Source organism: Guyanagaster necrorhizus (assembly GCF_019112545.1).
Source record: "Guyanagaster necrorhizus MCA 3950 unplaced genomic scaffold BT62scaffold_2, whole genome shotgun sequence".
Taxonomy (NCBI): Eukaryota; Fungi; Basidiomycota; class Agaricomycetes; order Agaricales; family Physalacriaceae; genus Guyanagaster; species Guyanagaster necrorhizus.
The window spans coordinates 1-113,044 of NW_025064881.1; the positions used below are offsets into that span (position 1 = coordinate 1).

At 47.0% G+C, this 113,044-nt stretch overlaps 46 protein-coding genes and 2 non-coding genes across 48 annotated transcripts; 22 read left to right on the plus strand and 26 right to left on the minus strand.

The window, feature by feature from the left end:
- Window positions 1-20: 20 nt before the first annotated feature.
- On the plus strand, window positions 21-601 carry BT62DRAFT_999355 (uncharacterized protein; the record flags this gene model as incomplete). Its single annotated transcript, XM_043190797.1, has 4 exons — window positions 21-31; window positions 101-110; window positions 167-467; window positions 519-601. The coding sequence occupies 4 exons, from the start codon at window positions 21-23 to the stop codon at window positions 599-601; spliced, it is 405 nt and encodes a 134-aa protein (XP_043045184.1).
- A 418-nt stretch (window positions 602-1,019) lies between these two features.
- Window positions 1,020-2,141, plus strand: BT62DRAFT_1070928 (uncharacterized protein; the record flags this gene model as incomplete). The annotated part of the gene is made up of 5 exons (XM_043178707.1): window positions 1,020-1,165; window positions 1,217-1,342; window positions 1,391-1,444; window positions 1,488-1,569; window positions 1,611-2,141. 5 exons carry the CDS (start codon window positions 1,020-1,022, stop codon window positions 2,043-2,045), a joined length of 843 nt encoding a protein of 280 aa, XP_043045185.1. The 3' UTR covers window positions 2,046-2,141.
- A 2,203-nt stretch (window positions 2,142-4,344) lies between these two features.
- BT62DRAFT_999357 (uncharacterized protein) lies at window positions 4,345-5,131 on the plus strand (the record flags this gene model as incomplete). The annotated part of the gene is made up of 4 exons (XM_043190798.1): window positions 4,345-4,436; window positions 4,494-4,595; window positions 4,655-4,996; window positions 5,053-5,131. 4 exons carry the CDS (start codon window positions 4,345-4,347, stop codon window positions 5,129-5,131), a joined length of 615 nt encoding a protein of 204 aa, XP_043045186.1.
- A 291-nt stretch (window positions 5,132-5,422) lies between these two features.
- Window positions 5,423-5,749, minus strand: BT62DRAFT_999358 (uncharacterized protein; the record flags this gene model as incomplete). The annotated part of the gene is made up of 1 exon (XM_043190799.1): window positions 5,423-5,749. The coding sequence occupies one exon, from the start codon at window positions 5,747-5,749 to the stop codon at window positions 5,423-5,425; it is 327 nt and encodes a 108-aa protein (XP_043045187.1).
- Window positions 5,750-6,964: 1,215 nt separating this feature from the next.
- On the plus strand, window positions 6,965-7,449 carry BT62DRAFT_872613 (uncharacterized protein; the record flags this gene model as incomplete). The annotated part of the gene is made up of 2 exons (XM_043182529.1): window positions 6,965-7,147; window positions 7,201-7,449. Coding segments are annotated over 2 exons (432 nt in total), but the record flags the coding sequence as incomplete, so codon positions are not given.
- A 2,738-nt stretch (window positions 7,450-10,187) lies between these two features.
- BT62DRAFT_925865 (uncharacterized protein) lies at window positions 10,188-11,037 on the plus strand (the record flags this gene model as incomplete). The annotated part of the gene is made up of 1 exon (XM_043184898.1): window positions 10,188-11,037. Exon 1 carries the CDS (start codon window positions 10,228-10,230, stop codon window positions 11,035-11,037), a length of 810 nt encoding a protein of 269 aa, XP_043045189.1. The 5' UTR covers window positions 10,188-10,227.
- Window positions 11,038-12,227: 1,190 nt separating this feature from the next.
- BT62DRAFT_t19 lies at window positions 12,228-12,320 on the plus strand. The gene has a single exon. It is a non-coding gene; the product is annotated as a tRNA-Gly (tRNA).
- Window positions 12,321-16,445: 4,125 nt separating this feature from the next.
- BT62DRAFT_915553 (uncharacterized protein) lies at window positions 16,446-17,585 on the plus strand (the record flags this gene model as incomplete). The annotated part of the gene is made up of 1 exon (XM_043183945.1): window positions 16,446-17,585. One exon carries the CDS (start codon window positions 16,446-16,448, stop codon window positions 17,583-17,585), a length of 1,140 nt encoding a protein of 379 aa, XP_043045190.1.
- Window positions 17,586-17,851: 266 nt separating this feature from the next.
- Window positions 17,852-20,132, minus strand: BT62DRAFT_990176 (uncharacterized protein; the record flags this gene model as incomplete). The annotated part of the gene is given in 11 exon segments (XM_043190207.1): window positions 17,852-17,884; window positions 18,182-18,269; window positions 18,326-18,370; window positions 18,411-18,457; window positions 18,595-18,668; window positions 18,920-18,962; window positions 19,014-19,120; window positions 19,363-19,396; window positions 19,626-19,708; window positions 19,728-19,857; window positions 20,115-20,132. The coding sequence occupies 11 exon segments, from the start codon at window positions 20,130-20,132 to the stop codon at window positions 17,852-17,854; spliced, it is 702 nt and encodes a 233-aa protein (XP_043045191.1).
- Window positions 20,133-21,030: 898 nt separating this feature from the next.
- BT62DRAFT_999363 (uncharacterized protein) lies at window positions 21,031-21,464 on the plus strand (the record flags this gene model as incomplete). Its single annotated transcript, XM_043190800.1, has 2 exons — window positions 21,031-21,111; window positions 21,162-21,464. The coding sequence occupies 2 exons, from the start codon at window positions 21,031-21,033 to the stop codon at window positions 21,462-21,464; spliced, it is 384 nt and encodes a 127-aa protein (XP_043045192.1).
- A 31-nt stretch (window positions 21,465-21,495) lies between these two features.
- Window positions 21,496-22,808, minus strand: BT62DRAFT_990177 (uncharacterized protein). Its single transcript, XM_043190208.1, has 2 exons — window positions 22,722-22,808; window positions 21,496-22,648 (listed from the first exon to the last, which is right to left on the minus strand). The coding sequence occupies exons 1-2, from the start codon at window positions 22,788-22,790 to the stop codon at window positions 21,545-21,547; spliced, it is 1,173 nt and encodes a 390-aa protein (XP_043045193.1). The 5' UTR covers window positions 22,791-22,808; the 3' UTR covers window positions 21,496-21,544.
- Window positions 22,809-23,003: 195 nt separating this feature from the next.
- Window positions 23,004-23,323, plus strand: BT62DRAFT_999365 (uncharacterized protein; the record flags this gene model as incomplete). The annotated part of the gene is made up of 3 exons (XM_043190801.1): window positions 23,004-23,079; window positions 23,135-23,148; window positions 23,204-23,323. The coding sequence occupies 3 exons, from the start codon at window positions 23,004-23,006 to the stop codon at window positions 23,321-23,323; spliced, it is 210 nt and encodes a 69-aa protein (XP_043045194.1).
- An 8,436-nt stretch (window positions 23,324-31,759) lies between these two features.
- BT62DRAFT_940685 (NAD(P)-binding protein) lies at window positions 31,760-32,807 on the minus strand. Its single transcript, XM_043187765.1, has 4 exons — window positions 32,642-32,807; window positions 32,453-32,589; window positions 31,971-32,402; window positions 31,760-31,915 (listed from the first exon to the last, which is right to left on the minus strand). Exons 1-4 carry the CDS (start codon window positions 32,791-32,793, stop codon window positions 31,878-31,880), a joined length of 759 nt encoding a protein of 252 aa, XP_043045195.1. The 5' UTR covers window positions 32,794-32,807; the 3' UTR covers window positions 31,760-31,877.
- A 3,055-nt stretch (window positions 32,808-35,862) lies between these two features.
- Window positions 35,863-36,054, minus strand: BT62DRAFT_881729 (uncharacterized protein; the record flags this gene model as incomplete). The annotated part of the gene is made up of 1 exon (XM_043182680.1): window positions 35,863-36,054. A coding segment is annotated over one exon (192 nt), but the record flags the coding sequence as incomplete, so codon positions are not given.
- A 2,823-nt stretch (window positions 36,055-38,877) lies between these two features.
- Window positions 38,878-40,195, plus strand: BT62DRAFT_925881 (uncharacterized protein). Its single transcript, XM_043184899.1, has 2 exons — window positions 38,878-38,964; window positions 39,018-40,195. Exons 1-2 carry the CDS (start codon window positions 38,896-38,898, stop codon window positions 40,107-40,109), a joined length of 1,161 nt encoding a protein of 386 aa, XP_043045197.1. The 5' UTR covers window positions 38,878-38,895; the 3' UTR covers window positions 40,110-40,195.
- Window positions 40,196-40,458: 263 nt separating this feature from the next.
- BT62DRAFT_999371 (uncharacterized protein) lies at window positions 40,459-41,568 on the minus strand (the record flags this gene model as incomplete). The annotated part of the gene is made up of 5 exons (XM_043190802.1): window positions 40,459-40,521; window positions 40,693-40,851; window positions 40,905-41,047; window positions 41,097-41,197; window positions 41,399-41,568. 5 exons carry the CDS (start codon window positions 41,566-41,568, stop codon window positions 40,459-40,461), a joined length of 636 nt encoding a protein of 211 aa, XP_043045198.1.
- A 57-nt stretch (window positions 41,569-41,625) lies between these two features.
- Window positions 41,626-42,250, plus strand: BT62DRAFT_999372 (uncharacterized protein; the record flags this gene model as incomplete). Its single annotated transcript, XM_043190803.1, has 4 exons — window positions 41,626-41,671; window positions 41,695-41,715; window positions 41,768-41,910; window positions 42,011-42,250. 4 exons carry the CDS (start codon window positions 41,626-41,628, stop codon window positions 42,248-42,250), a joined length of 450 nt encoding a protein of 149 aa, XP_043045199.1.
- A 1,123-nt stretch (window positions 42,251-43,373) lies between these two features.
- Window positions 43,374-44,810, minus strand: BT62DRAFT_261992 (uncharacterized protein). Its single transcript, XM_043180279.1, has 4 exons — window positions 44,640-44,810; window positions 43,890-44,586; window positions 43,564-43,798; window positions 43,374-43,505 (listed from the first exon to the last, which is right to left on the minus strand). The coding sequence occupies exons 1-3, from the start codon at window positions 44,706-44,708 to the stop codon at window positions 43,566-43,568; spliced, it is 999 nt and encodes a 332-aa protein (XP_043045200.1). The 5' UTR covers window positions 44,709-44,810; the 3' UTR covers window positions 43,374-43,505; window positions 43,564-43,565.
- Window positions 44,811-47,489: 2,679 nt separating this feature from the next.
- Window positions 47,490-49,037, minus strand: BT62DRAFT_915560 (uncharacterized protein; the record flags this gene model as incomplete). Its single annotated transcript, XM_043183946.1, has 8 exons — window positions 47,490-47,567; window positions 47,589-47,680; window positions 47,847-47,968; window positions 48,017-48,207; window positions 48,233-48,324; window positions 48,466-48,584; window positions 48,649-48,827; window positions 48,849-49,037. The coding sequence occupies 8 exons, from the start codon at window positions 49,035-49,037 to the stop codon at window positions 47,490-47,492; spliced, it is 1,062 nt and encodes a 353-aa protein (XP_043045201.1).
- Window positions 49,038-51,504: 2,467 nt separating this feature from the next.
- On the minus strand, window positions 51,505-51,956 carry BT62DRAFT_262042 (uncharacterized protein). Its single transcript, XM_043180280.1, has 3 exons — window positions 51,817-51,956; window positions 51,748-51,761; window positions 51,505-51,692 (listed from the first exon to the last, which is right to left on the minus strand). The coding sequence occupies exons 1-3, from the start codon at window positions 51,890-51,892 to the stop codon at window positions 51,573-51,575; spliced, it is 210 nt and encodes a 69-aa protein (XP_043045202.1). The 5' UTR covers window positions 51,893-51,956; the 3' UTR covers window positions 51,505-51,572.
- A 131-nt stretch (window positions 51,957-52,087) lies between these two features.
- On the plus strand, window positions 52,088-53,415 carry BT62DRAFT_990182 (uncharacterized protein). The gene is made up of 2 exons (XM_043190209.1): window positions 52,088-52,174; window positions 52,248-53,415. Exons 1-2 carry the CDS (start codon window positions 52,106-52,108, stop codon window positions 53,337-53,339), a joined length of 1,161 nt encoding a protein of 386 aa, XP_043045203.1. The 5' UTR covers window positions 52,088-52,105; the 3' UTR covers window positions 53,340-53,415.
- Window positions 53,416-56,116: 2,701 nt separating this feature from the next.
- BT62DRAFT_915562 (uncharacterized protein) lies at window positions 56,117-57,256 on the minus strand (the record flags this gene model as incomplete). The annotated part of the gene is made up of 1 exon (XM_043183947.1): window positions 56,117-57,256. The coding sequence occupies one exon, from the start codon at window positions 57,254-57,256 to the stop codon at window positions 56,117-56,119; it is 1,140 nt and encodes a 379-aa protein (XP_043045204.1).
- A 1,664-nt stretch (window positions 57,257-58,920) lies between these two features.
- On the plus strand, window positions 58,921-60,809 carry BT62DRAFT_999381 (uncharacterized protein; the record flags this gene model as incomplete). Its single annotated transcript, XM_043190804.1, has 8 exons — window positions 58,921-59,101; window positions 59,581-59,753; window positions 59,809-59,832; window positions 59,884-59,925; window positions 59,987-60,130; window positions 60,178-60,187; window positions 60,498-60,637; window positions 60,708-60,809. The coding sequence occupies 8 exons, from the start codon at window positions 58,921-58,923 to the stop codon at window positions 60,807-60,809; spliced, it is 816 nt and encodes a 271-aa protein (XP_043045205.1).
- Window positions 60,660-60,753, minus strand: BT62DRAFT_t26. Its single transcript has one exon. It is a non-coding gene; the product is annotated as a tRNA-Lys (tRNA).
- Window positions 60,810-61,735: 926 nt separating the features above from the next.
- Window positions 61,736-63,298, minus strand: BT62DRAFT_999382 (uncharacterized protein; the record flags this gene model as incomplete). Its single annotated transcript, XM_043190805.1, has 4 exons — window positions 61,736-61,842; window positions 61,901-62,837; window positions 63,147-63,235; window positions 63,283-63,298. 4 exons carry the CDS (start codon window positions 63,296-63,298, stop codon window positions 61,736-61,738), a joined length of 1,149 nt encoding a protein of 382 aa, XP_043045206.1.
- A 2,177-nt stretch (window positions 63,299-65,475) lies between these two features.
- On the minus strand, window positions 65,476-66,082 carry BT62DRAFT_262138 (uncharacterized protein). The gene is made up of 2 exons (XM_043180281.1): window positions 65,931-66,082; window positions 65,476-65,876 (listed from the first exon to the last, which is right to left on the minus strand). The coding sequence occupies exon 2, from the start codon at window positions 65,854-65,856 to the stop codon at window positions 65,575-65,577; it is 282 nt and encodes a 93-aa protein (XP_043045207.1). The 5' UTR covers window positions 65,857-65,876; window positions 65,931-66,082; the 3' UTR covers window positions 65,476-65,574.
- A 1,628-nt stretch (window positions 66,083-67,710) lies between these two features.
- BT62DRAFT_1070945 (uncharacterized protein) lies at window positions 67,711-69,559 on the minus strand. The gene is made up of 4 exons (XM_043178708.1): window positions 69,323-69,559; window positions 69,204-69,263; window positions 68,839-69,150; window positions 67,711-68,786 (listed from the first exon to the last, which is right to left on the minus strand). The coding sequence occupies exons 1-4, from the start codon at window positions 69,503-69,505 to the stop codon at window positions 67,818-67,820; spliced, it is 1,524 nt and encodes a 507-aa protein (XP_043045208.1). The 5' UTR covers window positions 69,506-69,559; the 3' UTR covers window positions 67,711-67,817.
- Window positions 69,560-70,128: 569 nt separating this feature from the next.
- On the plus strand, window positions 70,129-71,929 carry BT62DRAFT_959619 (uncharacterized protein). Its single transcript, XM_043188510.1, has 3 exons — window positions 70,129-70,486; window positions 70,540-70,926; window positions 70,985-71,929. Exons 1-3 carry the CDS (start codon window positions 70,457-70,459, stop codon window positions 71,906-71,908), a joined length of 1,341 nt encoding a protein of 446 aa, XP_043045209.1. The 5' UTR covers window positions 70,129-70,456; the 3' UTR covers window positions 71,909-71,929.
- Window positions 71,930-73,261: 1,332 nt separating this feature from the next.
- Window positions 73,262-74,465, plus strand: BT62DRAFT_925892 (uncharacterized protein). Its single transcript, XM_043184900.1, has 2 exons — window positions 73,262-74,343; window positions 74,413-74,465. The coding sequence occupies exon 1, from the start codon at window positions 73,515-73,517 to the stop codon at window positions 74,271-74,273; it is 759 nt and encodes a 252-aa protein (XP_043045210.1). The 5' UTR covers window positions 73,262-73,514; the 3' UTR covers window positions 74,274-74,343; window positions 74,413-74,465.
- Window positions 74,466-77,363: 2,898 nt separating this feature from the next.
- BT62DRAFT_940691 (uncharacterized protein) lies at window positions 77,364-77,854 on the minus strand (the record flags this gene model as incomplete). The annotated part of the gene is made up of 1 exon (XM_043187766.1): window positions 77,364-77,854. A coding segment is annotated over exon 1 (414 nt), but the record flags the coding sequence as incomplete, so codon positions are not given.
- A 394-nt stretch (window positions 77,855-78,248) lies between these two features.
- BT62DRAFT_925894 (glycoside hydrolase family 16 protein) lies at window positions 78,249-79,946 on the minus strand. Its single transcript, XM_043184901.1, has 7 exons — window positions 79,735-79,946; window positions 79,442-79,682; window positions 79,352-79,382; window positions 78,988-79,287; window positions 78,801-78,926; window positions 78,611-78,747; window positions 78,249-78,558 (listed from the first exon to the last, which is right to left on the minus strand). Exons 1-7 carry the CDS (start codon window positions 79,908-79,910, stop codon window positions 78,526-78,528), a joined length of 1,044 nt encoding a protein of 347 aa, XP_043045212.1. The 5' UTR covers window positions 79,911-79,946; the 3' UTR covers window positions 78,249-78,525.
- Window positions 79,947-79,977: 31 nt separating this feature from the next.
- On the minus strand, window positions 79,978-80,719 carry BT62DRAFT_262474 (uncharacterized protein). The gene is made up of 3 exons (XM_043180283.1): window positions 80,691-80,719; window positions 80,132-80,638; window positions 79,978-80,069 (listed from the first exon to the last, which is right to left on the minus strand). The coding sequence occupies exons 2-3, from the start codon at window positions 80,474-80,476 to the stop codon at window positions 80,010-80,012; spliced, it is 405 nt and encodes a 134-aa protein (XP_043045213.1). The 5' UTR covers window positions 80,477-80,638; window positions 80,691-80,719; the 3' UTR covers window positions 79,978-80,009.
- Window positions 80,576-81,715, minus strand: BT62DRAFT_262467 (uncharacterized protein). The gene is made up of 2 exons (XM_043180282.1): window positions 80,691-81,715; window positions 80,576-80,638 (listed from the first exon to the last, which is right to left on the minus strand). Exon 1 carries the CDS (start codon window positions 81,565-81,567, stop codon window positions 80,728-80,730), a length of 840 nt encoding a protein of 279 aa, XP_043045214.1. The 5' UTR covers window positions 81,568-81,715; the 3' UTR covers window positions 80,576-80,638; window positions 80,691-80,727.
- Window positions 81,716-82,825: 1,110 nt separating this feature from the next.
- Window positions 82,826-83,011, plus strand: BT62DRAFT_881020 (uncharacterized protein; the record flags this gene model as incomplete). The annotated part of the gene is made up of 1 exon (XM_043182652.1): window positions 82,826-83,011. A coding segment is annotated over one exon (186 nt), but the record flags the coding sequence as incomplete, so codon positions are not given.
- Window positions 83,012-84,380: 1,369 nt separating this feature from the next.
- BT62DRAFT_925898 (uncharacterized protein) lies at window positions 84,381-86,415 on the minus strand. The gene is made up of 19 exons (XM_043184902.1): window positions 86,341-86,415; window positions 86,209-86,287; window positions 86,139-86,152; window positions 85,988-86,086; window positions 85,929-85,938; window positions 85,858-85,875; window positions 85,780-85,805; window positions 85,702-85,727; window positions 85,615-85,649; window positions 85,529-85,553; window positions 85,464-85,475; window positions 85,396-85,411; window positions 85,296-85,338; window positions 85,142-85,242; window positions 85,028-85,093; window positions 84,949-84,976; window positions 84,830-84,887; window positions 84,635-84,774; window positions 84,381-84,579 (listed from the first exon to the last, which is right to left on the minus strand). Exons 1-19 carry the CDS (start codon window positions 86,397-86,399, stop codon window positions 84,490-84,492), a joined length of 945 nt encoding a protein of 314 aa, XP_043045216.1. The 5' UTR covers window positions 86,400-86,415; the 3' UTR covers window positions 84,381-84,489.
- Window positions 86,416-87,137: 722 nt separating this feature from the next.
- Window positions 87,138-88,654, plus strand: BT62DRAFT_1030831 (uncharacterized protein). The gene is made up of 4 exons (XM_043178333.1): window positions 87,138-87,392; window positions 87,444-87,488; window positions 87,595-88,044; window positions 88,085-88,654. The coding sequence occupies exons 1-4, from the start codon at window positions 87,201-87,203 to the stop codon at window positions 88,406-88,408; spliced, it is 1,011 nt and encodes a 336-aa protein (XP_043045217.1). The 5' UTR covers window positions 87,138-87,200; the 3' UTR covers window positions 88,409-88,654.
- Window positions 88,655-88,699: 45 nt separating this feature from the next.
- Window positions 88,700-89,067, plus strand: BT62DRAFT_262707 (uncharacterized protein). Its single transcript, XM_043180284.1, has one exon. It carries the CDS (start codon window positions 88,787-88,789, stop codon window positions 89,033-89,035), a length of 249 nt encoding a protein of 82 aa, XP_043045218.1. The 5' UTR covers window positions 88,700-88,786; the 3' UTR covers window positions 89,036-89,067.
- Window positions 89,068-91,210: 2,143 nt separating this feature from the next.
- On the plus strand, window positions 91,211-92,187 carry BT62DRAFT_915574 (uncharacterized protein; the record flags this gene model as incomplete). The annotated part of the gene is made up of 2 exons (XM_043183948.1): window positions 91,211-91,760; window positions 91,820-92,187. 2 exons carry the CDS (start codon window positions 91,211-91,213, stop codon window positions 92,185-92,187), a joined length of 918 nt encoding a protein of 305 aa, XP_043045219.1.
- Window positions 92,188-92,597: 410 nt separating this feature from the next.
- BT62DRAFT_977620 (uncharacterized protein) lies at window positions 92,598-94,712 on the minus strand (the record flags this gene model as incomplete). The annotated part of the gene is made up of 5 exons (XM_043189290.1): window positions 92,598-93,527; window positions 93,590-93,758; window positions 93,824-94,223; window positions 94,294-94,604; window positions 94,663-94,712. The coding sequence occupies 5 exons, from the start codon at window positions 94,710-94,712 to the stop codon at window positions 92,598-92,600; spliced, it is 1,860 nt and encodes a 619-aa protein (XP_043045220.1).
- Window positions 94,713-94,968: 256 nt separating this feature from the next.
- BT62DRAFT_872646 (copper transporter) lies at window positions 94,969-95,603 on the minus strand (the record flags this gene model as incomplete). The annotated part of the gene is made up of 3 exons (XM_043182531.1): window positions 94,969-95,062; window positions 95,116-95,301; window positions 95,359-95,603. Coding segments are annotated over 3 exons (525 nt in total), but the record flags the coding sequence as incomplete, so codon positions are not given.
- A 1,031-nt stretch (window positions 95,604-96,634) lies between these two features.
- On the minus strand, window positions 96,635-97,817 carry BT62DRAFT_990195 (uncharacterized protein; the record flags this gene model as incomplete). Its single annotated transcript, XM_043190210.1, has 2 exons — window positions 97,328-97,817; window positions 96,635-97,266 (listed from the first exon to the last, which is right to left on the minus strand). Exons 1-2 carry the CDS (start codon window positions 97,569-97,571, stop codon window positions 96,635-96,637), a joined length of 876 nt encoding a protein of 291 aa, XP_043045222.1. The 5' UTR covers window positions 97,572-97,817.
- Window positions 97,818-100,068: 2,251 nt separating this feature from the next.
- Window positions 100,069-100,440, plus strand: BT62DRAFT_881989 (uncharacterized protein; the record flags this gene model as incomplete). Its single annotated transcript, XM_043182690.1, has 1 exon — window positions 100,069-100,440. A coding segment is annotated over one exon (372 nt), but the record flags the coding sequence as incomplete, so codon positions are not given.
- A 1,813-nt stretch (window positions 100,441-102,253) lies between these two features.
- Window positions 102,254-102,545, minus strand: BT62DRAFT_999401 (uncharacterized protein; the record flags this gene model as incomplete). The annotated part of the gene is made up of 2 exons (XM_043190806.1): window positions 102,254-102,290; window positions 102,343-102,545. 2 exons carry the CDS (start codon window positions 102,543-102,545, stop codon window positions 102,254-102,256), a joined length of 240 nt encoding a protein of 79 aa, XP_043045224.1.
- A 338-nt stretch (window positions 102,546-102,883) lies between these two features.
- Window positions 102,884-104,253, minus strand: BT62DRAFT_925906 (uncharacterized protein). The gene is made up of 2 exons (XM_043184903.1): window positions 103,075-104,253; window positions 102,884-103,009 (listed from the first exon to the last, which is right to left on the minus strand). The coding sequence occupies exon 1, from the start codon at window positions 103,901-103,903 to the stop codon at window positions 103,145-103,147; it is 759 nt and encodes a 252-aa protein (XP_043045225.1). The 5' UTR covers window positions 103,904-104,253; the 3' UTR covers window positions 102,884-103,009; window positions 103,075-103,144.
- Window positions 104,254-104,294: 41 nt separating this feature from the next.
- BT62DRAFT_915580 (uncharacterized protein) lies at window positions 104,295-104,896 on the plus strand (the record flags this gene model as incomplete). The annotated part of the gene is made up of 4 exons (XM_043183949.1): window positions 104,295-104,423; window positions 104,492-104,618; window positions 104,676-104,809; window positions 104,855-104,896. The coding sequence occupies 4 exons, from the start codon at window positions 104,295-104,297 to the stop codon at window positions 104,894-104,896; spliced, it is 432 nt and encodes a 143-aa protein (XP_043045226.1).
- A 45-nt stretch (window positions 104,897-104,941) lies between these two features.
- Window positions 104,942-105,507, minus strand: BT62DRAFT_263026 (uncharacterized protein). Its single transcript, XM_043180285.1, has 2 exons — window positions 105,490-105,507; window positions 104,942-105,436 (listed from the first exon to the last, which is right to left on the minus strand). Exon 2 carries the CDS (start codon window positions 105,286-105,288, stop codon window positions 104,992-104,994), a length of 297 nt encoding a protein of 98 aa, XP_043045227.1. The 5' UTR covers window positions 105,289-105,436; window positions 105,490-105,507; the 3' UTR covers window positions 104,942-104,991.
- On the minus strand, window positions 105,386-105,883 carry BT62DRAFT_876732 (uncharacterized protein; the record flags this gene model as incomplete). Its single annotated transcript, XM_043182548.1, has 1 exon — window positions 105,386-105,883. A coding segment is annotated over one exon (498 nt), but the record flags the coding sequence as incomplete, so codon positions are not given.
- Window positions 105,884-107,190: 1,307 nt separating this feature from the next.
- On the plus strand, window positions 107,191-107,977 carry BT62DRAFT_263108 (uncharacterized protein). The gene is made up of 3 exons (XM_043180286.1): window positions 107,191-107,223; window positions 107,273-107,811; window positions 107,867-107,977. Coding segments are annotated over exons 2-3 (450 nt in total). The 5' UTR covers window positions 107,191-107,223; window positions 107,273-107,362; the 3' UTR covers window positions 107,868-107,977.
- Window positions 107,978-113,044: the final 5,067 nt, after the last annotated feature.

A 113,044-nucleotide genomic window follows, 5' to 3' on the forward strand; every position in this document is an offset into this window, starting at 1 on the left:
CGCGTATAAGGGGGTCGTACATGGGGAGAAGGTACGTGACACTGCTCTTCATTATCTTCCGTTTCCTGATGTGTTCCATGCGTGGCTTGTGCTCTTCTAGGTCAATAATGGTTTGGCAATCGATCCGTGGTCATTACAGACACCAGAGTCAGCGTATCCGCAATAGAGCACTCGCAGTAAATACGATCAGATGCAGCAATGGGACGATAGGAACAATATGCTGGCCTATAGAATGGGGCTGAGAAGCGCCAGCCATCGGTCACATTCCGTGCTCGCTGCATGGATTGTAATCCTTGTATTTGACGTCGTGGCGACAAGATGCATTCTCTCGTGGCTGCCCAAAATGGTTGCGCTGATGTATTGTCCGTGTGACGCCATCTATCCTTCGAGTTCGTCGTGGAATTTCGGGCCTGCAGCTCTGACGTGGTCCCTTGATGGCGATTTGAAGGACAGCGTTTGTAGCAAAGGTATGACAGCCGCTTGATGGACTTTTTCGTCATTCTGAGATTCTTTGTCAGGCGCGTTGCTCGAATCGACGATAATACAAGGACTCACTCTACATACGAGGACACAAACACCGATTGGGATGCAGTTCGGATAACCCGATATTGGATCTAAGTTTCGACCCGTTCACGTTCTGTGTGCAATTTTCCGTTCGGTACACAGAAAACTGGAAGGAAGAAAACTGATATCGATTATAGATCATTTTGATGTCATTCCCAGCCCCACAGCCATGACACCATGAAACAAGATCCCGGCGGAGAGCACCTGGACGCTGATGGTGAACATCGTGGCACACTGATCGCGCAGAGGCCTCTGAAAATGATCCCTTCCCTTGGAATCTGAATCGGGACAATTTGCAATAAACACTATTTGGTCACGAGATAGAGATCGGCCCACAGCAGCATGAACTTTATCCTGCTCGTCGACGATGTGCTGATTTGCACCATCGCGTTTCTCTCTGTTCCAGATATTCTGCGACTTCATTAGGTAAGGCTTTCTTTGGCCTTAATTCCTGGATGCTGAATTTTCAGAAGTGTAAACGGTTCGACGCACTGACAAGGCTACTAATCATATGGACCAACGCCCACAAGCTCGACATTCTGTCCAATGACTATCCTTTCCCCCTCGATGTTATCGATCTTGAACAGCGCACGCGACACGCGTACCGACTCGCGTCATGATGGCTCCTTGACTGTTCTCTGTCACCCACAAGCAAGGTGATGTTGGTGGACTCACCTGTATCAGAGATCAAATTCATCTCAGGGCGGCAGCACAAATGGCTGCTGACCGCATCCAAGGGGACACGGTCAGTCCTGATGATCTGGGACATCGTGGAGGCGTACAAGTGCTCGAAATGATCCCCACACCGGAACGACGTTGGATTCAGGGATGTGACAGTTAACGATAACCCAGATTCTGAAGCCAGTGTCATGGTGTCATTGTGAGCACCTGTTAATATGCTAAACGACCACTAATTTCTATAGATCGCAGATAATTGTGCTCCTGCACTTGGACGATGATGGAACATTTCATGAAATCTACTTCATCAACATCAACCTCCGCCTTGTCACCCTCACTGGTGACATCTTAGCGCTAACTGATCCCAGCTCCACTACGCTCATCTACAACTGGAAGACCGGCGAGCGCACACACCTCGACACGCCGCGCACCCGTTGCCTCCAAATCATTTAACCCCGCCCACGGACCTCGTCCTGCATGCCCAGTCCATCGCTCTCTACGTCCTTCCATCACCCACGCTTGTCTCCAAATATTCCTTTGGCTGGGTCGACGGTGCCAGTGCAACCCCCACCTCCATCCCTATCCGCAATAACATAACCCTCTGGGATAACAGCATGAATCCTTCCAGCACTACTCCCTATCATCCTTCCCGCCAATGCTCACCAGTAAAACATCCTCCTTCCATCGATCTACTCGATGTTCGGACATCATCCTCGGCAAGCGGGCCACTCCCATCACCGCAATCGGGAGGAGCAGAACAGTTACGAGACCCTCGTGGCTGCTGTCTTCCCCAGTCCGCTTAACCACACCGAGAATGCCCGTGTTCGCACGATCTGCTAGAATAATTTTGATAATTGGATGGCGTTGGATTATGACGAGGACCTTGGAAGGATCGCGCTTGTAACGTGGTCTGGGAAGATTACCATTGTTGACATGTAGCCGAAATATATCTCCATGAGTACTATCATGTCTGCTACACGATTGTCTTTTTCTACTGTGCATCCCTTGTCAGTCTTTATTCAGAGTACTCTATATGTTGATTCTATTCGCTCTATGACAGCCCATTGTACAATGGCTAGATCGTATTCCTCTACATCTGGATTTAGAAGAACTGATGAGGCACTTGCGGATTAGCTTCGGAACCTATGTTTCTTCGTCATTCATCTTGTAAGGCAGGTATCGGTCAGTTCCTGTTTGCAAAGGTATTATTTTGGGATGGTAACTGTTGGAAATCCTCGGTGTTGCGCAGGGTAGACTCCAGGCTGGTAAGGCCAGAAGGTATGAATTTGTTATTCTACAGCTCCTACAGAGCTTGTATTTGTACTCTCCAGGCTTGTATCTAGAATTTACTACAACTTTCTCTTTCTCTCGAGCTTACTCATCAGCTCTCGGCATGATGCCGGATTGCCCTTTCTAGAACTTTCCAGCAAAATCCAACAGTAACTATATGAGGAGCGTTATGATTTGGGTATGAATATGGAAATCGGAGATGTACACATTCACCGGGACCGATTCAGCGAACCATGATTAAGATTCAGTGTGAGCCAAGTCGATCCCAGTCGATTGTTCATCGTTGAGAGTGGAGGCCGCGAGCAAGCACAGTGCAAAAGAATAAACCAAGAAATAGTCTGGGAAGGAATGCGACCGCATCGTCGAATTCATTTTTCAGGGCCTTTAATTTCAGTGGTTTGCCTTGCGCGACATAGAATATGCAACAATGGACTGTTTTATTCTCGCTATAAGAATACAACTAACCTCTTTCTTTTTGTGGTAGGACTTTGTTGGCATGTCTTAACATTCATCCATACCCTCAGCATCGTCGCTCAGACCGGCCTTAGATGCTGGCACTTCTCAAATGGTACAAATTTATTACCTTTAATCTCATGATTTCGTCCGGCGGATAATCACTCATCCATTGAATCTGGGCGGGTTTTGCCCTGGTTTCCCTACTGTCCTTCTTGTTAGGCTTTCGCTGATGTGTTTCCCAAGACTTGGGGTCAGAGCACTTTATTTCTTTTAATAAAAAAAAAGGTATGATCCCAAGCATCTTCTCCGACGTTGTTCCTCAACGCCAGCTGCCAAAGCAATGGTTTACATACCCATACTATATCGACTTACAGGCCCATGCCTTTTCTACATATAGGACTTCTTTTACCAAAGTCTTCAATCAATCCATCAGACACTAGTAATTCATTTCAGTGCGACGGAAGGCAGGTCTTTCTATCGACGAAGGAAATTTACCGGTCGCGTGACAAAAACATCATCAGGGACTGGAGAACCCCCCGGTGGTGTTGTAACCTTCTGTTGTGTCACCAATGTTCGTGAACGAGATCGGTTTGTACACAACGGCGGTACCTTCGAATCAATCAGGTAACAGGATACAATTTAGAGGTGAAATATCGACGTGCTTACCCTTTCCGTCGACAATCTCAGGACTACCACGCTTACATCCCCTGCTCATACAACTACAGCAACGTGGCTGCTCTCACTACAATTCAGTCCTTCGCTCAAGACACGCACACACCAAATATAGCCCGAGATATTGCAACCCGCTTTAATTATGACCAAAGAACACAGGTTTTGGATCGCCATGCGAAACCAAACCAACTCATCATTGACAGATGCATCTATAGGAAATTGAACCCTCAAACTGGCGTGGCCCCGACAGCCACTAGACGTCATCCGATTATGGTTAGAGCTCCACCCAGCTATTCCTTCACATGGTAATTTTTTGCCTGACATAAATGGATCTCTTAATATTTGAAGGATTTTTTACAAGATGGACCCAATTACAATCACATATAGGTATCGTGCGGGAGCAGGAAGATTGACTATAAAACATTTCATTTTTGGCCTATAAAACGATGTCTCCTGTAGGAAAGACCTCTCCCTCCTGATTTTTTTTTCCTTCTAGAGTGAATGAGGGATTCAAAGACCAAAACTCTCCTGAAATTCTTGTGTTTCTTCCTTGCTGACTTTTGGATCATTATCTTCAGCGGAAAGCGGACCGAATTCCTTTGCTGGGAAGTATTGTTACCGAATGAGTATCACACCTTATTATTTAACGCATGGATCTCCTACCTTTCCACTTCCGTAACGAAAATGACAGGTATATCACAGATCTACAATGAATTTCTGTGGGGAATCGAACCGCCGACCGGACCACCTCGACCATTCGGACGTTATCCTTCCACGTTTCAACCTTCTTTCACATGAAACATCTAGTTCATCTGAATGACGACGTTTCCTAGGAGCAGAAGCCTCTCCCCTGCCCTACGTTGCGTCTTGGAATTTCAGACCATCGAAAACCTTATTTTCGACATCTGCCCCAAAATGGAAACATCGTTTCCCCAGTCAGCCTCACAATACATTCCACCACACATACAGCCGCACTGACCCGTCCGGCTTCCAGCAGCACCTCTTCGTCGCCGAACTGTCCCACCGTTCACCACTCTCCCGAAAAGTCCACTATAACCATCGATGCTGAAAAACAAGTCAACCCATGGGATAGCTACGAAGAGGATGAAATGCCCGAAGAGACTCAGCCGCACCTCGTACGCAACCTACGGTTACAGGCCTTCTCTATTTACCGCCGCCTATTCTCAGTCGCGTTCTTAACGGACATGGGTATCTTCATTTCGTACGCAATCCGCAGCTATCAGACTGCACTGGTCGCGGTGGCGAATATCTTTTTCGCTATTCTCATGAGGCATGAACGCGTTATAAACTCAATTGCATGCTCTGTTCCTCAGTCGTGAGTTCTCTTTGCCTGGTGATCTTTGTAGTTCACTGATGCGTTTTCTTACCGAGGTGGCCGTTCTTCATTCGTCCGACTGCTGCGAGAGTGTGTCATAATGGAGGCAACCATTCGGGAGCTGCTGCTGTTTGAGGGACATTTTTGCTGATATTTTTGGCCACCCAAGCGACTAGGGAACTTGTTCACAGCAAGCGGGTACATTTCCCCTCAAAGTGTATGTCTGCGTGATTCTAAACCATCGATACACTTCCAGACTTCAGTGGCTTGTCAACTTTTTGACTCCGGGAAAGGCCTGTGGAGAACAATGTCCAACATTGTCTTCTTCTCCAGATGCTCCTGTGTGAGCACTGTGCTATATGTATACATGATATCCAACTCGGTTATTTGTTCCGGTAACTGCAGCCACGCGAGTTCAGCGTCGTTTTACCACCAGTTGTTGTTCACCGATGTCTGCGAGACGTTGGGGAATAAATTTTGAAGTACTGGCATAAGATCGTGGATATCTGACCATGCTGGGTGCGCTTTGGGATGGAGGTGGATATCGACTTCGAGGACGAAGGAGATGGACCGGCAGAACTTCGACGGCGAAAATGAAGCGTCGACGGACCGGAAGGCTATGGTGTCTCGTTGTAGGGTACGGCCGATGATGTGGTTAAGGTGGAAATGAGTGAAGATGTGTATGTCAGTGCAGTACACATGAGTAAATTCCCAAGCAAACGATTTGCTGACGAGAAGGGATGATGTTGCCATCCGGAGACGTTCGACGGGTGTAAGAGGAAAGGCCCATGCTTCCTCGATCGTCTGGGCAGGTATTTTTGCAGGCAGTACATTTGCCACTGTTCAACAGCAGTTGTAGAGATGATTTATGTGATTACAGGCATCGTTGTCCCTGCATTTTATATCTGATGATGCTCCACATTTTCATGATCCACCCTGGCCTTGGTGGTGAGAGTTCTGTCTCATCGATCATCCTGGGTAGAGTGTCCCCACTGGATGAAATTCTGCAAGCTTAGAATATCACACATCTTCTGTGACATCCTTAGAAATGGTTAGTTCAATAACAGTAGGATATATATTAATCTCCTTTTCACCAAGAAGTCACAGCTCCAAAATTTGCTGACTGACTGGAAATGCACTGTATGAAACTTGATGTCTAGGAAAATGGTTTCAGATGGCTCCCGGAACATTAGAAAGGGGGATGGAGGTAAAGGCCGAAGTTAGACTGTAATTGGTGGCTGTGTCTTACGAGGGATTTCATTGAATCTGCCTTCATTTAGTGTCTTTACACCCATTTAAATTATTTATGAGCTCTCAGCTTCCTTGGTGTCACCAAATGATTCACTAGGACTAATTTCCCTTTGCAGAGCATCCATTTAATTATAAGTGGCTAGGTCAAAATAGAATTTATTTATCTGCAAATTATCACTCTATGTACTTAAAATAAATAATATTTTGGAGGAAACGGCGGAAGATTCGGGGATCGCGAGATGGTTTCCATTTTGAGGAGTTTACACCACACAGTTTTAGCTTACATCATCATCACGGAGGGCGAATTTGAGACAAGTCTCAGACGGCAATGGATATATAATGGAGCTCTTTGGCCTCTCTTCAGTCCCTCACTGAACATCTCTCTACACTACACAGTGAAGTCACTCAGCTCATTTTTGATCTTTTGAATCATTTATCAGTCTGTCCCTTAGTTTCTTTATGATTGTCTCATACTAACCATCTTATTTTCCCTCTCTTCATTCAATGCTTTCTGCTGAAGTTGTTGAGGATTACATTCACTTTGCTAGGAGCTACATGGAGGAGGCTCAGAGCTCTGTTGACCAGGACCCTACTATCTCCCCAACCACTGCTACATCAACCTTCTCCTCTCTGGACCTTGGCAGTGATACCATGTGCAGCACTACTTCCTACACTTCTGATGTGCATGCTGTCTCCAAGGAAGAGGCTGAATTCTACTATGCAGGCCTTCATTCTGGGCCCACATTGCTTTACCGCACAGGCAAAAAGTGGTTCCCACCCAGAGGACCTGAAGCCTATCACTGTTTGAAAGAGCTGCGCCCAGTCTACAACCATCTGATTATAACAGTCTGGAACAATGACTTGGGCTGGAAGGTTGTTAAAGTTTTAGATGCTCATACAGTCAGTTAATAGATATTTATCATATTATAGAATTTGCTAATTAGGATTTTTAGATCCACTTTACAACAATAGATGTTGTTCGTTTCAAGATGGCCCAGTTCAATGAACTATCTGAGGATGAAAAAGATGCTGATGAAGAAACAGTACAGGCTAAGAAACCAGTTATTGGTCCTGTCACTATTTGGATTGGTGTCATCTCTGAGTCTACCTCTGCCACAGCTGCCCATGATGCAGCTCAGGACATTCTAGCCCTTCTCAAGGACTATCAGATCACTGATGTTGATGTTGACTTCTGTGAGTCCTTCTATACATGTGAGGCTAGTCCTCAGCTTCTTGAACCTGTCAGTGATCTGGACTCACTTGTCAATGGATGTTACAATTTTTTCAATTTATTTTATCTTTTATCTTATCTTATCAGAGCATCTATCTAATCACAGGCACTTACAGATAGGCATGGGATGATTATACAATCACAATAAGCCACACTATTATTCTGTAAACAGTGATAGTGTCTCAATGGTAGACAATACCTCATTGTTCCACCCCCAACAACCAGAGGTGACAAGGACTATAGCACAGAGATGCACAATTAATAGGACTATATTTATCAAAAGGCAAAATGTATATAAGTAGCTTAGCTCTTGCTGTAGATACCCAGCTTCAAGCTAAAGTTTATTCTATATCATCTTCTCTTGACCCTAACTTGTCTAAATGTCTTGGAATACATTGGCTATATAACACATATAGTGAACTGATGTGACTGTATGAAGACAATACAGCATCAGTTTATCACATGTTTAAGTCATGTGCACTTTGGGTCTAACAATGTCATTAGTCCTCTCACTTCCACTCTTGGCCTGTTAGACCTGCTCAACACATGACTAGAACACATGATAAACTAATGCTGCATTGAGTTTGTATAGTCACATTAGAGTCCACTATTATGTGTTCAACTTGGTGCAAACCAGGCATTCACAGAACAAGCTTGAGAGAGATAAGTGGTATGAATAAACTTTAGCTTGAAGCTGGAGTATTACAGCAAGAGCTATCATACTTATATACTTGTCTGTAATAATAAATACAGTTCCTGTACTATTATGGCTCTCTGCATTGTGACACTATGGTGTCTGATTGTCAGATATGAAACAAATGGATGTTGTCTGTTGTTAAGGCATCTTTGATATTATTGTCATGGTTTACCTATTGTGTCCATCTCCATCATATGGCAATTATCCCACAATCCTAAGTGCTTAATGATAAGCTAGGTGCCAGATAAGATAAATAAACATAAAAAATCATAACAATTGTCTAAGCATCTTGATATCAATAATGACATCAAAGACCATTTTTTTCTGTGACTTCTTTTCTTTCTTCTATGCTCCTTTATCTATTGCTTGTTTGTTAGTGCAGATGAATGCTTTGACTGCTGGTGGATTGCTGTTTAGGTTTATCTTTATTTTTCATCTTGTCTTTTCATACTTGATGTCTAAGGCTTGGACTAGTGGACTTGTCATTTCAGTTTGTCTCATTTCTTTACTCTCTCTCCTCATGCAATTGATGGCCTTCATGTTCAGATTCCATATGACTTGACATAGTTTACTGGACTATCAGACATGCTTGCCAATTTTGAGTGGTATTTAGTAGGCATTGACACATCTTTACTGTAGCTTCTTATTCTTCAGACCCTTACAACTTCACCACATACTATTTATTCTCCTCTCCACTCATCTATACCCATTGTTCATCTATCCTTCTCTGTCTATCCCCAGTTGTGTTGTGTACCCCCCCCCCCTATATACCCCATTCCCACTCATCTTATATCTCCTCTTACATGTTGAATGAACATTGTTGACTTTGTTGTTTAAATCACACATGATAAAACAAAGTTCAATATGTGGGTAAGGTTGACTTAGGCACTTATTAGTGCTCTAGTGCTGAGTGGGGCTTAGCTTTATTCTTGTTGATGACTTTGCCATTGTGACTTGCTTATTTTCTTTTTTATATACTAGATGAATTTTCCATTTTACATTTTCATGCATGCATTTGCTTGTGTTGATTTGTGTTTTATTGATGATCATTTGTGTTCTTACCAATGCATTCATGACATCAAAAGTACATGTTAGTATATATGATTGCAGAGGAAATATTCACATCAGAAAGTTTTCAATCTCTAAAAACTCTTACAACTGTTATGAACAGACTAAAGTGCTGATTTAACTGTTTGAGACCTAATAATGATAAATTTCCTGCCCAACAGGTCTCCCTAGCCACTCCAATAGCATAGTTCCACAATAATTGTGTTAGAATATTAATGGAACCCCCAATGCAAGGCCAGAAATGTGAATGCATGTTAATGATGCTAAAGTCTTTGCTGAAGTTGACTGAAAAGGTACCATCTATTCTGACAGACCCAGGCTAGAAACAGCTGGTGAGCTTGTTGGATATGTGAAGACAGTTGTCCTCCTCTGGTATAACATGTGCTTTCACAATTGCCTGTTCAGTAGCAGGCAAATAAGAATTGCCATCAGATGGAAAAGTCAGTATGCAAAAAAGCCTTTGCATGTCTCTTAGGAGTATGTGGTTCATATTTCCCATTTCTTTTGAATTTCACACGTTTCAGGCCCCTTGACGGCCATGTGAAGGATCGGATGCATAGCAAAGGTATGACAGCCTCTCGATGCTCTCATTCTGAGATTCTTTGTCAGGCGCGTTGCTCGAATCGACGATAATACAGGGACTCACTCTGCTTACGAGCACACAGAAACACCGATTGGATTGCAATTCGGATATTCCGACATTGGATCCAAGTTTCGGCCCTCTTGCAACGGGTTCACGCTGTGTGTTCGATATTCCGTTCACTTATAATGCTTGACTTCTAACGCGTATAATTCTGTGTAGTTATGTCTACAGGGTCTCTGTGTAACGAATGTCTCTTCTTTTATCTCCCTGAAGCCAACGCGTATGATCATGTTGATGCGACTCGGATTACCGAAGCGATCATGCGGCAACGGGGCCATCAACACATGCTCACCCTGCGTAAGCGCCAGGCAGTCTTCTCTTCTTCCTTCACTGCGTCCACGATGGTTTCTCAAGACTTCGCAGCCAGATGTCATCCGACCTTCAATACTCCAGGCGCCGACGCCGTTCTATCTTCGCTAGACGATACTTTATACCGACTGCCATCATTCGTCTTGCGAAGGTCGACCGCGTTCTTCGCTTCGAGCTCCTTCACTTTCGGACGAGACAGCGAGCCGATCCCCATCCATGAACACGATGTTGTCTTGGAGCGACTGCTACGTATTATCAGCGGGCTCGAGATCCCGCCTTGGCGCAAATTTGATGACCTCGAGGGTGTGCTCAGCCTAGCTGATGCCTGGGGAGCCAGAAGTGCGGTGGACATTATACGCGCATCTATCACTGCCCCCGTGTTCCTGAGAGAACCACTCCGGGTGTATGCGATAGCAACTAGATTTGGGTGGGAGGAGGAAGCGGAGCTCGCGTCGAAACATACTCTATCCTTGTCTCTCCACGAGGAGCAGTACCAGGAGGCGCTGCAGCGGATCCCGACGCGGTCGTTGGTCAAGTTGTTCAAGCTGCACCGGAAGCGGAGGGATGAGTTTCAGATGGGTATGGCATGGGACGCGAGTTGTAAGGGGTGTGGTGAGTCTGTCGACGGGTCGGCGTGGACGGCGCTTGTGTGGAAGATGTTCTGGGAAATGGATGCGAAGTCGTCGGGGGATAGGCTTTGTTCGTTGGAGGTTGAGGAGTGGCCGGAAATGCTGGCATGTTCGGAGGTGAAATGTGCTGGATGTGGAATGGCGGTATATGATAGATTGGAGGTGATGGAGAGAGTGAGGAAGTGTTTGGCTGATTTGCCGGATACGATATAAAGACGAGTTCGGTTAGAGAGATTCGTTAATCGTTTTGATTTTCCCTGAGGTATTCTTCCATAGCATACTTGCAACACGGTAACGAAGAAGCTCCCAATGTTACCATGGATGTACCAGATGCTCATTCTTTTTCCTTGGCGTCGCCAATGCTAATAAAAGCACAAAGTCCATTCTTCGGCATGTAATGGTATACATGTACCAAAGGTAGCGGGCATCGTTGCAACATGATCCTCTATACAAACTACCGATGGGCTTCGTCCAGTAGTTTTTATTACATACTGAACCTCAAATCCTACATTGTTTCCGTTCAGTATTCTACATTGCACATAATTCCGGGCTTGTCGCTAGAGTATCAGCAACATATCTGATTTGTAACTTCACAATTTTCAGGACATGCTAAGGGAACCGCAGGATCGCGCATGGGAACATGTCCAGGATCATGGTCCTAAAAGATCCATGATACATGCCATTTGGCTGGGCGGTATGCTTGACAGCTGAGCTTGCCGTTCCTGTCCCCGTACTTTCAAAGTGACAGCTTATTTTTTCTTATTCTTTCTTTCCCTTTCGAGTAACCATACCACAGGTGCTTTATATATTCATGCTTTTCCCAGAACATCGAGTCTTCATGTCCAAGCTTCTCCCTAGTTGGCTCGATATTGGGGAGTTGCTATGTTGTCCTTGGAAGCCAAATCGTCATGTTAAAAATCTTTCGAATTTCTCTGTCGGATATTCCGCTTCTGTGACATTTAAACAGGGCCTCCTCGCGTTCACTTGGGCTCTGTCCGGCATTTGAACAGCGATTTCGACCACTATTGGTCTCGGTAGACGCTTTGGAAAATGAGGTTTGTTCTGCGAAATGCGATCAGCGTTAGCTTGCGCTACTTGAATTTGCCATAGGAACCGGCATGGAGCTATTCACTAGTCCAAAGCGACAGATAGTGCATGCCAGGGGAGCACGAATCCCTGCGATAAGTGTGTTTCCCGTTTCTTGGACAGGACAGTTAAGGTCGGGCAATCTCTGGGTGTTGAGAATACCTTTCATAGTTTTATGCACGTTATGACTGCTTCAAATCTTGTCCGTGTGTCGTCCTCTTTCTGTTACCCTGACATTCTCAGTTTCACACTTTCCAATGTTAGCTATGAAAGGCTCTAAGAAGTCCTCATTAGAAGCTTTCCGACATCATCTGCGCGCATCAGTGGTATGATGGTTAACATGTGGTTTTCCCATGTACGAAAAATATGGTACTGTGGCCGCATTCGGGGTTCAATTCTCCGTTGATGCATTCTGTGATTAAACACCAGGCTTTTTCTCATGAATCTTTCTTGTTTCTTGTTAACTGATTACCTATTCTTATTCTTTATTAATAGCTAAAGAAACATGCGAGCCTTTTGCTCTAACCCTCTTGTGATTTCTAACAAAGACTGCAAGAAGGTAATTGTTAAAAGCCTCCCAAGATGGAACTCTGTGCATCAGTGATGTAATGGTTAACATGTGAAGATACATATGGCATTATCTTGTCATGTTTGGGGTTTGATTCCCTGCTAATGCACTTGATTGCTAATGGATCACTTTTGCTTCTGCTAGTTGCTCATGAATCTTATTGATAGCTAAGTGCTAAAATTCCATGTGAACCCTTCACTGTTCAGTTATGAAATATCTAACAGGCATGACATTCAATAACAGTGTGACACTACATGACTTCAGAGTGTGTCTCCAGGATTTTGCAGCAATTTATAATAGAAGTTTAATTCAATACATTGGTTGTCTTGATTTCTCTAGTATACTTGGACTTGGAAGTTTCAGAGTTCAATCAAATTTGATGAGTTATGATGATGATAACTGCATCTCATCAATCTATGTGTACCAAGTGAGAGATTTGAAAAAGAAACAGAATAGGTATGGAATGGTGCAGATTTTATACAGTATACTGATACTGCTGTTTGGAAGTAACCATACTAATCATGATAACATCATATCAAGGGAATCCAAGATAGCAACTAAAAGTTGGGATACATCAAAATTCATATTATTTGACTTCTTTTCTACCACCATTATCCTATTAGATTTGAAGATTCAGCTTGTACTTGGCCAACTGCTCCTCAGCCTCATTGAAGCATTGACATTCCAGTTGGGTTTAGAGTAGGCATAGATTATATTGAATCTATGCATCATATCAAGAGCATGTCAATGGGGTAAGAGCAAACAGCAAACCTTGTGTGCTCCTTTGCACAGAGACTAGAAATCCTTTTATAGTCCTTCTTACTGAGTTTCACCTGCTTGAAGTCAGAGACCAACCACTCCAGTGGACTTTGGATGTTGGGAGTGTGATTATTGCTTTCCAAGTTTCAATGATTGTTCTTTCCAGATCAAGCTCCATGAAGTTTGTGTTTTCTGGACTGGGAGGTTCCAATCTCCTAATCTTATCCCATGGTGCAAAAGTGATAGGCCAATGGCCCTCTGCATGACCATCAATTCCTGGTCTGAGATTGGGTGATCATAAGTTAGACATGATACAAATCCAAGTAATCCAGTCCTTGCTTCTTTCATAGTGATATACAGTTCCTTCTCCACCAATTCAGGCTTTGAGTGGTGTTCTATAGCTTTGCAGTGATGAAGAGATCCTCTTGCTTAACAACACTGGGAATCACTTTCTTCAGTGCAAGGAGACATAACTTCTTCTCACTTGAAACAGCTCATAAGGGCAGAAGAGTTGGTGGAATGACAGTAATCCTTATTGTTACACCCAGAGGCAGAGAGTGTCTGCACCACTGAGGTCCATGATGAGTCTTGGACTCACTGGTGACCAAGGTACCATCCCAGTACTGGCAACAGTGATAATGTATTTAGAAAGATGCCACAAGGAAAACTGGTATCATGAGAGCACCAGCTTGTGCTCTAAAATGAGGATCAAGAAACAGAGCGAATGAAGGCAGCATGAAATGCACTTCAGCAACTCCACCTTCATCAGCTCTTTCCTTTCATCATTTTGACTGGGAACACTGTGGTATATTGAGGTCAACATTGGCAAGACAACCTTCAGCTAAAGAACATACCAAAGTACTTGGCAAAGCCTAATATAGAAGCATGATCTTTAAAGGCAATGCCTCTTTCAATGGGGGTTATAGTTTCTGCTTATCCTTGAAATGTCAAGGATCAATTTCCATGAGATGATGGTGGCCTTTGTCTTGGGGTCAGGAGTAAGAGAGCCTCAATATCAGTCCAGTCTATGCATTGTCAGGATATGCAAGAAAATGCTGGACAGTTACATATTAGGTCTAGTTCAATGCATATACCAACCATAAATCTGAACAACAGAATGTTCTGCACCCTCCCATAAAAGACAGAATGGTCTAGTACATGTATGGATAGGGAAACAGTCCCAAAAGATGAAAAGTGCACATACCTAGACAAAGGTCATGACCACAATCTGAATATACCCAATGCAAGAGGTTGATAATATGATTGAGACTAGCTGGAGGTAGCTCAAAATGGTGAAGAAAACATAAGGAAAATGTGCATACCAACCAGTGCATAGGAAATCCATGGCAATAAGCATCAGGCTGAATGAATGTTCAATAGTCCAAGAACCGCCGCAGAAAAGCACAAAATACATTGCCATATATCCAGGAGGGAATTGTCTTTATCATCGTCAGTGGTGGTGATAGGGAGTGATGGCACATAACACATGAAATGAGATGGCCACTGTGTATCATGCTGATCCTAGAAATATCCAAGAAGGGAGTTTTTATCCATCATTAATGGTGGTGATGGTGGTGGTTCATCATCAAGAGGCACAAAACGTTCCCAGAATTAGATTATAGGGCCATGTTTACCATAAAGTGCAGAGTTTCGAGCACTCATTGAAACTTGAAGAAAATGGGTCCAGATGGGAGTTACTTCTATCTTTTATTCTGGAACTAATACAGTGATCTTAGTGACTTGCTTCCCAAAAAGTTGTGACCACAAACAAGGAAAAGACAGAAGACATTAGTAACTATCATCTTCAGGCACAAGGGAAAAAAAGTCCACTCTCTATGTGTATTTTGTACAGGAGCTCATGAATTTGCATTCACAGACTATGGAACCATATAGAATGTGAAGCAATGTCTTCTGCCTGGTTGCACATATAGCGCCAGGCTCGGCGAAACTGTTACACGACTGCATATGCAAGAACAGCCGTCGTATGATTGTATCTTTTTTCTAAGGCTACCGTGACGATTTGCCTGCTCCCTTCACAGCACAAAGATTCGTTATGATTTGGGTTGGCCCTGTCAGTGGACTGCTGTACATTGCTTGTGTCCTGAATTAATGCTCTTGCATCGGTGGTTTCCTTCGTGCAGTTGTCAACCACCTGGAAACCAAGGAAGACCCCTCTGATGTCGTCAGTTCGACCTAGACCTACAGACCTAGAGTCAGAATCCAACCCGAACTTAGGGTTAAGCGGTCACTAAGTCCACGTGGACAATTCCCGTCTTTCATGATTTCTCTTGTCAACATTCGGGGAGTATTACTTGTCCATCCAACAGTAATTTATTACATCCATCGCTTAATGTCACTGATAGCACAGCTATCCTAGTCTGCCAGTGTTTTGGATACAATTTCTATGACACAGCCCGGGATCCATCTTAATCTTCGAGGGACAAGGACAATATCCGCAGCATGATGGAAACAAGTAGGAAGTCCTATGGCGTGTAACTCGGCCTGATTTTCCCAGCCTCTGAAACGGCCGTTAGATCTGCGCTGCGAGCAGTGTGGAACAGACGGGCTCTCCCCTCATACAGCAAACACGGGCACAGGACGGAGCATACAACGGCGGTGAAAATGGACAGTGGTGGTCGGCTGTACGCAGGAATATAGCAGCCCCCAGCACGATGTCGTGCCTTCCCCTAAGCAATCTCAAAGACAGACAACGTAGTGAATATAATATTTCTTTTTTTACCGTGCATTCTAATTTACCCCTGATCAGATTGGCAGTGTTAGGCTGTCCGTTCCGGAGATATCATTTGCCCTGTTCATTGAGTCCGAGAATCCGTCCTGACCTACATCGATTCTTCCGCAGTGTCTCGCGTACATGGCGTGGAGAAGTCTGCATCCCAGAAGACATCTGAAAAAAAAAACACCAAAACTTGCCACAACAACGTGCCCCTTCGCTTAAGCCTAGTTTTAGGCCTCTCGATTGAAGATCGGATCCACACGTAAACAAGTATTCGGGCCGGACTTCCCAGCCGCACCGCGCCTTTGAGGCTGTGGCAGTGATCGTTGGAAATGCTTTAAGCTGCTATCACGGTACATTTATTCAAAATATGGCACCCATTCGTCCCCACAATAAGACAAGAAGCGGCTGCAAGACGTGCAAGGATCGAAAGGTCAAGGTAGGTACTTTGCCTGCCTCGTTCCGACGACGGTGATGTTGAAATATGGCCAGTGTGACGAAAATCATCCAACATGCGAGAACTGCACGAGGCGAGGGATAGCGTGTGTATGGAGCAATACTGTCCCCAAACGCGAATCACCAGTGCCGGCGGGGGGACGGTCTGCATTGCTAGTCGGACAGTCAAGCTCAAGTTCAAACGAACTCTCCCTGTCGACATGGACCGGCGCAAGTTCATCCGACTCGTTAATCCTTGAATTGATGCACCACTACTCTATATCCGCTTCCTACTCACTCTCCTCAGATCCCGACGCGTCTCGAGTGTGGAGCATCGTCGTTCCCAAAATGGCCTTTGATCCCTCGAACCAGTGTCTCCTTCACGCCATTCTCGCCATTTCCGCTCTTCACATTCACCACACGGATCCGACGGCCCCTCCCCGGTACGCTGCAGCCGCCCGCACATTTTATCACCAGGCGAAAATCGACTTGGACGATGATTCCGCAGACATCAACGCCGCCCTCGTTGCCCTGTCTCTCGTTGGACGCTATGAATTCGCCTCATCCGCCAAATTGTGCCCGCTGTCCTCCGGCGACTCGGATTGGTACATCACCACTTGCGCCGTGCGCCGTAACATCGCAAAGCGCCGGACCGAGCTCCAAGACACTGTCTTTCAGTCGCTCTTGGGCGCCATGGCGCCGGATAATCTACCCACGTCCTTGGAGGAACCGTTCCCGTCGTCGTTGTCGACGATCCTGAGCACAGCTCCGGATGTGGAGGAGCTGCGCGACGCGTCGGTGCACGTCGCCTATGTCGATTCGATACACGTCCTGGAGATCGCATGGCGGGCTTCGCTCAATCGATGCATGGGCACGTGGTGGTATTGGATGTCCCATACGTTCTTTCGTTTATTGGAAGAGGAGAGACCCCGTGCGCTTGTCATATTAGCGCACTACTGTGTTATGATGAAGCATGTCACTCGGGATGGCCCGTGGTGGATGAAGAAGCAGTGGGACAGAGAGGCTGCGCGGATCGTCACCATGCTTGATGAGCGGTGGGCTCCGTGGTTAGGATGGCTCGAGAGTCAGTTGGATGAAAAGCGAGATGGTCACGTTTTCGATTTTACAGGTGTGGATATTCTGACTTGGCTCAGCGCAGGGGACGGTGATCATGTCTAGTTTGCACCATGATAACGAAAGATAGAATATATATCGTAACTATATACCATTTAGAAGATGAAAAGGTCTTGTATCAAAGCATGTGTGGTAAATAAGATAGGGACATTAGTGTCTCTTGAAGAAATGACCATAACAACCCGATTCCTTGAAAACTGCCCGTAGCTACAGGTGGGAAATTTGGAGACTACAGCTGAAGCGAATGGTTACCTGTTAGGGATTAAGCCAGATTCCGGCATTCTATAGTCTTCAGTTCCCTTCTTTAATTGCTACTTACTCAGGGCCTCACGCGCACGGAGAAACTGTAATCAAAGAATTAAGTAGCGACATCCCCACCAAACATACGGGAGTTTACTTGGGTATCTGGTGGTAAAAGTCGACCCGCCTGAGAGTTAGTAGTTGATTAGGACTTTGAGAATCTGTGCGGACCATGGGAAATGACACAGGCAAGCGTGATTTTATGAATGCAAGGCAGAAAACATTGGTGACTGACTTTGTCAGTTGAAGAATAATCAGAAAAGTCCGGTGTTGCGTAGAACATGAGGAATTGAATGTACAAGTCTCATAAAGACCAATGGATGCACATCTTTCTCACCTACAAAGAGTTGAACGTTATCAACATAGATCTCCTTCCGGAGCCGTTCCACCAAAACAGGGATAACTGTGTTCCATGTTACGTGTCGCCACCTACAAAGCTGACGATATAAATATGCATTACTATCATTTACACTAAGGTTACTCACAAAGAACGCGTGCTCTCGAGCACAGACAGATGCCAATACCTCATGCTACCGACGAGAGATCGAAGTCAACGAAACAAAGACATACATGTGACAGTTCGCCAGATCCGCATCAAGTCCGACAGCGTCTCGCCCCTGATGCATATGGATGGATTAGCAACATGTGCTTGGACTGAGTCCACACGTCAGTCCACGAGAAGAGCTAATGATAAAAGATTAACCGTAAGCCACAGGCCAAGACATTCTTTCACCCCTCTCACAGATTAACTCACCGGCATCGGGTTAACAACAAATTTTGTCTCAACTGCTGGTACGATAGGCTCAATGTCATGGGGACCTCCACTTTCTGCGTAAGCTTACATTTAAGCCATGAAATTTGGGGTTCAACATAAGGAGATAAGCAATATCTCAGATACAATCGTCGTCCAGGTGGTCTCCATACAGAGCGAACGGCAGCCAATGTCGGCAGAGACTGAACTTGTCTCTTTCCAACTCAATTGCTGCTGTATCTGTTACATGAGACTTGGGTGTCAGACCATCAAATGAAAAGGATATACACCCCCTGGAAGGTAGAGATTGATCATTGATCATTAATACCTTCTGCCAAACAGCTGATACTGGCTTTTTCCTCAGCAATGTCCTAAATTATGGTACCAGCATAAACACTTGAAGAGCACTGTTTGATGATGACATTGGTGGGGTAGACAGTGAGTAATACAGGGTGTGAGGCAGCATAGATGAAGTGGTAAGGATACCAGAGGTTAAGGCAATGTGATTCAGATTTACAAAGGGGGTGAGCTGTATAAGAAATGAGAGGAAGCCAAACAAGCAGAATAGTCTCTTAGTCCAAGCTTAATTGTTGTACATATTGATGAAAAGTTCCACATCTGTCGATCTCAATGATATCATGAATACTTGTGCAACAGTGCTAAGTCTGCATCATAGACCATTCCCATTCTGAGAACTGGAAAGTTTCAGAATGAGGTATTCAGCACATGGTATGTCTTAAGAGTGAAATCTAGATGAAACAATCAACTCACCACTGCTGATCAAGTGGAACAGCCATTTGCCCACCTATATAAATTCAGGATGTTACAGTAAATGACACATATTGACTGTCCTGCTCATTGGAGCTGCTCCTATCGAATCTCAACATTCCAGACACATTATCATTCACATATTATCGATGCCACCATATCCCAGGATGATCTCTTCACTATTCCTGTGCTATGGCTGCAAAAACACGTTCCTTTCCTGTGAAGCCGTCACTGTATGTGAGTGTGGTGCATTCTGGTACACCCACATGCACCGCCATTACAGAAACCATACCAATACCTCGTCCTTGCGCCCGTCCTCCCCCTACCCATCGCGTCTCTTCCACAAAGTCTAGATACACAGAACAGACACGTCCCAGAGTTCGACGTCTCCTTCTGGTGACAAAGAGGAGAAGGAGGCGCCGAGTTACACGCTCCGGCCTGGGTGGAGGAATGTCGTTCCCTCCGTGCGGACGGGGAGAAGAAGCTTGATATTGTATGCTGGATGAGCGGTAAACAGAAATATGCCGATGTAAGGAATAATGAAGTGCCTCACAATCATTCGGTCCCGACCACATCCGCAAATCAGAGGACCAAGTTAAATTTGGAGTTAGGCGGTCGGATGATGTATACAAATGGACAACAGCATTATTTGGATGTTCTCGGAAGATTCTTCCGGAGTTTTACCAGTCCCTATTTCATTGTTTAGGTGGGACTATTATTCAGACTATTTACTATACAGGAGCTAGTCCCTATACCTTTTCATTAATGGACATGGTTTTTTTTAATGCATTCTGTGTGACATGAACCTGATTGATGTTGAAGAAAATTGGTAAATCTGTGCTCTTTGATCTTTCGCTTGTGCTTGATATTATGTTACTTCAAGAGGTCTCATCTCTCCAATGACAGGAGCTATATACTCTTTAGGAATACAAATACTTTAGATAGTTTACAAGCTAATGCTGTCTTGTCTTTTACCTAAGGCTTCCTGAAAGTAACGAGAGAATTGGTGTTTGAATTACCTAAGAGAACCTTGTATCAGGTCAATAGGCACTAGGCATATTTGGTTAAAATGAGGGCAGTGTACAATTTAGGGAGAATAGCATGTTGGGTATGGTGGTGAGAAACTCTTATCATTCTTGCTTTTCCCCTGCTTATCAGTCATCACAGACAAATAACTATGACGACGATAACTGCTTCTCATCGATCTATGTATACGAAGTGATAGATTTGAAAGAGAAAGAGAATAGGTATGGTATGGCGCAGATTTTATACAGTATACTGATACTGCTGTGTAGAAGTAACCCTACTAATCACGATAACATCACATCAAGGGAATCCAAGATGGCAACTAAAAGTTGGGATACATCATAATTCATATTATTTGACTTCTTTTCCGCCACCGCCATCCTATTAGATTCAAAAGTTCGGCTTGTATTTGGCCGACTGCTCCTCAGACCCGTTGAAGACATTGACGTTCCAGTTGGGTTTAGAGTAGGCATAGGTTATGTTGAACCTATGCCTCAGGTCAAGAGCATGTTAACGGGGTCAGCACGAAAAGCAAACCTTGTGTGCTCCTTCGCACCGAGACATGGATATGCATATACTAAGCATTCTTATTTCCTGTCTGTCTCTTGGTTTGTTCTTCGTCAGGCGTAGATTCCAAAACTGGCGATGGCCCTGAGCAGAGAGATGGGAGCGTTGAATTCCCACAGTTCGGCCCAAATCCCATCTCCAGACGCGATAAATCATTTGGTGCGTCCTCACTCACTTGTCAGTATCTACCTTCTTCGGTTATCTTACAGCACACTCAACAACGCAGGAATTCTCTACAGCACAACCAGCTGTTATGCCCGCTGCTGGAGTTTCCGGTTTGTTCGCCTCTGGCATGCTCGTTGCCGCCATATGTCGCTCGTCACACACTACCTTCCCGTCATAGTCAAATCATGGGTCGTTATTTGAGGAGGAAATGTACGAAGAAACTTCAAGACTTGTGGCGCTATTCGTTGCTTGAATATAAGACGGAAGCGGGAAGAGGGATGCCGGATGCCGGTGAGCGGTTGGCTGAGGCATTTATGGGTATATCTGTTCGACGAAGATGGCGTTAGGGTTCTTTATTCTCGACACTACCGCACCTTTCCAGTTACAAAATGGTATATACGTTCGGGTTGTGTATATACAAAGATTGCTATCTTTCGACACAGGATGTCGTACCGTCTCCGTCTCCCGCACTGAGCCAGGCCAGAAATTCCAAGCCTGTAGAATCAAAAACCTTACTATTACGCTCCTGATCCAACTGAGTCTCGAGCCATCCTAACCACGGAGCCCACCGCGCATCAAGCATAGCGACGATCCGCGCAGCCTCATTGCCCCATTGCTTCTTCACCCACCACGGCCCATCCTGCGTGACGCGTTTCATCATAGCACAGTAATGCGCCAATATGATGAGCGCACGGGGCCGCTGCTCCTCCAACAGATGAAAGAACGTATGCGACATCATACGCCACCATACCCCTATGCATTTATTAAACGAAGCCGTCCACGCCATTTCCAGGAAATGTATCGAATCCTGATAGGCGGCGCGTACCGACGCGTCATGCAGCTCCTCAACGTCCGGAGCGGTGCTCAGGAGCGTCGAAAACGATAATGGGAACTGTTCGTCCAAATTCGTCGGTGAAGATGGCGGCGCCATAGCACCCAGCAGCGAACGCAGAACATTACCCTGCAGCTCCGTCCGATGCATTTCGATGTTACGGTTAATGGCGCCGATGGTGATGTACCAGTCCAAGTCGCCCGTGTATGGGAGTACTCCGGCCGATGCAGCGAATTCATATCGCGCAACGAGCGACAATGCGATGAGGGCGGCGTTTATGTCCGCAGTCCCCTCTTTCCCCGAGTCTATGCCGATCTTCGCTTGTTGATAAAAAGTGTGGGCGGCTGCAGCATACCGAGGGGGGGACGTGGGATCGGCGTGGTGGATGTGTAGAGCGGAAAACGCGAGAATGGCATGGAGGAGACAGTGGTTCTGGGGGTCAAAGGCCATTTTGGGAACATTGATGCTCCAGACTCGAGACGCGTCGGGATCGGAAGAGAGTGAGAAGGAAGCAGATGTAGAGTAGTGGTGCATTAATTCAAGGATGAACGGGTTGGTTGAACCCCATGTTAAGAGGGAACCGTCGTTCGAACTTGACAGTTCGCCCCGCATAAGCGCTATTGATGGACCAGTATTACTCCAGGCACATTCTAACCCGCGCCTGGTGCAGTTCTGGCATATGGGAAGACCTTCGTCGCACTGCAAATGCAAATCACTTGAACATGCCCGTCGGCAGATAGGGGGTTGAAAAGGTATGGCTCAGAGTACATACCTTGACCCTGCGCTGCTTACACGTTTTGCAGCCGCTTCTTGTCTTACGGTGAGGACGAATGGGTGCCATGTTGTGTCGACGTTGGTGAAAGCAGCTTAAAGTATTTCTCACGATCAGTTGCCACAGCCTCAACGCTCGGAAGTCCGTCCCGAATACTTTTTTTTCTCATGGCGATCCGATCGTTAAACGAAAAAGGCAAATTTCGGCTTGACCAATGAGGCACATTGCCGTTGCAAATACAGTTTTTCCGAATGCCCTCAGCAATGTAGATTTCTCCACGCCATGTCCGACAGACACTGGGGAAGAATCAACAGGGATCCAGACAGATTCAAGTGTACCCTCTGGTCCAGTAAACAGCGTAAGTGGCTTCCAAAACGGACAGCCCAACAATAAGCTGATCAGGGTTGTATTAGAAGGCAAGTTAAATGTGTAGATTCCTACCGTTCAGTTCTCACGGCCGATTCTGACGACGGGGAAATTAGACCGCGTTACTACGGCGGAACGCTATAGAACATGATATTTGTGTCCATCATGCTGCGGACATTGCCCTCGTCACTCCTCGTACAGAAATGCAGATCAGAAGGTTCTCGGGCTGTGTCTAGCTGTATCGCAAGGGATTGGGGTAGCTATGCTACAACATGTACCAGCGAAAGAAATGATGAACAGTATGGATTGTTTCCTTTCGAAGAGGAGCAATAGTTCCTACACATTAGCGATACAAGTCATAATAGGTAGGACTTCGACTTTCTGCTCAAAAGAAACTTTAGGTCAGGTTTATACTGAAGCTAGGACAAATTTATGACGTAAAAGGCGTCTTCCTCCAGTTTCCGTGCTGATGACTGGCGGATCGGATTTCTCCTCCTCGTAATACAACCAAGTTGAACCAATCAACAAGCATATAAGGAGCTGTCTCCACAAACCTAGTGAGTCTTGAGCGCTTGAAAACTGCGCAGAGAGAAGAAAACCGCGTCAGTTTAGCGTTAGAAGAAAAGATATGAACATACAATGTCTGTGATGGGAATATTGTGGTCGTGGGTCTACACGGGTAGCCGTAATGCTATCCACGGCGCGAGCCATTATTTAACTGCTCCTTGCGTTCCAGACTCCAGGAGCCCGTAAATTCTGGGTCAGTGCGCTTCTACCATCCATCTCAGCACCAATAAAATGAAACAATTCTTCAGCTTCTATGTCTTGACTTGATGGTCACCGGCCTTCAGGCTGCCATAGAGTACCAACTCCAGCACCACTCACTGATTTTTTGCTTATTGTCCATTATGTACAGTATGGACTGGGAGATGAGGCAATTCAGGTGAGGTGAGCTAGCATGTCCATTGATTTCTGGCAACCTCATGATGGGCCCATAGTAGTTCAGCAAATGATCTGTATATGCAAGGTCTGAGCTCCTATAGAGAGTATCTATATCCTTTGAGAGTACAATAGCAGACCAATTGTCTGATAATAAGGTTGTAGCCTCAATAATTGGTGAGAAGACTTGAGATAGTAGGCTGTAAAGCTAGAGTGCCTCCTTTGATGCATGCATTGCAGCCACATATTCAGACTCTATGGTTGAAAGCAAGATGATCTCCTGCCTTTTAGATGACCACAAAACAGCTTCACCATTCAGTAGAAAAGCATATCCAGTAATAGCATGTCTGTCCTCAGTCATGCTTCTATCTGCATCCACAAATCCCTTTAGAACCATTCTATTTCCTCCAAATATCAACCAGTAATCTCTTGTGCTCTCCAGGTAGTGAAAGATGTGCTTTACAGCCCAGTGAGCCTCTGCAGCAGCTGTTGAATATTTCAAGACCACTGTCATGGTAAATGCACTATCAGAGCATGTCCAGAGCATAACTCAGATCAAAAGACCAATAGACTCCCTGTTAGATGGCTGGAATTTTCTGAGTAGAGGCTGGTGCAGAGAAAGAAGATATATGGACATTGGTGTCTATTGGTGTGGAGACTGGTTTGAGGTCCTCAAAGCCATGGCAACAAATGATAGCATTGATATATGAGCATTGTGAAAGTGAAATAGAGCATGACTCTCAGTCATGTGTGATCTTGATGCTGAGAATCCAATGCAACTCACCCAAATCTGTGAATTCCATGTATCTTATCATTTTCTTCTTCACCTCTTGCACCAGTTGTAATAATGATGCAGCAATTGTATGGTTGTTGACATGTACTGCCACCACAGTCAGTTTTTGACCTTCATGCTTGTAAAACACAGCTTGGTCAACATCATATCATTTGAATCCCAACATCTCAATCACAATCTCAATGAGGCATTGATACCAATGATGACCACTCTGTTTCAAAGTATACAGAGTCTTCAAAGGTGGCAGACTTGCCCAGAGTGAGAGCCAGGCTCAGGATAGCCAGGAGGTTGATGCATATAGATGAGCTTTCTGTTCAAATATGTACTCTTGATATCAACCTGGTGGTGTTGAGAGCAGGTTGCATAGCACAGCAGAGAAAGCCAGGTCTGGAGTCAAAGGTCAAAAGCTGGTAAGCATTGACTTTTGATCTTCAGTATTGGTAGCTACAATTATATAAGGTAAGAGTGACATGGAGGGCATGCTACTTCAACACTCCCCCTCAACTGAACATGTCTACAGAGGTATTGAGACAAGTCCAAGTAAGGTAATCATGTGTCTGAGCTTCTCTCTTCCCAATCCCTTTCTCAAGGCATCAGCTGGCATATTATCAGTTTATAAGTGGACCACATGGATGTGCCCCTTCTCAACTTCATTGGACAGCCAATAGAATTGAAGGTCAAGGTGTTTAACCCAGCCATGATGTTCAGGGTTTTGAGCAACTGACAGAGCAGACTCATTGTCAATATAGAGAACTGAAGCATTGGTGAATGTATAGCCAAACTCTGTGAACAAGTTGTGAAGCCAGAGGATTTCCTGACTGGCAGATACAGCTGAAACATATTCTGCCTCTGTTGTTGAAAGTGTCACAAATGCCTGAAGATGACTCATCCAGCTAATGGCTCCAGTACCCATTTTGACAATGAAGCTACTTGTGGAACACCCACTATCTTTGTCACCTCCATGATCTGCATCACAATAAGTCTTGAAGTCAAAGACTGGTGAATCTGACTCAGAGTCAGAAGAGTAGACAATGCAATAGTCAACTGTGCCCTTCAGATAATGTAAAAGCCATTTGAGAGCTTTCCAGTGGGCTGTGCCAGGGTTTTTGCTGAATCATGAGAGTATGCTCACAGGATAGGCAACATTGGGCCTGGTAGCAATAGTGAGGTAGGCCACAGAGCTAAGCACATTCAGATATGGGATTGTCCACATTGTCTCATATTTCTCTGGTGTTTTGGAAGACTGATCTGCTGTAAGTTTTATGTTTGGATCCAAAAGTGTCAGAACAGAGTTGCAGTCAGCCATTCCTGCACATTGCAGAATATCTAAGATGTATTGGCACTGGGAGAGAGTGTGTGTTCAGTTGGCTTGGTCATGCTTGATCTCAATACCAAGGAGGTAAGACATTGGACCCAAGTCTCAAAGCTTGAAGTGCTTTTTGAGATCATTGATGACCTTTGCAACACCATCTGGTGTCTTTGTGGCAATAGTCATATCATCAACAAAGACTGGAATGATGATATGTTCATTGTCCCTCTTGTAAACTCAGACACTATGCTTGCATTTTACCCATTCAAAACCTATGGCAGTGGTCAATGTTGCATGTAGCTTTTTGTGCCATTCTCTTCCAGCTTGCTTTAGTCCATATAGAGACTTGAAGAGGTGCCAGACCCATTCCTTTCCTTTCTCCTCAAAACCTTCTGGCTGCTCCATATACACCTCTTCTGTCAGCTTACCATTGAGAAATGCTGATGAGATATTGACACTCTATAGCTCTAAATCCTTGAGAGCATCAAGTGCCAGGACAGCTCATAGAGCAGCCCATTTTGGCATTGGAGAGAAGGTTTCAGTGTAATCAAAGCCAGGTCATTGTGAGTATCCCTTTCCAACAAGCCTTGCTTTATAGCACTCAATTGATCCATCAGCATTGTGTTTCACTCTGAATACCCAGCAACTCCCAACTGCCTTTCAATTTGGAGGGCATTTCACCAATTCAAAGATACCATTTTCAATGAGTACCTGTATCTGTTGCATAGCAGCTTCATACCAACTTGCAGCTTCCTCTGGAGAACATTTCATAGCTTCACAGAAGGATTTAGGTTCACCATCATGTGTAGATGCCTTGTAAGCTGCTTCTGTCATGCTTTCAAATGCAACTTCCAGTCCTTCCTCCATTGTCAAATGCTCTATTGTCTGGCTGGAGAAAGCTATGTCTTTGAGAATAGTTTTGTCTTCCATAAAGGCTGTGTGTGCTTGATCCTCTGCATTTCTTGCATGATCATCATTATTGACAATTCAGCACATTCCACAACTATAACCAGGGCTGAGATCATATAAGCCATCATCATACATTCTGTATTCATGTTTGCCTAGGTCTGTTGGAGGTAGTGGTGATAGTGATGGAGTTAGATCTGAGAGAGATCCATCAAATGGTGAGCCAGGAAGAGTCATAACATCATGGGAAAGAAGTGATACTGAAGGTGATGGGCTTAGAGGAGATGAGGGATTTAGTGCTGGAGGATTTTCTGAAGGTGAAAGATCATCATTGTTAAGGTCTCCCTCTTGATCAGACAGCATAGGGGAATCTGACAGATTTGAGAGTGAAGAAAATAGGCCACTGAAAGAGTTGATATAATGAACTTCTTAGTTACAGGGTTCCAGCACTTCCATGCCTTTGTACCTGATGGATATCCAATGAATATGCATTTGGTGGTATGTGGCTAAAGACCTTGTCACTTGTTCTTTTTGACATGGACATAAGCTAAGCAGCCAAAGACACACAAGTTAAAGACATCAGGTTTCTTCTTGTGCCAGCCAGTGTATGGTGTTGTTTTAGAAAGTGGTGCTGTAGGGCAATGGTTGCACACATATATGAATGCAAGCACTGCTAGTCTCCAGAAGGAGGGAGAAAGACAAGCTTCATAGAGCATAGTAATAGCCCCTTCAGCAATATTGTGATTTGCATGCTCTGCAATTCCATTTTGATGAGGCTCATCAGGCTCAGTATAGCATCTTGATATCCCTTCTTCTATGCATAACTGATCAAATTCATGATCTATATACTCTCCTCCACTGTTATCTTGCTCCTCTAAGATCTTCAGACCATGAAAATTTTCAGCATAGGCTTTGTAGTGTTTAAATTCAGCCAGAGCATTGCTCTTGTGCTTTAGCAAGACAACAGCCCAAAAACATAGAGCACCACATATAAAAGTGATCCAGTAGCAATAACCTTCTGGTGTAGCAACTGGCATAGGTTTCTTAAGATCAGAGAATACAATTGCAAGAGGGCATGTTGGAAGGAGTGAGGGCCCTTGAGGAATATTATGTTGCCTGTGCTTGCCCATAAGACAGGATTTGCAAATTGGGTTGGGATTGCATTGCATATTGTTCATCTTCATATTTAAGACAAGCTGATCCTCATACATGTTCTGGACAATGTTTATGCTTCTGTGACAGGTTCATTGATGCCATAGAGTCAGATCAAGTGGACAGGTGCTTGCAGTACTTGAGGTTATCAGCCTTGTAGTGTGAGTGGTGCCATTAAGATATCCAATGTTGTTATCATTGACAGTAGCTGAGAAACAAAGTGCTTTGTCTTGAAAGAACTGAACAGATGACCTGGCTATGTTGATCTCATATTCTTCATGACATGTAAGATGGAAGGGTGAAAGCAAGTTATTGTGAAGATCAGGTACATGCAGTATATCCAGGAACTCAACAGCCTCACAGACCTCTCAATTCTTCTCTTTAGGCTCAAACACAACTGTCCCCATGCCTACTGAATAGATGATTGAATTGTCTGCTAACCAAATCAGAACCACATGTGGTGTCCAGACATGAAACCAGTCTCGACAATAGCTCATGTGAGATGAAGTGCCTGTGTCCATATTCCAGTTAGATGATGCTGGGGACAAGAGATCAATACTCACTTGGCTGGCAGTCTCTTCTGCAATGTTTGACTTCTCTGTCTTTGCCTCTCCCACCTTCTTGTCTGATTTTGTATTCCAACATTCCTGAACACACTGTATAGCTTGCTCCTTGGCTTTCTTTTTGCTGAAACACTCCTTCTCAGTATGTCCAGAGTTGGTGCACCAGCTGCAGGTGGTATCAGATGATGCCACATGAGTGGCTTGGACTCTGACAGTGCTCACTTTGAATGATGTTGCTGAAGTGGTATTGTGAGAGCAGCACTGCATCTCTTTGGTGTGGAAGACAGCAACAAGTTTGTCGAGACTGAGACTGAGGGAATGGAGGAGAAGGACTGATGACACAAAATTGTCATAATCGGATGAGAGGGCACAGATGAGAGTCATGGATTGAAGCTCTTCATCAAGTTGATTGATGGTGAACTTTTTGGGGCAGAGTGCTTTGATGTCTTGTATAGCTTGTGAGACACATCCAATGAGAGTAGAGAGAGACTCTTCATCATCCTTCCAAATGCTGAATAAGGCATCATAGACATTGAAGCAGGTGCCTAGTTTTTGCTGTTGGTGAATGTCTTTCAGTTTTGACCACATAGCTGTGGGCTTACCTATGAGGAGACTGATGTGAGCATGCTGTGATTCATCAATGCAAAGCCAGAGGTATCCTGCTGCAGATGAATGAGCTTAAAGGCAAGCTTTTATCTCCTTCTTTTTGAGCTTTGTGGATTCACTGAGGTCAGCTTGCTCTGGTGGCTCCTCAGTGCTATCAAAGTGGCCAAATAGCCTCTTGATACACATGTAGGCCTCAAATGAAGGTGCAAAGTGGTTTCAGTTGCTAGCATGGAGGTTGGGAAAGCCACATTTGGTGGTGTTGACAACATTTGAGTTGTTCATCATAGTGTGAGAAAAAAAGAGACCATTGGGGTTAGAGAGTGTGTGGAGGCCTGTGATGGGTGGATGCAACTTCCAAATGGATAGTGATGTCCCTTAAGAAAGTGAGTGAGACTTTGACATTAGTGAATGGTTTATGAGAGGGAATGAAAAATTTGCTTGGCTTAATAAGGCACAGAGCCCATAACCTGTTGAGAGCAGGTTGCATAGTGCAGTGGGGAAAGCCAGATCTGGAGTCAAAGGTCAAAAGCTGGTAAGCATTGACTTTTGATCTCCAGTATTGGTAGCTACGATTATATAAGGTAAGAGCAACATGAAGGGCATGCTGCTTCAACAGGTGGAGCTTGAGATTGAGTGTTCCAGCCATAGTGAGAATAGACCAGATAGATGCAAGCCTGGCAACAGGAGTATAAGTGTCAAAATAGTCAGTGTAGGTGCTTAGACATGTTTCACAGTAGAATAGAGGATGATATTGTGAAGAGTGAGGGAGGTGGTCAATGTCTGCCATTCATGTACTGTAACTACTTATATACTAATGGTTCAATGGGTGGTATAAGTAAGTAAGACAAATAATAAGAGTAGTAATGATAAAGACAAACCAAAAGGCAAGTAATTGATGCAAACAATGTAATAGACACAGGCCAAGACCTCTGTGCAAGACAATGGGTGCACACAGTGGCACAAAATCCTCTACATCAGCACCAGGCATCTTTGAGAAGCCTTGCACTACTAGATGAGCTTTGAACTTGACTATGCCTCCTTCAGCATTCTTCTTGATTCAGAAGACCCACTTTGAACTAACAATGTTCACTCTAACTGGCTTGTTGACAATTTTCCAAGTCCCAGCAGCCTTCAGTGTTGTGAGCTCTTCCTGTATTTCACCTTCCCACAAAGGCCACTCAGGTTGATGCTTTGCTTCAGCTAAACTGCATGGTTTTAGGGCCTCAGCATCAGCCATTGAAATGGCCATTGCATAGTCTTCCAGAAAGCCCACATCCTTGGTGAGTTGCAGGTTGCTTGCATTTGCACTGTTTGGCACATCATACTCATCTTGCCCTTTCCAGCTGTGGAAAGTTTTTGAGTGTTTGCAGCTTGGAATGCCTTGGGTGGATTATACTGAAATGAGTTGAAATCTCCATGGTAAGGGAAAATATGGTATGTACAGCCAGAGTCATAGAGTTCAGTTTGAACTCAGTCATCAGGTGGGTTTGCAGCACTGATAACAGCTGTGACTGGCTTGTCAGAAGCAGATACCCTCTCCAAAGTCAGCATGCAAGATATGGTATCTGAATCCTTGCCAATGAAGGAGTTTACATCACTCCAGTCAACATCTGAGGACAATGCACTGCTCAGCTCATCCCATGACTCATCATCAACTTCTGAAAAACAGTCAGCACTATTATCTTCATCCTCCAAGTCCTCTGACAAGCTCTCAACTTCAGACTCATCTGACTCAGGGACTGTTGCCAGTGATAGCATGTTACTAGCATCACCAACTCAAAATGCACCACTGGCTTTCCAGTCTGAATCTGATGATTCCTCAGCCATGTTGGTTATTTCTCTCTTTGATTCAGAAGTCTTTCCATTGCTATCTGATGACTTCTTCTCAGGGCATTTATTCTTGAAGTGTCCCTCCTTTCCACACCCCCAGCACAGTTTCTAGCCCTTGTTGCCACTGCCAGAGCCTAAGGATACTGACATAGCTTTGTCTTCCTCCAAGTCCTTCCCCTTTCCAGACTGACAACTGCACTTGGCTTGCTTGTGTTCCAGCCTGTTATGTTCCTCAGAAATGGCTTGGATCAGATTCTCAGGATTGACTTCCCTTGTGAAACTGAAGAGTTTTGCTGCTGTGAGAAGAGTCAAGAAGAGTCAATGCATGCTTAGCAAAATAGGGGGGATAGAGGTGAGAATCATTGAGCAGTAATCCTTCTTCTCAATAAGTAAAGATGACCTGGATGGACCAAACAGACAAATGCATATCTCACATCTTGTATAACACCATGACACCATTTCCCTGAAAACACTAAGAAAACGGCTGCAATCATTGATAGGAAGTCCGATGATAACATTGAACAAACCCCAAGTCTGAGAAACAGAAAAGTATTGCGAGACTGGAACCTACTGAGGCCATCTTATCTACCGCAGATGTACGAAGGTCTTGTGATTTATGAAATATAATATATTTATCAGACCACTGACACCCGAACGACCTCTGTAGACCTTGTAAATATAGTAGACACAAGCTACCAAGGGAAATGTCCATCATCCCCCCAAAACAGACCTGTTCAGGGCACAAAATCAGCAACATATCCTGCCCATCATTAAGACAAACTCACAAGTCTTTCCCTTGTCTTCTGGGCCTAACGAAGCCCACGACAGAAGCGCCTTCGCTCCGTCCTCTGGCTTCTTGCCTCCAGGGCGATACCCATTCAACTTGGTCGTCACAAACCCGGGACATACCATGTTAACCTTGATGTCTTCCGCCTCCAAATCCTTCGCCAATATAATCGAGTATGAATTCATGGCAGCCTTGCTCGAGTTGTATGCAGCGAGGTGCAATGTTGGTCCGGGACCAGCTTGGCGCGTGTTTGATGCTAGCGCCATCGAGACGTTCAGAATGCAGGCGTAGCCTTTCGGTGCCGCTCGGAGGAGAGGGACGAATGCCTGGGTGGTCTGGACGAGCCCGAAAAAGTTGGGCTCGAAAGTCTTTCGAAGCGTGTCGACTGAGACGGTGCAGGATCCTTGGGGTTCTGACATATAGCTCATACCTGTCCAGAGTCAATAAGCGTAGATAGGGCGGAAGAGGTACAAAGCGTACCCGCGTTGTTTACGAGTGTATCTAATCTTCCTTCTGCTTTCTCAATGGTATCCTTCGCTGCTTGGATCGAGGCAACGTCTGTTACATCGAGCTGGACCAATTTGACCTCGAGGTTGTATTGGTCCTTCAAGTTGGCCCTATCAGAGGAAATTGATTGCGGATCTGTCAAAGCGAATGAAACCTGCTTACTGTGCTGCTCTTCCAGACGTTTCATTCCTCGACGCCAGATAAACGGTGTGGCCTTTCTCAGCTAGGAGTCTGACAAGCTCGTAGCCAATCCCATCGTTGGACCCGGTAACAAGGATAACACGCTTGTACTGGTCGTTGGTTGTCGCCATCATGAGAGAGATCTCTGTAATCGCGTCCTCATATACTACTGCCGCATGCCGTTTGTTCTGCCGAGTGTATGATTTATCATCGAGCGGCCGGATAAATTCCGCAGTTACTAGATCCTGATTTCGTGAAACTGGAATCGAGGAACAACAACTGAGTGTCTATTGCCTTCCTCCTTTCTGGCGTTTGTACTATTCGCAGCATTTTAACAAGAAGACTTTAATCGACAAATAATTACACTTGTCTGGTCATAAAGTTGAAAGAAAGCTTGATGAAGATACAGTTACTGTGACGATGATATCTTGACACAAGAATAACCCGCTGACGCGTTGTTGCGGCATCAGAACCAGAAAAGAGTCGTGACTAATTTCTTGAAGGGCGGTGTCTGTATACGTTATAGTCAGATGTAAACTTGGAAGCTTTCAAGTATGTCACAACAAACCCCTTGCTTACCACAATGGACGTTCAGAATTTTCCCATAATTTCTCCACCTCGCCCAATCGTCTACTAGCTTTTGACAAGAGTATATCAGCATCTGGCCGAGAAACAAGGACTATGCCCCACAAGAAAACAATCCTACCGAAAGCCGACATCTGTCCCATACTTGGAGAAGTATTTCAGATGGATACCAAGATCCTGCCCCTATTTCTGCTCATTATCGACTCGAGAATGAGGGCCGAAGCCAACGATATCACATTCTTCTAGTGACGATGGCAACAGCGACAAGGTTGTACTGCTCAGTGCTAACCGAGAACTCATGTCGTATTCATGAGGTAACCCTTGGTTTCTAATCAGGCTTCAGATCGAAGAAGACCTGATGCCAAAGTACCATGAGGAAAAAAACGAGTTTTCCTTGATGAATACGGAAATCCGCCCGATATCCCGTTCGACAGCACGTAGCGGAAGCTTACATCATGATGCTCAGTATGTGAAAGCCTTTCTACACGAACATAGCTTCCTACTCTGATCATTATTGTTTGCTAACAGTGTCCTAACTTATGTATACAAGAGACTCGGCCGTACTATGATGCGACAAGTCGTGTTCTTCCCCCTTCCCCATCGGTTAGATATCGCAGCAGGACCCTATATTTCTCCTTATTTAAGTTTCGTTCCTCCTAACTACCCAGGGCAGTCGAAGATTATATAGGTTTTTCCCACTCAATGGCGGAAATTTCAATTCGGGAATTTGCCGCTCTTCTCTTTTCTTCTTAGTCTACGTCTCGAGCATCTTAGTTCGCAACAACGCAACCCTAGGACACGTATATCTCAACCGGTGTTCAGCACATCATCAGAGCAACGCACCATAACTTTGTCCCAGCCATGACCAGATCACATTCATCCGGGATTTGCAGAAGAACTGTGGTTAGCTCTAGTTTACAACAGGAGGATTAAACAGCATTTGGGCACCGAAAGACCATGGGGTGATGACGGTCAGGTTCGAGTATGCTGGTGTCACCATAGAAATCAGTTACTGTCTGAGTTGCTCCTACACGAAGATTGCACACCATTATGCAGTTCGCCCTCTGGCCTATCAGAGTGACTGCAGCGCTTGGATGGTGGCGTTAAAGTGAAGCCGGGAAAGACCGGCCCGGAACCTCACGTCTGTGGCGTGGGAATTGGCGGCCTTGCAAAATGCTTCTCTGTTCCTACTGAACTGATCCTACGTTGTTAAACAGCGGAACTGATTACTTCACCGTGCGCCGGCGCCGGTCCTTTTATTCTACTTACTACCATCCTTGTCTCCCTACGGCCCTGACCAGGATTTACAGAGCTGTCAGACAGCCGACATAATCGTCCTACATGCTTCGCTACCAAAAGACGCGCTACTCTCGATAGTCCGCCGTCTTCGACACCATCTGTTCTTCCTCGCTTATCGTATGTCACTGTTCTCAGTATGCCTTCACATGGAAAAGGTATTCACTGCACCTCTACTGACCGCTGCGATGCTAAGCGCCCATCCTCTACAGCACATACCTTGCTAAACACCCACCACCATGCCCGCGCTCGTCACCTCTCTCCAAATTGCCGCCCTCATCGAAGCTTCCGGTATATACCATATACTGAGAAACTCGCCATGGTTTCTGTAGCTGTCATAGACCTGCTCCAGGTTCGTACTCTCACAACGCTCTGTGCAATCACTCGCACCTTAAAAGTTTCATTCAAGCAATGGTCGGATGTCCGAGAACGCAGAGGAAGAGATCTGACAGGTACACTAATCCTTTTTTCTATTGGACTTGTGGCTTAACCCAGTTGGTCGAAGACAGGAAGAAACACTCCTGAATCTGGAAGGCGAAAGGCTCACACGAAAACACGACGACTGGGCACAACCTTCTGTTCCACAAAGCATACAGGTCGCGCTTTCCTTGATGGTACGGTATAATCGAGGATCCTTAATATTCCTCCTGCCTAAATTATTTTCTCCTCTAGCAAGATAACCTGAGACGAGGCTCGATGTATCCTTTCCATCTCTGCTCTATCTTGATAATGGCAAGACTACGATGTATACTTATTTTCCGCTGCACGGATGTCTTTCGATAGGCGATAGGATCGCGTCCTTGTTTCCTCGCTACAAGATGGGATGTCGACATTTATACGTTGTACATCGCAGTGGTATAGTTAGAGATTAATAAAGTAACATCGATTATCTTACTACATTGCCTAGACTAAACGGAGCTTTGGTCCGTTATCAGATCGACCATTCGCCGTTGATGTGCTGTTTGATTCAGACAAGGTAAAGTTAGAGGCGACGCTAGTATGACTCAAACCGCGAGCTACCTTTTTCAATTGCACACATTGCGTCTTCTTAATCATGTTGTGGCTCATATCTGTATTACAGCCTAAGGGTAAACCGTACCCTGATGAATTTACTATTGCCTCGGACAGTGGAGTTTTCATGGGTACGTTCATGTGATGGTATTTTAGCAGTCGCCGCCCCTCTTGAAGTCAGTATCTTCGTGACCCGCAAGAAACTTGTACCTGCGGGCAGCATCGTTTTATTCAAAGGTCACTGGACGGTACAGGTACACGGTGACACCCAGGCAGATGGCAGAGAACGACCAGGCTTTGAGGAATGATAATCACACAGTTTCTTTCAAGGGAAGAGGGGTAAATAGGTATATAACTGGCTTATCGCCTTTGTGTTTGAGAACAAGATGTAGAGTATAATCATTTGTAATGTTATAATTGGACAGCCGGCGTGTGAATTTAAGCTGCTTTCCCCCAAAGATGAGCCATTGCTGATCAAATGGTATACCTTCACGATCTTGCACCAGCTCTGCTCAACTCAGAGAACAGTGCAGATGGAGACAGTAATGTCACTGTGATCATTGTTCCGGTTAGAGTTTTGACATAAATTTTTTATCTTTTGACTGGGAGGATTAAAGGTTAGAGTCTGTCCTGATCGAAGTTCAGTGGATTTGGCCAGAAAAGAAGCCGCGACCCATGGGAGTTAAAAATCGGTCACCGATATTCCGCGTCGCGGTAGAATGTACAGTCGTAAAGGTAAATGAAAGGAAAAAAAGGGGCCCAAACAATTCAACTTCGGTTGATCAGAATGGTTATGATAGTGTCGTGAAAGCGTAGCAGCGTTGCATCATTGAAAACTTCACTAAACGGGGAGAAGACTGCGGTACTTCCGCCGTGATTGAGGCTCCGATTTGGTTCTTCCTTTTTTTTTTACCATTACTACCACTCTCCCACTTTACTGATCGATCTTGCCTGATTTGACAACTCCAGCTGTGGACCGATTCGCTGAAGTTAATATCTAACAAGGACTTCAACGTGCACTGCCTCTCCCAGAGGTAGGAAATGATTGCCGAGTACTTCAAGATTCCGGGTGAGTCGCAGAAACGTATGTATCGCCCACCATTTGATTGATACATCATCTCCTGTCGCCTAGTGATTCTTCATCGCCATCAGTTGGTGCTGCATACGATTGAGGTCGTAACTGGCGCCTGATCGATAACCTCGATGCAAGGGACCTAGTCGATGCTGGTGAGACTTGTCATTCTCGGAGTCTTTTTTTTTGCTCAGCCTTCGACAATGCCGACGTCTTCTTCTTTCGAACGGATAAACAAAATCCACCCGACTAGAGTTCCTTACTAAGTATTACTAAGTATTCGACGACTGCATTTCCGCATACGCCCAGTTTTATGGACTCTTCAACAACCCGTTCTTCTCTAAGCATTTGCTTTCCTGTCTTTTTTTGGAGGCGCTATTTTTGCTTCGTATTAAATCGAAGTCTACCTCAACTTTGACACGACTCTTTATGCCGAAATTAACAGCCCTGCCTTAAGAAGATGGATGGCTCAGGAAAGGCACTGCTGGTGAGCGTTAAGAAATCCATGTCTCGTCAACGCTTATTGAGTTTTCCCTTGTTTTCTAGTAATCCTTTGCACAAGCTAGTTGTCGCCGCCCCGGCCTCGTACGAGTGAGGTCGCAATTTATCTAGGAGATGAAGGAGCAGGGATGGGACGGTTTCCCCAGGCAGATCTGAGGATGATGAGCCCTTGTGATTTCGGATACGTCCCTTCTATGTGCTTAGGCGCTGCAGAAGGCTTATTTCCCAGATAACGTGAAACAACTCGGCTAGACCACCATCTTTGTCCTCGACGATCTCGCATATATCTACTCTACGCGAAGGTGTATAGACTCGCTCGCACCCGCCTTGATGACCTGTTCTAACCAAAGGATTTGCGACGACAATATCTCGTTTTCGGGTCAGTTACTCCTTCATTTCGGATGATTATACGTCTCACTTCTTGGATGCAGAATGGCATACCTTGAGGAACTCATCGAGGGTGGCACCAGCTTCGTATGGTGTAATTCTCTGCATGTTGATACCCTTTCGCGTAATGAGCTTCTCCGAACTCACCATAGATCGTTTTAGATCGGATATCTGTATACTGGACCAATACAAACCACCATATCTTCAAATCTTCTACGTGCACTGACCGTGACCATGGACTCAGAGACAAGAGCTCAGTTCCTCTGCTCGGAGAACTCACTTTCCATCGCAGCGTGGTTTGCGCACCACTCCATAGGTTTAATTCAAGCGCCTAGGATCCCTTTTGTGTTCTATGGATGAGTTCTTTTCAATACCACGTAAGAGTCGGGTCGGTAGATAAGTGCCGGGCATGTTGGTTGGTTCAACTTGGTTGTGGGACGGGGAGGATAAATTCGTTCAGCCACTTATCAGCCTGGGAACTGGAGGAAGACGCTTTTCACTTCGTAAATTCGGCCTAGCTCCCGTATTAACCCAATGTTTCTAGGGTTAAGGTTCCGCTGTCTGTTGAGCAGAAAGTCGAGAAGCCCTACCTTTTATGACTTCTCTTGTTAATATCTGGGAACTATAGCTCCTGTTCCAAAGGTAATAATCCATGCTGTTCATCATTTCATTTTCTGAAACATGATGTAGCATAGTTATCGCAATTCCCTAGGGATACAGTTGGACACAGCCCTTCTGATCTGCCTTTGTTCGAAGATTGACGAGGGCAATGTCCGCAGCATGATGGACATAAGTATGATCTTCTATAGCATTCCGCCGTAGTAACGCGGTCTAATTTCGGCGTCTTCAGAATCGGCCGTGGGAACTGAGCGGGAGGAAGAGTCGAGTTCTTCCTCATAACAACGAACACATATGCTCATTCGACTGTAAGTAGAGCATCGGTTCAGTGGATGTATTTATAGCAGCGCAGAGCACGATCCACCTTCCGCTAAGCAACTTCAAAGACGGTTAATCTTAGTGAAGATACATTTAACTTGCCTTCTAATACGACCCCGATCAGCTTGGCATTGTTGGGCTGTCCATTCTGTACTACTTTCGCTGTTCACTGGACATATCCGACGCCGAGGGTGCACTTGAATCTTTCTGGATCCATGTTGATTCTTCCGCAGTGTCTCGCGGACATGGAATGGAGAAATCTGCATCCCAGGAGAAATAACGTAGCACAGCCCTTCAGTTAGGCCGAGTTTAGGCATCTTGATTGATGATCGGATCCGCATGAAACAAAAAAAGTATTCGGGCCGGACTTCGCAGCTGCGCGTTTGAGGCTGTGGTATTGATCGTTGGAAATGCTTTAAGCTGCTTTCGCGGTACATTTATTCAAAATATGGCACCCATTCGTCCTCACAATAAGACAAGAAGCGGCTGCAAAACGTGCAAGGATCGAAAGGTCAAGGTATGTACTTTGCCTGCCTCGTTCCGCCGACGGTGATGTTGAAATATGACTAGTGTGACGAATGTCTTCCCATATGCCAGAACTGCACCAGACGTGGGATAGAATGTGTATGGAGTAGTACTGGTCCATCGGCAGCGCTTGTGCTGCGTGAACCGTCAAGTTCGAATGGACGCTCGACATGGGCCGGCCCGAGTTCATCCGACCCCTTAATTCTTGAATTGATGCACCACTACTCTACATCTGCTTCCTACTCACTCTCTTCTGATCCCGAGGCGTCTCGAATATGGAGTAGCGTCATTCCCAAAATGGCCTTTGACCCACAGAACCAGTATCTCCTCCACGCCATTCTCGCGTTTTCCGCTCTTCACATGCACCATACCGATTCGACGTCCCTTCCTCGGTATGCTGCAGCCGCCCACACTTTTTATCAACAAGCGAAAATCGGCATACACTCTGAAGAAGAGGGGACTGCAGACATAAACGCCGCCCTCATGGCACTATGTCTCGTCGGGCGTTATGAATTCGCCTCATTGGCCAAATTATGCCCGCTGTCCTCCAGCGACTCGGATTGGTACATCACCCATTGTGCCATCCGCCGCAACATTGCAAAGAACCGGACGGAGTCCCAGGATGGTGATTTCCGTTTGCTGCTGCGTGCTATGGCACCGCCATATGTACCGACGAATTTCAACGAAGACTTCCCATTATCCTTGTCGACACTCCTGAGCACAGGTCCGGACGTTGAGGAGCTGCATGACGCGTCGGTACGCGCCGCCTATCAGGATTCCATACATTTCCTGGAAATAGCGTGGAGAGCTTCTTTTCATAAATGCATTGGTGTATGGTGGAGTATGATGTCGCATACGTTCTTTCGTCTGTTGGAAGAGCAGAGGCCCCGTGCGCTCATCATTTTGGCACATTACTGTGCCATGATGAAGCACGTCACTCGGGATGGGCCGTGGTGGGTGAAGAAGCAATGGGGCAAAGAAGCTGCGCGGATCGTCTCTATGCTTGATGCGCGGTGGGCTCCGTGGTTAGGATGGCTTGAGAGTCAGTTGGATGGGGAGCGTGAGATTCAGGTTTTTGAATTTACGGGCTCGGGATTTTTGACGTGGATCGACGCGGGAGACGGTGGTCATTCCTAGTTTGCGACATGCTGCGTCGAAAGATAGAATTGATGTAGATACACAACCCAAATGTATACCGTTTTGTAACTGGAAAGGTCCGGTAATGTCGAGAATAAATAATCCTAGCGCCAGATAAAATAAGTTTAACGTCACCTTCGTCGAACATTGGAGGAGACATACCCATACATAAAGTAATCCATCCTGCCTCAGTCTACCGCTCACCGGCACCCCTCTTCCTGCTTTCATCTACACTGAATCAAACGGACTACGCTTCAACTTTTGAAGTTTCTTCGTACCTACCTTCATAGATAACGACTCAAGATTAGTATGTGACAAGAGGATATGGCAGCGACGAGGGTGCAATAGATCAAGGTGCTGCCAGAGGTGCGAACAACGGCATTTTGGCCCCGTCGAGGGTTTCCAGCGTCATCTAAATTTATACTGGCACCGAGCTGTTGTATGTAGTCAAAGAAACCCTTTAGATCAGGTTAAAAATACAAGGCGTGCTTTTTTGGGGTCTGGAAAGTGTGGTGGCACACAACAACGTGACTCTGAGCCATCAACTTGACTGTATTGTCATTTTTATCGTCTGCGGCGGTACCTGATACGACCTCTCTGGATCTAATGGGCTTGTGTGTAGTGAGGTACGGGCCGTACGCGAGTAAACTGAAGATCCCCGGGTTGTCACTGACTGGCGGGGGTCCTCCAGACGTGCCTGTCCGGAAGCAACTCTTGCGACAATGAGTGTCGGGGCGATTCCCTTTAAACATATCAATCTCGGGAAGGAAATGAAAGAGAGCGAAATGAACATACGGTGATGGAGGAAAGTATCACTTGCGGATGGAGGCTCGTCAAGTCATCATGCACGAGATAAATGAGGAGGATGAGAAGAGAGAGTGCGTGGAGTGCCGACGACTCGATGAGTAGTGATGTGAGCCGCGAACTGCTACACAGATCTCCGGTAGATACCGTACGAAAAAAAGAGTTGGAGTTAGAAAAACATACCGAAAAGTCCATATACGGCTACGTCTACCTTTTGTTCACGTTGTCGATGGTACAGCACACCGGAAACTTCAGCGCATGTGGGCGACGTGTTCAGTGCAAGCCTGATGGTTGGTGAATTGTGCCGCAGAGCGCGGCACAGAAGCACGCGTCAGCACTGGCATATGGAAAAAGATTCCGCAAAATCTGATAAGATAACAGAAGAAGGTAAACTTGATGGCAGTGCAGCGATTGTTCATCAGCCCCAGCCAGAGCTTCGAGAAGATATCCAGGCTTGAGGAGCACGCTCCGTTACCACTCAGTACCACACACGTAGTGCGGGATTACATGGATCATCGTCGTGGAAAGGGCCGATGATGAGGTCCAGCGACAACCCGTTTGGAAAGCACTCCAAGATAGTGTGCAGTTCTGTCAGCGGGGATTGAAGTTTCTCTGAAAAAGCAATGAGAACATCTGGGGAGAAAGAGAAAGACATGGGATTACGTTTTTTATGGTCCTCTGGCCTCCTTTGTGCAATTACGGTGTCTCGTCCATGGCTCATGTACTCTTCGACATTGTCCAGCAGATAATTAATAATCGTTGTTGATTTGACGCTCGACAGCGACCTATGCCAAGGACCTCAGTAAGTGGTGGAAATGATATCCAATGCGAGACTTACTTTCTCTGCCCTCCAGATCCATTGCTCCCTCATTTCCTTCGGGAAATAAGCCTCGCTGAACACTTCTTTCCACCAGACAAACCTTTCGTTCACATGTCACTTGTGTTCTTGAGGGATGGCGAGCGTGCTTTGCGTTCGAGATACCGTTCTCGACGCGTTGTGAGTATACGATGACGAGCAGCACGAACCTTTATTTTTGTGAAACTTCTGTTCCTTCTTCGGCATTTGAATTGGCTTTGGCGTTGACCGTTCATGTCAGGAAGTCCGGGTTTCCCACCCTCTCCTTGTCAGATCGGATTCGGAACTCGGCTCCAAGTGCAGACCGGGAAGACCGTCCCGGAAAATCGCGTCAATGGCGTGGGAACTGGTCGACGTGAGCGTTCGATGGCATTCCTTGGGTTCTAGATTCTCTGTTATTCCTCGACCTCCTCCTCCATCGCTTATATCGTTCACCCCCAAGGATGAACCAGCCGCTGGCCTTGGCCTTGTTATCATCTGATCTTGTTATTTATATGGCTATTGACTTTATGCCCGAGATTGCGTTATCCGTAATTCTGCAGAACTGATGCTAGAAAGGTGAAACCGATTAGCTTACTAGCAAGCGAGCATCGTTATTCCGTCTGACCTATTTCAAGAAGAAAATGGACATTAGATCGATAACTCAACCTTACAAAAACTGGGGGGTCGTATTCCATGTTCTCCTAAAACTAACAATATAATATCTCCAAGACAATAAGTATCCCTATGTCTTAACGTTAGCTCTATTGCTACACCAAGTATTACTACGCTCCGACTGCTAGTGTGGTGGTGGTCCCTTCAGTCTACTTGCTAGCATCTTTACCTTGCTACTGCTCTCATTCAGGTATACAAATTATTTTCGCCAATATCATAGCCCCTTGTCGGCCGATATAATTGCCTTACACGCTTGGCTACGAAAAGACACGCTACTCTCGATAGTCTGCCATCTTAAACATGACTCTCCTTCCTCACCACTGCATTCGGTGCGCCTTCACATGGAAAAGGCCTAAAATTATCTCACATCGTTCACCGTACCTCTATCTGTCAGGCACCCACGCACTACAGCACACACGCCTCTCTCCAAATGACCAGTCTCGTCGAAGATTCCGGTATACCATACGTCGAGAAACTCGCCACGATCGCCGTAGCCCTGCTCCAGGTTCTTTACTGCCTTGGCTTAAGTGGCAAACTCGAAATTTATATACCGCGTTGTCGATGATGGCAGGAATAAAGGAATTGAAAAGGGTCAGCCACTTTGAAGGGTTTTTTTTTTTCGGTCTATGAGGAGATCCAAAACCAACATCGATCCAAGAATTTCAATCATGTTGTTACATATACTTTTACAACAGCGTTTCTTTTTACCATCACGAAAATCAAACCCGAACAAGCGCTCGCCGCTGAGTACAACAAATTCTAACTTCACATAATGTAGTGCTAAACCGTTGACCAGAGGGTCACGAGCGGTAGACATCTATTTCACAAAGCTCCGGTATCACCTTATGCTCCCCATATTGATGCTCTCCTGACTCATCACATGCCTCGGTCCCAACTTGACACCAGAGTCCATCCAATAATGCACTGGGAGCGTTGGCGCGGTCCGGTTCCTCCGAGATCACATTGCCGTAGATTCCCGCTTGTCCGTAGCTACAACCGAGACTATCACTACCCATTGCCGATTCCCTCTCTTGGACCTAGCGATACAGTTCCAGCACGTTACGCTCCACGCTAATCTGAAACTACCATCCAACCATCTATTAATAACTATGACTGGACGAAAAGATTAATACCGCTCACCTCTACCCATTTAGCCAACTCCTGGTCAGCCGTATGAAAACATGTGAGATGGCACCCGCCCCCTCCGAAGACTCGGAGAAAGCGCGCACCACACGAGGTCGACGGCTATCCGGGAGTTTCGTGAGTCCCATCCTCCCAGACGAAGACTTGCATCCTCGCCGTAGACCACGCCCAGTGTCCAACCTGCCAGTCGCAGCTGTCTTTACACGAACGACGACGACGACGACGAACAAATCTAGAGAACTTACGTTGTTAATAACGAGTTGACATATATTTTCAGTGAAAATGAGAATGTCAGCTAGCATGGTATAGTATATTGGACGTACGTTTACTGACGTCCGGACCTGTGCTCAGGAGTGTCGACAAGGATAATGGGAAGTCTTCGTTGAAATTCGTCGGTACATATGGCGGTGCCATAGCACGCAGCAGCAAACGGAAATCACCATCCTGGGACTCCGTCCGGTTCTTTGCAATGTTGCGGCGGATGGCACAATGGGTGATGTACCAATCCGAGTCGCTGGAGGACAGCGGGCATAATTTGGCCAATGAGGCGAATTCATAACGCCCGACGAGACATAGTGCCATGAGGGCGGCGTTTATGTCTGCAGTCCCCTCTTCTTCAGAGTGTATGCCGATTTTCGCTTGTTGATAAAAAGTGTGGGCGGCTGCAGCATACCGAGGAAGGGACGTCGAATCGGTATGGTGCATGTGAAGAGCGGAAAACGCGAGAATGGCGTGGAGGAGATACTGGTTCTGTGGGTCAAAGGCCATTTTGGGAATGACGCTACTCCATATTCGAGACGCCTCGGGATCAGAAGAGAGTGAGTAGGAAGCAGATGTAGAGTAGTGGTGCATCAATTCAAGAATTAAGGGGTCGGATGAACTCGGGCCGGCCCATGTCGAGCGTCCATTCGAACTTGACGGTTCACGCAGCACAAGCGCTGCCGATGGACCAGTACTACTCCATACACATTCTATCCCACGTCTGGTGCAGTTCTGGCATATGGGAAGACATTCGTCACACTAGTCATATTTCAACATCACCGTCGGCGGAACGAGGCAGGCAAAGTACATACCTTGACCTTTCGATCCTTGCACGTTTTGCAGCCGCTTCTTGTCTTATTGTGAGGACGAATGGGTGCCATATTTTGAATAAATGTACCGCGAAAGCAGCTTAAAGCATTTCCAACGATCAATACCACAGCCTCAAACGCGCAGCTGCGAAGTCCGGCCCGAATACTTTTTTTGTTTCATGCGGATCCGATCATCAATCAAGATGCCTAAACTCGGCCTAACTGAAGGGCTGTGCTACGTTATTTCTCCTGGGATGCAGATTTCTCCATTCCATGTCCGCGAGACACTGCGGAAGAATCAACATGGATCCAGAAAGATTCAAGTGCACCCTCGGCGTCGGATATGTCCAGTGAACAGCGAAAGTAGTACAGAATGGACAGCCCAACAATGCCAAGCTGATCGGGGTCGTATTAGAAGGCAAGTTAAATGTATCTTCACTAAGATTAACCGTCTTTGAAGTTGCTTAGCGGAAGGTGGATCGTGCTCTGCGCTGCTATAAATACATCCACTGAACCGATGCTCTACTTACAGTCGAATGAGCATATGTGTTCGTTGTTATGAGGAAGAACTCGACTCTTCCTCCCGCTCAGTTCCCACGGCCGATTCTGAAGACGCCGAAATTAGACCGCGTTACTACGGCGGAATGCTATAGAAGATCATACTTATGTCCATCATGCTGCGGACATTGCCCTCGTCAATCTTCGAACAAAGGCAGATCAGAAGGGCTGTGTCCAACTGTATCCCTAGGGAATTGCGATAACTATGCTACATCATGTTTCAGAAAATGAAATGATGAACAGCATGGATTATTACCTTTGGAACAGGAGCTATAGTTCCCAGATATTAACAAGAGAAGTCATAAAAGGTAGGGCTTCTCGACTTTCTGCTCAACAGACAGCGGAACCTTAACCCTAGAAACATTGGGTTAATACGGGAGCTAGGCCGAATTTACGAAGTGAAAAGCGTCTTCCTCCAGTTCCCAGGCTGATAAGTGGCTGAACGAATTTATCCTCCCCGTCCCACAACCAAGTTGAACCAACCAACATGCCCGGCACTTATCTACCGACCCGACTCTTACGTGGTATTGAAAAGAACTCATCCATAGAACACAAAAGGGATCCTAGGCGCTTGAATTAAACCTATGGAGTGGTGCGCAAACCACGCTGCGATGGAAAGTGAGTTCTCCGAGCAGAGGAACTGAGCTCTTGTCTCTGAGTCCATGGTCACGGTCAGTGCACGTAGAAGATTTGAAGATATGGTGGTTTGTATTGGTCCAGTATACAGATATCCGATCTAAAACGATCTATGGTGAGTTCGGAGAAGCTCATTACGCGAAAGGGTATCAACATGCAGAGAATTACACCATACGAAGCTGGTGCCACCCTCGATGAGTTCCTCAAGGTATGCCATTCTGCATCCAAGAAGTGAGACGTATAATCATCCGAAATGAAGGAGTAACTGACCCGAAAACGAGATATTGTCGTCGCAAATCCTTTGGTTAGAACAGGTCATCAAGGCGGGTGCGAGCGAGTCTATACACCTTCGCGTAGAGTAGATATATGCGAGATCGTCGAGGACAAAGATGGTGGTCTAGCCGAGTTGTTTCACGTTATCTGGGAAATAAGCCTTCTGCAGCGCCTAAGCACATAGAAGGGACGTATCCGAAATCACAAGGGCTCATCATCCTCAGATCTGCCTGGGGAAACCGTCCCATCCCTGCTCCTTCATCTCCTAGATAAATTGCGACCTCACTCGTACGAGGCCGGGGCGGCGACAACTAGCTTGTGCAAAGGATTACTAGAAAACAAGGGAAAACTCAATAAGCGTTGACGAGACATGGATTTCTTAACGCTCACCAGCAGTGCCTTTCCTGAGCCATCCATCTTCTTAAGGCAGGGCTGTTAATTTCGGCATAAAGAGTCGTGTCAAAGTTGAGGTAGACTTCGATTTAATACGAAGCAAAAATAGCGCCTCCAAAAAAAGACAGGAAAGCAAATGCTTAGAGAAGAACGGGTTGTTGAAGAGTCCATAAAACTGGGCGTATGCGGAAATGCAGTCGTCGAATACTTAGTAATACTTAGTAAGGAACTCTAGTCGGGTGGATTTTGTTTATCCGTTCGAAAGAAGAAGACGTCGGCATTGTCGAAGGCTGAGCAAAAAAAAAGACTCCGAGAATGACAAGTCTCACCAGCATCGACTAGGTCCCTTGCATCGAGGTTATCGATCAGGCGCCAGTTACGACCTCAATCGTATGCAGCACCAACTGATGGCGATGAAGAATCACTAGGCGACAGGAGATGATGTATCAATCAAATGGTGGGCGATACATACGTTTCTGCGACTCACCCGGAATCTTGAAGTACTCGGCAATCATTTCCTACCTCTGGGAGAGGCAGTGCACGTTGAAGTCCTTGTTAGATATTAACTTCAGCGAATCGGTCCACAGCTGGAGTTGTCAAATCAGGCAAGATCGATCAGTAAAGTGGGAGAGTGGTAGTAATGGTAAAAAAAAAAGGAAGAACCAAATCGGAGCCTCAATCACGGCGGAAGTACCGCAGTCTTCTCCCCGTTTAGTGAAGTTTTCAATGATGCAACGCTGCTACGCTTTCACGACACTATCATAACCATTCTGATCAACCGAAGTTGAATTGTTTGGGCCCCTTTTTTTCCTTTCATTTACCTTTACGACTGTACATTCTACCGCGACGCGGAATATCGGTGACCGATTTTTAACTGCAGATATGAAGTCGACTTGAGTTGGCAAGGAACAAGACGTCAAAGCAAACTCTGTGTTTGAGTGTCTACATGGTTAGCAAATAATTTATCTACATCGACTGAGGTGGAATTGTGCACTATGAGTCGAAAACCGCCCTGAACGCAAGGATACCTCGATTCCGGAGACCATATATAACCTTCTTCTCCGTCAGTTTCTGGTTGGAGATAACACACACATTCTGGCTTGTATTCATCCACCATATCGCTAATATATCATCGACCAGCAGGTCTCGAATGTTGTTCACGTATTCGGCGCCATCCAGAAGAGCTTATATTCAACCTTAACACTCAGAATATGAGGTGTAAACTGCGCGATGCCACTGCCAGTAGCAATGAACAGCACCCTCCGGAACAGAGGCACAATCCGAAGCGCACCACACATCTCACCAAAATCACCTTCGGTGGGTTCATGATCATCTCCGTCGTCCAGTTACCTGCTTCAGACATAATGATTAAATATCCCGTCACTCCGGGAGCAGCAATGGTGGCAAAACTATGCCATTCATTCAGCGGATCTGTGGAGAACCACTGGAACGAGCCTGGAACTGGATGTGGCCTAAGTTAAACAGAGTCAGAGATTTCCAACTATCTGTGTAAGAAAGACCGACCGTAGTAGTCGAAGAAGAGATGGACGGCACGATTGGAGAGGACACCACTACGGGCAGGAACCTTTTGCAGTTTCGTCCACGGAAGAATCATGGACCAGCTCAGGACCATAGTGAGCCACGGAGCAGAGTGCACCAGCGCGTGTCCGAGGGACTTGTCGCCCTTGTAATCATTCGTGAGGACGACGACCTGCAACCTCTTTGTCAGAACGAACGTAGATGGCTGAATGAGGCACAAATGCACCTGCGACCACACCAATGCAGTTGCCGTCCACTCCATGGACCGAATACATCATGGCATTTGATCCTGAAGGTAGGGCAAGCAAACACGACGATCCCCACTGAGAAAGCGAGGACCATGTATGTCAGTGATACGGTAGCTACTGAAGTCTGGAAATGTATCGATGGTTTAGAATTACGCAGACATACACTTTGAGGGGAAATGTACCCGTTTGCTGTGAACAAGTTCCCTGGTCACTTGGATGGCCAAAATATCGGCAAAAATGTCCCTCAAACAGCAGCAGCTCCCGAATGGTTGCCTCCATTATGATACACTCTCGCAGCAGTCTGACGAATGAAGAACGGCCACCTCGGTAAGAAAACGCATCAGTGAACTACAAAGAGAACTCACGATTGGGGAACAGAGCACGCAATTGAGTTTATAACGCGTCCCTGCCTCATGAGAATAGCGAAAAAGATATTCGCCACCACGACCAGTGCAATCTCATAGCTGCGGATTGCATACGAAATGAAGATACCCATGTTCGTTAAGACTGCGACTGAGAATAGGCGGCGGTAAATAGAGAAAGCCTATAACCGTAGGTTGCGTACGAGGTGCGGCTGAGTCTCTTCGGGCATTTCATCCTCTTCGTAGCTATCCCATGGGTTGACTTGTTTTTCAGCATCGACGGTTATAGTGGACTTTTCGGGAGAGTGGTGAACGGTGGGACAGTTTGGCAACGAAGAGGTGCTGCTGGAAGCCGGATGGGTCAGTTCGACTGCATGTGTGTTGGGATGCATCGTGAGGCTGACTGGGGAAACATTGGTGAGCATGGACACGCTTTTAAATGTTGAAGGAGACATGAGCACTGATAACCGACATTCTGATCGCACCTACTACCTATATTGTACATCGCTCCACTGTACGGAGTATTTCACACTGTTGCGTACAAATACCCGTAGTTATGGCTAAACCCTCGGTCGGCTTTTAGGTAAATATCCTTCTGCTATACCAACATACTATAGTTACATTTTTATTTAGTTCGTACTTCTTTCTCCTTACTTTAGGTATTCGAGACTCAGCACAGAACTTACAGTTCACTACATGTAACTGACAGGTCCTCAAGAACAAACTCGTGTCCTTACGCAGCCATTCTGCAGGTTAGGTTCACCGTCCCTGTATACATACAGTCGCTACGGGTACCGTGTACCTGTACCATCCAGTGACCTTTGAATAAAACGATGCTGCCCGCAGGTACAAGTTTCTTGCGGGTCACGAAGATACTGACTTCAAGAGGGGCGGCGACTGCTAAAATATCATCACATGAACGTACCCATGAAAACTCCACTGTCCGAGGCAATAGTAAATTCATCAGGGTACGGTAACTGCATTCAATTTGCGGTAATCAACGCAAGAACCGAGCTTTGCCATTCCTATAGACAATGATTATAGGTTCTCTCCGTGGACTGTTAGAGGGTTCAATCACGGAGTCAAACCGACAGGAACATGACTACATTCCCTACCATTATTTGGCTAAGACGTTACCTTAGAAACGTTGACTCTGGCAGCAACGGAAAGAAACTGTGATTTTTCACGACCTGTTAAGCTCCGATCTCTCTCTTACAATATTTCACCCGTAGCATCTAAACAAAAAAAAGTTGGTCATGAGTTGTGATCTGGATCAAAATAGGGTTGACAAGTTTCCAGATCACTGGCACCATTACATGACATAAAGTAGAATCGTGGCCAGAAACAAGTCAAATGTTATTTGACGGTTTACCCTTAGGCTGTAATACAGATATGAGCCACAACATGATTAAGAAGACGCAATGTGTGCAATTGAAAAACGTAGCTCACGGTTTGAGTCATACTAGCGTCGCCTCTAACTTTACCTTGTCTGAATCAAACAGCACATCAACGGCGAATGGTCGATCTGATAACGGACCAAAGCTCCGTTTAGTCTAGGCAATGTAGTAAGATAATCGATGTTACTTTATTAATCTCTAACTATACCACTGCGATGTACAACGTATAAATGTCGACATCCCATCTTGTAGCGAGGAAACAAGGATGCGATCCTATCGCCTATCGAAAGACATCAGTGCAGCGGAAAATAAGTATACATCGTAGTCTTGCCATTATCAAGATAGAGCAGAGATGGAAAGGATACACCGAGCATCGTCTCAGGTTATCTTGCTAGAGGAGAAAATAATTTAGGCAGGGGGAATTCAGGAATGTTTCTTCCTGTCTTCGACCAACTGGGTTAAGCCACAAGTCCAATAGAAAAAAGGATGAGTGTACCTGTCAGATCTCTTCCTCTGCGTTCTCGGACATGCGACCATTGCTTGAACGAAACGTTTAAGGTGCGAGTGATTGCACAGAGCGTTGTGAGAGTACAAACCTGGAGCAGGTCTATGACAGCTACAGAAACCATGGCGAGTTTCTCAGTATATGGTATATACCGGAAGCTTCGATGAGGGTGGCAATTTGGAGAGAGATGTCGAGCGCGGGCATGGTGGTGGGTGTTTAGCAAGGTATGTGCTGTAGAGGACGGGCGCTTAGCATCGCAGCGGTCAGTAGAGGTGCAGTGAATACCTTTTCCATGTGAAGGCATACTGAGAGCAGTGACATACGATATGCGAGGAAGAACAGATGGTGTTGAAGACGGCGGACTATCGAGAGTAGCGCGTCTTTTGGTAGCGAAGCATGTAGGACGATTATGTCGGCTGTCTGACAGCTCTGTAAATCCTGGTCAGGGCCGTAGGGAGACAAGGATGGTAGTAAGTAGAATAAAAGGACCGGCGCCGGCGCACGGTGAAGTAATCGTAATCAGTTCCGCTGTCTAACAACGTAGCATCACTTCAGTAGATGCATGGATAGCATTACGGCTACCCGCGTAGACCCACGACCACAATATTCCCATCACAGACATTGTATGTTCATATCTTTTCTTCTAACGCTAAACTGACGCGGTTTTCTTCTCTCTGCGCAGTTTTCAAGCGCTCAAGACTCACTAGGTTTGTGGAGACAGCTCCTTATATGCTTGTTGATTGGTTCAACTTGGTTGTGTTACGAGGAGGAGAAATCCGATCCGCCAGTCATCAGCACGGAAACTGGAGGAAGACGCCTTTTACGTCATAAATTTGTCCTAGCTTCAGTATAAACCTGACCTAAAGTTTCTTTTAAGCAGAAAGTCGAAGTCCTACCTATTATGACTTGTATCGCTAATGTGTAGGAACTATTGCTCCTCTTCGAAAGGAAACAATCCATACTGTTCATCATTTCTTTCGCTGGTACATGTTGTAGCATAGCTACCCCAATCCCTTGCGATACAGCTAGACACAGCCCGAGAACCTTCTGATCTGCATTTCTGTACGAGGAGTGACGAGGGCAATGTCCGCAGCATGATGGACACAAATATCATGTTCTATAGCGTTCCGCCGTAGTAACGCGGTCTAATTTCCCCGTCGTCAGAATCGGCCGTGAGAACTGAACGGTAGGAATCTACACATTTAACTTGCCTTCTAATACAACCCTGATCAGCTTATTGTTGGGCTGTCCGTTTTGGAAGCCACTTACGCTGTTTACTGGACCAGAGGGTACACTTGAATCTGTCTGGATCCCTGTTGATTCTTCCCCAGTGTCTGTCGGACATGGCGTGGAGAAATCTACATTGCTGAGGGCATTCGGAAAAACTGTATTTGCAACGGCAATGTGCCTCATTGGTCAAGCCGAAATTTGCCTTTTTCGTTTAACGATCGGATCGCCATGAGAAAAAAAAGTATTCGGGACGGACTTCCGAGCGTTGAGGCTGTGGCAACTGATCGTGAGAAATACTTTAAGCTGCTTTCACCAACGTCGACACAACATGGCACCCATTCGTCCTCACCGTAAGACAAGAAGCGGCTGCAAAACGTGTAAGCAGCGCAGGGTCAAGGTATGTACTCTGAGCCATACCTTTTCAACCCCCTATCTGCCGACGGGCATGTTCAAGTGATTTGCATTTGCAGTGCGACGAAGGTCTTCCCATATGCCAGAACTGCACCAGGCGCGGGTTAGAATGTGCCTGGAGTAATACTGGTCCATCAATAGCGCTTATGCGGGGCGAACTGTCAAGTTCGAACGACGGTTCCCTCTTAACATGGGGTTCAACCAACCCGTTCATCCTTGAATTAATGCACCACTACTCTACATCTGCTTCCTTCTCACTCTCTTCCGATCCCGACGCGTCTCGAGTCTGGAGCATCAATGTTCCCAAAATGGCCTTTGACCCCCAGAACCACTGTCTCCTCCATGCCATTCTCGCGTTTTCCGCTCTACACATCCACCACGCCGATCCCACGTCCCCCCCTCGGTATGCTGCGGCCGCCCACACTTTTTATCAACAAGCGAAGATCGACATAGACTCGGGGAAAGAGGGGACTGCGGACATAAACGCCGCCCTCATCGCATTGTCGCTCGTTGCGCGATATGAATTCGCTGCATCGGCCGGAGTACTCCCATACACGGGCGACTTGGACTGGTACATCACCATCGGCGCCATTAACCGTAACATCGAAACGCATCGGACAGAGCTGCAGGGTAATGTTCTGCGTTCGCTGCTGGGTGCTATGGCGCCGCCATCTTCACCGACGAATTTGGACGAACAATTCCCATTATCGTTTTCGACGCTCCTGAGCACCGCTCCGGACGTTGAGGAGCTGCATGACGCGTCGGTACGCGCCGCCTATCAGGATTCGATACATTTCCTGGAAATGGCGTGGACGGCTTCGTTTAATAAATGCATAGGGGTATGGTGGCGTATGATGTCGCATACGTTCTTTCATCTGCTGGAGGAGCAGCGGCCCCGTGCGCTCATCATATTGGCGCATTACTGTGCTATGATGAAATGCGTCACGCAGGATGGGCCGTGGTGGGCGAAGAAGCAATGGGGCAATGAGGCTGCGCGGATCGTCGCTATGCTTGATGCGCGGTGGGCTCCGTGGTTAGGATGGCTCGAGACGCAGTTGGATCAGGAGCGTAATAGTAAGATTTTTGATTCTACAGGCTTGGAATTTCTGGCCTGGCTCAGTGCAGGAGACGGAGACGTTGGTCATTTCTAGTTTGCGACATCCTGCGTCGAAAGATAGCAATCTTTGTATATACACAACCCGAACGTATATACCATCACGTAACTGGAAAGGTGCGGTAGTGTCGAGAATAAAGAACCCTAACGCCAGGTAAAGTATGTTTAACGCCGTCGAGGGTTTCTGGCGTCGCCGTCCCCGTTCACCACCATATTCCGACTGACCGGATGTTTCGACGCTATGGGAATAAATGAAATTCCTACTGGCACCGAGCTGTTGTAAAAAAACCCTTCAGATCAGGTTAAAACAACAAGGCGTGCCTTTCCGGGATCCGGAAAATGAACCCCTTCTGAGTGGCGCACAACTAACTACAAGGCAGTGCACATAATAGTTGCATGGATCTACAGTAGAACAATGTTAGAGAGCGCACGAAAAAAAAGGAATTAGAAGCATATCAAAAAGTCCGTCTTTAGATCATCAACGGCGTCTCGGAAACTCATCGACACTGAAGAAAATCAACACTCCTGATGCAACGGTTGCTTGCACTTAATATTCCCTATACCCCGCGGCATGCCCTGTTATCTCTACAGCAGAGCATTGCGAGCTACTAAAGGATCCATCCGAGTCTCCATGTTGATGGCATCTCGAAACTTTCTACGCCCACTGTTATTGTGCTTAGATCTTACATTTCACATAGCATACGGTGCTCCCTGCTTTTCTTGCATGCTCCTTGGCATTTACCTCGTTCTTTTCCTTTTCCTAGTAAGCCACACCAACATCCGTACGCCGCCAAGGTAGGGTGAAACGGACCCTCGAGTAGCGTACAGATGAGTACTGCCTTTTGTCATGAACAAACCGGAAACTCCAACCACGGGCATAACAGGTGGTATGCTGTAGAGTTAATTCCTGCATTGTTGAGTGTGCTGTAAGATAACCGAAGAAGGTAGATACTGACAAGTGAGTGAGGACACACCAAATGATTTATCGCGTCTGGAGATGGGATTTGGGCCGAGCTGCGGGAATTCAATGCTCCCACCTCTCTGCTCAGGGCCATCGCCACAGTTCTGGAATCCATGCCTGATGAAGAAACCAAGAGACAGACAGGAAATAAGAATGCTTAGTATATGTATACCCTTGTCTCGGTGCGAAGTAGCACACAAGGTTTGCTTTTTGCTCCGACCTGATACAAGGTTCTCTTAGGTAATTTGAACTCCAATTCTCTCGCTACTTTCAGGAAGCCTTAGGTAAAAGACAAGATAGCATTAGCTTGTAAACTATCTAAAGTATTTGTATTCCTAACAGAGCATATAGTTCCTGTCATTGGAGAGATGAGACTCCTTGAAGTAAGGTAATATCATGCACAAGCGAAAGGTCAAAGGGCACAGATTTACCAATTTTCTTCAACATCAATCACATCCATGTCACACAGAATGCATCAAAAAAAAACCATGCCCATTAATGAAAAGGGATAGGGACTAGCTCCTGTATCGTAAATAGTCTGAATAATGTCCCACTGAAAAAAATGAAATAAGGACTGGAAAAACTCCAGAAGAATCTTCCGGGAACATCCAAACAATGCTATTCTTAAATCCTAACCAAAAACTTGAAGCTCCCCCGACATCTGCTGAATTTAGAGGCGCCACGGAAATCGAGAGCGATCCTAATTCACCCGCCTAACTAGAAATTTAATTTGGTCCTCTGATTTGCGGATGTGGTCGGGACCGACTGGTTGTCAGGCACTTCCTTGTTCCTTATATCGGCATATTTCTGTTTACCGCTCATACAGCGCGCAATATCAAACTTCTTCTCCCCGTCCGCACGGAGGGAATGACATTCCTCCTACCCAGGCCGGAGCGTGTAACTCGGCGCCTCCTTCTCCTCTTTGTCATCAGAAGGAGACGTCGAACTCTGGGACGTGTCTGTTCTGTGTATCTAGACTTTGTGGAAGAGACGCGATGGGTAGGGGGAGGACGGGCGCAAAGACGAGGTATTGGTATGGTTTCTGTAATGGCGGTGCATGTGGGTGTACCAGAATGCACCACACTCACATACAGTGACGGCTTCACAGGAAAGGAACGTGTTTTTGCAGCCATGGCACAGGAATAGCCAAGACATCATCCTGGGATATGGTGGCATCGATAATGTGTGAATGATAATGTGTCGGGAATGTTGAGATTCGATAGGAGCAGTTCCAATGAGCAGGATAATCAATATATGTCGTTTACTGTAACATCCTGAATTTATATAGGTGGGAAAATGGCTGTTCCACTTGATCAGCAGTGGTGAGTTGATTATTTCATCTCGATTTCACTCTTAAGACATACAATGTGCTGAATACTTTGTCCTGGAACTTTTCAGTTCTATTCATGATATTATCGAGATCGACAGATGTGGAACTTTCATTGAGACATACAACAATTATGCTTCGACTAAGAGACTATTCTGCTTGTTTGGCTTCCTCTCAATTGTTATACAGCTCACCTCTTTTGTAAATCTGGGTCACATTGCCTTCACCTCTGGTATCCTTACTACTTCATTGACGCTACCTCGCACCCTCTAATACTCACTGTCTACCCCACCGACATCATTACCAAACACTGCTCTTCAAGTGTTTATGCTGGTACCATAAGTTTAGACATTGCTCAGGGAAAAGCCAGTATAGGCTATATTCATTGGCTTGCTATGGTCATCTGTTCAAGAGACACTAATGTCCCTATCTTATTTACCACACATGCTTTGATACAAGACCTTTTCATCTTCTAAATGGTATATAGTTACGATATATATTCTATCTTTCGTTATCATGGTGCAAACTAGACATGATCACCGTCCCCTGCGCTGAGCCAAGTCAGAATATCCACACCTGTAAAATCGAAAACGTGACCATCTCGCTTTTCATCCAACTGACTCTCGAGCCATCCTAACCACGGAGCCCACCGCTCATCAAGCATGGTGACGATCCGCGCAGCCTCTCTGTCCCACTGCTTCTTCATCCACCACGGGCCATCCCGAGTGACATGCTTCATCATAACACAGTAGTGCGCTAATATGACAAGCGCACGGGGTCTCTCCTCTTCCAATAAACGAAAGAACGTATGGGACATCCAATACCACCACGTGCCCATGCATCGATTGAGCGAAGCCCGCCATGCGATCTCCAGGACGTGTATCGAATCGACATAGGCGACGTGCACCGACGCGTCGCGCAGCTCCTCCACATCCGGAGCTGTGCTCAGGATCGTCGACAACGACGACGGGAACGGTTCCTCCAAGGACGTGGGTAGATTATCCGGCGCCATGGCGCCCAAGAGCGACTGAAAGACAGTGTCTTGGAGCTCGGTCCGGCGCTTTGCGATGTTACGGCGCACGGCGCAAGTGGTGATGTACCAATCCGAGTCGCCGGAGGACAGCGGGCACAATTTGGCGGATGAGGCGAATTCATAGCGTCCAACGAGAGACAGGGCAACGAGGGCGGCGTTGATGTCTGCGGAATCATCGTCCAAGTCGATTTTCGCCTGGTGATAAAATGTGCGGGCGGCTGCAGCGTACCGGGGAGGGGCCGTCGGATCCGTGTGGTGAATGTGAAGAGCGGAAATGGCGAGAATGGCGTGAAGGAGACACTGGTTCGAGGGATCAAAGGCCATTTTGGGAACGACGATGCTCCACACTCGAGACGCGTCGGGATCTGAGGAGAGTGAGTAGGAAGCGGATATAGAGTAGTGGTGCATCAATTCAAGGATTAACGAGTCGGATGAACTTGCGCCGGTCCATGTCGACAGGGAGAGTTCGTTTGAACTTGAGCTTGACTGTCCGACTAGCAATGCAGACCGTCCCCCCGCCGGCACTGGTGATTCGCGTTTGGGGACAGTATTGCTCCATACACACGCTATCCCTCGCCTCGTGCAGTTCTCGCATGTTGGATGATTTTCGTCACACTGGCCATATTTCAACATCACCGTCGTCGGAACGAGGCAGGCAAAGTACCTACCTTGACCTTTCGATCCTTGCACGTCTTGCAGCCGCTTCTTGTCTTATTGTGGGGACGAATGGGTGCCATATTTTGAATAAATGTACCGTGATAGCAGCTTAAAGCATTTCCAACGATCACTGCCACAGCCTCAAAGGCGCGGTGCGGCTGGGAAGTCCGGCCCGAATACTTGTTTACGTGTGGATCCGATCTTCAATCGAGAGGCCTAAAACTAGGCTTAAGCGAAGGGGCACGTTGTTGTGGCAAGTTTTGGTGTTTTTTTTTTCAGATGTCTTCTGGGATGCAGACTTCTCCACGCCATGTACGCGAGACACTGCGGAAGAATCGATGTAGGTCAGGACGGATTCTCGGACTCAATGAACAGGGCAAATGATATCTCCGGAACGGACAGCCTAACACTGCCAATCTGATCAGGGGTAAATTAGAATGCACGGTAAAAAAAGAAATATTATATTCACTACGTTGTCTGTCTTTGAGATTGCTTAGGGGAAGGCACGACATCGTGCTGGGGGCTGCTATATTCCTGCGTACAGCCGACCACCACTGTCCATTTTCACCGCCGTTGTATGCTCCGTCCTGTGCCCGTGTTTGCTGTATGAGGGGAGAGCCCGTCTGTTCCACACTGCTCGCAGCGCAGATCTAACGGCCGTTTCAGAGGCTGGGAAAATCAGGCCGAGTTACACGCCATAGGACTTCCTACTTGTTTCCATCATGCTGCGGATATTGTCCTTGTCCCTCGAAGATTAAGATGGATCCCGGGCTGTGTCATAGAAATTGTATCCAAAACACTGGCAGACTAGGATAGCTGTGCTATCAGTGACATTAAGCGATGGATGTAATAAATTACTGTTGGATGGACAAGTAATACTCCCCGAATGTTGACAAGAGAAATCATGAAAGACGGGAATTGTCCACGTGGACTTAGTGACCGCTTAACCCTAAGTTCGGGTTGGATTCTGACTCTAGGTCTGTAGGTCTAGGTCGAACTGACGACATCAGAGGGGTCTTCCTTGGTTTCCAGGTGGTTGACAACTGCACGAAGGAAACCACCGATGCAAGAGCATTAATTCAGGACACAAGCAATGTACAGCAGTCCACTGACAGGGCCAACCCAAATCATAACGAATCTTTGTGCTGTGAAGGGAGCAGGCAAATCGTCACGGTAGCCTTAGAAAAAAGATACGATCACATGACAACTGTTCTTGCATACGCAGCCGCGTAACGTGTTTGGCAGATTCTAGTGCTACACGCGCAACCGGGCAGAAGACATTGCTTCACATTCTATATGGTTCCATAGTCTGTGAATGCAAATTCATGAGCTCCTGTACAAAATACACATAGAGACGACTTCGGTCCCGAATTTCAGCCATGACCATACTGAGATTCGTAGGCTTCCCGGTTCACAATTGAATAGCGTTATATCGTAGGACGATGGTCGAATTCTGGCCGGTTGATGAGTTGTGTCTAAGGATCCCACAGAAGTCAAGTCATTACTGTCCAACCTGAAATAGGCTAGTGCACCATCAGCTGACCATAAAGCGCTTAGAGCACAGCCTTCTTGTCCGTTCTTTGGCCACTTTGCAGTAATACAGCTTTAAGTGAGCGGAAGATGGTCCTGGGACGTCGATAATGGAAAGATGCATGACGGTTGTTCAAACGAAGCCAGGGAAGACCGGCCCGAAAATCGCGTCGATGGCGTGGGAATCGGCGGCCTTTTCTGCCATGGCTTCCAAGCTTTGCAGATTCTGTTTCACTGCTCGGCGTCATCCATGTTTCTACCGACCTGATCATACGCTGTTGGACGATGAAAGTGATTATTTTACTGGCAATGAGCATTGTTATTTCGTCTGAGCCAACTTCTTCAAGAAGAGAATGGACATTAGATCGATAAAGCCTTGCGAAGACCGAGAGTACAATTCCATTTTCCCCCAATCTTAACATTACAATAAATATCCCCCAAGAAAATAAGTATCTCTATTATTAGCGTTGATTCTTATTGATACACTAAGCATTACCTTCCGACTGATAGTGTGGTGGCGATCCTTTCATTCTGCTTGCTAGTATGTTTAGTTTGCTACCGCTCTCGTTGGTGTGTAACAAAATTATTCTCGCCAATGTCAGAGCTCCTTGTCAACCGATATAATTGTCTTACTCTCTTGGCGCCACCAAAAGATGCGATACTCTACTTTCTCGAATACGACGTATTCTTCCTCTGCTACTGCATAACACTGCATTCGGTCGATCTTCACGATATATAAATGTCTGGAATCACCTCATGACATTTCACAGTGCGTCTGCCCATCGCTGTGATGCTAGGTGCCCACACTGTACAGTACATACCTCCCACAACCAACCCCTCTCTCAACGCCTCTCTCCAAGTCGCCAGCATCATCGAAGCTTCCAGTATACCATGCGTCGAGAAACTCGTCACCATCGCCGTAGCAGCCATAGACCTGCTCCAGGTTTGTATACCGCAGCCTGCCTTTTTCCTTTCGTCTGACTCTGCACTGCCAATAGAAAATGGGAAAGAACAAAAAGGACGTGATGTGAGAGCATCACCAATACAGTCGATGTTCTCAAAGCCCTTGTCAGTACGCCTGGGGTAGCGTCGAGCTGTATATTTCAAGGACATTTGTGCGGACATGGAAGGGTATATCATTGTTCTCACACACTGTATTTCCTCCACAGCTACTAGTCAAGCGACGGATATCTCGCGGGCGTAGCCCAAGATCTTGAAGATATGCAGCAGAAACACTGCAGAATCAAGAGCGTCCTTCACGTCAACAACTCCATCCAAGGTTACAGAAAACACATCGATGACTTGAAGATAGACTTCTTGGTAGGCATATTTTTCACTTTGCGAGACATGGTCTGACCTGTTGGCAGGGGACAACATGTTGGTGCTCATTGAGATCCACCGCATGCTGTTCGAGACGCGACACAATTACACATGCGATGGTGGTGGCATCTTTTTTTAGCACCGACAACCGTCTATATATATATATATATCAGAGATTTGATCCAAGATCTGAAATTGTTTAATTTCTCATAGACTCAGCTGCTATGGTCAACAGACAAATACTATGAATCACCTCTTGAAGAACTGCTGTCATGCCAATGCAACATTTTGTGTGTGAGTGACAGCATCACAGTGACCGTCGACATCAAAGCAGGCATGCAGAGTATCTAACTATCAGGAAGTACAGCCAAGGTTAGCCATTACATTTCCAGTCTACCTCCTGAAATCTCGCCATCCAAAAATATGCCTTCTGGGTCAGCCGCTAACGACTCTCAGGCCTCAGTTGCTTGGATTAGAGGAAGAAGGGAAATGTTCTGTGTCAAAAAGGTGAGTCGTAAACATGACATATAGCCCACCGTGAGGGTGGAACTCACAACCTTCACATGACACGCCCCAGGTCTGTAATAAGAGTCTGACGCTCTATCCGATTGAGCTAGGCAGACAATACAAAGCTCATGGCGTTCTCTCTATTTTTCCTATGCGCGCTGTTACCTTGTAGTTCGTCGCGCCGTATGTTATATGGTATACAGGGTTACAGAAGACGGCCGTAAACTGTCAGAAAATTTGGCTTTGACACTACGGTAATGGTGACGGCCGTCATTACCGTATATATACCGACGGTTACCTATAAGAGTAGGGCTCAATATGGCGGATATGGTCAGCTTTCGTCATTTTGATGTCCACACTGGTCGAAAAAACTCACTAATTTGTCTGTTTTCAGGTACCCATATAGGACTCGTATGGTCCAAAATGGACTAAAGGTACGAATATAGTACCCGTACAACCGGTGCGAAGCTCTAGTCCCTTGTTGATCTTTAAAAATTTCCCAAACACCGTTAGCCGTTGCGTTTTTTTTTCTTTCAAGATTGCTGCAACTTTAAATATAGATTCTATGATAGATGTCAGACAAGTTGTCTTGGGGTGAGGAACCATCAGAGAAGTATCTCTTTCTTCTTGCTGTCGCGCTGCTTGAACTTGCAGTGTGTTCTGCTACATCGTTCTTTGGTCAATGGAGTTGGCTCCATGTTTGTTCATATCATACTGGGAGAGTAGCTGGTGAATTTGCGACAATATAACAGCAACTACAGTAGGGTTGTCCATCATTGGAGATCATACCATCTCTATGGTAGTACTCTGGTAGGCGCAGTCAAATTAAATTCAGCTCCAGTATTGTTTGCTTATCTCTTGGTTTATGTGAGTTCAGAGTAAGTTTTACCAAAATGTTGGAGGGAATGAGGTGAGCTCTCTTCCAACACTCTTTACTCTGTTATCAGGATCAACGGGTTGGCCAGTGGCTTGGCTCTGTAGTAGGATATATAAAAGCACTCGTTCCTTTACCAAAGTAATGGCCGACCCCAGGCCTACTCAAGCATTTGGGTATTTTCCCATCAGAAATGATTCAAATATGATAACCATTGCTTAACATCAAATCAGAGTAGTCTGCGACCGACTAGCGATGCGCATGTTATTCGGTCTCTGCGACTCGTCCTCATCGGGAATTTCGAACACTGATACTTTCTCGAGCTTCCCTCCTAACTCAAAGGATGTCAACTTTCCAACTGCCCATTGTCCTTCTATGTGACCTGGGACTAGTCCGCTGCTCCCTAACCGTACATATGTGCGGCGACGATTTGAATCGTAAGGCTCTTTCCTTTCCAGTCTCTGACATCAACTCTCCGCCTCTCAATCCTCCTTCCGGGTCTTCGGTGGCCAGTCCTCGCACCAACCCACTGTGAATCAAGTACCCATGATACGTGTCGGCTCCCGTCTTTTCATCCCAACGAAGATCTTCGCAGATGTACGAGTCCCTGCCAATTGACGGCAGCTTCCCGGTCATAACTTGCTTCCATGTTGGTCGCCATTTCATGGCTCCGCCTCTGGGGTATGGATATGCAAGGAGCAATTGGGCACGATACACCTTATACATCGTGTTCACTAGCGCAGTCCAGTCATCCTCTACAGACTGCGTCTCATAGTAAGCTAGGATCGTGTTTGACTCCAGCAGGAATACAAGCCCTGCAACTCTGTCCACAGGAATCTGCGACACGAGATCTTGCATCTGCACCAGGGCTTCAAACACATTGGAGTGACAGGAGCCGAGGTTATCGAAGCACTCCAGTTCCCTGCGAAGTCTTCCCAGTTTGTTCTCTGCGCGATAATCTTCCTGATCCGTCGGCCTGGCGCTTGAAGAGCTAGTACCATCTGTAATCCCACCAATAGCCCTATTGGTACTGATCCCCTGTAGCATCCAAGAGCCATTTAACCAGCACGGCTGTCTTTCCAGGTTGCCTGTGCAGAAACCGAAAGGTCGGCCCATCCCGTTAAAGTAATACACCACCCTCTTAGCCACGCGATAGACGTGCCCGATAGTGGGCACATCGAGTTCCCACTCCTCTTCGCGCAGATCCTTCCTTGACCTGCCTCTCTGTCTCAAACAGAGAACATCCAGCCAAACGTACTCCGCTCCCAGATTGAGCATTTCAATACGTATGAGGTTCAGGTTGGCGTCTTTGGGGATGGGCACGGGCTATTCGTTTCCGTTAATGGACATCAGGACATCGATGCGATCGTTCTTGTCCATCCACGTGTGCGATATCGCCCAAAGCCTCTTCTGGTCTCGAAAAACCCAGTACGGCACGACTCTATTACTGTAGAGATCCCAAACACGTCGAGGCGGCATCTTTGGTTTGCTTATCTGAGCATTTACGAGCGCTCTCTGTCGCATTTCTAGATCTTTTTCTTGGCTCCTTCGAACTTGTCGCATCATGGCGTCCATGCCATGCATGTATATGTTAAATCCAGTATGTTATCGTCGGTCCACTTCCAGCCTACTCACCATTTCGGCTTGTCGACGTATATCAACGATACGATGATCCTCACTGCATTTCGCTGCACGGAAAAGCAGCTCTTCAGGAGACAAGTCACCTAGCTGGAATGAGACCTTAAAATACATGTGAAGCAATTGTACATACTATTCCAGTCATCCATTCCGTTTGTCGAGTGCGAGTCAAATGTTAGTCAACAAAAGGCGGGGATGTTCCCATATTTATAGCGCTCCGGACTGACACATATTCCCTGCCAATAGTGAGCGGCAATCTAGTAATAAACAAGGACCTTCATGGGAAAATATTCAAATGAGTAAGACACCGAAAAAACATCAGCTGCGACCCGGTGTCTTCCCAGGAATCGAGCTCCGCATCCTAGGCAGCATGAAGGCGGGGACAAGAGTATATAGACCATTAACAGCATTCAAAGCGAAGCACGGATTTTCCAGCCTAAATCCGTGATGCAAGGTCAAAGGTTATTACCCACGGCAGCAAGTGCGATACCGTAGCGGGAAACACAGAGATCACGGATGGTTACTGCGGTTCCTAGACTATTTGGCAGGGATTCGATGGAAATTCCATTCCCGATATAGAGAACTCCAGTGCTGCAATCGTATCTCCCTTCAAGAGAGAAATGGAAATTTTCCCTCCCCATTGCATTATGGACCATACGGGAGAAAGCGCTATGACTATGGCGTGATCTCGATCATGACATCAGCGGCTATGGCAGACAACACAAGGAATCCTCGCATGGGCCATAGATATTTCCCAAGCTCCTTCTCTGTTGTTCTCACAACAAGAATCAAACACCGCATGAATGAATACGTTCCTGGTCGGCAACTTCCCAGTATCCTTGTTGCACGCGTATCTAGGCGCCTTCAACCTTGAAAGAGACCTTTTATCTCACAGATCTCGGCTGGTGATCACCCACTAAGGTGCAACAACCCGATTTCCACACAGGTCTGTTGTCGACTGGATCGTTGCCAACAGGCGCCTTGTGTCGCACCTCTTGGTCTTGCACTTCGTGGGGTGCACAGGACGTCTGCGGGAGGTGTTCGCGATATCCCACAAGGAGGTGGGAATAAGGATGCCAAAGCGATAATCACCTCTACTATCCCTGCCACTCCGCATCTTGGGCTAATTGAATCATGTGTATGATACTAAAAGGGCAGCATTGAGATAATCTAGGAGCATAAGAGCGTCGAAGCTGGGCACAAAGTATATTGGAAAGAGAAGAAACGGAGTTGCTTGGGAACTTGAATCAATGATTCATTACGCCTTATGGCCGACCCCAGACAGGGCGGAGATAGTGACTTTGGGGAGTACGACGCGCAACGCGAAGTTGTTCATCACCATCTTGTTTGTCTTCCGATATACGTAACATTACGGCGCTAATCCCAGATCAGCATGAAATCACATCGTAGTATGCATCAATTCTTTATACTAAAGCGAATAAATATTGAGATGAGTATTCCATTACAAAAAAACTTCTCACTCCCTGCATAACATAGAACGTATATGATGTGTTTGAAGCAAGGGAGATGAGGGAGGGACTGTCTGTCGGGAATCGAATCATCACATCGAAATCAAGCGCTCTCCAGATTCGTCCAGTCGTTCCCAATATATTCGCTGAGATGAGACACCGGTAGGTTCATCCGCTTAACTGCATCGTACAGGACTGCGAAGCGCACTAGAAACGCATCAAATAGCCAAATAAAGGCTTGTGCGATGCTTCGAGAGTAACGCTGGTGATTTCACGCAGAGACCGTTCAGGCGGGAGGGTGCATAGCGATAGGTATGGAATGGCAAGACGGAGATCCAGCTACCGCGGCGCGCTCAACAGAAGAAGATGTATAAGACAGCTCTTCCCTGAACACTGCTCAGCTGTCGACTAGAGTCACCCTTAACCCTAGGAAATGCAGGGTTAAGGTTACACCGAAGTCCTGTTTCTCTGGCGTAATCCTCTCCGTCCATTGCGCGGCAGGCAAAAGTTTTGCGTGTCACCCGTACAGGCGGCATTCTTCGTATGCATGTTGTCTTACATCCTTGTTGCTATCCCACCGGAGAGCGAAGATGTCGTTCTTGCGGAAAAACGCAAAAATTCTGCATCGCAATCGCAACGCCATTTTTTCTGAGTCCCTTCATCTCGATTCCGTTAGAGCTGAGAAATCTTGCGTTAGCTATAGAGCCTGTTCCGAAAGAAAGACGAGAATTACCTACGCAGATCATCCCACACTGGTAAATGGTCGCATCCAGATTCTGTAACATTTCAGCCCCACGGGCGTCTGTCTCTTGGCTTCTCGTGGCAGAAGACTTGAACATATCAACAGGTAATGAAGGATTTTCCTCAGCCTTCGCAGACAATGGGGACAACGGACGCGAACAAAAAACCGTCGTTGGCGTGTTTGACGGTAGCGACCTTGCTGACTGAAGTCGTCATCATAGCGACATCGCTGCTGAAAATCGGAAGGTTAGCCCAGATGAGTACTTTGGTTCGAGGCAGAGAGGAAGAGTCGGGTCATTAAATGGGAAAAGATCCGATTCTTCGCCGCTTGCGCATACATGGCTGGTGCCTCTCCCTATACACTGATCGTCGAGACTGGGACCACGGAAATGTAGATAACGCGCGCCGAAGGCAACAAGCATCTGAATCGAATCCATATCATAGGCGCCCAGCGGTGGAATGATATAAATCATAAAAACGAGCATCTCAGAGCGCATCCTGAAGTGACCTGAGCAGGCTACAAAAACATACCATTAGTTCTTGGGTACTTCTAACAACCCCGACTACTCACTTTGCTCTACTTCGACATGACTACAGCACTCCCTCAGGGTATTCCTTTTCCCGCGATGATCTCCCAGGCTACTGAAAAGGCGCAGCCAGATAGCGTCGTTCCAGTAAAAGGTGAGACGTTGATAGCGGGAAGAATGAGAAATCTGTCGGTAGAAAAAGGGAACCAAGTATCGGGAAAAGCATAGGACAGGGTAGGACACTACCGAGGTGCACAGACAGATGAGCGCTGACTTCACCACGGCCTTGAAAGTTACGTACCCGCCTGATATTTTCACCTATCGTTCCCTTCCATCATTGTGTCAACTCCTTCATTATCGAAATTGCGCCTCGGCCTTTGTCTCGCACTAGAGTATCTGTCAGAGAGAGATGGAACTGCACAGAAAATGTACCGACCTCAATTGACCAGGAGCCCGTAATTGTTCTGGTCTTATGGTATTCTCCAACCTTAGTAGATACATGGGCAATTCATTACTCACGCCGAGTCGCAAATGACGGAATTACTCTCAGCACCAGGTGACTTTGAGCTGTATCACGAAGTCAGCCTGTAAACACATAGAAACGGGAATGTCAAATTGCTCACCGGGCACCGGTTTCCTTCGATATTCCTTCAATCTTTCATTCAGCGCCGAGTCAAAGTAATGTATGGTATGCAAAAAACGGCCAATTCTTCATGTTTCTTCGTCTTGGCTTCGCTCGCTGTTGCTGATAGAGCTGTATGGTTCCTGCAGATGGGCTTTGAATGAAAGGTTCTCCTACAGAATTACTAGGATCGACTCACTGGGCGCTGACTAGCGCTGACTATCTGTCATACTCTGCAGAGCGAAGTCGTAGGCAACCAGTGATGGTAGTAGTGAAGATCCATGGATGCCGCCAGGCCGATCTGTATATTCGGACTTTGAAATATTCTACCGGCATTTACGGCAACAACCGAATGTCCACACAAATTCTTTGACTGTCCTTGTCCTTCGCATTTATACAGGTGCGTCCAAGCTAAATTCTGAGGTCGAGATAACCATGCTCGTCGCCTCGCACAGCCAGAATCCCGCTGCGCGCGTTGTGATCTCGTGACTCAACACGTGCTCGTCTGGGGGGTTGATTTTTGAGCTTTGTTTTTTTGAATTCCTCGCCTGCAGTCGTAACATGAAAGTCAGCGGAAACGTGTATCCACGATGTCGAGCGCGACGCGTCGAGTCGTAGGTCTTGATCGTAATCGCCATGCTCCCCCATTCATGCAACATTATGTTCAACGGTACGCCATTTCCCCATCCTTTCCCCATTGCTCATGGCGTCTCTTCAGATATTTTTACTAGGTAGGGACTTTCCCTTGCTTCCGTTCCTTCACATGAGGTTAACCGGACTTCACGCAGAGCAAAATGCAATACAATCTGCGCGAGGCTGCACATGTAACAGTAAGGAGGGAGGTCCCATTTTATTACTCGCTAATTCTACCAGTCAACCGTATCCTGGTATTCCAACATCGCCTTGGAATACGTAACTTAGTCTGTGTTTATTTATTTGGAGCTGGCCAGAATTTGTTGGTGGGGTGGGTGACACCACTATATAGCCGCGAAAAACGCGGATTGACCTAATTGATGTCAGCATATTAATCCAGGCCACAATTTCAGCTTGAGTGCAGGTGATATGCGCCTCGTACTTCACTATTTCAGCATTATAACCGTGAATGTGTCGGTCGAGTTCCGAACATGCCCGTGCGTTAATGTCCCAAGATTTTTCTTTTCTTTGCTCATTGCTTCTTAGAGTCTCACGACATCTCTAGTATTATACCAATCTACGATCATACAAATTCCAATATTAGGGTGATATTATCTATTGTTATACGTTATCCATCAACTGACCTAGCAACCTTAGTTGCAAAGAGATGATTCATTCACATTGTCTGGTACCAAAGGCGCGAGCGCATATAATCACCAGCAACAACTGGTGTCTGCCTGCGCCTTGATTGTAGACCCTGGACAAGATCGACATATGTCATCTCTTTCGTCCAGAACCCTGATCTGAGAGCCTTAACGAGCGAATGGGTAAAAAACCCATGAAACTCTCCCTCCATCTCGTGCTCCCCTGCGAATTCGTAGTCATTACACGCCGCCACAACTACGTGAGAAGACATGTCTGGACGCCATCTCTGCTCCATTATTGAAGTACGGTTGGATATGCGCATCAGGTTCTGCATCCCAATGAGAAACATAACGTCGCGCCCATCGGTCAGGGGAAGAGCACTGCGCACTCTAGATTTTGGGTCTCTAGTGATACTAGCAGAGTGGCAGCAGTCGAGGATGACGGTGATTTGATTCCCTTTAGCCCGCGAAATTTCATAGAGAATCGTATTAATCTCTCGATCGCTGATGTCAGGAATTTTGTGTCCATTGGCATCGATGATGTCACGGTCGATGGGGCAAAGAGCCTCGGTAGGACAGAAAGCGTCGATACGTTCGTAGCCTTTGTTTTTTGCGCTGTAGCTGAGTGTCGAGACGCGTACATCTGGAATGCTTGACTTCCTTTCCTCAACATCTCTCGGACATTCCGAGCAAGTGTAGCTTGAGCCATGACCGGCAAAAAATATGACGATGTTGTCTCCTTTCTTGATGTTGGGGTTGCTGATGAGACTGCAAAGCGTGTTCGTGATATTGTCGCGTGAAGGAATGGAAGGATCGTTAGAGGGCGTATCTTTCTTGCCAAGGAGAAGTTGTATGCGGTTTATGGGAACCTTGAGATCTTTCTCCAAGTACGTCTTCATCAATAATGCATCTGCCACACAGCCGCACAGTGGATACCTCTTGTATCCGTCAATTCCAATGATGACAGCCCAGAACCGCGAGGCATCGATGCCGTGTGGTCTCTATTTTACTTGATAGTTAATAAGAAGGTGAATGATAAAACATTAAGCGTACTTCTGTTAATGTAATTCTAGGAAATGGCTTGAGTTTGATGGACCCAAACCCTTTGCCTAACTCATAAAGCTGTGTGCGCAGGTGACGGAGCCTATGGAGTTTTTCAAACGATGGATAAGCAGATTCATCATCGCTCATCGCCCTGTGCTTTGTCTCTTCAAAGACAGCTACTGAGTCGATGTGGCGAGATTCGGTATCGGATTCTGCCATCCTATACTGCACAGCTAGCTGCTTTTCGTGCTCTGTTAGACCCTTGAGTTCATCCTCTAAGCTCTCAACTTGAAGTCTATCCTCCGGGAAATCAAAATCCTCCTGACATCAACAGTTAGCACATCAGCTTCCGAAAATCCACAAAATAAGTATACCATGGCTACAGCATCCGAATCATCGTCAAAATTACGGTCCAAAGAAGATTGCTCTGGATTCTAAAGAAATTTGCGTTTCGATTAAAGAAAGCAAGAAGCAAAAATCAAATAGTGCCTACGGAATTTATCTCAGTGAAATCCCTGGAAGTACCGTCAACTTCCCATACCAATGGGGCACCGTGTACCTCCGAGTTAGCGGGCCCTGCATGCTGCCATGTCTCCAAAGAGAAACTTGGTTTGGTGTCAATTTTCGAATGCCATAGTCGCTCGTCGTGGACTGTGTGCATACGATGGAACCTCATGCTGTGATACAAGATGGATTTCAGGAAGCGAAGCGCTGACGGGGAGTTTCTAAGGTGTTACCAGTTATTCTATTTAACGGTTCCTAATTCTACTCAATGCAGACCAGTCGTCTGTGATTATTACCAATCATTTCCGTAAATCAGTGCTGTGAGTTTCTCACCATCCATTAATATTTATTACGGATACCTTGCTAGGCGCCAGCCACAGAAAGGTCAACCGTCGATACCGTGGGGATGAAGGACGTCAAACCCAAGAAAGGTGGATATACTGTACTTATAATGAAAACCTTCTCCGTTCAGAGTTCTCTACGAAAAGAAGTTATCCTATTAGCCATAACCCGGCAGTGCAATGTAACTACCATGGAACAAGCGGTCTTGGACTACTAGATCCTGCCGACAATTTGAAGGCATTAGTCATTTCTATGAACTTCGGAAGAATTTATCGGCACAGGGAACGTTTCGTGATGAGGGGCTAGGTGGTTTAATTGATACACAATCGCCGCTCACTGCATCCTCACTTCCGGAGAAAGTATGAAACCACATCAAACCTTAGAAGTAATTTTAGGTCCTTGACCATTTGTGGTATGGCACATGTACCCCGTGGCGTCTATGGCGCCAATCATCTCATCCGCTGTTGCTGGCAAGTTCCTGGTCCCGAAGTTATCGGACTCCGAGTCTGTTCATTTACCGTACCTTCGAGCTCCCAATCCTTTTGAACTCGATTCTTAGGGGAGATTTATCACTGGAAAGACGCTCGAAAGTTGCAAGTCGCAACATGATCGAGTTCTGCTCGATCAATGGAAACAGTGGCAGCATCACAACAGCTATTATGTAACAGCCTCGTCACTGCTTTGAGCCGTTATAAGCGCCTAACGGCAGTGGAACTGCGTGTGTATCTCCCACCACCCACGCAAGAGCCACTAATCACTCACATACGACGCCGACGACCTCATGCAAGATAATGTCTACCTCCCTCAATTTGTAGGCGCTCTCGTCCTCTTCAAAGGTTGTCCTGGTCGCTCATATTGATTAAGATGACACAGAATCTTGGACCACCGAGAGAACACTCCAATGCGCCTGTCAAGTTTTCCTCAGAAAACAATTATGTGAGTATTCGCCTTGCCGACCAAGAAAACACTGAAATTCCAGCGCAGGAATTACTTTCAAATATAATTAGCTTGCTCGAGCAGTACGAGAAGCAGCTGGCGATACATTATGGGATGGCAAGTGGAGCAACACCAGACGTTGATTCGGTCGCGGTGTTCCAAGAGGCAAAAGCTAGGGCGATGCGCAAGAAAGACGGCTCTTCCCTTGCGGCATATCAATTTCTCCACCAACTCTATCGCATTAGGCTCCGATTTCAATACAAATCCATTACATCACCGTTCCTTGCGAAGCAGGACAGCCCCTCGACCATCGAGGTAGGCAATATTCGGATTCTTTACCACTGGAATATCCTTGCTAATCGCTGGTTGGAAGCCACCTCTTGAAGTGGAGCGCTCAACATTCTGGGCAGTGATAATAGGCATCGACGCGTATGATTCGTATCCATTGCAAGGATGCGTATCAGATGCCACTTCAATGGAGAAATACCTGAAAGAGGACTTGGGCGTGCCGCAAGAACGAATACAGCTACTTCTTGGTTCTGAACACAGCTCGTCCGAAGACCTCTTCTTTCCATCCCGTGTCAATATTGTCAACACACTTCTTGGTCTCATTGATAACCCTCAAATCGAAGCAGGTGACAATATCATCATCTACTTTTCCGGGCACGGTTCGCGCTACTTCTCAGATGCATCCTTATACCGCGACACCGATTCTGAGGAGGACGAAGGGAGCCCTATTGAAGTAGAGGGATCCATCGAAACCATTTGCCCCATTGACAGAGATACCTTCGATGCCAGTGGGTTACGAATCCCTGACATCAGCGACCGAGAGATTAACGCTATCTTCCAGCAGATCTCTCGAAGCAAGGGCCACCGAATTACTTTTATCCTCGACTGTTGTCATTCTGGTAGCAACATTCGGCATTTCCCTGAGCCTGGTACACGTACTATTCCCCCACTACCACGCGCGTCTCTTCAACGCATGCTCCACATGGCCGATGGTAGCCTTGGTCACTATCCTACGTACAAATCGATTTCGGCGACGGATTGGCGCCCAGATATGTCTTCTCATGTCGTTCTCATTGCGTGCAAGGAATACCAAACAGCGAGAGAAGTGGAAACCGAAAGGGGGTATGGAGGGATTTTCACCGACGCGCTTCTTGGTACCCTTCGAACAGGGAATCTGAGTGAAGAGTCGACGTATGTTGATCTTCTTTTCTCGCTTCCACGGAGGCGCGGTCAGACACCTGTTGTTGCTGGGAAGCATAAGCGTGAGCGCCTCTGGTACAAGGACTAGGTAGGCGGACTGTAGCTCGTCATGATTTCAACTTCCAACATATCCCATTCCTGAGCATTAATGTCCAAGATATGTTAACGATCAATGATAGGACCCTATATCACCAAAATATGTGGATGTCATTCAGAATCCATTTGCTACATTCAGCATACGGAGCAACAGAGCGGAAAATGAGCACACACCCAATAAATGCTGAACCTTGCAAAAAGACATAGCTTCGACCATTGGAGAATTCAGTGACGTCCTGGAAACACTTGTTCTGACTACCGACTTGATCGACATCCCAAACGCCTGTCGTGAATCCTGTGTGGTGTGAATTAGTATATATAGATATATTGGACATTGCCCAAGCAAACAACGAAAGGTATTTATTCTCGTTTTCAACACACCTAGCCTGGGTGACTGTCGCCCATGTCAGATCCTAATGTACTGTCTCCAGATTTCATTCACAAAATCTGCGATGAATATCTTAATGCGATATTTGCTGAGTCCTTCACCCGTGGTAAGCTCCATGCTTCATTGTGAGAACTCCCTCCTCATCCGTGGTCTGTAGGAACGTATATTTTCATTTTCATCGTTGCCTTGACCAAACTTTGTGAGTCTATCCGTCTATTCTTCTTAATTCCTCTACCAGTGTAAATGCCCTCATGTCGAACGCGAAATTGCTTCTATTCCACTCCATACGTAACAAGGCCTTTGTCGCATATCTCCTTCCAGCGCGCAGCGACATCTACATCTACTAGTGGTGTGACAAAAGGCCCAGACAGACGCAGTATCTGCAATGCCGCCCGTGTACCCACAGCATGCCTCCGAGACTGGACCATGTCAACAAAAGAAGGCGACAAATACGGCTCCGCATCTATGAACCGAATAGTCAGTGGGTTGGTATCGATAATAAGCATCAAATCTGTAAAAGTGATCGGACGTGTCGCAGGTCGGGGTATCGATTTGGAAGGTCGGAGCACCCCAAGAGCTCGGAGCTGGTAGGCGATATTTGACTAAAAGACGAACATAAGCTCGTCTTTGAGCAACGAGGAAGAAAACCTGGCATATCGACTGGACATGCGATCCCAACCTCTGCAGCTATGTCTGCCTGGAGCGATAAAGATGGACTATACGAGGTCGAGGTTTCTGACGAAGTACCAGTTTTGTACGATGACAAGAGCTTAATAGTCACGAAGATAGGAGTCATAGTTCAATAGCAGGAGTGAATAACAGGCAGCGAGGACGGCTGCTTGAAACACCAGCTCAGGGAGAGACTCCTTTCCTACGAAGAGGTCGGAATTGCCAGCATGAGCCTCTCGAAAGACACAAAAATGATATATGTACGCGCGTGGCGGTTCCAGCCAAATTATAACCCTAACCATAATAAAGGTGAGGTTAGGTTTACATTCAATGTCTGGAGGGGGATCATACCCTATAAAAAGCAGTCCCATCCTTCCCCAGGCCCTCACACCTCTCCCTCAAACCACCACCATCGACAAATCTCACCCTTCCACGCCTCCCTCCTACGTCCGCACATTCAACCAGAGCCTCTCTTTTCATCTGTAAGCCTTTCTTCTTGCATTATCTCCATGAAGGAGTATTTACCGCGAGATGAAGAACGATGCATGTCCAACGACGAGACGTGGCAGCGATGACAACGCAGCAGAGTATGGAGTCGCCAGAACCGTATTCGCTACCACCAACGGCGTTCTACACCCCGTCGAGAGCGTCTCGCGTTATTCCTGTCTATAGCAACTCGCAGCTGACCACGCCGGTCCATGTTCACCGCCATTATGTATCCAGTCCCGACGCGTCATATCCGCGATCTGGACGCGAATATATTGCGCCGCCTTCGCCGTCCATCCTCGGTAAACCGTGCCCTCGTCATATCCAGCTGCCATCTCAAATAGAAAGTGATATCCCGACAGTGGTCCATCTACTGTTGCGTCCGAGCCGAGGGGAGATGATAATGGAGCTCGACTTTGCTCGCAGTCTGGCATGCGTGCGTGTTCTTGATTATGAGGCCTGCGTCAATGAGGCAGCGACCAGCCCGCCTCTTCCGTCACTAGCCATCATCCACCAAAAGCTTCCATGGCCCATAGTCATACAGAGGTCGGGCGATCGAGAATGGGTCACGGTCGCCGATGTTGTCGGGACGATATGGTATGCTCTGCACATACGCGACACCCTGCAGACGTCTACATCGTCACCGTTCCTCGAAAGTCAGGACGATGCGCCTTTTGACGGTCGTCGAAGTATGCGAGGCTGCGACGAACGAGAAGTGGTCCGGCGACCCAGACTGATGTACTTGAGGGGAAAGACACGATTTATGGGACTCCGCGCTATAGGAGGCGACACCTGGGAACTACTTGTTGCATAGGGCGCGTAAGTCGCGCCCATGCGGCCGTCGGGATATAATTTTTGGAACAAGAGCTGGCGACTCATCTATATGTACTATCAAAGTTGTATCAGTTAAACGCAATAGACAAAGACAATGGACTATCTCAACAAGAGCTTGCATCTCTTTCGCCTAGTCTGAGCGCCGGTGCATAAAAGGGTGACAACCATCGACGTTGAGATATCGGCCTTAACCCTAGGAAAAAGTAGGGTCAGGGTTACACTCTCAGTGATTCCCCAATTGTTTGGTATCTCCCACCATGCTACTCTCGCCAACGAGCTCTGTTACGCAGACCAAAGGGCTCTGAACGTCACACATGCAGCATCGGTCTTCTTTCCCAATACCCTACGTCACCACTGCACAAACCGCTCTGCCATTGCACATCGATGCTGTTCTCGAGTGCGAACACGATGTCAGTGCAATCCGCGGTGAAATGAGGGGCGCATAAATTCGGTATCGCACATCGTCTCAGTAGGGCCAAACGAATACTGTGGTGAAGATTTTCCAGAGACTCGGCGGGACAGGTACTAGGTCAAGGTTGTTCGGCGGAGAACGCGGGCCGACTGCTGTACCAAGCAACAAACATTGCGCTTGGCATCTAACAGGTGCCCGAGTGCGCAGCAATATACATTGAAACGGGCTTCTCAGAGCGCATCCGGAAAATGGCTTGAGCAACCTACAAAATCACGACTGTTACAACTCGAGTGCTGCAATAACAGCACCCACAATTTACTGCGACATGAGCACAGCATCCTCTCAGAGCTTTTCCTCCATTGCGATGGCTGCCACCACGATTTTTGTCAGAAACATCCATCGTCTACTAACGACGATTCATCCCGACCGCGGCCTTGCTACCATGGCAGTATATTTGGCCATCGGCATGCTCATCGTTACCGCCTTTTTGGTACTGAAGTTCCAAAAGCTGAGGGCTAGGATGCGGCTCTGGGAACTGGCGTCGGATGGACATGAAGGCCAACTTGCTAAAGAGGCACAGACGGGCGACATCGTTCCAGTGAATAATATGGTAGAGAGCATGAATACATCGTCCATCGAAGAGGGAAGCCGGTTGTCGGGGAAAGCGCAGTACTACTACCACGGATGAATGCCGACTTCACCACAGCCTTCATAATTACGTACCCGTTGGTCTTTTCGCCTAACGATCCCTTCCACTATTGGATGAACTCCTTCGTTATTGAATTGCGTTGAAAATATCACTGCTCGGTGCTCCGTTCTGCACTATGTCAGAGGGAGAGAGAAGTTCACAGAAAATGTACTGACCTTGATTGGCCTTAAATTTGATTCTCTGTAGATTGTCTTCGCCCCATACCATTCCTTAGCTTTAGTGGGTGCATCGGAGAAATTCCCACTAACGATAAATCACAAATAACGAAGATATTCTCAGCACCGTGCGATCAAATTGACTTTAACAAGCTGTATTGAACGAATGGTCAGATTGTAAACGGACTAGATGGGAACCAATTGCTCACTGGGCATCCGATTCCTTCTCTACCCATTCAACCGGTCATTTAACTCCCATCGCCATAGTGAATAGTAACAGAATGGGACAGACGACCGATCCTTCATGTCAATTCTTCTTAGCTTCGCCCGCCGGTGCTGTTCAAATAGACCAAGGACAGCATAGTTTCTGCATATAGACTACAAGTAAGACTTGTACTGCAGAATTCCTGGAATCGACTCACCGGGCACTGACAGTCTGTCGTACTGCAGAGCAGAGAGTGAATGGAGATCAATGGGTGGGCCGATGTGGATTCGGACTTTGAAATGTTCTCCTGGCATGTCCGGCAAGAGCCGCAGTTCTTTCTCGTGAGCGTCGTAGTACGCTAATGTTACACATCTGGTTCTGATGTCTACTTATAACTGATCTATTTGCATACACAAAGTTTACTACAATTCTACTGTTTATTCTGTTACTGTAAATGCCCTCGAATCATATGTAGACTGCCAGTACTCCGCTTCATACGTGACAAGGCCTTCATCACATATCTCCTTCCAATGTGCAGCCACCTCAGTAGCAGACGGCGGTATAACAAAAGGTAGAGGCAGACGCAGTGTTTGCAACACCGCATGTCTGCCCACAGCATGCCTCCGAGACCGGACCATGTCAACGAAAGAAGGCGACAAAACCGGCTCCTCATCGAAGAACTTGAAAGCCAGCGAAGTGAGTCTGGGAACGACATCCGGGTGGACATGAGCATTGAGCCCGAGGGTGAGTTCATCGCTTTCAGCATTGGCAGGTGCCGACCAACAGGACATCGATAAGCTGGAGAGCGATGTCGTTGTTTTAAGAAGACTGATTAAATCAGCTTTTGTTTCAGCAGACATAGGGAATTCGGTACTGATGGAGAGAGATTTCAAGTTGCGTGCTGTCGAGCCAAGTAGAGACCTGGGAACCCGGACGATATACGAATGCTCATATGCCATATTCAGAGACTCCAGACCAGGAAATTCTACATGCGAAAGAAGATGAACGATTCCTCCCTCCGACGAGAAACCAAATTCTATCATATCTTCACTCTCTTCAATTTCGTACACTTCAAGGAATCGAAGGCGCTGATGAGACGAAGGAGAGAGTATCACATCAAACTCCGGACTATCATAGCATTGCAGAAAAGCCATGTTGATGTTCGTCGCGAGCTTCAAAATATCGATATGGGTGGCTGTCCCATCAGACCCATCGTACTCAGTGAGTTGTGACCATGGTAAGTTAATCCGTTTGAAAACGGTGTGTGCTCCTTTCAGAGAGAGGCTGTAAAGCAGCGGAGCGTACTCGAAGGCGTCAAATCTAGGCTTCGCCAAATCCACAGGTAACTCAGGTTCGTCATCTATGAATTCGATGCAAAGACGATCTAAGCGGTGAAGGGAGCCTCTGGCTGCGGAGAAAGCATGTAGAAAATCATAAGGGATGGTCATTAAAACATCGGTCCACTGTGGCGCGCTCAAGAGAAGAACAGGTATGAGACGGATCCTTGGAACCTTCCTCGAACTGTAGATAGATAGCGCGATATCGTCCATCGCAGACCGTTGAAGATACATCTGAAGAAGATTCTGGCACGCCTCCTCGTTCCGGTATACGTCGAAATCCAGCCTAATGAACGACCAAAGCTGCGATGTCGACAGCGCGGTCGCCCTCCAATCCCTGCAGACCTGGGAAAGAACCAACGGCACGAACTGCCCATTCAATGACTCCTCTTCTCTTACAACTACAGCCTCGAAGTGGTATATGAAGAAGATTTTGTGTACGATGTTGTCTGAGATCGTACGGATGGGGCAAAGGATTGTCTTGCAGGACTCAATCAGGCGCTCGACGCGTCTCTCCTCATCCAAAAGCGCCTCAAGCGCAGCCCCTGTCTGGGTTCTCCGTTCCCGTAGTCCGGCTAAAAAACCATGGCCTTCACCTATAACGCCCTTCAGCTGAATACGCTCGGCGGGAAGTGGGGGATTGTTCGACTTGAGCAATTCATCCATTCGAGAATCTGGGAGCTCGATGGTGGGAAATTTGACGGGAGACGCTTCTGAATTATTCCCACATTGCGAGCAGCGGGGTGAGCCTGCCATCTAGAACACTGATAAGATATATAGTCAATACGAGCCCAGAATGTCTTACCTTTGAGTAGTTTGTCAATGCGACCTCAGTCAAAATGGATGGTTCGGAAAAGGTTGGCAAATTTTGTTTCTTTTTTTGGTAACAACACTTTGAAACGTAAGGGCGGGCTGTCCAAAAGCAGCAGTCGTGGGTAGTGCAAATACTGTCAGCGACACAGCAGAGGGGAGTCGCAGCACGAAAGCCTTTCGACAAAGCCCTCTTCATCGCAGTACGATAGCCTTTTAACGGAATCATTATAAATCAATGTGACGGACGTCCTAGCAAGAATCATGGCAACCCCTATTTTCTGCTTCGGAGTCATCATCCAGACATTCTGCACACCATCCATCAAAATAACTGCTTTGTGAGCAACCCAGTACTGTGCAGAAATGAGGGCAAGACACCGAGGATAGACCTGACAGGTGTCATATTCATGGAATACAAAATTATTTAGACAACTTCAGCGGTATGAATCTGAAGAACTTGCAAGAAATGAAGTACTATCGTTCAACGAGGCCGCAAGGAGAACAAACTATCAATGTCCCATCAAGTATATACGAAAGTAGTTCCAGGGTATGTCAACAATCAATTCTCTCAACAAGAGAAAGGGAATCAATCATCAGCTATCTATTATTTCGTAAAGATGTAGATGCCATTCAAAACCTATTTGACCACTCAGCACTGAAGCCAACAGAACAGAAAGATAGTTTCTCACCCAAGCAGCAGAGTCACCGAATGCCGAACCTTGCGACAAGACGTAGCTTCGGGCGTCAGAAAATCCAGTGACGTCCTGGCAACATTGTTCTTGACCACCTGCTTGATTGACATCCCAAACACCCGTCGTAAAGAACCCTATGTATGGTGTGAATTAGTACATCGGGCACCCCTGAAGCAAACAAGCTCACCGGCTAGGTTCGTATTAATGATAAGCATCAAATCCTTAAAGTGATCGGACGTATTGCAAGTCGAAGAATCAATTTGAAGAGTCGGAGTGCCCCAAGAGCTCGGGGTCGGCAAGCCGTAGTTGACGTCTACGAGAAAGGAATAAGCTAAAATCCGATGACAACCTGGAAGGAAAAAAAAAAGACATACCCACTGGTCCGTGGTCCGTGTTCCACCACCACATCTTGATACCGTCTGTAGTGAGCTCGAGCACATACGTAGCTCCATTAACATCGTTCGCGGCCTGGCCGAAGCTGGTCTTGCTGTTTACCGAGACACCGCAGGACTGGTAGTTGACAGTCGCATCGCAGTTGGTGCCGCCCTCCGAGGCGGCGACATTCAGGTTCGCGCCGTTGATATTGCTCTCGTCCATCCAGCAGCCGGCACCGCTGTGCACGGACATGGTATTTTGGGTATACGAGTTCACCCCCTCGACCAAGTCAATCTCGCCTAGAGCACGATGGGTTCTTAAACGCAAGCAAGCGAAACAACGGGAGGGGGGACAATCGCTTACCAGTTTCAGGCCATGTACCGCTGCCGGTGAACTATCAATTGGAAATGATGAGTATCTAGCCCCACGCAGAATAAATGAACGAAGGCATACCCAAATGGCCGGCCAGACACCACACATACTGGGCATCTGGTGGACGTCGACAATGAACAGCAAGTTCTGCGACGGATTGAACGTCTCGTTCGACGACATCCGAATGGCGTTTCGCAGAGCGACGTCCTCCGCCTGGTCGACGCCAATCCGGACCTTTCCATCAGACTGGGTGTACACCAGCCCGCTGCTCTTCCCGTTAACATAGTTGGCGCATCCCTGGTTGTCGGAGGCCTGTTCTTCGCTAAGAACGCACGTTAGAAACGATCAGGAGTACGAGGAAGGTAGTTACACACAAGTTGAAAAAATCGATGAGGCCATCTCCCGTCAGCGACTTGTACATCGTCCATCCGTCGCTCGACGTTTGGTCCCGTCTGTGTTTGTGTCGGTGGCCAAAGCTGTGGGACGATCCGGTCAGTGCATACGCGGCACCGCCCAGCGAGATGGCAGCGAATGCAGAAATAACGCGCATTGCGGAGTAATGAGTGTAGTGAAAATGAGCGTAAGATAAAGGCAAGGGGGGGGGGGGGGTATGGTGATTGCAAAGACGGTCGCTCCCTGTCCGCGAGCCTTATGTACATGCCCTGTCGTGGGGATCCACTGTAATCAAACACCCTAGTTGACAAGTGGCCTATCAAAAAACGCTCCACGATCAGCTAACACATTGAAATTAAAATCCTAATTATAACCTACCATTTTAGTCAAGCGTCGAGACTGGTTTGTAACATTCAAGTTTCGGGGAGAAGGTTCACTTGGCCTGGACGACCGAGATAACAGCCGAAAGGTTAAGCAATTTGCAAAGAGCACGGCATAATCCTGGAACCGGAGTTCACGAGTTGGCCAAGCGTTACCACATAAGAAGAATATCCTCTGGGGCAACGTCGTCCCGCTGGACCCATAAAGATTGTGTTCTAGTGAGCGTCGATGCGCAGTTAAAGATTTTGATATTATGTCATAGTGGGTCCTTGGGTACTGACCCACACACCACTGGCATATCCCTAAGAGGTGAAATGCCGCCAAGACCAGTGCACATTGCATGGAAACGATGGACTAATAGTTGCGATGGCGATACATGACAGCACAAGCGCTCAATGTCATGGGGTAATTACGTACGTACACAGGCAAAAATCCTCATGCATGATATTACGAGTCTACAGAGCAAGCACAAGGTACGACGTGAGAATGTCGGTGTTTACCATTCTGCCACATCCGTTCAGCACAGGATTAACGATATGAATGAAGACGAACGAACCTAAAGCAAAAACGGGTCTAGCAGCTGGATCACATGCTTATCGCGTCCACCATCCTTCTCGGCCCAATATACTTTCTACCCACATCTCCCGAGTTTTCTCCTTCGAAAAGGCTCGCTCTTTCATTCGGTCTTCGCGGAGAGTGAATTTGGTGTGCGAATTATCGTCGCACGACGTCACCAATTCCCTGAACACCTTCACCATCTTTTTATCAGCTATCTCTGCTCGCGGAACGACGGGACCAAGCTGCACGATAACACGACGGAGTGTCGGCGGCAACACTGCCGGATCGCTTTCCAAGACCATCTGCAGTTCTTCAGCAAATGCGGGAGCGCTGGAGACGCCAGATATTCGTAGATGTGTCAAGGAAGGGAAGAGCACATCAAAGCCTATGTCAAGAAGCCCGAGTGGGTTCCTGTTGCCGACAAAATGGACGCGACGAAGCTTGGGCATCTCCGCAGCTAAAGGGTACGAGTAAAACCCACTTATCATGAGATCGCGAAGATTGGGGAATGAGACGCGGTATACGCTGGCGATAAGTGAAGTAGACGTTGGTCCGTTGGACATGTACAATGACAACGTTTCGAGGGTGCACGATGTGAGCTGCAAGAGCGAGATGTAATCCGAGGGATCTTTGGCCGTTTCGGATATGAAGAGATGGCGAACGTTATGTATAGGAGGGAGTAGAGGTAATTCCCGATTCAGACGTGTGAACTGTGTGGGGGAAGAGAGGGATATCGAAGTGAAGCGTAAAGGCAGCGTGATATTGTGAAAATATTTCGAAACCTGACTTAGGTCGGAAAAAGTTTTCCCTCCGTCGTTGCAGGCTAGCTGGCATATCAAAAATACGAGCTCGTTGGGACAGGAGAGAAACGACATGGTTGTTGGAGGCAAAGGGGTATTCCGTTGAAAATGTAAGATAGTCTCGAAATTGCGACATTACTTCGCGACCGGTCACGTGCATCGTATACGCAATAGTGAGGCAACTCGGGTCATCATACTGCGTATACGAGGGAGCTGACAGAGCTGAAGGCATATTTAGCGCATGCGAACGAGGAATGAATGAGTGTCGGGTATCTGCGACCAACCATTATTTAGATTCCACGTGCGGAGAAGTGCTAGTGGCTTACTGAGAAGGGGAATCGTTTGTAGGAATGTGTCAAGGACCTCTGCAACATCGTAAATCTGGCGTGATGTGGTCCGAAGATGATCCCTGGGCCTGATTATCTGTATGCATATTCTCAGCGATTCGATGCAAGAAACATAGTCTATCGTACATACCGATGCCGGGGCTGGTTACTCATTCTTGCACCAACTTGAAAGAACGAAAGATAAATATAAATATGCACCATTCACCGACCAGAAAGGAGACTTACACTAGAAATCAATCGCTCAAACTGCCCACTTCTAAAGCCGCGCATAGAGCGGGAGAATGATGTACCAACTCCAAGCTATAGAAACGATAATAAAACTTTCTGTGCATTTCACTTCGGTTTCCTAAAGGATGATAAGATTTCATGCATCCATGGAGGGATACTGATAATTCAAGATTCGTGATGGTGAGGAAGGTTCAACGAGCGCCACGTGGCTCCGAATCGTGACTGAGCTATTTTTGGCTGTTCTACCAGACTTCTTTCCACCCTTGATTCTTTCAACAAAATATATCTTTCAGCCTTGCTGTTATGTCAAAATCAAACCACAAGTACGTTTCTATTCCGAAGCCTTCCATATTACAATGTGATAGCCCCAGCTGATATGATTAGTAAACTATAAAAATAGTATCGTTGTCACGATCGATCGATACCTTGAAACTGACACGTCAACTTCATTCCACTCTTCTACGTACTTCATACTTTGAGAGTGCAAATCAGTCAACAAAGGGCATAAAGTGACATTAATGGAAGATATTGACTGGGGATTGCTCTCATCCTACATTAGCTACTTGTGGAGTGGTCTGTCTCTTCTCTTCAATCTACTCACCTTTTCTGATGTCCACATGCAGTAACTACTCGAAGATGGCTATTTATTAAGCTTTGTCGCGTCCCGGACATCGAAACAGCGTCTATGGATTTTCTCTGGCGACACGTGCCGAGAAGTTTTCGATACCAGAATCGAGATTACCTTATCATGACAAGGATTGCCAGGGCACAACGTACAATTCTCAGATTGGAAGGATTTGAAAGACGATACAAGATCCGCCCTTGTGGCCCAACTCCGCGATTATGTCCTGCAGCTGCGAAATATCCCACCTCCTGTCGAATCTTCTATGTGCGACTCTGCACCGATTGCCCTTACGGTCGTTATGTCGACGAGGAACAAATGAATCTTCAGCCCCACTCGGGCGTTCTTCTGCAATGTAGTCGCCCTGAAGTCGTAGAATCGCATCGAAGGTGTCATCACACATGGCGATATCGCACTGAGGAGTATCATGATTGACGGGAATAATCGATTGGGAGTACGTGAAGGCGCTTTTTGGCACTATTATTTTTGAGCCTTGGGAGAGGGGCATCCCCAAGATTATCCCCTCGTTCGGGTTTGAAGCATCGGTCGACCAAGGATTTAGCTGTGGTATTGCAAAGTGTAAAGCACTGAATATTTGAAACACGGGTTGGCATTACTTTATACTAGCTAATCGATTGCTGACGACTATTTACGTAGGGTACGGTATGAGTGGCAAGCGCCGAGACATTCCGACAATCAGAGTTTACACCGCGAGGAGACTTATCTTTCTCGTATCGATATCTTTCTTTAGCTATCTTGGTAGGCGATCACCTGAAATCGGACAATAAGATTCGCGATGAGTACGGCCCTTTGACCTTACATTACCATTTTCAGCTCCTCCATTCTTGCCGCTCACTGCTGTCAGGTGTGTTGTGTTGTAGGTTTTCCGGGCCGGTCTGGATAGAACGGCTTACAGATAAACTACAGATGACCGTTTATCTAGGTGTTGCGCTATACTGCGTCAGGATCGACGCATCCATACTTTCATTGGGTCCTCGTGGCCAGTGAGGCCACACCATGGCAATCTCCACTCTCCTCGACCCATACATTCGAGATCATTCGTAACGTCGATGACTGTCAACGGCCTGCCAGGGCGTTGGGAAACGAGATTCAAAGCGGCCAATTTGGGGAACTCAACAGGTTTTTTACTGGTATCGCAGAGTTCGCGCAGAGAGATCTGGGCATGGGCTCCATCAGGAAGGTGATCGAGAGCCATCCGGCAACGGACGATAGTTAGAAAATCCAGGGCCCGACTGGATGGTCGTGCGCCACTTGGGTTTTTTTTGCGTGTCATGATCACCTGGGAGGAGATGGCGATATTTGGTATTCCCGACGGCCTCACACCAGAGATGCTGTACGATAGCATTCTAGGAGAAGGGTATAGATTCATGATGGGGAATATATTCAGCAATCCCTTACCTGTCGTCCAGCTTGGTACTCGCTGGCAGATATGTGAGGGCCCATGATTGGCGTGGAGTTGCCGTGGCTGAAGCTGAGAATACAATCTCAGACTGCTAATGAATTGTTAGAGAGTACTTACCTCTCAGTCGAGAGACCTTGGCCGCTCTTCTTGATATTCTTAAATGACATGCTGGTTTTGTTTGCCACGACCAGGCGGGCTGTGGTCGAATGGTTGTGCTGATGAATGTATCGCCGTTAATGAGAGCAGCGGAGCAAAGCTTTTCTCATTGAGGCGTTTCCACTCCTGAGAATACCCATCTCCGATTGTGGGTCCTAGAACCGAGGCTAAATTATGATGTATACTGTTACAACATGTCGACAAAAGATGAGAAAAAATAATTATTGTTCTGCGTCTATGCTTCCTTCGGCCCCGTATTCGGTCACGCTTTGCTTAACTGAGACCTGCATGGGCTGAGTGAACGACGTTCCCTATGATCTCGCACGCTCAGCAGATGCTCAGAAAACGGAGTATAAAGGCACTCACGGGGGTAAAGATGTTCAGACGTCGCGGGCTTCTCATATTGAATACGTCGAAGTCCACGATACCGTCAGAGGTGGATCGTTCTCGGCTGTTCCTCAGTTCATACCGAGTTATGAGGGTTGCCAGTAGCGAGTTTGAGTACACTGAAATAAGGGCGTGAGTAGTAGCGTGGCGAGTCTATCCATTATTAATACGGACGTTTGGATATGACGAAGTGTAGACCTAGGAAGACGAGGTTGTTGTTCATTACGAGCCACTGAAATTTTGATCAGGATTAATATGAAAGAGTCGGATGACATGGGACCCTTTGTGCTTACGCAGATCATCGAAGCGATGGTGGCAATGCTGGTAGCAGTGAACTGAAAGTATCTGCGGATGCGAGTCTGGAAGACATACCATGTCACAGCTCCACATTCCAAGGTGTATAGTATGAGTGAGTCTATTATATGATCAAAGCTAGCACTGGGCGTCAAATTAAAACTTGGGACTAGATCGGAAATAGCGTCGTACCTCAACGAAGCTTTGCGGCTCTTGTGAAGTAATTTTAACAGTGAGCCAGTAACGAGGATATCCACAGCGGAGGAGAGTCCGAGTCCAGCTGAGAATACCCACTAGGTGTGCAATTAATCGGTGAGTGGGAGGAGATGGAAGAGATTCGTCGTACGTTAAAGTTATTCCTGAATCCAGAATATGTTTGAATGGACAGCCTGCGAAGTGCATGTGGTTAGTCTTCCTGAGGGGTGAAAAAGTGATATCAAACGTGCATGGCTCCAGCAGTAACTGAGGTAAACATTTGAATCGTAAGTACCGAGGAAATTGTATGGATGCGCACCGCAAGCACAAGCTGTGGGAATCAGGATGAGATCGGGGCAGAAGAAATATTTGTAGTAGATGCACTTAGACGGAGGAAAGCGAGGATGACCTGGCAGATACAAAACAATCAGGATCTCGTGTTTGCAAAAAGATTGGTGGTCTATAATTACAATCGATCCAGCAAGTATCCGATTGTTCTTACTTACTGTACGGTTTAGATGAGCGTTTGCGGATTAAGAGTTGAAGGGAAGGCTCACGCCGAAAGATTCGTTCAGCGAAAAAACTATATGGATGTAAGAAGAATCGAGGTTGGAACCGTAATGGACACGACGTACAGATGGACGCAAATCGTAGAAACGGCCTTTGGTCGATAAAATCAGAACGATCACCATATGAATCAAGGTGCGACGTACTGTCAAGATAATGGTAATCTTTGACGGCACTATGATCAGTCGATGCCGAGTTTCGTAGGTGAGAAGCCTACCGGTATCGCTCTAGGGGCAACATCAGACGGGGCGATAACTGTAGAGAACAGGAACATACTGAGGGATTTGGTCTATCCTAGCTGTGTCGTTAAAGTGAACAATCAAATAGTTCCATAGGCCGGCCCAGACAGTTCCACTGTGTGCAACGTCGAATAGCCTTACGTCGCCGTATAAGCCGACATCTGGATTTCCGAATGGAGAAAACCGACCAGAGGATGGTAACCTGTGGTAGTAGTGTCAGAGATGCGTTGTATTTGATCAGAACAAGGATTCTCTGACCAGAGCTTTGATTCGGGGCTTGTCCGTTGGGAAGAGCTTGAAGTACAGAAGAGATTGGACGGACATCATGCCGGTGAAACTTTTTAAAAAGCGCTCAGCTGTTGATAATGCATCGAAGACGAAGACACATACGTCGCAGAGAACAGACCACCCAGAAGGAGAGAGCCTAGCGTAGACGAGGTATTGACCATGACGAGCGGAAGGAAGGCAACAGCACTCTGCAACAGCTTATTTGATCCCACTCATTTATAATCCAGGCCTCCGGTAATAGGAGGGTGGCGCTGATAGCATTATTTGACAACTGATCGACCGTCACAGGCATAACCACCATTGCAAACTACGGGCCATGAAATCCACAGGTGGAAATCCGATTTTCCGAGCGCCCTGCCCCTTCTCTGATGGTGAAATGATAAATAATGCCTATGATATTGGGATACTTTTACATAAGTACGAACTCAAGGGCACACGTTTCCTGTCCCATGTTCGCATCCCCTGACCTTTTGTGGGCCTTTTCCAAGGGCCGCTGAGCAGTTCAAGTTTCAACTTCGATCAGAGGCTAGAGTCCCCACTGCAACGGATCTAAATCTGATGATAAAACGTTATCAGTATCAGCACGCCCCGTGGCTAGACTTGCAAGATAAGTCACACGGTGATTAAAAAAAAAAAGTTGGAATATCCAACCTTTGAAATTTTGAAGATACTAGACCGGACCGGTGGAGTGGGAATCGGAGCTCAAAAAAACGCGACTTGTCACAGCGTGACTGTACGCGCCTCTGTCGATGACGACCAGGGCGGTGAGCCCGACCGACTGCAATCCTCGGCCAACGAAGCGCTAGCGTCGCGATAACGTACCCAAGATCGCTCCTGCTGTCGACAGCGATGGCCCCGCTCCCTTGAAGGCGACCACGACGGTGCCGGCGTGTGCATGTCTCACACCATTACCGTCTTCCCTTCCGCTCCTTTCGCTTCCAGCGATTCTGATACATCCACCGATGCACCGATATCATGCTCAATCTCTGTGTCTATCTCTTCTCGCCCTTCGAAGGTGTCTGAGCCTACCCAATCTGACGCCAGAGGTGGAATGCAGAGCATGGACCGCGATGGTTGAGATTGGTATGCTTGTGATAGATAGGGGCTTCAGCCAAAATAATGACCATTTCTGGGCGAGGGGCATCGAAATTGAGGTATGTCCCACATTTCTTGCCGTCGAGCTAGCCTGATCGTTTGGATCTCAGGTTGAGAAGGCTGCGAGTAAGGCAGTGAGTATTCATTCTACTGCTGTATGGATTTTTTGGCACCGATTTACGTTCTTGTAGCTGAACATCGTTCAGAGAGTGAGTTTCGTTCTCTGATAATGTCATAGTTTGGCTGATCATATGGCGCTAGCACCCAACCCTTCGATTGTATCGGCCTCACGTAACTTGTTTAACAGCTCGACTGCTGTATTGGCAACACAAGTCCAAATTTGCGCTTACTCTTCTTCGACGCCTACGGATTTCCTTTCTGCCCTCTGATCCACCTCACGCGACTTACGCCGCTCATCTTACTCTCATTTCGCTTCTTGCGACATCGAACGCCTCTTCCACAATATCCAGTTCCAAGGACATGAAGGCACCATTATCTGTTGTACACGCCCTGGCAGACCTCGCCGATAAGAATCGGCACTTTGGCGTCAAATCATTTGCTCTCGTGCTGACACTGAGGACACTGGTGTCGTTGAGGTTGTGGGAAAGCGTCGATGATTCTTTGCGCTTAGTAGAGGAGGCTCTAGGGATAGAGTGTCCATCTGGTCAGGTATGTGGAGAAGGAGCTCGCCCGGTAGCCGCAGGAAACCAGGTCCTCAGCTCGATACCTAACACTCCTTGGTTGCAGGAAGGGCCTATGGCCGGTTTACAGAAGCAACCATCCACCCCCCACTCAACCACTGCCAAAATTTGCTGACAAGTTGGCCGCAGTTATGGCTATCCATACCTTGATTATTGGCGTGGTCTTCCACACCTTTGTCGGCAACTTTGCGAGAGCAAGTGCGCGTCTGACGTTCCTTCACATGCTTATGGACTCTGGAGCCCTGATAGCTCCAAGTAGCGGAGTCGTCGAAATCACCTTTTCAGACCCGCCCTTTCTCCCTCTCTACTCATCCAAACGACACATCCACGTATCCTTTTCATTCTTGCGTATCTCGTCAACGCTATCTCAATGAAGGGACCCTGTCGGCCGAAAGCCGAGGCGAAAAATCTTCGCTATCCAGGAAGGTTTGGCGGTGTGGAAGAGAGAGATGCACAGGGAGCTTGTTCTTCCTCCCTGGGTGAGCGTGGACTATGTGGAGCAGGTGGACCTGACAATGAACCGGCTCAAGTGCGATTTGTTATGCTAGCTTGTCTCTGTTCATACCATGTGATCTGAAATTCCGTTCGCCGAAAAGCGCCTGGCTGCTTTGACGGCGCATGCTCGTACGAGGGGGGCTGTTTGACGCCCCTCGCTGCACGCATCATGTTGCACCATGCACGCCTGGCGCATACGAAAGGTGACACGTAGATAGCGGGTGATTATTATCGAGCGGCAGCTTACCTTGCAGAAGATGGGCCCTGCTAGAGACGATTACGTGCGAACGTCTGCCGGTGCTGGTGAGGTTGGTTGCCTTGAGGATTGGTATATGGGCTCGAGACGAACAGGGCGACGACAGCTGAGAGACTATAACGAAGGACGGATTTGTCGTCTTGGACGACTGCAAAATACAGGGCGGCACTCTGAAGAGTGTAGGTACTCTTATCGATGCATGCCTATCCTCGGAAATCCCCAAGGCAAAGTAAGTTTGTTTTTTTTTTAACCATGTAAACGCCGTCGTCGCCTTCATGTGCCGAATCTCCTTTGCTTTCAGGGATCTTCTCAGGTCAGCGATGAGCGGAACAACGGATTCGAAAAGACAACCATTTGCGCGCATTAACCTTGGTACTGTTCACGCCACACTTCATGCATACAGCCATGGAGCACGTTTTGACTGTGCTAGTGACGTGCGAGCAGCTAGTGTCTAGGATGGGCGGGTACCGCGAAGGGCGCCAAAAACACGGCGGGTGCTGATGCCGTTGGCAATGGTCCGCTGGGTTTATGGATCGCAGAGCGAAACTTGGGTTAGTGTTTGTTTATTTTCTGCTTGTAGTCAGGCTGGATGGCTGATGCGAACTGTAGAGGATTCACAGAAGGATGGCTCGTGCCGAAAAACAAGAAGCTGCTATTGAGGCGCTCAGGAATGTTGTTCATTAGTAGCTTACTCACGCATTATAGACTTTCAATCTTGCATTATTTTTCTTGGACATGTTCATATGTATCACGTGTTGTATAGCTATCTTGTGCTATCTTGTTCGTCTTATTCATGCTGCTTTCTGTAGGTGTTGTACATGACATTGCAATTTTTCGTCTGTTGAGAAGTCCTTTCCTCGAAAACACCAACATCCACGAATATGAACGAGGGTAAGTCTCCGTTTAAGGAAAAATGACATGCTTCGTACGTTCGTCGACGTCTACAGTAATATCTTGGCGAAATGAAACGCCACAAAGACCATGATGACGAAGAATTTCAAATCTTGACTCTATCCCTGGCTTTTGCAAGGATGTCTCCTCGCATTACTGCGATGCGGAAAAAAGTGGTAGGGCCCATTGAAGCAGTAGGCTCCACAGCACAAGGGTGCCTTGAAAGAAGGTACAAAAGTCACCAGGTCTCTTATGATCACGGCATTTCAGGTGGCGTCCCCCCCTTGTCAAGATGGGTCCTGCAGTTTCACATACACGCCGCTCTGGGAAGATTTCATTTCCTTCATTGCCGGAATACATTTACATCTACCCCATGGGGTGACGATATCAGCGAGAGTCCTCCGGGATAACCTTTGCCGATCCCGAACGCCTCTGTTGGGTGGGTGGGTCATCGTGAAATCGTCGATAAGGGTCTTCAGATCATCCTTCCATCCCGCCAGTTGTGAATAGCAGACGGTACGACATCCTCCATAGGCGGAGAGCCGCCTGCTACCCCCCGTCGTCCGGCTCTGCATTACCTGTTCACGGCGAAGCAAGTAACGCCTAGGTACACCTTTGTCGTTTATCCCGAAACACCGAGGGGTGGCTTACGAGTGCAGGATGCCCAACTTCCCTGCGCATTCGGGGGTTCCACAGTTAAGCCTAAGCCGATTCCCATCCATCTAGGAAGAAGGACCCGTTAACGTTTAACTTTAGAACCCATATTGTCCCTCGTAAGAGTCGAGGGACGAGTCGGATAGTGCTTGAAGATACGTCATACTCCGACTCGGTATTCCTGCAACTGCCTATGTTGCGATTTAGAAGTGCATCAGTGATGGATCGTGTCACGAGATACCTTGCTAATCAAGCCGCGCACCCAAATAGGACTGATGTGAACTCTAGAAGATTGTATGAATGAGCGTGGGCTTGGACGAGAATACGGTTACTCGTGGCTCTGTGAATTCGAATCAAATCCAAAGAATACCAAAGGACGGAACTATTGTTATTCCTCAGGGCTATTCGGCTACGCATAAATGACCCTGCAATCAGCCCGACGATTCTTTCTTCTCAACCAACAGCCACCTCCCTCATGATAACAGCCTGGCTCTTCAACCTCTTGTGCGTCCACTGTGCAGAAGCACCACTACTGGTCCGACGGAACAGACTTTTTTTTTTCTTTTTCCATTTCCATATTAGCGTTTCCAAGGCTTCTTCATCGACGCCGGCGGCGTCACCGCAACCAATTATACCCCAGGAATTGATCGATATCATTATCGATTATTTGTCCAACGATACCTGCTCGCTGAGAGCCTGCGCTCTCGTTTCCCCATCATGGACACACCGCAGCCAGCAAAACCTCTTCGCTCGAATCACGTTCACTGACGGACTCTGGCCGACGTCCGCGGAGCTGTTTTTGCGACTAATAGAATCGGCTCCTCATCGACACCTGCCAAAGTTTGTCCAGCACCTTGACATCATTGAAGGTGACACCTTCATGTCTAACCGGTGGCTCGCCCGGTGCATACCCGTCCTGGATCGCATCTTCCCCGCGCTCGTGAACCTGCGCACCCTCCAAATCAAATTTCATGGTCTCCTGTGGCGCAACATCGCAGGGATACGTTCTTCCTTTCTCTCCGCTTCCAAGCTCCCTGACCTCCACCAAGTCACGATATCAGGCATCTACAGCGTTCCCAGCCTGGACACACTATTCACCTTGTTCGAAGGTTCGAACATCGCCGATATCCGCTTGATGAACGTCACTACTGGCGGTAGTCTGAAGGACAGTCCACGGACACGGACACATCATGTCCCAGGATCCGTAGCACCAATACCCCTCGAAACCCTCTCCCTTTCCCTCGAGAACAAGGAGCTCTGGCGCCTCTCGTCCTGGCTCGCCGACCCATCATGTGTCCTGCATCTTTCCGGGTTACGAAAACTGCGTCTCAATATAGTCGTTGCGCAGGAAATGAAAGCCGTGTGTAGGCTCCTTAAAACACTGCAGATACCTTCCCTGGAAGCGATAGAGATCCAATTGGAGACCTTCGGTAAGCAGGGCGTTCCCTATGTTTCTCTCCCCCCCATTCTCATTGGTTTCCTTCATAAGATTACGTCAGCGACCCAGAAGACATTCCTGATCTCAGCCGTTTCCGGCACGTCCGTCTGACAGTGACACCAGAGTACGTTTCCGGTAGTGGGATGTACGAGTTGGATGTAGAGATAGCCTCGTTCGTCGCGTTCTGCTGGTCGCAGATGTTGAGCGGCTTCAGGGAGAACGCCATCGAGAGCGTGGCGCTCCTGCTCCCCAAGGCGGCCCAACGCGTGCGTTGCACTGCTCTCGACGCGGCGCTGACGCGTGCTGACATGTCGCATTTGCGACGGGTGTACCTCGAGGACGAGACCGCCACGGAGTATCGTGATGAGGTGATCAAGGACATACTTCCTAATCTCTACGAAAAAGGTCTTCTAGGTTGATGACTCACCCTTTGTTTCCTGACGGAACGTCTCTGTATTAAATACCGTGATCGGAATACCCAGCTCTCGGTACCGGTGTTGGTCACGAGAGTACTTCTTGTATGTATGTATAATAGTACCATTAGCCTTGCAGCCATTTGACAGTAACGCCGTGGAGAGAGTGATCTGGACTTTTGTCATTACCGAGGTTTTGCAGACTGTGAACTGACGTTGGTGGAGATTTATACAAGTATCCAAGAGATCACGGAACGGCTTTAACGGATCTAAAAAACCCCGGTTTATAGCTTCACAAGACCACCTATAAGTATACAAAACAGCGTTCAATGAAATGTACGTATCGTAATACACCCGGGCTTGCCTACATTACACACGCCGAACAACAAACATCCCACATCATACACACACAGAATTCACATAGCGAACACCTCCGTATGCAGTGCAACCCCGCCCAACTCCCCACTCCTCGCCATCCCCAGCCTCGCAACCGCATTCGACGCCTCCCTCACCAGACTCTCCGGCCCACACGCACACACACCCACGCCCCCGCCCAACCGCACCTTCTCCTCCTCCCCTTCATCACGAGCAACCAGCTCCCCAAGCACCTTCCCAAACCTCGGGCGCTCAAAGATCACGTCCGAGTTCGGGATAGGCGGCACGGCATCGGGGTCACACAAACACGTAACGTATATCGAGACGTGCACGTCCAACTCCAACGTACGCTCAGCAGCGTTCATGATATCCACAAGCACAGGCGCGAACCACTCGATCGAACCTGAAGATTCGGAGTTCAATACAACTAACAAAAAGGAAAAAAAAAAGGGGGGGGGAAACCAAACCGTACCAAAGGACCGCACACACCAAACGAACTCGACCCTCTTCGTGCGCTCCCCACGAGGCCTCCCGAGCCTGCCGCACCTCCCCACGATATCATCCAGCAGCCCAATCGTGAACGTCGCTCCGCTCCCACCCGCGAACAGCAGCACGCGCTCGTACTCTCCCAAATCGACACTGCACCCCCCGTACGGACCATCCAGCATGACCTGCACCGCGACGTCCGTCCCCGTCCCCGCCCCCGCGCCCTTCCTCTCCTTCTCCTTCCCCCCACCTTCCAAACAATGCGTCTCCTTCTCCGCGTAGGCATACGCATTAAGCGCCCGCGTCCAATCGCCCTTCACCCTCGCCCCTAGCACGATCCCACGCAGCGCAGAAACACACGACACCGCCGGAGGCGCCACCAAGATCGTCAGCGGGTGGCTCTCAAACACACGCCCCGCGAAGAACACCCTCAGAACGACGTGCTGCCCCGCTTCCCACCCAAAGTCGCAATCCGGGATCCGGATCTGTAAAAGCGTGTGTGTGTGGATGATGATTAGGCGGGGAGAGAAACCAAAACACAACGTACGATAGTCATCTGGTTATCGACAGCAACAACGGTAGCGTCCTTGATTCGATACCGGAACAGACGCATGAGCATGTCCAGACCATACATCGCCAGCGGGGGGAATATCCACGGAGACGCATACGTCGTATGATAACATATCGTAATGAAAAACGCCACGAATCCAAGGACGCTGGAGACACACCACCACACCAAACGTCAACACCCATCCTGCCCAAAGGGAAAAAAAAAACTTACTGCACAACGAAAAAAACCTCATAACAAAGCCTCCTCGCAGGCCTCACACTCGTCAACACAAGCACGCCCAGCACCCCAAACGCCGCGACCCCGCTCGTCTCCTTCTGCTCCCCCAGAATCTCCAGACCCCACTCCAAGTGGTTCCGGATCCACAGCGCCCCATGAATGAGCCCCCCGAGGAACATGACCCGGCCCGACCACCGATGCACATAATTCAGCTTCTCATACCCGTTCCCCGGACCCAGGAACAACGCCAACAACGAATTCTTCGTGGCGAACAGGAAGACCACCGGGAACTGCGCGAGGGCGAGGAATCCCGCCCGGTTCGGGTTGTCTTTGAGCGGGACGTCGACGAGGATGCATACCAGCACGACGGAGAGATACGCGAGGATCAGAAAGACTAATAATAATATCGCCCCCATGTGAGTACACATCTAGAAAAACGTGGATAAAATTTTTAAAAAACTCACTCTGCCCGACGTTCAGCCCAAGAACCGGGGGTGTCCACAACGTGAAGCTCCCAATAGTTCCTAGGACACCTTCGATCCATTTCCGTTTCTGTTTCTTTCCCGGAAGTACCGAGGTCTTATTATTCTCCCTCAGAGACTCATATCTCCCATCGGCGCTCAAGTCCTCGCCAATGCCTTGAAACCACAGCCAAGTTCTTCCGTTGCGTATCGAGCGAACAAGATAGGGCAGAGAGTATAAAATGGCAGCGCCAACACACGATGCCCAAATAACGGTGAACCTGCGCTGCCACTTTGGATCTTCTGTGTATGAACTGTGTGATATTCTGGTTGGTCGCAGAACGTAAAGGGGAATTCTATGAAAAAGCGTACTTGTATTGCTGGAACTCTGCGGGGATCGTTGGGGCTGTTCCGTAGCTCATCTTTGACGATATCGAAGGGTGGCAGAGTCAATGTATGAGGGTCTGACTAACCTAGCACCAACAACGGAAAGAAACGTCCATCAATAAGTAGGCAACTCGGACTTCACAGCACAAAAAGTTTTTTCGTTCATATTGATCCTTATTTGGCATTGGCGTTTGAATACATTCTGCCCTGAAACGATCAATCCCGATGCTCCAGAAAAACAGTATATTTCATACAACAGAGAAAAATAGACAAAACATCAGTTCAGTGGCCATGGGCGCTTCCGAGGATACCAAATCTTCCAAACAATGTCTCACCCACTCCCATACCAATAACGATCGAGAGAATAAATCCCACCTGGAAGGTCCTGAGAATCTGGAATCAGAAATTGTGTTCACATATCAGAGTGAAGATACATACATGGCTGCCAACATGAATGTGAAAGACAAGGCGGACTGCAGCGTATGCAAGACTCCCCTGGCCACATCATTCCAAAGAATGAACGGCGGAGCAGCACGAATTGCAAGAGACTTGAGAGTACTGGGCTTAAGCGCCTCGACTTCGGAAGAGGAGTCACCGTGCTTCTTTGCATAGGCCATTTCGGCTCTGGAAAGATTCGTCGGCCGACTGAAAAAAAAAGAACGAAATGGACATCATGCAAACCTTTTCGCCCAATGACCATCCATGACCCTCCTCATCGCCGCAACCCAGCGGTCGATGAGCGCCAACAAAAAGAGGCCAATACATGCTCCAACCATCGCACCAACGCTCTTTGGGACCCAGCCCTGGAACCACAGGATATCTCCCGGTGTGAAATGCAAATACGCGACCATCATGCCCGACGCAAGCGATGTGTCTCCCTGCGAGCTCATAGAATCCATACTGGACGAAGAATGCGCAAGAACAAGCGGGAGCAAAAGCGTCAGAGGTGCGAAGACCCTGAAGAACATCGTGGGCCTGCTGAATACTTAACGGGACCTAGTCTGAATGAATTGCTCCATCGCGTACAAACACAAGCAAATATGGATCCGTTGCCGAGAGAAAAAAAAAAATAAAGTCGAAAAGAATGCTGAATCCAGGTGCTGGGATCAGAAATTCCACAAATCAATGTCAATCTCAGCACACGGTTCCCGACGGGGACGAGCGTCACAGAGCAGACAGCCATCGAGAACCAATCGTAGGGGCCATTGGACAACAGGATTCCCGAGTCATTCTCCGAGTAATAAACAACTGAAAAGAGACACGTGTACCGGGTGTCGTCCTAGTTGCCAACGTGGACTAAACTCCTTTTGTACCCCACGGTACCCAGCTGACGAGAACACGATGACGAGACTCCCGCGGGGTGGAGGAACCTATCAGCGACGGCCAGCGCCAGGTGCATATTGATCCAGAAATATTGTACGAGTGTCTGTAATGGTGATATTAGCTAATATAGACAACGGCGAGGAGGGTATACAACACACAACGCACATGAAATGGATGAGAAGAAATCTTCGGACAGATGGGCGTCCTCATCATCGTATCAGGACCTCTTCAGCGACGAACAGACCCCAGACCTTTCAGTCAACATCGCTTCAACCCCTAGAGGATCGATCCTAAGAGGGACTTTGGGGGGACGACAAGACCAGTATGGTCACAGAATAGAAGCAGAGGAAGATTCGCCATCCATCATGAGGAGGAAAAAGTTGTAGAGGAAAACTGCGACAGGAGGGGGTTGATGGTAGTGGTATAAGGAAGGGAAAGCAAGCCGAGAGCCACGAGTCCTTTTTGCGGTGGCGTGGGAATGGGATGATGAGCCTTTTGTTTTATTGGCTGGGCATCACGTGGCGGGATGTTGTTGAACTGGAAATCTGAGATCAAGTCCAGATAAGGCCAGTAGCTCATATGTGCCATCGTCAAATCATATTGCATCACTATAAGCTAATATTAATAGTTTTCTCTATATGTAGTGCCATCCATCTATGAGTGTATAATCTACCATCGCCTCGCCACTTTCAATAATTCCAGTCAACGTATCAACGCAGCGCTCTCCGAGCTCCGAAACACGTAACTTGCTTTCCGCCGTCGCAGCCTTGCCTTCACGTCGTCGCTCCCGATGTACCATCCAATGCATCTCCGACAACGCACCCTGGACGCGACTATCGGTCAGCAGCGCATGCAACCTCTTACACGCAGCCCTCATTCTCGCATGAAGCATATCCCTCATTTCACACTTCGGAAGACACAAGAGCAAATCCTTCCGATATTTGTGCACAGAACGATGATACGCCCAGTGCCGAGCATTCCACCAGAAGAATGTCTCCACCGGAAATTCAACCATTCCCGCGAGGTAAAGACCGCAAAAGTAGTTAACCGTCGGGGTGTAATCATCCAAGTCGACGCGATGGAAGTAGTTGGTATCATACATTTTGAGAGCCACGGCAGTCCAACAGTTCTTGACGAATTCAAGACTGTCCTTCCCGTCTTCAGTTTTCCGATAAGGAGATTCTTCTTCTATCTTTGAACGCAAGATATCCCGGAATCGCTCGCGATATCCATGTCCGATGACCAACGCGCACAGAATGGCGTTTACTAATCGCCCACAAAATAAATCAACACGCGCTGACAGCTGTACGAGCGCGGGGTTACTTACGGAAAACAAACACGCGGAAAGCGCCGACCTTTCTTCCGCTGGCATCGTTACTGATCCGTGCGCTTCGCCACAGCGTACAGCTACTACTCCAATGCAGCCGGGAACGTGAAGGAAACGCACGCCTAGCCGAAAAGGCGAGTCGACGCTTAACGAGAGAATCAGGCATGACCACAGCAGATTCGGATCCCAAAGTCCGGCCTAGGACGCTGCGGAACAGTGGTAGACGCCAAACGTACGGCCGCATACGACTTGGACAGATACCCAGTGCAAGATGGGGTTGAAGAGGGATATATATGCAGACGGCGTCGTGCGTATGGAGGGAAAGAAAAAAAAAAGCAGTCGACAAGATCAGTCGATCGAGGTCGTTTATCAGCGTTGCTGTTCGCGGTTCGTGCTAAGCGCTTCGTCGGTTCCAGTATGTTCCTCTCAGGCGCTAGTAGTGGTAGATCTGGGTGGCAACCATGAAAGACAGAGAACTAGTAGCGGTTGCCCGTCAAGAAGGATGGTTGAACCCGGGCCGGTCAGCCGATGATACTGATCTTTGCGCAGCCAATTTCGAATTTCTTGCCACTGTCGTTGGCAGCGTCACAACCATCTAGCAGCATGTGAAATGTTTCAGTTCTCAGTTATAGATCTAGGGGAAAGTATCAAGGGTGTTATCGCAATAGGATATAGTGTCGGACCTGTTTTTTGGCGGCGCAGATGGAAGGTAATTTTTTTTTTCTTTAACTCTACAGCCTGGTGGGATGTATCTTACTTCGATTTATTCCAGACTCTTTTCGTCGCAACTACAATCGTCCTTACACCCGAAGGTGGCATCCGAAGATAAATTCCGAACGCTAAGGATCTCACGCGCTGCTAAAGAAGCTTTCAGAAAACTGCTTTCCAGACGACGGAGTTATGGTGTCACTTTCCCCCTAGTCACCTCCTGTCGTGCTTGGGTTTTCCTGCTTGCCTTTCTCTCCTGTATCTGGGAATGGGAAGGGTGCATGTCTCCCGATCGTTCCAACTATGTCTTCCACTTCCACATGCTCTCATTTTCATCGCCGTATCTCAAGTCAGTGATTTCTGTTGCGGTACTAGAGCAGGTATGGCTTACTCAGATGCACCTCATAATGGATCTTTGTCATTGTACTACTTGCCACAGTGCCTCCAAAAAGCCGCCCTCGCCTGCTCACCAATCCATTCTGGTATGCATGTAGTTTCCTCTTTAACCTCTACCAGTGAATCTGTCTTCGATTAGGAATGTTCCTCAGACCATACCTCTTCTTGTCGGTCAATTAGCTGCTTGCTTGCTTTGTCGCGGTGATCCCTCTATACCATCGCCTTCCCCAGCAAGAATACTTACTTTTAGACAGGGTATCATAATCCGTCGCATGGGCAAGTACAAGGCACGTCTTTCCCATACCCCGCTGATCTGCCATTCTTTATAATATCATTCATTCGGGCTGTTCCATCTCGGCCGTTGGATGGGATTATCACATCTAGGTCAAAAAAAGTGTAGGTGTTGGACAGGTGCGTCCTGCACAATAACACAGAAGGCTTACTCTTTCAAGACATTGCAGCCGACCGCAATTGCAGCTCCGGCAGGCGTTCCTCGGGGGGACATGTCTGTCGTAACTGCACATCTGTTAAGAATACGAGTAGCCAAGCTAATAATATACGAGCATATGAATACTCGACGAAAAAGCCCGATCTGAAGTGAGGATGTCCGAAGTCGAGTTCCGATTACCAAGAGGGATCCGTGAGTTGCTAAGCAGCGCTAAGCGTAGGCTGTGGGCTCCTGTATCTCTTCTCCATGTGGCTCACCTTTATTCGAACTTGAAGCAACAACGCTCTGGGAAAATGCTTTCTCTTTCCGACACGATGATTTCTAAGATTGTCGATGATCCTGCTTATCGTTCCAAGCCTACAGAGGAGAGCGGACTCTCTGATAGTATGGTGTGTGTCATACGGGCTGGACCAGATCTTCCTCTTCTGTTGGCTTCGGTGCTGAGCGGTCAAATAGGTTTTGAATGGCATCTACATCTTTACGAAATAATAAATAGCTGATGATTGATTCCCCTTCTCTTGTTGAGAGAATTGATCGTTGACATACCCCGGAACTTGTTTCGTATGTACTTGATGGGACATTGATAGTTCGTTCTCCTTGCGGCCTCGTTGAACGATAGTACTTCATTTCTTGAAGGTTCTTCAGATTTATACCACTGGAGCTATCTAAATAATTTTGTATTCCATGAATATGACACCTGTAAGGTCTATCCTCGTTGTCTTGTCCTGCTCATTTCTGCACAGTACTAGTGTCGTAGGTTGCTCACGAAGCAGTTGTTTTTACGGATGGTGCGCAAAACATCTGGATGATGACCCCGAAGCAGAAAATAGGGGTTGCGATGCTTCTTGCTAGGACGTCCGTCACATTGACTTATAATGATTCCTTTAAAAGGCTACCGTGCTGCGACTCCCCTCCGCTGTGTCGCTGATACTATTTGCACTGCCCACGACTGCTGCTTTTGGACAGCCGGCCCTCAAGTTTGAAAGTCTCGTGATGTGCTCCCAACGATCTGCCATCCTTTTCTGAACCATCCACTTTGACAGAGGTCGCATTGAGAAACTACTCAAAGGTAAGACATTCTGAGCTCGTATTAACTATATATATCTTATCAACGTTCTAGATGCCAGGTGGGAATAATTCAGAAGCGTCTCCCATCAAATTTCCCTCCATCGAGCTCGCAGCTTTTCGAATGGATGAATTGCTCAAGTCGAACAATCCTCCGCTTGAAGCCGAGCGTGTTCAGCTGGAAGGCGTTATAGGTGCAGGCCATGGGTTTTTAGCCGGACTACAGGAACGGATAACGCAGACACGGGCTGCGCCTGAGGCGCTTTTGGATGAGGAGAGACGCGTCGAGCGCCTGATTGGGTCCTGCAAGACAATCCTTTGCCCCGTCCGTATGATCCCAGAGGACATCATACGCGAAATCTTCTTGACATACCACTTCGAAGCTGTAATTGAAAGGCAAGGGAGGGAGTCATTGAATGGGCAGTTCGTGCCGTTGGTTCTTTCCCAGGTCTGCAGAGATTGGAGGAGGATCACACTGTCGACATCCCTGCTTTGGTCATTCATTACGCTGGATTTCGAACTATACGAGAATGAGCAGGCGTGCCAGAATCTTCTTCAGATGTACCTTCAACGGTCTGCGATGCACGATATTACGCTATCTATCTACAGTTCGAGGGACCTTCCAAAGATCCATCTCATACCTGTTCTTCTCTTGAGCGCGCCACGGTGGATCGATGTTTCAATGACCATCCCTTATGACTTTCTACATGCTTTCTCCACCGCCAGAGGCTCCCTTCACCGCTTGAATCATCTTTCCATCAAATTCATAAATGACGATCCTTTTCCCGTGCATTTGGCGAAGCCTAGATTTGACGCCTTCGAGTACGCTCCGCTGCTTCACAGCCTCACTCTACGACGAGCACACACTGTTTTCAAACGGATTGACTTACCATGGTCACAACTCACTGAGTACACTGGGCATGATCGGACAGTCACCTATATTAATATTTTGAAGCTCGCGACAGACATCGACAGTGCTTTGCTGCAATGCTATGATGGTCCGGAGTTTCATGTGATACACTCTCCTTCGTCTCATCGGCGCCTTCGTATCCTTCATGTGCACGAAACCTACCAGAATCGAGATATGAGGAACTTTGGTTTCTCGTCGGTGGGAGGACTCATTTATCTTCTTTCGCATGTAGAATTTCCTGCTCTGGAGTCTCTGAGTATGGTATATGAGCATCTGGATCGCATCCGGGTTCCCAGGTCTCTACTTGGCTCGACAGTACGCAACTTGAAATCTTTTTCCATCCAAACCGAATCCCCCCTGTCTGCTGAAACGCAGGCTGATTTAATCTGTCTTCTGAAAACAACGATATCCCTTTCCAGCTTATCGGTGTCCCGTCGGTTGCTGCCTCCCAACGCTGAACTTATCCTGGGGCTCAATGCGGATATCCACCCAGATGTCGTTCCGAGACTCACCTCGCTAGCTTTCGAGTTCCTCGATGAGGAGCCGGTTTTGTCGCCTTCTTTCGTTGACATGGTCCGGTCTCGGAGGCATGCTGTGGGCAGACATGCGGTGTTGCAAACACTGCGTCTGTCTAAACCTTTTGTTATGCCGCCATCTGCTACTGAGGTAGCTGCACATTGGAAGGAGATATGTGATGAAGGCTTTGTCGCATATAAAGGGGAAGAGTAGCAGTCTACGTACGATTTGAAGGCGTTTACAGTAACAGATTAAAGAGTACAATTGTAGTAAACTTTGTGTATTTATAGGTAGACATCAGAACGAGATGTGTAACATTAGCGTACTACGAAGCACAAGGACATGAGAACTCTGAAAGAACTTGTTGCGGCTCTTGCCGGAAATGCGGGGAGAATATTTCAAAGTCCGAATCCACATCGGCCCCGTGCCATCCATGGATCTCCATTACTACCATCACTGTCTGCTCTGCAGTACGACAGACTGTCAGTGCCCGGTGAGTCGATTCCAGGAATTCTGCATTAGAACTCTTACTTATAGTCTATATACAGAAACTATGCTGTACTTGGTCTATTTGAACGGCAGCGGCGGGCCAAGCTAAGAAGAGTCGACATGAAGGATCGGTCGTCTGTCCCACTTTGTTACTATTCACTGTGGCGATGTGGAGTTAAATGAATGGTTTAATGGGTAGAGAACGAATCGGATGCCCTGTGAGCAATTCGTTCCCGTCTAGTCCGTTTACAATCTGACTATTCCGTTCGATACAGCTTGTTAAAGGCAATTTGATTGCTTAGTGCTGAGAATATGTTTGTTATTTGTGATTCATCGTGAGTGATATTTGAAACTGCGTTTTAATAACGAAGGAGTCCAATAGTGGAAGGGATCGTTAGGCGAAAAGACCAGCGGGTACGTGATTATGAAGGCTGTGGTGAAGTCGGCACTCATCCGTGGTAGTAGTACTACACTTTCCCCGACAACCGGCTTCCCTCTTCGACAGACGACGTATTCGTGCTCTCTCCCATACCATTCACCGGATCGATGTCGCCCGTCTGTGCCTCTTTAGCAGGCGTTAGCTCTATCTCAGCACTCAGCGGTGCTTTCTTTTCGTCGCCATACGCAGACACGTCAGTTTGAAGTTGCCCTTCATGTCCATCCCACGCCAATTCCCAGCGCCGCATCCTAGCCCTCAGCTTTTGGAACTTCAGTGTCTCACCACAGTATTCGTTGGCTCTAATGAGACGATCTGCGATACCGAATTTATGTGGCCCTCATTTCACCGCAGATTACGCTGACATCGTGTTCGCACTCGAGAATAGCATCGATGTGCAATGGCAGAGCGGTTTGTGCGGTGGTGACGTAGTATTGGGAAAAAAGACTGATGCTGCATGTGTGACGTGCAGAGCCCTCTCTTCTGCATCCGTGTTTCATGGGTTAGCTTGTAATGCGCAAACAGAACTTGTCGGCGCGGGTAGCATAGTGGGAGATATCAAACAATTCGGGAATATGACAGCAACACTGGGAGTGTAACCCTAACCCTAATTTTCCCTAGGGTTAAGGGTCATCGTAGCCGATAGCTGAGCAGTGTTGCTCTCGATGGTTGTCACCCTTTTATGCACTGGCACCCAGACTAGGCCAAAAAGATGTAAGCTCTTCTAGAGGTAGTCCATTGTCTTTGTCTGTTGCGTATAACTGATACAACTTTGATAGTATATATGAGTCTCCAGCTCTTGCTCCAAAAATGATATCCCAACGGCCGCATAGGCGCGACCTACGCCCCCTATGCAACAAGTAGTTCCCAGGTGTCGCCTCCTATGGCGCGGAGTCCTATAAATTGTGTCTTTCCCCTCAAGTACATCAGTCTGGGCCGCTGGACCACTTCTCGTTGGTCGCAGCCTCGCATACTTCGACGACCGTCAAAAGGCGCATCGTCATGACTTTCCAGGAAAGGTGACGATGTTGACGTCTGCAGGGTGTCGCGTATGTGCAGAGCATACCATATCGTCTCAACAACATCGGCGACCGTGACCCATTCTCGATCGCCCGACCTCCGTATGACTATGGGCCATGGAAGCTTTTGGTGGATGATGGCCAGTGACGGAAGAGGCGGGTTGGTCGCCGCCTCATTCACGCAGCCCTCATAACCAAGAACGCGTACACTCGTCAGGCTGTGAGCGAAGTCGAGCTCCATCACCATCTCCCCTCGGCTCGGGCGCAACAGTGGATGGACCACTGTCGGGATATCGCTTTCTATTTGAGATGGCAGCGGGATGTGACGATGGCGCGGTTTACTGAGGATGGTCGGCGAGGGCGGCGCAATATATTCGCGTACAGATCGCGGATATGACGCCCCGGGACTGGATACATAATGGCGGTGAACATGGACCGGCGTGGTTAGATGCGCGTTGCTATAGACAGGAATAACGCGAGACGCTCTCGACAGGGTGTAGAACGCCGTTGGTGGTAGCGAATACGGTTCTGGCGACTCCATACTCTGCTGCGTTGTCATCGCTGCCACGTCTCGTCGTTGGACATGCATCGTTCTTCATCTCGCGGTGAATACTCCTTCATGGAGGTAATGCCAGAAGAAAGGCTTACAGATGAACAGAGAGGCTCTGGTTGAATGTGTGGATGTAGGAGAGGGGGCGTGGTATGGTGAGATTTTTCGATGGTGGTGGTTTGAGGGAGAGGTGTGAGGGCCTGGGGAAGGATGGGACTGCTTTTTATAGGGTATGACCCCCCTCCAGACATTGAATGTAAACCTAACCTTACCTTTATTATGGTTAGGGTTATCTTTCATCACATGTGTACATATCATTTTTTGTGTCTTTCCAGGGGCTCTTGCTGGCAATTCTGACCTCTTCCTAGGAATGAAATCTCTTCCTGAGCTGATGTTTCAAGCTGCCATCGTCGCGGCTTGCTATTGAACCATGACTCTGACTTGCATGCAGACAATTAAGCTATTGTTATCATACAAAACTGGTACTGTGCCAGAAAACTCGACCTTGTATAGTCCATCTTTATCACTTGAGGCAGACATAGCCGCAGAGGTTGGGATCGTATGTCTAGTCGGTATGCCAGGTTTTCTTCTTCGTTACCAAAAGGCTAGTTCATACCTTTCTCGTAGACTTCAACTATGGCCTACCAACTACAAGCTCTTGGGTCATTCCGACCATCCAAATCGATACCACGACCTGCGTCATGTCTGATCACTTTTAAAGATTTGATGCTTATTATCGATACCAACCCAGGCGGTGAGCTTGTTTGCTTGAGCGACGTCCAATATGTATGTATTAATTCACACCACACAGGATTGATGGCAGGCAGTTGGGATGTCGATCAAGTCGGCAGTCAGGACAAGTATTGCCAGGATGTCACTGGCTCCTCTGAAGCTCGAGGTTACGTCCTGTCGCAGGGTTCGGCATTTGGAGACTCTGCTGTTTGGGTGAGTGCTTATTTTCTGATCTGTTCGTCTGTGTGTTGAATGTAGCAAATGGATTCTGAATGGCGTCTACATATTTTGGTGATATAGGGTCCAATCACTGATCGTTAACATATCTCGGACATTAAGGCTCAGGAATGGGATACGTTGGAAGTTGGAATCATGACGGGCTACAGTCCACCTACCTAGTCCTTGTACCAGAGGCGCTCACGTTTATGCTTCCCAGCAACAACAGGAGTCTGACCGCGTCTCCGTGGAAGCAAAAAAAGAAGATCAACATACGTCGACTCTTCACTCAGATTCCCTGTTCGAAAGGTACCAATAAGCGTGGGTGAAAATCCCTCCATACCCCCTTTCGGTTTCCACTTCTCTTGCTGTTTGGTATTCCTTGCACGCAGTGAGAACGACATGAGAAGACATATCTGGGCGCCAATCCGTCGCCGAAATCGATTTGTACGTAGGATAGCGACCAAGGCCACCATCGGCCATGTGGAGCATGCGTTGAAGAGACGCGCGTGGTAGTGGGGGAATAGTACGTGTACCAGGCTCAGGGAAATGCCGAATGTTGCCACCAGAATGACAACAGTCGAGGATAAAAGTAATTCGGTGGCCCTTGCTTCGAGAGATCTGCTGGAAGATAGCGTTGATCTCTCGGTCGCTGATGTCAGGGATTCGTAACCCGCTGGCATCGAAGGTATCTCTGTCAATGGGGCAAATGGTTTCGATGGATCCCTCTACTTCAATAGGGCTCCCATCGTCCTCCTCAGAATCGGTGTCGCGGTATAAGGATGCATCTGAGAAGTAGCGCGAACCGTGCCCGGAAAAGTAGATGATGATATTGTCACCTGCTTCGATTTGAGGGTTATCAATGAGACCAAGAAGTGTGTTGACAATATTGACACGGGATGGAAAGAAGAGGTCTTCGGACGAGCTGTGTTCAGAACCAAGAAGTAGCTGTATTCGTTCTTGCGGCACGCCCAAGTCCTCTTTCAGGTATTTCTCCATTGAAGTGGCATCTGATACGCATCCTTGCAATGGATACGAATCATACGCGTCGATGCCTATTATCACTGACCAGAATGTTGAGCGCTCCACTTCCAGAGGTGGCTTCCAACCAGCGATTAGCAAGGATATTCCTGTGGTAAAGAATCCGAATATTGCCTACCTCGATGGTCGAGGGGCCGTCCTGTTTCGCAAGGAAGGATTTGTATCGAAATCTGGGCCTAATGAGATAGAGTTGTTGGAGACTTTGATATGCCTCAGTGGCAGAGCCGCCTTTCTTGCGCATCGCCCTGGCTCTTGCCTGTTGGAACACCGCCACCGAATCAACATCTGGTGTTGTTCCACTTGCCATCTCATAATGTATTGCCAGCTGCTTCTCGTACTGCTCGAGCACGCTAATTATATTTCAAGGTAAATCCTGCGCTGGAATTTCAGTGTTGTCTTGGTCGGCAAGGCGAATACTCACATAATTGTTTTCTGAGGAAAACTTGATAGGCACATTGGCGTGTTCTCTCTGTCGTCCAAGATTATGTGTCATCCTATTCGATCTGAGTGACGGGGACAACCTTTGAAGAGGGTGAGAACACCTACATATTGGGGGAGGTAGACACTACTCTGCCTGAGGTCATCGGCTCCCTCAGTAATTGCTTCGCGTTTACTGTCCTCATTCATTTCGCAAACTGGACCTCTCAGGTCTCCTCAGGAACCCTCGCCGGAATCCATTCTATTCCCTAACGTCGATATACATCATTTCTAATTACCCTCGATCATCACACCTCGCCTCGCGCTCGCATACCTGTATTTCGGCATACCTCTAACACTCTCGCGTTGATTATATCATTCCGTCAAAAGGCTAATCATGCTACAACGAAGGGAGTGGGGGGTTGTTTGTGGAAAGGCTTTCGCGCTATGACCCCATTTTGCTGTGTCGCTGATAGTATTTGTACTACCTACGACTGGGGTGCTTCGGCAATGCTTCTGTGTGGCGTCTTAAGAATGTTTTTGACATTTCGGTACCGTAGCAACCTTATTCCTCATTACTTAGCTGGTGTATATACACATTGGGGGACCTGTAGTACAAGCCCCGGCACATGTCTGTTGAGGAGCCATGTCATGTAATAAAACTTTCTTCTTTGTCTCTTGATTCTTTGTTTTTCTGGAAATATAGGGCTCCATCATTGACTGTGAACACACCTCGCCGGGACCTTTGTATACATTCCATGGGACCTTCAATTTCGTTGATATGTCCTGCTGGTGGCGATAACTTGTTCAAGCAGTAAACAAAGCACTTACCAAGTTCTGCTTTTGGACAGCCGGCCCTCAAGTTTCAAAGTGGTGTGATATGCCCCAATGTTCTGCCATCTTTTTCTGAACCATTCATTTTGACCAAGGTCACATTGAGAAACTTCTCAAAGGTAAGACATTCTGAGCTTATATTAACTATATATCTTATCAATGTTCTAGATGCCAGACTCACTCTGCTGCCTGCAACATGGGAATAATTCAGAAGCATCTCCTATCAAATTTCCCTCCATCAAGCTCACAGCTTTTTGAATGAATGAATTGCTTAAGTCAAACAATCCCCCACTTGAAGCTGAGCATATTCAGCTGAAGGATGTTATAGGTGAAGGCCATGTGTTTTTAGCCAGACTACAGAAACAGATAATGCAGATACAGGCTGCACTTGAGGCAGTTTTGGATGAGGGGAGACACATCAAGTGCCTGATTGAATCCTACAAGACAATCCTTCATCCCATCTGTATGATTCCTGATGACATTATACACAAAATCTTCTTGACATACCACTTTGAGGCTGTAATTGAAAGGCAAGGGAGAGAGTCATTGAATAGGCAGTTCATGCCATTAGTTCTTTTCCAGGTCTGCAGAGATTGGAGGAAGATCACACTGTCAACATCTCTGCTTTGGTCATTCATTACACTGGATTTTGAACTATACAGGAATGAGCAGATGTGCCAGAATCTTCTTCAGATGCATCTTCAATGGTGTGTGATGCATGATATTATGCTATCTATCTACAATTCAAGAGATGTTCCATAGATCTGTCTCATACCTGTTCTTATCTTGAGTGCACCACAGTGGATCAGTGTTTCAATGACTATCCCTTATGATTTTCTATATGCTTTCTCTGTTGTTAGAGGCTCTCTTCACTGCTTAGATCATCTTTGCATCAAATTCATAGATGATGAACCTGAGTTACCTGTGGATTTGGCTAAGCCTAGATTTGACATCTTTGAGTATGCTCCACTGCTTTGCAGCCTCACTCTATAAGGAGCACACACTGTTTTCAAATGGATTAACTTACCATAGTCACAACTCACTGAGTATACTGGACATGATGGGACAGCCATCCATGCTGATATTTTGAAGCTCACAATGAATATCAACATGGCTTATCTGCAATGCTATGATGGTCTGGAGTCTTATATAATACCCTCTCCTTCATCTCATCAGCACCTTCATCTTCTTGATGTGTACAAAACCAAAGCAAGTCAAGATATGATGGAATTTAGTTTCTCATTGGTGGGGAAAATTGTTCCTCTTCTTTTACATGTAGAATTTCCTGGTCTGGAGTCTCTGAGTATGGCATATGAGCATTTGTATAGCATCCAGGTTCTCAGGTCTCTACCTGGCTTGACAGTAGGCAACTTGAAATCTCTCTCTGATACTGAATCCCCTCTGTCTGTTGAAATACAGGCTGATTTAATCAGTCTTCTTAAAACAATGACATCACTTTCCAGCTTATTGATGTCCTGTTTATTGGAATATGCTTTTGCTGAAAGTGATAAACTCATCCTCATGCTCAATGCAAATATCCACCCAGATGTCATTCTCAGACTCATCTTGCTAGCTTTGGATTGCTTCAATGTGGGGTCAGATTTGTTGCCTTCTTTCATTGACATGGTCTAGTCTCAGAGGCAAGCTGTGGGCACATGTGCAGCATTGCAAACACTGTGTTTCTCTACACCTTTTGTCTTACCATCAGTTGGGGCAGAGGTCACTGCACATTGGAAGGAGATATGTGATAAAGGCCTTGTCATGTATGGATACTAGCAGTCTACATATGATTTGACAGTCAATGCTACCCTAGTATATTGAAACATTGCACAGTGTGCAATGAGAATAGATATCAAGTAGTCATCAAAACTAGATGTGTAACTGTTGCAGGATGACACAAGTATCTGATGTCAACCTTAGATAAGCATAGACAGGTTTGTCCTGAGTTGATGGTCAATCATCCTTAAGCAATTGACCATTGTACTCAGCCTGGCCATTATTCACTGTGCAAAATAACCTGCCTGCAACAGGTTATAGGCTCTGCATTTTAAGGCCTATTTTGAGCTTTTTCATCTTTATGTCTTACTTATGCCCTGTTATCTCTCCATCAATCACTTCACTACTGCAATGATATCACCACATACATCATGCCATCTCTTGACACAATCAAAAAGGGCTTCAACAACCTAAATGCCTCCAATTGTGGCAAGTGGGAAGAAAACATGTCAGCCCTACTCAAAACTTGCTATGAGTATCTTATCATCATTGGCTGTGATCCTGAACCAGAGTTTGCAGACTCTGAGAAGCCAACATATCAGAAGAAGGATCAGAAGGAGACTCAGATATCAGCCACTGGCATGATCTACCTCTGTCTTGATGATCCAGAGAGGATGTGGGACACATTAAAGGCACACCATCAGCAAATAAAACTGACAACTCAACTTGTAGCTTATGAAAACTTCTTCAATCTCAAGGAGGAGACTGCTAGCCAAGCAAATACTGATACAGATGGTTCTCATCATATAACCTCTCACTGACAATAGTTCTAACTCTATGCTCCACATGTTGTTTCTATTCATCTTGCAGACAATTCAGTCATCTACTCAGCAGAGATTGGATCAGTAGTACTGGAACCAGAGATTCAGAGAGAGAAAGGCTCAGTGGTGGAACTTCTCAACACACTGCATGTATCAGCATTAAAAAGTAATCTCTTATCACTCTATCATCTCACACAGGAAAAGAGATTCAAGATCTCAATTGCTGGATCAGATGTCACTTTCAACCAGAGTGAAAAGATTCAATTCACTGCAACTGTAAATAAGAGCAATATCAGCTATGTCAATACTACCACACATTCATTCTCAAAATTGACCACTATTGTTGCAAACTCAAGCTTGACAAGTATCTGTTGGATGGACAATACACTTTGGCATAGACATTGCTGTCATCAAAACATAGACACTATATGGCACATGCACACAAAGCAGCTAGTAACTGGAATGAAGTGAGAGTCAGGTTCTCCAACTGATTCTATCTGCACACCATGCCTTACTGGCAAACTGCATCACCACAATGTTCCTTATGGCCTCTCAGAGCAGAAGAAACACCTTCTTGAGTGAGTATACAGTGATATCAAAGGTCCAATGCCTGTCACAACTCCAGAGGGCTATTGTTACTGGATAACATTCATCTGCAGTGCATCTGACACTTGGGCTGTTGAATTTCTGAAGTATAAAAGTGATGCCTTCAATGCCTTCAAGCAATTCAAAGCATATGCAGAGAATACCCATCCAGGACTCAAAATCATCAAGTTTCAGGAAGACAAAAGTGGTGAATGTATAGGAAAGGAGTTTATTGACTTCTGTGCTGAGCATGGAATTAAAAGGCAACACACTGAACCTGATGAACTATACCAGAATGGCACAGCAGAACAAGCCAACCACATGATCACAGAAGCCATCACTGCTATGCTAAATGAGTGTTACAATTTTTCCCTTTATTCCTCAATTAATCCCTATTTATGCTTAGTCAAAGCACCAGAACAAGCACTTAAGACCATGAGACAAAGCTTAGTCATCACAACTAGGCCAAGTCAGTCATTGTCTTTTGACACAACAGCATTGCCCAATGACACACAATCAACTCTTTATATACAGTAGTGATACTCAAAGATAATGAGTACAAAGAACATGACAATGCACAATAGGCAGTAGTATAATTAGCATGAACTTGTACAGTATTTAAGGAGGCTTGCTCTTGCTGGAAACCCCAGCTTTGAGCTAAAGTTTATTCACACATCATTCTATACTCAAGCTGGCTCTAAAGGCCTTGTGACACATCAATCAGAATATGCATCAGTGAACTCAGTTGATCACCCAAAGTGTGAGGTGACTTCTGTCTATCATGTGTTTCTGTTCATGTGACACTTGAGTCTAACAATTAGCTCAAAGCTTCTAGCTTCCCTTTCTTAAGCCCAATTGTGCTGAGAAACTGAATGCCCACTCTGAACCTCACCAATCTGAACTTTGATTAAGAGTTCTTTGAACTCCTAGCCTCTATCATTAGAACTCTTTTAGGTTTACTTGTGATCATTCAGCTGTGCTGGAGACATCACTTGATTACTGCCTGGGCCATTTGACACTACCAAGAGTTTCAGCATATTAGACATATACTACAAAATGTAACCCCCAATCTCCCTTTTTATGACATCCCTGACTCCAGAAGAATATCTCACCAGCCCCCAAGTAGCCCCCTACCAGAAGCTGAGCCTAGCAGCTTGCATCAGAGGGACTATCAAGAAGAAGAAAGACATGAATATCCCCTCTGACCTAGATCAAGTCAGCCTCAGGTCACAGGATTCTGAAACCCCTAAGTCCTGCCCCAGGATAGTAACCTCCTGGAGGAGTTCTCTCCACCACTCTCCTCCAGCTCTTCCAGCACCTCTCAAACCCATGGAGTTGCTGACTGTATCTGAGATTCCCTTGATGCCACTCAGATAGCTCTGAGATCTCACTGCTCAACATCTGGAAGCCAGCCTCTGAGCCCCTCCACCCAGCGTTTCATCAGAACCAGCAGTGAGTTGGGGAGAAACTCCTCAGAAAGGCTTGATGATAAGCAACAGGCCTGGGAAAACCAGAATGAGGTCATCCATCAGCTATTCCCCATATGGAACCTTAATGTCTCATTCAATTATGACCAAGCCCTCTGACAAGAAGAGCAGAGACAGCAGAATGCTCTGCAGCCAGTCTAGAGTGAGCTGGAGAAGCACATCATCAAAAGAGGATGACAGGCATAAGAAGCCACTGAGTATGATCAGCAGCACCAGGAGCAGCAGTGAAACATTGAAAGAGTCTGACTGGCAAGGGCTGATGTCTCCAACTGGTATGGCCTATGACCTGAGGTCATCTTGGTCCTCACTCCAGTATAGGCTGACAGATCTTTCTTGACCCTGGTATTCAGAGAATCCAGTACCACTGACTCTGACCTCTGGGCTCTGGAGTGATGGGCCAATGCAGAAACACTCACAGCCAGTGAAGCAAGAAGGAGAGATGATGGGATTCCTCCTCCAGCATGAGATGATGTCCCAGGACCCCCCTCTATACTCTCCAACTCCTCAGTATCCCCCTCTCCAAAGGACCCCCAGTGCCAATACTATATTCAAGAATGACAAGTCCATTCTCAGACACTATGGACTATGAGTCCCTAATACTGCTCACATCCCTGCTTGTGCCCTCTGAGGATTTCTCAGGAGTCATGTGGTTGGGCAGCTCCTCAATGACAGATACTGAAGAAATGTCCAGCTCTATCATGAGTGAGTGGCAGTGGCATGAGCAACAGGAGAGAATCAGTATGACTCTGATATTGGAAGTCAGCCTGCTTTCACCTACCTCAATGCCTCTGACTTTTCAGGCCCCACTGCTGGGCCAAGTACCCAGCAGTGGGTCAATGAAGATGGTGACATGCCCTCTCCATGTTCAGGCATGTAAAATTGCAAAAATTGCGAATACATGGACTGCATTCCAGTTTAGTAAGCATGTAACAGAAAATAGGACTTGAGCACACAGAAACCTAGCTATCATAATGCTAAACTGAAGTAACAATAAGCAGAGTGCATGGCCTAGTAACAGACTAATACCAGAGGGGTTAGGCTGCATGTGAGGTCCCAGCACTTGGCCCTAAATGTTAAGCCCAAATTCCATGCGACTATCAACATGTGATAAACAGTTCAGAACCTTGCACTTCAGGTTAGACTGACTGAGTTCACTGATGTGTCAATAGAGTTGTGTAGTCAAGGCATTGCAAGTAGCTCGAGATAAGATGGTGGAGAATAAACTTTAGCTTAATGCTGGAGCTACTACAGTAAAAACTGCACTACTTAAATACTGTTCTGTTATCTAGCTATAAATAAACATTCACAAAAGATATTGTCTGTCATAGAGC

Excerpts from the sequence above, each read along its gene's own strand:
- BT62DRAFT_925898 (XM_043184902.1), bottom strand. The coding sequence starts at position 86,399 with ATGGTCAATACCTCGTCTACGCTAGGCTCTCTCCTTCTGGGTGGTCTG. Across the intron at positions 85,650-85,701 it reads CGCTGAACGAATCTTTCGGC|TAAGTAAGAACAATCGGATA; the intron begins GTGAGCCTTCCC and ends TAAACCGTACAG. Across the intron at positions 84,888-84,948 it reads CCATCGCTTCGATGATCTGC|TGGCTCGTAATGAACAACAA; the intron begins GTAAGCACAAAG and ends TCAAAATTTCAG.
- BT62DRAFT_262707 (XM_043180284.1), top strand. The coding sequence starts at position 88,787 with ATGGGCCCTGCTAGAGACGATTACGTGCGAACGTCTGCCGGTGCTGGT.
- BT62DRAFT_263108 (XM_043180286.1), top strand. The coding sequence starts at position 107,363 with ATGAATGAATTGCTTAAGTCAAACAATCCCCCACTTGAAGCTGAGCAT.
- BT62DRAFT_262138 (XM_043180281.1), bottom strand. The coding sequence starts at position 65,856 with ATGCGCTCTGAGATGCTCGTTTTTATGATTTATATCATTCCACCGCTG.
- BT62DRAFT_1030831 (XM_043178333.1), top strand. The coding sequence starts at position 87,201 with ATGCACCGATATCATGCTCAATCTCTGTGTCTATCTCTTCTCGCCCTT. Across the intron at positions 87,393-87,443 it reads CGAGGGGCATCGAAATTGAG|GTTGAGAAGGCTGCGAGTAA; the intron begins GTATGTCCCACA and ends TTTGGATCTCAG. Across the intron at positions 87,489-87,594 it reads TGAGTATTCATTCTACTGCT|CACCCAACCCTTCGATTGTA; the intron begins GTATGGATTTTT and ends ATATGGCGCTAG.
- BT62DRAFT_990182 (XM_043190209.1), top strand. The coding sequence starts at position 52,106 with ATGGCACCCATTCGTCCTCACCGTAAGACAAGAAGCGGCTGCAAAACG. Across the intron at positions 52,175-52,247 it reads GTAAGCAGCGCAGGGTCAAG|TGCGACGAAGGTCTTCCCAT; the intron begins GTATGTACTCTG and ends TTGCATTTGCAG.
- BT62DRAFT_940685 (XM_043187765.1), bottom strand. The coding sequence starts at position 32,793 with ATGATGGCGACAACCAACGACCAGTACAAGCGTGTTATCCTTGTTACC. Across the intron at positions 32,590-32,641 it reads ACGTCTGGAAGAGCAGCACA|GGCCAACTTGAAGGACCAAT; the intron begins GTAAGCAGGTTT and ends TTCCTCTGATAG. Across the intron at positions 31,916-31,970 it reads AGAAGACAAGGGAAAGACTT|GTCTGTTTTGGGGGGATGAT; the intron begins GTGAGTTTGTCT and ends TGCCCTGAACAG.
- BT62DRAFT_1070945 (XM_043178708.1), bottom strand. The coding sequence starts at position 69,505 with ATGAGGTTCCATCGTATGCACACAGTCCACGACGAGCGACTATGGCAT. Across the intron at positions 69,151-69,203 it reads ATTCGGATGCTGTAGCCATG|GAGGATTTTGATTTCCCGGA; the intron begins GTATACTTATTT and ends TGTTGATGTCAG. Across the intron at positions 68,787-68,838 it reads CTAGAATTACATTAACAGAA|AGACCACACGGCATCGATGC; the intron begins GTACGCTTAATG and ends CAAGTAAAATAG.
- BT62DRAFT_990177 (XM_043190208.1), bottom strand. The coding sequence starts at position 22,790 with ATGGCACCCATTCGTCCTCACCGTAAGACAAGAAGCGGCTGCAAAACG. Across the intron at positions 22,649-22,721 it reads GTAAGCAGCGCAGGGTCAAG|TGCGACGAAGGTCTTCCCAT; the intron begins GTATGTACTCTG and ends TTGCATTTGCAG.
- BT62DRAFT_262467 (XM_043180282.1), bottom strand. The coding sequence starts at position 81,567 with ATGTCGTTTCTCTCCTGTCCCAACGAGCTCGTATTTTTGATATGCCAG.
- BT62DRAFT_959619 (XM_043188510.1), top strand. The coding sequence starts at position 70,457 with ATGCAAGATAATGTCTACCTCCCTCAATTT. Across the intron at positions 70,487-70,539 it reads ATGTCTACCTCCCTCAATTT|ATGACACAGAATCTTGGACC; the intron begins GTAGGCGCTCTC and ends ATATTGATTAAG. Across the intron at positions 70,927-70,984 it reads ACAGCCCCTCGACCATCGAG|CCACCTCTTGAAGTGGAGCG; the intron begins GTAGGCAATATT and ends GCTGGTTGGAAG.
- BT62DRAFT_925881 (XM_043184899.1), top strand. The coding sequence starts at position 38,896 with ATGGCACCCATTCGTCCTCACAATAAGACAAGAAGCGGCTGCAAAACG. Across the intron at positions 38,965-39,017 it reads GCAAGGATCGAAAGGTCAAG|TGTGACGAATGTCTTCCCAT; the intron begins GTATGTACTTTG and ends AAATATGACTAG.
- BT62DRAFT_262474 (XM_043180283.1), bottom strand. The coding sequence starts at position 80,476 with ATGCAATGTGCACTGGTCTTGGCGGCATTTCACCTCTTAGGGATATGC. Across the intron at positions 80,070-80,131 it reads CTCGACGCTTGACTAAAATG|GCCACTTGTCAACTAGGGTG; the intron begins GTAGGTTATAAT and ends GTTTTTTGATAG.
- BT62DRAFT_263026 (XM_043180285.1), bottom strand. The coding sequence starts at position 105,288 with ATGGTGGCCTTGGTCGCTATCCTACGTACAAATCGATTTCGGCGACGG.
- BT62DRAFT_925894 (XM_043184901.1), bottom strand. The coding sequence starts at position 79,910 with ATGCGCGTTATTTCTGCATTCGCTGCCATCTCGCTGGGCGGTGCCGCG. Across the intron at positions 79,683-79,734 it reads CTCATCGATTTTTTCAACTT|CGAAGAACAGGCCTCCGACA; the intron begins GTGTGTAACTAC and ends GTGCGTTCTTAG. Across the intron at positions 78,748-78,800 it reads CATTAATACGAACCTAGCCG|GGTTCTTTACGACGGGTGTT; the intron begins GTGAGCTTGTTT and ends CACCATACATAG.
- BT62DRAFT_262042 (XM_043180280.1), bottom strand. The coding sequence starts at position 51,892 with ATGTCCGACAGACACTGGGGAAGAATCAACAGGGATCCAGACAGATTC.
- BT62DRAFT_925892 (XM_043184900.1), top strand. The coding sequence starts at position 73,515 with ATGCATGTCCAACGACGAGACGTGGCAGCGATGACAACGCAGCAGAGT.
- BT62DRAFT_925906 (XM_043184903.1), bottom strand. The coding sequence starts at position 103,903 with ATGCATGTCCAACGACGAGACGTGGCAGCGATGACAACGCAGCAGAGT.
- BT62DRAFT_261992 (XM_043180279.1), bottom strand. The coding sequence starts at position 44,708 with ATGGCACCCATTCGTCCTCACAATAAGACAAGAAGCGGCTGCAAAACG. Across the intron at positions 44,587-44,639 it reads GCAAGGATCGAAAGGTCAAG|TGTGACGAATGTCTTCCCAT; the intron begins GTATGTACTTTG and ends AAATATGACTAG. Across the intron at positions 43,799-43,889 it reads AGGTCCGGACGTCAGTAAAC|ATTTGTTCGTCGTCGTCGTC; the intron begins GTACGTCCAATA and ends TAAGTTCTCTAG.